The following is a 144,179-nucleotide window of genomic DNA, read 5'->3' as shown; positions in this document are numbered from 1 at the left end:
GGTCATGTGACTGAGACTAAACCTGACCATCAACCTAACCCTAACCACTAAAAATTGTTGCGATATTGGGGTATAATCTAACCCTATCCCTAAACCTAAACCAAATCCTAACCCTAACCCTAAGACGCTACATACTTGTACTTCAGTAACCATACCATTAGAACTGGGGGTTGTCCGTACGGCAACCGTACAAATAGACACTTTCTGTCTTTATCGCAGTTTTTGTCTAAATCAGACATTTTTTTAATTTTTTATCTCAGTTAAGGAAATAATATTTTCACTGGCGTTCATTTTTGTCTGTTAGCAGGTTTACGTCCAAAATACTTGATGGGATTTGACAACATTTAAACTAAAGATAGACCTTACAGTTATACCGTGGAAGATTAAATGACATTTTGCTGGCATTCGACAAATATATTGTTTCTGAAACAGTTTGAAAAGTCTTGGTTCATAATTGACTTATCTTTATGAAATTTTACTCAGTTATGTCGGGTTGGTTCATCAATCATCTCTTTGAGTTTTATCTGGATCAGATCCAGATTACGCAGGTCATCGTGATTTTTCAAAAGAAAATCAGAATGCCCATACATTTAGAACTACTGTATGGTTATTCATTTCTTCCAAGCCTTTAAAGTGTGAATGATCCTGGTACCATGAACAGGATCACTGACACAGATAACTGTGAATATCTGGCCAAGAGCAGATTTGGTGCTTGGTGGAGCTCTTGTTTTGTTTACCTGTGTTTGTACTGCTCGCCTATCTAATGGCCTAACAAACAAGACGTTTTTTTTTAACTTTTGTTGAGGATTTTCTAAGTCCAGTTCAAACATTCTTAGCAGTAGATATGTAAAATATTTACAAAGATTAGAAAATTGGCAACAGGATGTAGCCTCTTGAAACTCAAGCTGCATCAGCAAATAATATCAGCATTATGAAAACGCATTATGCCAAATGCTGCTGCTCTAAAGTCAAAAAGAAAGAATAGCGTTGCACCTGTAGGATATGGTTAGATATAAGGTGTTTATTCTTAATATGTAATTGTAGGGTGAAGGTATTTACGAAATAACTTGAAATGAAATATTGTGCACAGATTTTTTTTTTAATGCCTGCTTTTGGGTCTGCGATGCTATGCTTTTGGCACAATACTTGGGTGTTGATTTGACATATATTGCGATTCTACAAGTATTGCATATGATATTAATGATTAATTATTTTCCTTATCCAAAAATAAAAGTTTGACCCATACTCTTCTATAGAAACAATACATGAGTCATGTTATCTTAAGCCAGTCGATAACTCTGACATTTATTTACTGCACATGAATGTGCAGCATTACACGAAGTGTTAACCTATGACAACATATGTAGACATGGTTACAAAATTTAATTCAGATGAGAAATCTAGATTTTTAATATCGTCACAAAAAAACAATGATAAATTGTGAATCAGTATTTTTTCCCACGCTAAGTCTTTACCATGTTGGAAAAATGTAGATTATAGCACACCGATGGACCTAAACTTTGTCAGCGTGTATGTGCATCCACTAATTATATCCTGATACATACAGACTTAGTTTCTCAAGGGATTCAGCTTCACATTATTTCAGGGGCCCCGTTGACACATTTGCACATCTAACTGACATAGAAAACTTGGAGGTTTTCCATGGACCTATTCACAAATCCCTTACTGAGAGCCAGAAATCTGTGGCTTGATTGATGTTATGTGATGCAATGCCATAATCAAGGTGCTGAGGAATGCTTATGCTATCGCATAAGCGCTTTTTCAACTTTACTCCTGCATCCTCTGACAGACGTCACATTAGGGATCCTAATGCTGAATAGACAGGGATTCAACTGAAGATTGCATGTGTGCGACTCACACAATGCTGCTGCAAATCTTAGTGCAATGTGTGCTTTCAGTGCAATAAATAAATGCAAATTTGAAATGTTAAGGAAAATTATTTAATATTATTATTATTATTTTAATTGAAATAAATTCAATTATATGGCAAACCATTTATCATAATTTTAATGCTTTCACAAAATGAACCACAAAAGCGAACGTTCTGCTCCTTTCATTGTCTAAAACAAATCTCCATATAATATGTTATAATGTAATATCACAAGTTATCAGTTCATAAATCATGCACACACATTCCTCCACTTTATTAGGGACTTTATTAACCTTAAATATATATTTATGGACTGTGGCAGAGAATCACAGCAGCCAGAGTTCAATTACTCAAGTCTCTTCAGTAAAACCATGAGGGTTACAGTAAAATTAGCATCAGCCCAAAGCATTATACACAGTGCCTATCATAAATATTCACCCCCTTAGATGATTTACCCTTTCAATGCTTTAAGAAATAAATCAAGGTAAAATAAAATTTGCTTTTTTTACACAAAAATGTATTGGAAATAGCAGTTTCATGCTTATACATATATTGAAAAAATATTTAAATAAAAATATTTGTTTGCAGACTTTTTCACCCACTTTTAAATGTAATGGTCTAATTCAATGCAGGTCAATCTGTTGTTGCCAAGTCTCACAATTATTGAAATGAGGATCACCTGAGTGCTGAGGGTGTGTCTAAAGTGATTGAGGTATAAAACACCTGTCTTTATTTGATGTTACTTTTTCAGAAGCCTGTCTTTTCACAATACATTTTTGTGTTGAACGAAGCCAATTTTATTTTTAACTTTGATTATTCTGTTTCGCTGGAGATTTCTTCCTGTTAAAAGGGAGTTGTTTCTTCCAACTGTTGCAAAATGCTTGTTCATGTGGATCTTGTTGGGTTTTTTTCTTTCTTGTTCTGAATTTTATATGTTGATAAGCACATTGAGATGACTTTGTTGTAGCTTGCGCTATGCAAATAAAGTTGAATTGAATTAATCTATTAAAGCCATAAAAGGGTAAATCATCCACGGGGGTGAATATTTATGATAGGCACTGTATATAAATTATCCAAAAAAGGGACTTTTCTCAAGCAACATTACTGCAGCTATGTGTAAGCATATATATATATATTCATGACAGCATTTGTGCTTTAATTTGGTTAGTGAAAACATGCGCGTCACACACGGATTCTAACATTCTAATTTGCTTCTGGACATGCAAGCAGCCGAAGTTTTTCTGACAGTACCCACAAGACTGTTAATGATAAAATAAAGCTTGTCTAGACTTTTAACAAGCCAGACTGTACTCCATATATACAGCCAGCTTTATCATAATCTTTGGATATCATTAATGCCATTATTCAAGACTTTCTTTAGGAATAAATATCCAGTTTGAAAACTTTTGATCCCATTTTTAGGTACCTGTGGATTAAAATGTTATGCTGTGCATTTTAAAATAAAGACTGGGAACAATTCTATTTGTTGAAATTCACATAAATGTCTCAAATCTCCTTTGAATGCTTTCCAAGATATGTTTTAATGAGCACATTGGGATAAAGAAGTAGAAAACAAATGCATTTCCTAGCAGTGGTGTAATGGGAAAGTCCGTGATTAAAAGAGGTTAAAGGGAGGGAATAGCTGATATCTCCAAATGGCTCTGCATGCATAGTTTTATGTGTGGACGTTCCATTACAAAGGGACCCAACATGGCTGAAAAACCCATCAGAGATGTAAAAGGATATGGTGTGATGATCACTTGTTTCCACTGCTGAAGGGAGGGGACGATGTAGTATGATAGTTCCCTGCTCCCTGCATCTGCTTGAGCCAAAATATTAGTGCTACCCCTGGAACTCTGGCTCTATGTTGTTGACCAAAAGAGGTCAAACAAGTGTTTAACAGGGAGACTGTGTTTAAAGTATAGCAGCATTTTTCACAACCACCATTTTTATTCATTTGTTCAAGGTGCTAGCCTCAAGACCGTCAAAATGGGTCCAAATTTAGCCCAAATATAGTCATTGAAATTCAGTTATTATTGAACTGTCCTATGTAGTCCAATTTTAGCCCTTATTTAGTCATTGAAATTGGGGTTTTTGACTGTCAAAATTGGTCCAAATTTAGCCCCAATATAGTAATAGAAATTGAGTTGCTATTGGATCATCCATCTTGGTCCAGATTTAACACATTTGGTCCAAGTTTGGCCCAAAAACAGTAATTGGAAATATCATTTGAGGTAAGTAGCTTAAAAAATTATTGTAACAACTTCAAACATAACAGCCCACAAACATAAACCAAAAACACAAATCTGATCCTGGTACAAGTTAAGTACAAATGTTCCCACAATTAGGTATTACATTTTGGGAAGGTAAGATATAACACTTTTAACTGATTCATTATTGGCAAAAACATCTTTTCAATGTCTTTTCACCATATTTTGCTGGGTGGGTCATCTTTAGCTTGATACCCTAACCCCTAAATCTAACCACATTTTATGATCTTGGTCTTGTCTTGGATTCAACAGCATTTTAACTCAGTCTTGGACTGATGCCTGAACTCAAGATTTTCCGCCAAGACCAGTGCTGATCTGCTATTCATCACCTTCATTAATATGATAGCAAGGAGAAGCACTTGGAATTGTTCCCGATTAAATAATGCTGTAATTTGACTTGAAACCTTTACTATTAGCTCACTGATTGTTCTGCTTCCTTGTACATTTTTGCCTTACGTGTCAAACACCTGCAAAAACTCAGTCCATTCTTTCTGCTACTGTGATACCTACTGTGCTTGTATATACAGGTGTTATTCTATTTTATTCCTATACTTAAGAAAGGGCTTAACAGGGGACTTTGGTATGTATTTTCATTCTGTACATGTCCACATGAGCACGAATGACAATTAAAAATCCTTGAATGCTTGAATCTTATTTCTATAGAAATACCTCTACCATAACCCTTACTGAATAACTCTTAGAATAAATCTTTGTTTCAGATATTTCTAATAACTCTGGATTTAGCAGCGGCTTTTGGCAAGAACTTAATTGCACAAGATTTGTCAAGATTTGAGATTTTTGCATGTTGTGCTTTGAAAGACTTGCAGACACCTTGTTTTTGTCTGTTGAATTTATTTAAACTAAAATTCTGTTAATTCCTGTCATGGTTTTTAAAAATTGATTGACTATGGTCTTGGTCTGGGCTTGACTTGGTCCTGGTCTTGGCTCCCAAAAGTCTTGGTCTTTTCTCGGCTCTGAAAAGACTTGGTTTTGTCTTGGTCTCAGTGCATTCTGGTCTCAGACAAGTCTTGGTACCGGATAGTGAGTACGTCACTAGTCTGCTTGCATTCCAGCCGGAACTACTGAGTCATAGAAGCTCACATTTTAAATCTTACTTTACTGTTCAGCGGTGCATTTAGCAGACTCCATGTCATTTGTAACATACATGATGTCATATTTTCCCTTGCATCAGAGTGCTTTAGCATTTTACATCATGCTACTCTACAGGTTGATTTCATGTCTTAAATATAATCACTGTTTGAAGCAGTGATTCTTCAATGGTTTCGTCACTCTCCGTCTACACAGATGACATTTCCATGCTTAACTACTTTATTAACTCATTCACTGCCAGTCATTTTCAGAGCAGCCAACCCCATATTGCCAGGCGTTTTAGATGATTTTCACTGATTTTGAAAGACCCACAGAATATTTTGTACAATGACAATCTGAAATCGGAGACTAGATTATCTACTTTCATCAGAAAGAAAAAGTTTTGTTTCTAGCTTGTTTCGTTCTTCCGTAATCAGCAGTTGAATAGAGGCAAGTTTCACACAAATCGCCAGTTTGTGACAAAAAGCTGAGAAAAATGTCTTTTTCTGACTTAGTGACTTTAAAGCATTTTTTTTTTTTTTTGCTTTATGGACACCTCAGCATTTGTTTTCTACTATAAAACTAAAAAAACAACACTGAAACCGGGCTTTTGATGGCAAACTTATTATCATTTTGAATGTTGAATGAGTTGAATGGTTTTCCTACTGTATTTTGGCATTCCTCCAAGTCTCTCCCCAATCAGTTCCCACACACTCAACTTCCTCCTCCTCCCGGACATGCCGAGTCTCACCTCTTGCCCCGTTTTTTGATCGTTTTCCCTCACCATCAGGACACTCTCAACAGTCTTCTGAGTTCCGCACATGCTCTGGTCGAGTGTGAGCTGCTGGGAACTTCAGCATCAACTCTCGTAGCGCCATTTTCTGTTTCGTAAACTCCTTTCCTCTCCCTCTGAGCTCTGCCCATCACAGGCGATCTCTCATCCAAAGGTGCGCTGCTGCCACCTACATGGCACCAGGTGGTCACTGCACCTTGGTACAAGCTCAATATTCACAGGAGAGCTTCGTCACACTGTCTCGGAGCAACACCAGCCAAAAAACACAATTAACGTCTTTAGACAGCTTTGGCAGTCAACGTTACTAAACCAAAAAACGTCTTTAGACAATGAGAGAAAAGATAAATTACAAAAACAATGTTGAATCATAATTCTAAAAATCAATTTATAAAAAATAAATTAGACCCGTTTTGAACTAAGAGAAATCTGCCCAGACATACGTGTGTTTCTAAATAAAATGTGTATCTGGGTTTTAAAGACATGTCACCACACACATATATTCTTTTACATCTCCAAATGCTGCACCATTTCAGACACATTTTCTTTCCTGAATAAAATCAACCAGGCAAAAGAATCGTGGTGAACACCCAAGAGACAATGAAGACATATCCCCATTGTCTCTGTTCTCCATCAGTTAGAGCTGCGTTTGATTTGAGATTATTTTTGTAAAACAGATAAATCAGGTTTGATATAGTTGTCAGACATCTGCACCGTCTGTGTTTGCTTTGTGAAAGGTTACTGACAGGCCAATGCTTCATTTTATGGACTCAATCCCATCACAGCAGTGCCATCCGCGCAGGAGTGAAACAAAGACTCTACTAGTTAGAAATACAAATTCATGCAAGCTAAATGTGACTGACATGCCCTTTTTTTTATTTTTTATTTTTTATAAAAGGGAGTTTCTTTTCAACTTGGGCTCAGGAAAAACATTCAAAGTTATGATCACGAAGGCATGGGAAACCATTATCACTCACAAGTGCAACCTATAAAGGCATTGAGGAAGTAGAGCACGCCAAGAGCTATAACAAAAAATGATATCTCATAAAAAAATAAAGAGGTGAAAGCAGTAAAAAAAAAAAAATGCAGTCAAGGCTACTGTGTTCTTGACCTTAAATGGTCTGACATAGAATATATGAAAGAAAAGGAAAGGGAAAAGATTGTGGATGCTTTAGTAAATCCAAAACTAACCAGATTTTTTTTGAGAGAATTAGAGACATACTTTGACATGAATGCAGACTTTAAAAGGATTTAAGCCATGAAAGAAAATCAGGTCCTTTCAAGCTTTAAAATATTACAATATTTATTCAGCCACATAATGAAAAGCACATTCAAATCAACACTGAGCAGTTTGCACAAAAGGTGAGACTGTCAGCAGTAGAAGATGTAACTATACAGACAGAAGAGGCACTGTACCAGTCAGACTGGTATTTCTCACCACAGTGGTTGAAGATGAACATTGCATTTGGGGAATCACATTGAACAGGAATGTATGCGGGCCATTTTTGAATCTGTATAAATTGTTAAAACTGACAATATGGTGTTGCAGTTACAAATCATTACTTCTGATGTTAAACACATAGCATCAAACCCTCCAGCCAGTTTTGTGATTAATGACGTTGATCCAAAATGTGCACCTCGAGACTCCTTAATTTAAATCCTAAAGGAAAGATTGACATTCATTTTGAATTTGTAAGCTTGTGGTTATCATTCCTTTTTAAAGAATGCTGGTAGCTGAGTACTTTCCTCAGCAGAAAAAAGCAGGTTTACTGTGTCACACATTGACATCCTCTGGCCAAGCTTTGTGAACCGCTCTGGAACGTACTCTGGGCTTCAAACCAGCATTCATCTTGAGAGCCATAAACCAACTCTTGGTTTTTGCCACGTGGACCGTTCCAGGAATCTTAACCCAAATATCCCTGACACCACACTACAAAGGCAAGGATTCAACTCTCCATTTTCCCCCTCTAGTCCATTTTTCCTGGCATCATCATTGTTTACTTAACCCCTTCACTCCCAGGTTTCAGAACTTCATGGAAGTTTAATATTTTTCAAGCTTCTGATGGCTCAGTCTGAAATACAATGGTTACAGCCAAAAAAAAGTTGAGATTATAAGGAAGGGTATTTAAGGCAACATACTGTATGTATTGTATTGAGGCTAGAATTTTGTTGAAACGTCAGTTTTTGTTCATTTTGCACAATTTTGTGGATAAGGACAATTTTAACAAGAAACAACATTGGGGTTTTTTCATACTGCTACAGTTTGCATTAATGGTCAAACTATGGACACACAATATTACCATTTTGTCACAATAATAGGTTTAGGGTGACATTTCTCTTACTTTCTGTTTTCTATATATGAATTCTATAATTAAGTATAAAAAAGCTCTATGAAGGTTTATGAATATACGCCAAATATATGTAACATCTAACATACTGTACATGCACACAAGCTTTTGTTATTGTGGAGTTCATATAGCATGACCTGTTGTAGAACACATAGAAAAATAAAACACTTAAAAGCTTTCAGAGGGTTTCCATTTTGTTTAAAATATGAAAAAGCAGAGAAATTAGAGCGCACAAACCTCCAACAAACACCAAATATCCTCTTTGTGGTACCATCATCATTCACACTTTAATACTTTCACAGTAATGTATGGATTTTCAAAAAATCGCAATGAAATGCGCAATTGGGATTCGATCAAGATGAAACTCGATATTGAGGAGTTAAATGTCATTATGAACCGAGATTTTTCAAACTGATCCAGAATAAGTATATTGATTGAGTCCCTGCAAAATGTGATGTGAATTTTCCATTGAGTGAGGTCGTTCTTAGCTAAGTACATTGGACATAATTCTGCTAACAAACTAGAAAGCACTCAGAGAGCGCAAACCTCTGCCATGCCATAGCAGCTATAGTCCCCATATTACATTGTTGTCACCTAAATATTAGATTCTGGATATTGATCCGGATCATACCCAAATCAAATCACCATTTTGGATATTTCCTAAAGAATTTCATCAAAATCCATCCACTAGTGAAGTTCACAGACAAATAAAAAAAAACTCAGGCAAAAACCCCCTTTGGCTGAGATAACAACAAACCTGCAACTTGTGTGTGTGCAAGATTGTAGACACTGGTTGTCACTGTCTGGCTTGCGGAAATCTGTAATTATGATAATTTTATGGTATAGATACAAATAATAATACCAACTGGCATAATGATAACAATGCATCTCTTACACATATGCAACAACACGGTGTACAAGTGTTTTATTTATGAAACAACAATCTTAGGATGCTTTAAAATGTTTTTTTTTTAAACACAGAAATTTAACATTTACATTTGTGCATTGCAAAATATCAAATGAGAAAACTGAACATGGCAATATACTATAAAAAAAACAAAAAAAAAACATGTCCCAATCTACAATAATGAGTCCAGTTGGAACCAAATAATTCTACATTTGATATTGAAATGCAACACTTTGAAGCCCAATCTGAACTGCTGTGTGAGTATATTGAAAAAGCTCATTTATTTTACAATAATCCGTTTGTGTGACAACAACTTTGTTACTTTTAATACTGTAAAACGTAATTCTATGCTTTGTCAGTGTAAACAAATAAATAATTATTTACAAACTACAAAAAAGCCAACAAACACATCAAGCGTAGCAAAACAATAATTTACAAAAATGAATTATAGTACAAACTTAGTATAAACATCTTTGGCACTAATAAAAAGGGTTCACATGATTTTCTTTTTTTTAAAAAACACATTCAGTATGAGGATAGTGAGGCACATGACGACGCTAAATGAATGTGCGATGGTTACGTTTGTCGAGGATCAGATTTTTCTGCAAAACAGGAGATTAAAAACAAATAAACAGCTGTAGCAAGTAAGAAACTGAGAAAAATCACATACAGCATGTGAGAGGTTGCATATTGAATTCAAATCTAGAGAATAAGAACACAAGGTCTGTGGAGGGGTTTTGGAAACTTGCTCACGCTCGTCTCTTTCTCTTTCTCTTCCTCAGTTCTGGAAAAGCACTTGAGTCACCTGAAAAACTGGAATCTGCTGTGGTTTCTCCTCCAGTGGATGGATCAAGAATTGAGTCCCATTTATACTGAAATGGCTTTAACAATGACGAGGCGTTTGCTTGGAAAGCCTCTCATCCTTTGCCTCCAATGTATTGTCAATCCAAATTGATTCAGTTATCTGCAGAGAGATTCAAAGGTTAGTGTCCATCACTTTCTTTTTGTAATTCAAACTACGATGCGCCATTAGATGTTCCAAAATGCAGAAACAGCATGTGCATTGTGTGCAATAAAGAGTGTCTTCAGTGAGATGGATGCGATTGTGAAACAGGGTGCAAAGCTAATTCTTTTCATAGTTTAGCAGAAGAAGAAGCCCTTGAACCAACACACAAGGTCTTTCACAATGCATCTGAGGCATTGTAGGCAAAAGCATGCCGCGTGAGAACAAAAAGGTGCCCACGGCACCTTTAGCGACTTTCGGTCGACACACACAAAACAAAACTGCTGTCATGGTTACCTTGTGAAATCTGCTGGTATATCCATTTCATCTGAGGTTTGAAAGAGATGTTGATGTTTTAAAGACGAACAATCAATCATGAGCAAAGGGTTTCTGTTATTAATTTTTGTTCTAAATACATGGTACCACACACACATACACACACACGCGAGAAAATTATTTTTCAAGCTATAATGATAAGTGGATTAACATGTTCGATAGCAATCTCGTAATTTCTTTCCTATCATTTGTACAAATTAAATAAATAACTTCCATGGTAAAGTTTTTGGGATCTATGATAAAGTTCTAAAATCACAGCAAGAAACCAAAATTTCACCAAAAATATATGAGATTGTTGTTGTTTATCATATATTAGTATATATGCAAGAATCAAGTGAAAGTAACATCACCATAACCATTTTTATCCAACATTAATGTAAGTTTATGACCCAAATGTTATACAAATTATTTTGTTTTAACCTATTTTTGGTAATAAAATGAAATAAAATAAAAGTACAAAGGTTTGACCCAAACTTGCACAAGCAAGATGGCCTTCACGGATCAAAAAAGGGAGAAACTCCTAACACTGAAGAAGCCTTAGGTGAGGAATAAAATAAATGTTCATGAAAACATGGAGGGATCTGTGACAAAGAAGTTAAAACAATCATTTTAATGAGATTCATGTAGAGCTGCTCCCTTCGTGAGGCTCTGTGTTTTGTCTGTGGTAAGATGAATAAGAAATTCCTCAGCTGTAGCATGAAGGCAGCACATGGTAAATTCATTTATTTTTAAGACAAAACATGAATATCGGGCTGTTTAGCTGTTCCATTGCGTGTTTTCCCACCCTTTGGGCAAAACCTTTGTTTTGTTGGTAAAAAACAGTTAATAAGCCTATGTTATTTTTCAGACAAAACAGGCATTTTTCGGGATGATTTTTGTCAGCTTTTATTTAACATCTGCTGTATCTGTCAAAACAGTTGGTTAGTCAAAGCGTTTGAAACCTACTACATTCATGTAACGCAGAAAGCCTGATGTCTTTTTTTTTCATTATTGAATTAAAAATTATTTGTTCTGATTTTGTTAGTAGTTGGCTGGAAAAATACTTTAAAGTGAGTCAAACCCTTGTAAAAGTTGAAGAACCATTGGTTTAAAGCATATCAAAAACAGTAGAAACCTATTTGTATGCATAGATTAAACAAGTAGAGCTATAAATAGTGACTAAATAGTGATAAGTAAGCTATAGTATTACGTTTGCATGGATTATGCAAAAAATAAAGTGTTTGTACAAACCTCTGCACTCATATTTCAGATCGGAGAAGAAGACCAACTCTTGCGAGAAGACAAACAATCCCAACCTTCCTCCGGCAAATGTCTTGTCATAAACTGGTCCTGAGTCAGCCATGATCTGTTTGCCTTCATAAACGACAACCCTATAGAAAACAGGTATACATTTTTTTCATCACAATAATAATTGAAAAGTATCTACATTTAGAGTCATTAACTCTGATGATAGTTGGCATGTCTTCATTTAAAGGCACACTGTGTAACTTTTGGCCACTATTGGCGCGAGACCGGTAAAGCTCCCCAAGTGGCCACAAGCACCGCAGCACTGTCAGTCGGGCCAGCCTCCCTTGTCTTTTGATTGTGTATGCAGACAGTATTTGACCTGTAACTTCGGGATAAAGATTGGCTTTAAGGGCTGGGTCGGTCGTGCTGGGGTGCGAAGTGGGGCTGGGCTTACGCCGCAGCTACAGTCCTCCTCTCCCCGCCGCTGGAGGCCCAGCGCTTGGCCCTCCTCGCCTCGTTGGTGGCACTCCCCCCTACTTCCTGGCCTTGCCGCCGTTGTCAGCACCCTTCGCCAAGGGTCGGCGCGGCGGTCAGGGCGGACGGGGGACAGGCAACCCCGCGCATGCCGCTTCACACCGCAGCCCGACCGACCCAGGCCTTAGAGCCAGTCCTTATCCAGAAGTTACGGATCTGACTTGCTGACTTCCCTTACTAAAGAATCCACGTTTAACTGAACTATCGCGGCGATTAGTGCACCATTACCAAACATTAAACTACCATACTGTGCTCTTTTGGCTGTAAACAGAGGCTAAGCTGGTTTCAGCTGCCCACAACAATGGCGCCGGGTCGGGAAATGCCCATTTATTGTGACGTCACATGGGAACTATGTATATCCGAGCCTGTGGGGGCGTGACTACTGGAAAGTGAAACATTTTTCAGGCATTTTCTTGGTCACATGACCTGGCCAAAGACGGTCCGTCTCTTCAAACTTACATGGGCGGTATTTCAAGAGGGAAGCCCCGCTCGAAGCATTGATACTGTCAAGCGCTGTATATTGGCCTGAGGAATCATTTCAAATAACTCATATGGGTCAACTCTTTAGGTCAAAAAGTCTGCAGTGTGCCTTTAAAGAATGAATGTGTCTGAGACAGAATCTCTGTGCTGTTGTAGTTCATACCTGATAAAACCAGTTTTCGGTCTGTGGATGAGATGCCACCTGTAAGCCGTGTAATCTTTCCAGCCAATGTTTTTGGGGTCATGCCACAGAGTCCTCACCTGTTTCGGGTGGATAACAAAAGCACATCTAAACACTGCTCCAGCCTTTATGAGTTACCTGCCATAATTTAGACTTTGACCCACCTCTCCTGGAGTGTTGCCCGTGTGCCACAAAGCATTCCTGAGGTATTCACCAGCGCCCGAGGTTGAGTTGACGACTTTGAGAGAAACGCCAGAAATGCCAAAGGCCTTGGACGGCTTATCCTCCCAGTAAGTCTGTGTGATTTGTTTCCACATCACAACGTAGAAACGTCCACTCGACTGATAGCCGAACACAAACCCTGCATAGTCATCATCCCTGTCCGTGTTCACGTACATGGTACCACTGAAGTCCACTGCACTGAACTCATCAAAACCTGTAAAACAACATGTGACATCAAATTTAAAGGCTCCTAACATTTAACTCAGTGCAAAATGAATTGCCACTTGCTACTCAATTGCTACTCACCAACTGCAATGCCTGGATCAGAGTTGGCAGTCTGAACCAGCTCTTTACCCTGGTGTCTGACCACCCAGTTGGGATCGATTTGAGTAGTTCCCTTTGGATCCAAATGAACCATCTGAAACTTCCTGAAATCTGTCTCACTTATGGCACTGTTCTCTGGACACACATCATAAATATCAGGGATGCTGTCATTGTCAAAGTCATCTTTACAGGCATCCCCTCGTCCATCGCCTGGTAAAAACACAACAAAACATCACATTAACAGGACTGACCAAATTTAAATTTGAAAAACTTGGGGAAATATCGAAGAAAGTACATCATGAGATATTCCCAGGGTGGTAAAGAAGCTGTTCCAAATGTACATATAAATGATTTTGCTGAAGGATCGTCATTGCCAGTTCTCCTTGACCAAATCAACCATCATTTTATGATTTCACTCCACCTCTCATTTTTGATAGTCTTCAGAACCTTAATCTGTTATTATTGGTCTGCTAGAGCCAAAATGCAGGCCAGGAACTCAGAGATGAAGGAGCCAGTGGCTAATGAGAGCCACTGATTGGAAGAACATTGCTGCTTTCTGTCATTATCTCTGTTTTTAAAGGATCCTGTCAAATAAACCCTAGCTGACAAGCTGTGAGGGGTGTGAAAGCATCAACGCCTGGAGACTTCCTCCATCACAGTCTGTTTCCAGTTAGCAACAGCTGTACAAACTCCAGGTAACCCTGTGCAGATTGAGCACTAAGGATTAATCACGAGGAACAGCTTAAAAAGAAATAAAAGTCCACTGTCTGGCATGTGCGATTCAGCAGTCACTGCAGGGTGACATCACACGTGTCAACTCAATCCTTGACTTTTTCCACAACCGTCATACTTCACACCTGCTGCTGTAAAACTACTTGCTTACTTTGAGACGAAGCATACGGAGCATTATTGGATGAGTCCTGGGTCACATGGTCAAAGACTGGGTGCATAGAGTACATGGGCGACAAGCTAATTAGACAACTGGGCACACAACCTGGATCTTTACAGCAGCTATAAAATGATCTTTGGGTAACTAGCTAACAGACTGACCACTACAGCTGGGAACTCAATTAGTCTATTCAAATCCAGTTCCAAAATGTTCCACTAATAAACTGTTTTGTTACCAACTTGGAATCAGATACAGCAATATATTCCAAGCTTTGAGCTGTTACTACCAAACCATTAACTGCATTATTCCAATTAATTATGAATCCCACTGAAATCTCAAACAAATTGTATACACACTATGCAACTGCTTAAAATGATTTACATCCGCACCATCAGAGTCCAGTTGGTCTTCATTGGGTGTAAGCCTGCAGTTGTCCCTGTCGTCAGGTATGCCATCATTATCATCGTCGTGGTCGCAGGCATCTCCTTTGCCATCCTTGTCGTGGTCGACCTGGTTGGCATTGGTCACATACGGACAGTTGTCGAGATTATTCTGATGACCATCTTCGTCAATGTCCTGGTTATTGTCGCAGTGATCTCCAACAAGGTCGTTGTCAGTGTCAATCTGCAGGATAAGTGCAAATTTATGGTTTTAGATATTTATTATGTAATTCGTGCATCTTGGGAAGGTGTTCCTGTTTATAGGTTTAATGCACCACCTGGTCAGGATTATGCAGCATTGGACAGTTGTCGCACTGGTCACCAACTCCATCCATATCAGTGTCCTTCTGGTCAGTGTTGTACACATAGGGGCAGTTGTCACTTTCATTCAGGATTTCTAAAAAAAAAATAGGAGTTCAATCACATTATTCATTAAAAAAAAAAAATCTAATGTTGAGATTTAGAATATTGCATTTCATTTATGTATGATATAGTATTTTACCATCTCCATCAATGTCCACAGCACATTCATCTCCTTCTCCATTGTTGTCAGTGTCAATTTGTGTAGGGTTGTGCTCGTAGGGACAATTGTCACAGCGGTCACCAACGTCATCTTTGTCAAAATCAAACTGCCGTGGATTGTAAAGGAGTGGACAGTTGTCCTGAGGAGCAAAACATGTTCTGTTAGAAAGCTGCTTGATTGATGAATAGGGCATATAACCACAGCTTGACTACAATTTGCTTTCACAAAACACAATTTGGGAATAAACACTACTTCTGTCATCTAGTGCAACATTATTGTCAGTTAAAGAGCAGCACAACTATGGCTGCGTCCGAATAGTCCCTCTTATCTCCTTTCCTATCCACTTTTCCATAACCCCGTAGATGACGTCACAAGGTTAAGGAAAGGTGTTAAGAGAGGAGTAAAGGCGATCACGCTTGCTTTGACGCACTTCGACTAGGTGATGTAATAACCTGATGGCTGCGACTGTTAGTTACGTCTGCCGTGGAGAAAAAGCTACAAATTTCCAAAATTGGACTACTAAAAGCGCGTTTATAACACTTTCCGCTGATATAATATAAAAAATCACAACACAAATCAAAGGTAAAGAGGCCACCAGGCTACGAGGAACAAAATTGAAACTAAAGAAAGTAACAGTGAGAATGGTTGCTCACATAATGTGGCTAAAAATGTCTCTGATAATTTTTTTTTATGTCAGTTATAATCTGATCATATGGCTTACATATAATAAGATATGAGTTTTAGATTATCGGTCATCGTGAGTTTCCTTAAGCGCTCGGGTGTGCGTGTCCCTTTAAATGTTGTTGCTGCAAGGAATTGTGGGTCAGCATTATCTTGTCTCCTTTGGTAAAGGATGCATCAGTGTTTTGTAGGCAAAAGGAGGTTATAAAGGAAGCATTGAGCCTTCTTTCCTCAGCTTAAAAAAAATTTGAACGCTCTTCATCATGGCCACCACTTAAACACTTCAGGAACAGTGGATGGGAAAGGAGATAGGAGGGACTATTCAGACACAGCCAACGTATTTGTAATTCTGTTTGCAATCGTTTGTTGTTGTCAATTCAATTGGAACTAGAAATACTTTCATACCCTCTCGTCCAGGATTCCATCATTATCATCATCTTTGTCACAAGCATCTCCTTGTCCGTCTTTATCAAAATCTTCTTGTCCTGAGTTTGGAAGGCTTGGGCAGTTATCCTGAAATTGCAGCAGAATATGAATTGTTTCATTCAAGCCACAGAACAAATAATAAATATCCAACACTGAAGTGGCTCTTCATACTTTCTTGCAATGATGAGTGGAGTTGGCCCCACACACAAGGTTTTGATTGGGCCAGCCATCCAAATCTGAGTCTTCACCACAAATGAAACCATCCCCTGCGTATCCGGTCCTGCACTGGCACTTGTACATTGGGTCACTGAAATGGCTGATGTAAATGCATTCAGCATACTTGTGACACTTGTGGGTCTTGTCCTTGCAGGGGTTCTCTGGCTCGCAGACCTTTAGGTGAGAAGAGAAAAATATAATGACAAAACTGACCCATATTCCATCTATGCCCTAGCCCATTTCTGTCAACTACTAATACCTATCTGTGACAAACTGAGGACTTAAATTGACTGAAGGAAAACGAAGGATAATAAAGACAAAGTCAAAGTTTTGGCCGAGTTGATTATAGAAAATCCCACTTGACGCATTATGCATCCAAACTTGACCTACAGTTGCTCCTTCATCGCAGCTCATGATATTTGCAGCTGCCACTCATTACCAGAGGATGAACCAATCTTCAGTTTGAATGCCATGCAGTGAGCTCATAGGGCTGAAAAAGACTGAAGGAGGATGCCTTTGATCAAAACTCTGAACTGGAGCCTCCTGATGCCAGCGATGAGATCATTCCCTTTCCCCTAATCAGTTATAGAAATCAGGGTATCAAATCAAAGACAGGCAGCTACAGAAGAAGCAGGGACCCAAATCAGTCTACAGGAGATATTATACAAGAAATGATGAAAGAGTGTTTTCCAGAAACTCTGCACTTCTATTATGAAAAGAGAAGACTATTGTATTCCACTGAAGTAACCATGTGACATCCAACATGTCCCACAGGGCTCATACTTGGTAGTTATGATAGGGTATGACAGTATCAATGGGAACTTTTTTGGAACTAGCTAACAGTGGTTAAAAAAGAGGAAATAAAAGTTTCTTGTGGTTTTATGAAAATGCAAGCACTGGTCCTTTTAACATCTCCAGTAGAGATGTGCCACATGCGTGTTGTAGAGAACAATCTTTTCTTCTTCCTTCTTGTTCTCTCTTTCTTGCTGTGCAAACACCCTTATCGTGGGACTAGATCAACTGAACAATTGTTTCAATCACTTCATCATCCACGCTCCTGCTCCAAAAATGATAGCCACGAGCCAACCAAAGACTTTAAATGTAACCGAATGAGGGTAAATTCAGCTCACCTGTTTGTTTGTTTTGGTGGCATCTACACCCATACCAAAGGGCTGGTTGCCCGTGTAGCGCTTTGGACAGGGCAAGCAGTGGAAACCCGGGTCAGTGTTCACACATCGCTGCATTCCACCCACTTTGTAGCAAATATCAGAGACCATGTCACACTAGCAGGGAAAAACAGTTGTCATGGGAGATGTCATTAGATAAATATTATCTACACAGCCAACTCAAAATGAATAGTAATATTTACCTCATTAACGTCTTCACAGTTGGTACCGTTTCCACGGTATCCAACAGGGCAGGGACCGCATGCCCAGGAACCATCTGGAGAGCTGCTGCATTCCACTCCTCCAAAGCAAGGGTTAGACAGACAGCCATCTGTGAGGAATTCAGACAACAATGATTAAAACAAAATAGAGACCTGATGGACACACCAAACATGTCCACAAAATGTTCGCATTAATATTCTGAATGACGTATTCATCTTTGGGAAGAAATGTCATTCTAGATGATTAAAAAATGCTTTTTTTTATTATCTCTTTTTCCTTACATGTATATACAATAATTGGACATATCTCATACATTACATCATCCTGTTCCCTACAAATATACAGTATTGCAGTTTGAGGTCCTTTAGCAGACAAAACAGGAAAGGATAGTTTGGCGAACTTGTTAGTTGAATTAATGTAAAAGCTTAGCTAAAATATCTAAAGGTTATTTTTAGTGGCAAACCATCTTTCTTATGTGTGTTAATTCAACATGAGCTATAAATCTAGCAGTAATCTTAATAAAAAATATGTTAACCTATCTTTTTTTGTTGCTTTCAGATGTGTGATCCTACAACATTATCCATCTCTGAAATGCTCACCAATAGGACAATCTCTCCTGTTGCAGCTGTCACTGTCCTTGCCCTCCCCGATGCATTTCTTGCCACCAAACTGGGGTAAAGGACTGTTGCATTCACGTGAGCGAGTTTTAATTCCTCCTCCACATGTTGCCGAACAGATTGCCCATGGAGACCATGGCCCCCAACCACCATCAACTGAAAAATGCAGTAAAAAATAGTATTCATTGATATCAAACAAGCTTTTTTCCAAGCAAACAGTCTGACTTTTTTCCCCTCTTTTTCACAAAACAACAATATGTACACATTTGGTGAAACAATGCAGCTTGAACAAATATCACTACAAGGGAAAGCATACTGGGCTGATTTGTGTCAACATTTACTAAAACGACTGACAGGAGTCCAAGTCCAAAACACATGAGGAATGTTCCCTCAGGGGAGCAGTGAAGCAGGAGGAAATCTGGCCTTTGGGCTGAAACGCTGACTGTTGTGAGAAAGATGCTTCTCTGGAGTGTTCAACCTAGGAGGTTAAATACTCACTTGGACACGGGCTGGCAGTGCAGCTTTGCGTCTCTCTTCCAGTTCCTTCACAGTCTTTGCCACCTAGCTGAGGCACGGGTGCGTTGCAGTGTCGGATCCGGGTGATTTGCCCCTCTCCGCAGGTCACTGAGCAGGACGACCATGGGGACCACAAACTCCAGCCTCCATCTTGGCGAACTAGGAATAAATCAGCAGATGTGACAAACAGAAATCCCTTAAACATATGCAATGAATATTCCACGAAAATTGAGCTCAACAAGAGCACTGAGAGGGCGTAAACCTCTGCCAAGCACCAGTTATTGCAAGATATCTGCAGTTTTCTGGATCAGTGATCCTGATCATGGTACCATGACCATACACACTCCACAGGACTGTAAGAAATGTCTGTCCCTATTAATAATGATACAGTAGGTTGAAATGTGTGGGTGCGGATCCATATTACATTAAGACACAGTCAAAGTTCCTTAAGAGTGGTCAATTATGAACCAAGATTTGAATTTTTTTAATTTTGCCAATGATGAGAGATAGAGATTTTTTGATTTTTGAAACTGCTCCAGAGTCAGTATTTTAATTCGGATCCTCCAAAATGTAATGGAATCTTCCATGGCCTAAAGTCTATCTTTGGTTCCAAATTTGTCAAAACCCAAGAAGTACTTTTGACGTAATCCTGGTAAAATTCAAACAAATATATATATATATAGGTAAATGACTCACATTCAACAATGTTTGTATTTGACTTGTACGACATATGGTTCAATAAACCTTTATGGATCACTTTTTGCTTTGTAATAATAGCTGCAAGTAACTACATACAGTATATTATTATAATAGTAGCAATATCTAAGACTGATCTACTTAAAACAGTTCACACGCCTTATCAGTTCTATTTTAACGTAAGGCAGGAATGAGTCATAGCTCAGTGGACCACCCTTCCAGCCGGGGATTTATTTGGCGTTACTTTATGGCACACCCTCTGAAGTCAGACTGAGCGTTCCAGGTCTTCACTCTAACTGCACCACTCAGACACATCCAAATTTATAGAGGTGTAAAGTAAGTCTTTTGCACTTTGGAGAATCTCCTCTGACTCAGTGTTGAAATTTTCCATACTTCTATCATGTTCCACCCTCCCACATGTCATATGGCTGTTTGTTCTGGATTTTAGTCTGAGGAGACTGAATAACTTGGATGAAATCATATGATAGAAAGAAAAATGAGAAAAGACAGTATCTGAACTGTTTGTCCTCACCACGGCTGTCACATTTCCCCAGGCTGCACCTGCGGGTTTGGATAGAGGGTCCGGTGCAAGGGTTGCTGGTTGCGTCACATGAGCGACCCCTTTGTTGAGTGCCTATTCCACATGTGACAGTGCACTCTGTCCACTCGGACCACGGGGACCATCCATCCTCACTGTCTTTAGCTAAAAGAATGATGTAATATATTAAGATATGTCATGTTTGGCAGGATAAAGGTTTGTAATGTAATATATATCACTTATAATGTAATTTACAGCCTTTCTTTGCATTTTAAAAAGTCTTTCTATACTTACGCATACACACGGGACAACATTCACCATCAATAAACAATGGGTTGGCACAGGCCACAGGGGGGCAGGTTATTTGGTGGCACACAATCTTAGACTCCTGCCATCAACAAATGCAAGGTACAAGCTATATGTTATGGTCAATGGCATATGTAGTAATGGAGTACTTATTTACATGTCTCAGCACTACCTGGCAGGTACATTTGGTGCAGCTGTCCACTACCCAGTCTTCCTTATCGTCAAAGAGTCGGCCATCCTGCAAGCACCTGTATTTCTCTTTAGAGTCCTTTATCCTCCCAAGGGCCTCCTTCATGATTGTGTTCTCCTCTGTCTGAGCATACAACAAACACATATGGAGTGACTCAGACGTGCTTAAGCAAACCTGTTTAATAGTCATATAAATGTAAGACCTATAGGTGCATTTGGATGGAAAGAGAACCGATGAAAATCCAAAAAGAACCACTTCTTTTAATTATTTATCTTCTTTGCCCACTTTATCCAACAAAAATAAGCAGAACAAGTTGCCTTACGTAACACATACCTCTCCTAAAACTCTAGAATACCGCCGACCATTCTATATATAAAAGGAAAACAATCTTTGTCTTTGAAGTTCTTCCAAAGAGAGTTCAGTTCAGTGCACTATACTATATTTGCACAAACTTTCAACCTTATCAATCAGGGATCTGAGAATCTGTGGTTGGATTCCTCAGCACTTGGAAACTGTCAGCTGATTAACTACTGCCAAAAGATTTGTGCGTCTGTGTAGTTTGTAACTTGTGGATCTAAGACACCACTCGGTCTGGAAGAGCCTCGGGGACCCTTTCCATACCAATTGCTTTTTTCCCAAGCTTTATGCCCAGACTCTCTTATTGCTGGGAGGCTCCCAGAGGAAACACATGGGCTGTTCAAACAGAGCCAGACATTAGACGGGACCCCATCGCTGCCAGGGGAACACTTCCTATATATCCACATGTAACGTGATAAAATCTGTCTGACTTACGCTGCCACAGATAGCATAAGTCAAATGGGTTCAGGCATCACAGGCGACTCTATAAACAGTCCCACAGCTACTTGGTGTTTACTTTTAATCCATTGTAGGTAACCTAGTAACCTAATTTCAGCTCTTTGCCTTCTGGCTGCTGCGCTCTGGTTTGGATCATTTATTTTCCTAAAATGCCACACTTTGAAAAAAAGATCCTTAATGACTTTCCCCCACTCTTAGACAAACTCAGTTTTTATATTCATCACCCAAAGTGTTCCACAAAGAGAAGCAAAAAAAATATTTAAATAAAAGGAGCCGGCTTTGTGAATACAGACATACACCCACGCTGGAAACTTTGAAATCCCCATTTAGGGCACTTTGAATACTCACCACTTTTTGTAAGCCATCTATGAGGTTGCTGACAACAATACGGAGGCCGTTAAGCTCCTGAAACATTGTGCTGAGATCTTCGCAGGAGCGTTCACACATATCTGCCCCCAAGTCGTCTGTCCTTTGCCTGATTATGTTTGTCGTAATGGAAGGACTCACATCCACAATATCGCTGGTCTCAATGACTGCATTCACATCATCTGGAGAGGAAATAATTAGATATCAGAGCAAAAAAGTAAAGCAGGAAAAATTCACAAAATGTGGTTATAAAGGCTAAAACTGTAGAGATTATCATCGACGACTTCTAATGTGTTGCTCTTGGATTATGGGAGATCAGCATCAATCACGACCTTGGCCTCAGCCCACAGGCTGAAGTTTAGTTTATGGTTTTTCTTTTTCATTTTGAGAGTTATTGCTGCTTCACAGACCCTTACTGTGTGGAATTTGCATGTTCTCCCTGTGCTGGGTGTGGGTTCCAGTTTTAAGCACAAAACAATTCACTGTCACAGGACTGTGCCTTTTAATCTTTCCACAGAAAACATTTCAGAACTTCAGTATGTGTTTTTCTACGAGAACCAAGGTGCACCCAATGTGCCACCATGGGCATTGCAATGGGATCTTGGTGTCGTCTCCAGAGTCAACAAAGGTTCTGCCCTGCGGCTTACTGTGTTCCAATATCCAACCACCTCCCACCGGTATAAGATCACTGCTAAAAAGTTGTGTCCTACCAACACCAACAAACCAGTTACAACAACATAAACACAAGTGAGCAGTCACTTTTAATATGGCTCCTACAGTCCTGGCTCCTACAAATCTATCCATCCATTTTTCTTTTGGCGTCAGGCGGGGGTACACCCTGGACAGGGCACCAGTCCATCACAGGGCAACACACACAAAAACAGACTACCACAACCACCCCCATGGGCAATCTAAAGACTCCAACACAGTCAGTTTTTAGATTGAGGGAGCAGGACTATGCGGGGAAAACCCATACAAGCTTGGGGAGAACATGCATAAAGGACTCACGTGTCCACCCCAGTGGTTGAACCCAGGAACTTCTTGCTGTGAGGCAGACGTGCTAACCACTAAGCCACCGTGCGCCCCGAAATGTTCCTTTTTCTTGGACAAATTTACCACAAACTAACAGTACTATTGCTGAACAAAATACTTATCTTCCTCAAAAATTATTTTCCTTACTCAATAAATATGTTTTTTGTTTTGTTTTGTAATAATTTGTCATTTAGAATTTATAATGAATTTGTGCTGTAGAGGCCATTTAATCATAGGAGACAATTATTAGTTAGCTATGTCTTAGAAGGCATTTTTTTTTTTTTTTTCTTGTCAAATAAACTATTTTAAGTTTGTGGATAAAACCATGAAACAGCGTGTGGATTTGGCGAGGAGTTACTTATGATATGAAGAAGGAGTATACCTGAATTGACAAAGTGGGTACAAAGGACAAAAAGGGTTGGGAACCACTGATCTACACCTCGTTGTTGCCCCCAATTAGACCGCGACAGAAAAAAAAAGAATCAGTCTCTTCTGAATTTCTTTGCACGTTCAAGAATATCCGGGCTTAACAAGAACAAAGAGAAGACAAATTGAAGTATAGTTTGAGTTAGAGGATATTCTACGGTGACCTTGTGGTTCAAACTGCTGATCTTTTTCATTTTCTAATCCCCCAAACAAAAATACCAGACAGATTTGAAGTCCCCTGTGACACCAGTCATTCAGCTGGGGTGCAGCGCGTACCTGTGGCTCTTACTGTGTAAATTCGGGAAGATTAATAACAAACTGGGGACTTTAAATCAAAATGTCCTCCACTGCTGACAGCATCATATTTTCATCTCTGCAGTCTGTTTGAGTCATTTAAAACTCAAGAGAGCTGCACACTGTATGAATGCATGCTTGATGGTCTGTGAAAGCATTTATATTCTTCACTTCTTGACAGACATCTCCAAATTTAAAGATCGAGGAAGGAAACAACTTCGGAGTCAACTTGTAAAACAACAAAACTGAAGATCACTTTTATTTTCCAGCACCAAAAAGGAAAGTTTACTGATCAGCCATTATGTTGTCTGTAATGATTATGATCTGTAGATAATTGGGTGCATATTTGGTTTGATATCTGACTTTAGATGCTACTATTTAGTATGTGATTCTCAGTGGAAATCACCATGTCCCAGCTTTAGCTTCAGCTGAGAAAAAAAAACAAAAAACATCTTAATCAACAAATTCATGACCTCATTCTCTCTGTGTTTGTGTGTGTGCGCGCAGTAGGAAGTGGTAGCTCCCTGCTCTACAACAGACCACTCATTTTGGCCCTTTCTGTTTTTTTTCTCCCGTGTAATATTCCAAGTCTATTGCCAGAAGAAATAAATGCAAGCATCTGTATCTCCTTTTGTTCAGCGTGCACACACGGCTCGACCTCAAGCCACTGCATTCACATGCTTTATCTGCAAACATGAAGTAATGTTTGGATGGCTTACCACATACTGTATGCATCCTCACTGAGCTTTTGGACCCATAAAATGAATTGAATCCATAAAAAATAAGTACTCAAGACATTGTTGAACTATAAACTGAGTTCACAACCAAGTACGAGTTTCCAAATTCCATCTGAAATGTTTGGGACTTGTTTACCTTTATTTCAAAATTTTTTAGGGTTTTCAAATGTAATTAAAAAAGGGAATGGAGGCTGGTAAAATGGTCTTACCTTGTTTGACATCACAGTCCCTGCTCAGGAGGATGTCTTCCACTGAGGTGTCAAAGATGAAACGAACGTTCTGCAAAAGTCCCTGTTTATAAAAAAAAAAATATGATGTCTTAGTCATAATTAACATTATTTGTTACAACTTTGGTGTATTTCATAGACACCATGTCCTATTTTTTAAACTTCTTTAACAAGGTGGAAATATAACTCTCCATTATAGTGCTTTGGCAGCTTGATCTTCATTCGCACACATACAATCTCCTCTTGTATTTATTATTATTATTAAATAATAATAATAAATAATAAATAAACACAAGTAGTTTGTAGCCTAAATAAAGATCTTTAAGCCATTCAACAACTCTCACACATTTTCATGGGGGGATGCTGTATGTTGGGCTCTACTTTTGGAAACTGTTTTTTTTAAACAAAGCATGTCATTACAGGCTCAGTTAAAACCACACGGTTTGTACTTAAACTTGTGAAAGGTGAGAAAGGCTGGGCGAGTAGTGAATGACCAAAGCCTTACTCTGAAGTGGTTCTCCCGGATGGATCCCTTTGCAACGTACATGCGGCTCCCCTCAGACTGCAGGTGCTCGTAGAAAGGCTCGTCTAGGATGAAGCTATCGATGAGGTTGCAGCCCACAAACAGGTTTGCATTCTCTCCGTGGATTTGAAGTGTGATGTTCTTCCACTGTGAGTCAGACAAGTCCACATCCTCAAAGGAAACCACATTTTGAGTGCCATCGATCCAGTACACCAAGTCCAGAGTGTTGGCACGTCCATTGGAGACTATCTCAAACTGCCGCTGACCATTAGGACCCTCCAAACCAACCAATGTGCCTCGAGAAGCCCGGTCTTGCCTAATGCTGGCCACGAACACGAAGCCCTCATTGTTTTGGATCTGTCGAAGAATTTGCTTGAGGATTGGGGCTTTCACTGGGGGCAGGTGGTCAAAGCGGATGAAGCGATAAGTGGGGGCATCAGAGTTTTGGCCCCGAAACTGTTTGGCCCCAAGTGTCCTGCGTGTGATTTGGCTGGTTTCAAACAAGTCAAACGAGGTCTCATCTGTTTGCTCACCATCTATGACAAATAAATGTACATTCAGCTTTTGGGAAAAAGACGCATCAAATCTAAACAAAATGGGGATTACAACCCCCTATCAGCGTGTGATGAAAATACAGGGATCTTCACTTACCTTCAGGTATCGCCTGAAGGACATTTAGTGATAAGAGCAGCAAGAAGAGACTTCTCCTGAGTATCATATCTCCTTTAAAATGAAGAAGTGGTACTTAATTAGACATTGAATTAAATTACATTTAATTAAATTAAACTTTAGGCATGTTTCTCATTGCAAACGAACAGAAAAACTTTTTAAAAAATCACATGATTACATAAGTAAGTAAGTAATTTTTATTTATGAAGCGCTTTTCTCAGATTAAAAAAACACAAAGTGCTGTACAGAACATAGGAGAAATTAAAACAACAGGAGCAGCATCATAAAATGCTAATAAAAGTTAAAAATCCATTTAAAATCCATTTAACCAAAAGGCTTTTCTGAAGAGAATGCTATGAATCGGATGGTAGATTTCAAATAGTTTAATTGATTTAAGTCCCCTTTAATGATGAAATATAATAGCACTTTAAGATATTGTTTAGGTTTTTTTTTTTTTTTTTTTTTTTAAGATGGCACATTTTGCACACAAAATCATGAGGTTGAGCTGCTGCACACTTACCAACTTTGTAGATTTGTCTTTAGTTAAGTATCCAGAGACAAGATGAAAAAGGTTAAAAAAAAAAAAATGAAAAATAAAAAAAAAAAGTAAATAGTTTGAATACCTTAGTCGAGTATGAAAAAGAATGAACGGCGGTATCTCCTTTAAACACCGCGCGTAAAATGCGTAAAGTCCAGCTTGGAGAGCTTTTATCCACAGCGCGCACAGGACCGTAGGCACAATACTGAGTGCAGCACCTTCCTCCCTCCTTTTATACAGAGGCTCGCAGCAAAGCAGCTCAATCAAAACGCTGTCAGGGATGAGCAGGTTTAGGGGATGACTGTTACGTAATTGTCATCTAATGACGTCATTTACTCACTCGGTAAGGCTGGTATGAGATTGTGAGCCATTCTCTCACCGTGTCCATAAAACTCATCACGCACACGTACGTCCGTGCTGCGTGTGGAGTGGATTGATCTTCACATGGAAAAGTTTAGAAATGTACTGACAATAACACGATTACAATTAAAAATGATCACAAAACAGAGCTGATAGAACATATGAGGTGAATTTAAATGATTTATTCTGTAAAGTGTTTCTGATTAAAAAAAAAAGTGTCAAAATTTCACACATTCTAACACTGAAAAGGAAAATTCCAGGTATATATTTAATCAAAACAGTTACTTTAGATGCTTCATGTGGCATGCAGCAGACTTTCAGCTTCCCTCTGCGGTGTCAGGAGGAGGAAAAGAAAGGAATCCTACTCCATGTGCTCAGACTATTGTGCACCAATGGGATGCAACCTGCATGGGATAGTGTGAGTCAGTTGGAAACAGCCAGCTCTACACATTCCACCAAAGGAGGAAAATTAGAGGTAAAATGTTTGAAAGGAAATTTAGTGCATGGCACATTTGTGACTATAATCAGCACTAAAATTATAACACTGCTTATGCCAAGCAAATCACCTCTTGTTTATTGGATAGCTACATAAGCGGATTGGGGCCAACTTTGATGAAGAAAATAATTTTGGACGAATCAAGAATGAAGTCTAAATGTCAAGAATGAAGCCGAAATGCCGTGATTAAAGTTGAAATTTTGAGAATAATGTTGAGATATAATTTCAAGATTAAAGTCAAAAAACAAGAATAAAGTCAAAAAACAAGAATAAAGTCAAAAATACAAAATAAAGTCCAATTTTCCAAAATAAACTCAAAGTACAATATCGGAAGTCAAATCTACGGGAGCGGACGAGGGCATATTCACCATATAACCCAATAGCCTCCATCAAAACTGGCCCTCATCTGTTTCCGTACAGCACCTGAATAGCCACAGGAGGAAAAATATGGCCATCTCTTCCAAACTTGACTGTTTTTTTCCTTCTAAACAGATTACGTTTTTGGCAATATCTCTTCAAAGTCCATAAAGAGATTACAACATGTGTTTATGAGCTAAAAGAGAAAGAATCTCTTTGTTATTACAGCATTTTGTCGACAGCCACGGTATGCTGTTTGTTGTCATACGGTGAATTGGCCCTTGTCAGCTTCTGTAGAAGCAGACCATCAGCTTTTATCAAAATATCGGAATTTGACTTAATTTTTGACTTTAATTTTGACAATTCAATTTTACTCTTGATTTGCCCAAAAAACAATTTCTCCATCAAAATTGGCTCTAATCCGCTTCTGTATATATCTAACACAGCATGCTATGATTTATTTCTGAAGTTGAAAATGTTTTATAAGCACTAAAATTAGTCAGTTTTAAGGATTTCTTACTATTATGCACAATAACTACAGTGTAATGACAAGCGTTTAGGTATAGTTTAAAAGTGAGCCTTATAGCTGCTACTATGTGTTTGAATGTTGAGTATAAGCATCAGAGTCCATAGGCGTGCATGATAAAGTCAATCGAGGTGTGTGTTTGGCGACATGTTCAGATGAATCTTTGTATCCACTAGTTGTGTAATATTTGCAACTAGGGAGGGATAAAAAAAAAAAAAAAAAAATGAAAAAGTTGGTAATAAATCTAAATCAGATTTGTTTACAGAACCTGTACCAAGGTAGAAGATTGAAGAACAAGCTGCAGAAATAATAAACCCAAATACCTTATCATGCACATTGCTTGATTCACAAACCAAGGAATTGTTTACATTACTGTCTGGGTTATTCTGACCTTTGTGCACCCTACTGTTTTCTGGCAAGAAAAAAATAATTTCAGAAAGATGTGAAACTAATTTAGAAAACTCATAAATCCGGTTTAGTCATAAAGTGAATGTAATGGATCTCTGTTAGATTGATTAAAAGCTGAAGATTACATTTTTCCTCCAAGCTGTGAATTAAACGTGGCAGTTTTATGTCTATAAAAATGGACATCGCAATCGCGATCCAAAGAACTACAAGTTGCATACAAAGTTCAGTGGAGAAAAAGACACACCAAACACACTTTGAATCGTTTATTTTAAAATTAAATTCAAACTGACAGAAATAGCTCTGTATTTTTCATTTAAAAGATCATTTAATTTAAAACTCCCCTTTAATTGTCCACTATGCCAAAGGTTGAGTAATCTTAATAAAATTATTTTGGCCCAAGTTGCTTGCCTGTTAAAAAACGGCCTGCAACCATCCCCTAAAGTAAATGGACAGCTGAGTGTGTGACAACTGCAGTAAAACAACTCAATTAAAAAAAAATCCAAAATAAAACAGAACAGTTATCAATGTATTTATAATCATACAATAAATGTGGAACTCATCTACTACAGAATATGGCCCTAATTTGCTCCTGTGTGATGAAAGAAGCAGCAATTCATAAGCACTTACTGAAATTTGTTTACATGGGTTGATGCTTGTCTTAAAAAAAAAAAAAAAAAATAGCAAAATGATTGTCTATTGTTCTATAAATCTGTGATAACCTCATTTATTTATTTATCTAAAAAATATCCACTGTTATCCAGGAAGTTTATTCATATTTGCGCCACATTATATAGCCATCTTGAAGATGTAAATCCTTGTTTTAACCAGAAATAAAATGGGTTGAAAGTGACCAAAAATGGTGGAAAAGAAGGTGCAAAGAAGGCTGGGTTCGTGCCCTCCTCTCCCCGCCGCTGGAGATCCGGCGCTCGGCGATCCTCGCCGAGTCGGTGGCGCTCCCCACCTACTCCCTGGCCTCTCCACCGTCATCGGCCCCCTTTGCCAGGGGTCTTTTTAGCCTCCTCAGAAGTAGTTTGAACAGTTTTGCTTGCCTCGGCCATGACCAGTAGTGGAACAGGTGGAATAATACTAGCAAAAGCCTTAGCCCAATGAGTATTTCCGAACCTGTGGTCACGTGACTGCCGGCATTCTCCAGGTCACATGACCTGGCCAAAGACGGTCCATTTTTCTCGAAACGTACATGGGCGGTATTTCAAGAGGGAAGCCTCGCTCGGAGCATTGATACTGTCAAGCCCTGTATATCATTTACCATAAGAAAACCCATAAAAGCAAGTGAGCAACATTCAAACTCCACAAAGAATGACTTTAAACCAAACAGTGTAGCAACAACTGTTCCAAAAAACATTTAAAAAAACAAAACCTCACATAGTAGGAATGGCTCTGCCAAACAAAATGCCTGCTCTATGTCCTGGTCACTGAACCCAATCACTCTCCCTTTGTTTTTGTAATCCTTCCCCAGTTTTAAACACACGTCACGTACACTCTCGTTCTCATTTGTTTTAACAAAGCCCAAAATGAATCTTTCTGTTTAACGTGATGACAAAGTTTAGAATTTGTTGCTGGTTTATGGAGCCACATTTAAGAAACTACCAATCAAAACCACTGGGCTGTGGAAAACACCATTAAATGACTGAGACACGAGCAAATATAGGCTTTATTTTATGAAGAGAGCTTCGAACTAAGTAAAGTTCATTAGACAATGTGGGGGTAGAGAACACAAGCATGGTTTAGTGGCTTAGGTCAGAACATTATAACCAATGTATTTATCTCATCTTCATCCACTCAGAGTTTACAATGTGCTGAGACTCTCCCTTAAATGTTGGACTGGGTGAAGCAGGCAACACCCTGGTTGTGTAAAAACACAAAGAAGCTCATGTACAGACCATTAAGACACAAGGACAAAATCTTTTATAATTAAGTAGAAAATGGAGACTTGATTTATAAATATACCATATAATACTTTTAATTCCATTAAGATGCAGGGCACATATTAAATGTGTTTTGATTCAGCATAAATATTTGCAAGTATATATTCATGTTTTACTTAAAGCTGCTATCTGGAGTTTCAGAGAAACATCTCGATGTCCCGCCCTAAACAGCTCCACTTCCTCCCATTGCCCCTCCCAATCTATTAGAAGCCACGCCTCTACTTTACTGCATCGCGGAACATAACAAGGTCACATCGGGTCGCATTGATATAGGTCGATGGGTCAGGTAAGAGCCAAAATCATATTTACCTGTTTACTGTTGTGATGCGTGGCCTTGTTTCCGTACATAGTTCCGCATTCACTTTGATTGACAGTCTCAAAAACAGGAAGTCGAAGCCTATTGGCTGGGGGCAGTCAGCAATTGTTTCCATTTGTATAGGGGTCTATAGGACGAAGGAGGGACTTATATACATTAATGTTTATGAATGACCATCAGCAGTAGACCATAGTAAAAGACTAGCTAGGTATTTTTTATTTTTTTGCATTTCAAAAGAATCATACATATAAAAACCAAAACAGAAATAAGAGGATTTAAACAAGAAAAACATGTGCATGCAAAGCCTTACAATCTGTAAATACAGTAGCTAAGTTAATGTAATTACTCTTGCTCGATGTTTTGACCTCTAGAGGATTTCTGTGCAGAACGTGGCACAGCCAAGGGGCAGAAAGCGACACATTTCCCAATGTTTACGAGCAAAAGAAAATGACAAAGAGTTGTTTTGCTGTTAACGGCATCAACCAACCAAATAATGGATAGAGATTGTAAGATTCCTCGAGTTGAACTCATCCGTTTGGCAAAAGAAGAAGAAGATTATTGGGGGTCCCGAACAGTGTTCATTTTGTGAACCAATTTTTTTAGTCTAGTTTGCGTTGACTAAAATTTAGGAGACAATAACTAGACTATGACTAATTAAAAATAATACACGCGAATGAAAACTATCTCGAAATATATTGACATAAATAAAATTATAATTTCGTCTCATGGGACAAAATCCAGTCAGAACTCATGTGATCGTGTGGTCCTACGCTTGAAACAAATCTGTCTGTGTGCATTTACAAACATCTTCTACCATTATTACCATCACCATTTTCTCCTAATTATTAGCAAGCCGTAAAGTAGCTTCGTTGTAAGCATTTTCACTTTTACTTTGTTAGCGTTCACTAACGTTACCACCAAATTCCTGATATTGAAGACATTTACAACCCCCGTCACACTGATAAGTTGAGAGAAAATCATGAAAGTGTTTTTCTGATTTGTGACGCAATGAAAGACAAGGATATTTTTCTATTAAATCACATTGTATTGCCATTAGATCAGGGATAACTTACATACCATACTGCATCCACATTGATATCAGTTCACAGTCTTTATCGTTATCAGTCTGATGAATAAATACATACATTGTATACACAAGGTTTGTCCTGGGGATGCAACTCTTTTGTCAACTTTCAATTCTGGTTTTTAGGGAACCAAAAGTTTGCAAGTTTAGCTTGGAAATTTGAGTTTAATCTACAAGTATGTTGACTGTTTCATCTATTGTGGTGGTAAATCCACAAAACAGTGTCAAATTCCAAATACAAGTCTCTGGACCCATTCTGGGCCATTTTTCTCGCAGAGTGCGTAGATTATTTTCTCTCCTACTGAGAGAAACTGTTAAAGGTAGTAATCTGAGCTACCCGACATGGCTTCATTTCCACCAAGCAGAATTCTGTATATAGTTCTAAGAAGTTTTGTGAGCCCGTAGAGAAAACAACAGGCCAAAGTTGAATGACTTTTTTTTTCCAAAGGGTACAAAGAAATATTCTAAACAGCCCAATATCGTGAGACCCCAGCTTTGACTTTCTGGCTCTGATAGTTCTTTTAACTGTCCACTTGGCAGGCTAGCGCCTGGAGTCATCCTGCACTTTGCAGAAACTGGAACTGCTTTTATGAGAAAGTGACACAGACCTGCTGGAAGACCGTCATCAGAAAAGTATGCATTATAACAATGGAAGATGAACCCACAAGTGAACTTTTCAGGACACCATGTGTTTGCTTTCAGAGCATCTAATTCCACTTTTCACATTAAAATGTCTCCCATACCTTGGCATCAAAGTGCAGGTTTTTCTGCGTGGGTGGCATTTGTTAATACATGGTTTGCACATTAACGGAATACTTTCTTGGTGATTATGTGCTTGGAAGTCAGAATGGGAGTAAATTTTATTAGACGGAAAGACCAAATCCAACTGTTCCTCAACCATTTCAACAAAAATCTGCGTCAGACGTATGCTGATATCTTCAGTTGATGAGTGAGGGAGTGAATGGGGGTTCATATCATTTCAAATACACCAAGTATCCCATCAATTACCCTTTGGTTGGTCTGAACAGAAATGGGTAAAAACATAAACATAATTTAGAGGAGCATAGGGCAGGTTAGAAATCAGACTCCATAGTGACACCACGGTGGTTAGTGTAACTGCAGCCATCAGCCAAGCCACCGCGGGAGCGCGCATCAAATATTTGTTTATCACCGGAGCACAGCTGATACTGTAACTAGAAGATGGATAGTCACCCGAATGCTGACGGGACCTGACAGCACCGGATGGGTTGGGTTCGGACAGATATTCAGAACTGGTGATCGGGTTCAGTCACATAGTGTCGTTTGTATACTTTTACTGCACAATAACATGGATTATCCTTATCTTTGATGCATGGATTAAATAAATAGATCCGATGGATCTCTTGCGTGCACTGTGCCCCTGTTTGGTGTTGTGACTTTCGCTTTATAGCCGTGCGCTAATCTGATGTTGACATTAACAGTTGTTTGTTAATAAAATTGGTGCTTACCACTAAAGCAAACGTGAATATGTCAATTCTTTGAGAAAAAAATTAGGTTTTCACTGTTGGGTTGGGCGAGGACGAGGAAATGCGGCCCAATCCGCACTCCAACTGTGACACGGTTATTTATTTACTCGCCGTTCATGTGACTGTTTACTGCAAGACCTGTGCACATGCCTCTGCATGCATCTGTGAAATCAAACAGTAGTTTATTCCACTGTTCTTGTCTTCTTTCAGTCTTCAAGTCGTCTTCTTCTCATTCTTCTTCATTTCCAGGGTAATGGGACGTCTCTCCAAGCCATCAAGAACGCGCACCAGCATCATTTAACGTCACCATCAATGTCTGCAGAACTGCGTGGGAAATTCACGCCCAGAAAGCAGTACAAAATGTATCACACAATCTTTTCAAGGCAATAGGGAGAAATGTGTGTGGGCTCATTCTCTTTGGTTTAGAGCGTTTCATCACCCATTACCATTAAAAAAAAAATCCTGCCATATGTTCCTTTAATTTAGCTCTGAATTTTTGTTTGAGATCAAGAACGGACTTTTATAAAAGAGAGACTTTCGATCATTCTAAATGAAAAAGAAGCAGTGACAGCAGGATTTCCTAGATTATCCAACCCATGCTCTTAGTTTTATGCTCATGTGATTACATAAGAGTAGTCTCGAGTTATGGTTGCGCCTCCTTTTTCAAGATGCAATCACTTGTTAACGACTCCCAGATTTCCATTTCCCTCCCTGTGCTGATGATAAATGTAGAGTTATAGCAGGGCAGCGAGGTATCAGCTACTTATAGGACATTTATGGGAGCTTTTGAACGTTTACATTTCCAAGTCATACAGAAGATATGTGGTTGTGGAAAATGGTTTATGTAAATGTTGAATGAATGCATGGATCAGAATCAATGTTGTGTGAGAAAAACAGTCAAACTAAGAGATTCTCAGGAGAGGTAGAGGAGATGGAGGAGAGGACGAGGAGGAGGAGGAGGAGGAGGAGGAGGAGGAGCTCTGGCGTTGGGTCCCTGGGCACAGAAGGTGCTACAGCACAGAAAAAAGCTCCACTTCAAGCCATGGATGATGTGACTCTGTCTGCTCTTTGTGTATCTTTGCTCCTGGAACTGACCTGAACAGCTTTATTTATTTACAAGAGGACAATTTAATAAAAGTTATGATGGAAATTACTTGCACACATACTGAATTTGGTGAGGCATAATTTTGCTCCGTTATAAGGTCAGATAATAATGAAAATGAATAAATCTATGATGATAATTTTAATAACAATAATAATTAATCAAACATGAGGGGGGTAAAAGAAGATGGGAAAAAGTAAACCTTACCAAATTTTAACGCTGTTCGGCTTTGAAAAAACAAATTCCTTTATTGGTAAAATGTGGATCCTCACTAGCAATTGAGTCAGCATGAATTGCATCATTATGAGACAAAGTTTATTTCTGAGATTCTGTCATTACTCACAGCTGTAATCGACCTCCGGGGCTGCATGAACAGTAGATCTTAGAAATGAAAGCAAAAAGAAAGACAATGGAAAGACAAGGACAAAGTCACCACCTTGATTAGATCTCATTAACTTCTGCACATTAAATAAGTGATCTAGTCAAGCATCTTAAACTGTTAGGGCCTGTACTATGAAGCTGGATATAAGTATATTCAGGATATCTCTCCGTTAGCGGGCTTCAGCTAACTCAACAGATGCCGACACTGATAATGTCCCACATGTTTGTTAGCTTAGCACATAGCCACCAGTCCCGCATGATTGTTAGCTTTGCATGTAGCCACCAGTCCCACATGTTTGTTAGCTTAGCAGGTCGCAACCAGTCCCACATGTTTGATTATCTTAGCACATAGCGACCAGTTCAATATGTTTGTTAGCTTAGCAGGTAGCAACCAGTCCCACATGTTTGGTTTGCTTAGCACATAGCGACCAGTCCCATATGTTTGTTAGCTTAGCACTCTGATCAGTTTCACTTTATTACAGCACAAGTGTGTTTCTATTCATGCAGTCCTCCATAATTTATCACACACACACTGGGATGAGAGTGCATTGTTTCACTGAAGTATGTTCCTGCTGATGCTGCCTGCATCACTGTAGCTTATGTATGAGTGAAAGAAAGAATGAATGACTTGATCAGTCCATGATACACGGAGTGCCCGACGCAGGCTTCATCAGCTGACTGTAGATCAGTCCATCAGATGTAAATCTATACCTTTCCTAAAGGATGTCATCAGTGAATGAAATGATTGCATTCATTCATTAATAATCTTTCTTTCCTAAACGCAGCTGTCAGATCTGCACCAACCAGGATCTTCAAAACAATGGGCAGATCGTTTTCCAAGAGAACTATAGTTACCAAGGTGATTTAACCTGGTAAGAACTTTGCCAGCCTCGTAGTACAGCACACATCGAATAAATCCCGGAAGTCAGTGCGATAAGAGGAAATCCAGCTTTGTAGTACAGGGACTTAGAGCTCAACTTTACATATAGTGAAGTGCATTTAGTTTTGAGGCATCGTTTCATGGATGAACTTTTAATATACTGATCACTGAAAATCAGAAAATTTAACAACAAACTAGGTCTAGCAACGCAATTTCAACCAACAACCAAGCAACGTCGAATTACAATCTCATTCTAAAATATTTATAACTCATGTCTGGTTCTAAAATCGATACACAATCACATTGTAAATACCAACTTTATTTTTAACCCTTCTTTAAATAAATAAATAATATGTGGTAAGAAGGGGGTTCACTGACGACATTAATAGCTATAGTGTAACGCTACCCGAAAGAAATCTGCAGGATTCCAAGAAGGAACTTTGCTACTGTTTTAACATCGACGCAGGAGGATCACTCTTTGTTGGCACAGTCATAACGTGAACCACGTGTAGTCTGGTGAGAGAAAAATGTATGTGTTGAATGTTGATCTTCTCGTAACATCATTGACAACACATGCAGGATAGATGTATTTAGCAGGAATGCTATGCTCCAAGGGAGCATTTCCAGTTCATCATTGACTCCAGGTTCTGGAGCTGGCACTTTGCTTCTGTTTTTACGGCTCTGCAGCCCTGGTTTAACTCAGAATACAGGCAAACATTTCCAATAGAGTCCAATGAGTGTTTCGTGAAGCTTGTGGCAGCACACTGTTGTTCTTACGAGATGTTCTTACATTTGGGTAAAGCAGGTGATCGCCAAAATTATAGCACACAATAAAACCATAAGTTGAATCGAGGATGACACTTAATAAATTATTATTTTTCTTCTAGTTTTTTCAATAGGACATCCAAGAAATAATGGAAAATATCTATTATGACTCTTGCGTTAGGATGTTTTATACTAAACAGTCAGAAAATCGGAAAAAAGTACATTTGATGTTTATTTAAATTTTAAATAGGAATCTAGCGAAGGTGACTCTGCTTATGTGATTTTGATCTTGATTTTGCACTCCGTAAAACAGGCTCTCGCCCCCTCATTTTTCCTGTATCACCACAAGCATCTTTTGTTGATTTATTGCTGTGTGATGTGTTTGAATGTTTATGCCCTGTGTCTTGGATGACACCATCTGCTACTAATCTGTATTTCCATTGTCTAGAACGCAGCCGCTAGGAAGAGTTTAACACAGCTCAGTAAAAAAAAGACAGTGATTTCCCCGTCTGTCCTCCTGTGTGGCTCCATCTGGATATTTCAGCAGTATTTAACAGCAGCTTATCAGTCGCACTCAAGCCTTTCACTTGCCTTGCAGTCACAATACGTTTTTGAACACTATGACTTGTACGGCACAAAGATTCCATCTCCGTGCTTTTGTTAAACACATAAGGAGAAACACAGGTCAGCGAGCACCTGTGGCATCCAATCAGGGGCTGAAAATGATTTTTTTAAACCCTACTATTATCCTTGGGGTCAATTTGACCCCATTTAACCCTTTAAGGTCCGCACCAAGAAAAAAGCAATGGAAAAATTATTTTTTTGCATTTCTCTTGTAAGTAGGACAGCAATAACAAAAATCAATTGTATTTTCAAACTCAGACCCCACAGTTTTCTAGATATAGGCCTCTACCAAACGATTGAGATGTCTGTTCATAGTAAACGTCAGATATCTTTATGCATACAAAAAACATTAAGAACAACTCAAATAAAAAGGTTATTTCTTCCATGTCTTTTTTATTTATTCTTATGTCATTAACTACATGGGCATAGACAACACTACAACACTGTTTTTGAGGTCGTGCAACAGCACAAATGGCTCTTGATAAATGACTTTTGACCTTTTTTGCAACTGCAATGATTATGGTCAGGGGTGCAACAGCACTTCTCTTCTTTTACTGTGTGTGTGTGTGTGTGTGTGTGTGTGTGTGTGTGTGTGTGTGTGTGTGTGTGTGTGTGTGTGTGTGTGTGTGTGTGTGTGTGTGTGTGTGTGTGTGTGTGTGTGTGTGTGTGTGTGTGTGTGTGTGTGTGTGTGTGTGTGTGTGTGTGTGGGGTCTTCTTTTACGTTTTCTGATGGTATGTTGTGAAGCATCCCTGGTTCGCGTTCAAACACAGGAACACATTGCATTTTTGGCATTTCCATCTTGATACTCCCTTTGGACAGAGGTTGCACCTCCCCCGCTTGTCAGAGTGAAGTGGCAAATGTCCACAGTTGTCATATCGCACATCTGGTTGTGGCTGTGAGGGTCTTGGGGTGTTTGATTTTTTCTGAGATGGCATGTGTGGTGGAGAGGATGATGATGGTCGGCCAACTTTGGATGGTAGCTTGTCGACTTGTGCCAAAGTGTGGGCAACTGCCAGACGGAACCTTTTGAGAGGCTGCGGTTTTATGTTCAAGAGACTGCAGTCCCTCTTGTAGATAAGCCAGGCATTTGAGATGCACAGGTCAAGGATGTATCCAAAAAGGGGAAAGTACCATCGCCTCGATTTCACTGGGGTCTTGTACAAGTGCACCAGCATGTCAGAGAGATCAATGCCTCCCATATGCTGATTGTAGGCAGGAATGAGTGATGGGCACGGGACGGCAATTTTTGTGTTGGCCTCTTTGCTCCACCGTTTGACAGAGGAAACAGGTGCGATCCCACAGGCATTGCTAAGCAGGTTAACACATTTATTGTCAACCCATTTCACTGCTATCACCCCTTCAGTAGACCTGTAGTCAAAAGCTCCACGTCCTTCCTTCATCAGCTCTTTGTCCGTCTTCAAGGTTGCTCCACCCATGCGGTTTGCTCGGACAGTGCCAATGCATCTGAGGCCCAGGTTTCCATGCAGGTTCTGGATCAAGTCAAAACTGGTGAAGTAGTTGTCACAGAACACAACTGAAAGACGGGGCAGTGGTATAGTTTTGCATAGCGTTGTCACCAGTTTGGCCCCTAGACCCAGCGCCTCCTCCTGCTCAGTTAGAGTAATGTTGAAGAAAGTGGATGCACCCTGATACAGCAGCAGGTCATGGATGATGCCAGATGAACTGGCCCTGCAGAACAACTTAAAGCCCCACTTATCTGGCTTGTTGGCGATGTACTGGCGGAGAGAGCCAGCTCTTGTGCCTTTATATGCCACCATGACCTCATCCACACTGTGCTGGTAAGTTGATGGGATCAGAAGACACTGCTGGCGAAGCATGTCAAAAAGGGGGCGAATTTTGTAGAACCGGTCTGGACTGCCATCGCACTGCTGATTATCATTGAAGTGAATGAACCGGCGTAACAGCTTGAATCTTCTCCTTGGCATTGTATCAGCTATCACACTGAAACGTGACTCATGGTGCCAATAGTCATCTATGGCTGGGAAGTTGAAAACACCCATGAAAAGTAGCATAGACAGGAACCTTTCAATCTCTTGAGAGCTGGTCCTGATTGGATCCCCCAGTTCCTGGGCAGAGTAGAGATTGGTGTGCTGAGAGATATGTGCAATCATCTCATCAGTGAAGAGTGTTTTAAAATACTGAAAGGGTGTCTTTATTGCATCAGGGGGGTTAAAACTTGAGCCTGGAACCTGGAATGCCTCAATGTCTTCATACCGCCACGGTCTTCTTGCGCCTTTCTTTGTACCCATCTTTGTACCTGAGGTTGATTTAGGGCCAGGCTCATCCTCTAGCTCTGCCAAGGAAACTGTTTTGAGGGAGTTTTTTCCCTTTCTCCTCTTCTTGGATGGAGGTTCAGGGGATGAGCTCGTTGAGGCAATGGGCTCCTCATCCATAGAATCGAAAGAAGTGTCCCCACTATCATCTTCTGGTGTGGGCAGATAATCTGGATCATCTGTAGGGTCATCATCACTAAGATCTCCATCTGAATCCTGGGGATTTTCAGGCACAAGGGCCAGAAGAGTGCGTGGTCGTGCACCATAGAATGTTTTGGCGTCCATCTATCATGAGTAAAACAGAAAGAAAAATATTTTTATTCAAACCATGTGCCATTAGTCATATGTAATACACAAACATGTACAAAAGCATACTTACAGAATTATTCAAACATGTATATCATGAAATATCATTAAATATCATTAATCATCATTATTATCATAATGATGTAGGATCAGAAGATTTATATTATGTATATTATGTGTATATTTTGTTGTAAATAGCTAATCGTACCGACATGAACTAGCGTCTCTACCTTTAGCATAAAATGACATTTCAACCATTTGGTAGAGCACGTTTTTAAAAAATTATTTGACTGTTATAAGAGTTATTTTTTTTGCATTAAGTTGCATAATTCTGTTAAATAACACCTCTGAAATGATAATATGTTGAAAAAATAGTCTTACCTTGGAAAATTTCGCCAAAATCAGTCCTCATGTGATGATCACATTTTCTCTGTTTCACTTCTTGTTTGTTGGTGTACTGGCAAAGCATACAGCTCAAAGACACAGTGCCAACTAGTGGATTTTTTTGGGAAAGTGCAACTAAACCAAGTGGTAGAGAAGGCTCATTCAGGTTGAGTTAAGCTAAATGCATTATTCACTGAGATATTGTGACTTAAAGTGTGGTCGACCAAACGGTTGCGCAGAACCTTAAAGGGTTAATGTTTATCATTCAAAAAATAATAGTTGATTTTTTTTTTTTTTTGCTTCATATTTCATAAATTTTCCCAATTTGATAGGTGCAATTGATTAAGCATAAAGTTATAATGATATTTTTTCAATGTGCTGAACACATATGGCACACATTCGTGTACCTTTGGGGTCAATTTGACCCCCAGCTGTTTTAGTTGTGTAAAACTTGTCTGCCTGTGTGTGATTAATTTTGTCAGTAAATTTGACAAGATTTGGATAAAAAAAACTATTCAAGATAAATTAATTGTAATTTCAAAGTTTGGCCTGATAGTGGAGAATATAGGTCAACGTTTCACCATCAATGGGTTATTTATGTATTGAAAAAAAAAAACTTTTTAGGCTAAAATGTGTTATTAATATTTGTGGATAATAGGAGGGTTAACATTTTGACAAAGACTAAAATTTTACAGAGAAAAAATGTTGTAAATGATTTGTTCATGGAAGTTTTGGAGGTTTTAATTTACTCTATCGTGATAACAAACCTCACAGTAATTAAAATGTATTTTCTTAAGATACACATACTTCTGATTTGTTTTTTTTCTGGACAGAAATTGTAAAAAAAAAAAATAAATAAAAAAATGAGAGAGTAAAAAGTAACTTTAATATTACACACCCCTCAATTTTAACCTGCAGTGGAGAATTTTTTCATTTTAAAACATTAAAAGGAGCGAGAGTCTGGTTTTCTGACTTTTGTGAGGTGGCTCGCAACTTTTATCGTTCAGGTTTAAATGAAAAGTTTTTTAAAAGGTTTTTGAGATTTAACAAATGAAATCAAATTTGTAATTGTTGAAAATAAGTTTACAGGGAGAGCTGAGTGCTAAAAATATGCCTCATTTCTTGTAAAATGGCGCTGAAGACTTTTTTCTTTGTGACCCAATTTCTGACCAACTTGGCTGAAAAGTCAATCATTTTTGTTTGCAATAGTCATGTAAAAAAAAAAAAAAGGCCACAAGATACTGGAGTGACTGACAATTTACAACCACATACAAAACCAGCATTGGTTTGACTGGTATGTGTAAGAAAATCCAGGCTATCAATCACATAAGAGACTTGAATAGAGACGTAACGCGAAAAGGAATGAAGGAAAATGGACTTTACGTACACAGCCTGACACAATATTGAGAACCTTTTGTACTCACTGAATCACAATGTCTGCCTCTTTCTAATGAACTAAGTATTTGCTGCTACCTTTTCACCATTTCTGGACTGTCTCTCATGGGGATGTATTATATAGGAATGCCTTCTTCACTGTTTTGGAACAATATCTGCTTGTCATTCATCTACAAGGTTTATTACCAACTGTAAACAAAGCCATTCTTGAAATGTATTAGTGACGTAATCACACAGAGAAATGCTGCTCCCTGTTATTTTTGAAACATTGAGTGTTTTTTTGCTTTGCGTCCCATTTTTCCGCACTGAGCTGAGCAAAGGAGCTTTTGTTCAATCTGCGCCTTCCTCTTGGAATAAGTTGCAGAACGATGGGAAACTTACAGAACTTTTTTCAAACCTTGTCTGCACATGGTGTCGAAGGTCAACACTATATGTGTAGCTCAATCTTTTCGCAACAGCAATGCATGTTTTATTATTGCAATTAAATAAATGAATTTATTTTATTGCATAATTGTGACCATCACCAGCCCTCTCTAAGGAAGGGTAAGAAACACTTTATTAAATGGAGAATATACAAAGAGAGGGCAGTGTTACACCTAGGTAAGGGGGAAGGGAACAGGGAAGAGGGAGTCAGGGTAGGACAATGGAAGGGGTGGGGAAGAGTTTGCTATTTTAAAACCAAAATGAGATAATTTTGAGATAATTTAGCTTTTACGTTAGTTAAACAATGTTTAACTAAGTAATTTGATCTATCACATTTTGAATTGTAAGTTTGTTATATTGCAAATGTGTTTTGGGAAAACTGCTACTAGCTTGGCCTGAAGATCTCCATTGGAAAACAAGAGGTTTTTAATGGGATTTTCCCCAATAATATTACTCAATACTCATGGTAAAGCCCACTTACCGCTTATTTACAGTATATATGTTTTTCTGAACTGTTATCTTGACCAATATATATATATATACATATTTTTTATTTTTTTATTTTTTTTCCTTAATATTCTGTATTTGTATTTAACTTTCTTGTTTGCTTGCTTTTTGTGTTTTTGGCTGTTCTAACATATACATTTTCTCACTGCAGGATAAAATAAAGCAAGTGTCTATTTGTGCGGTTGCCGTACGGACAACCCCCGGTGCTATTGGCATGGTGACCGAAGTACAAGTACGTAGTGTCTTAGGTTTAGGGTTCGGTTATAACCCAATATTGCAACAATTTTTAGGGTTAGGGTAAGGTTTAGTCTTAGTCACGTGACCTAAACTGGCCAAATAGGGGCGCTGCGCACAGATAGAATGTCGGTATATTAATACAACAACCGTGCGGATAGCCGCTGCCTAAAATAAAGTATAATGTAATGTAATCTAAACCAACCAGAATTTGTTTTATGACATATAATACTGTTTGTAAGAACTTGTCATAATTTACTTGCTCAAATGACATGTAGGCGCAAAGGCTGGGCCAACATTATCCTCCCTTAATTTAATTAATAATAAAAATAGATTAAAAATGTTCAGAAATTGATAAAACAGTATTAGAGGAAGTATTAGTACTGTGTTTGTATTTATAATCAGAGGTTGAAGTTTAAACTAGACCAGACCTATGTCTATGGAACATAGAGTTAAACATCAAGAAGATCACTGATAAAGACGCCCACACTGCAGAATATATGAGCTTCTGTGACGTAAATAACAATCATAAACGTGTCTCTGAACAGTCGGTCCACTCAGCTCCTCACACACTGTTCAGAACTACCACTAATCCACTATTTCTGTGCTTTCTAAGTTGGACGCAGACTAAGTTCTTTGTCAAATCCATGACAAAGTATCACGAGAAGATTGTCTTTGGAGCGCAATACATACAGTACCTTCCGAGAGTTCGTTTAGTTTTTTTAAAAGCACAAACACATTATTTTTGAATCTCGAGATCAATGCTTGGAGTACATCCAAAATGACCTCACGCTGTTGAAGCATGTGATGGACACCAATATGTGGTGACAGTGTCGTATACACAGACTTCAATAATAATCAGGGCCAACAAGAACAGAGTAAATCAACTGGAGGACACTAATAGGAACACATGCAGAGATGATGACGAGTCCTCTGGAATTTCACTACTGTGTAAGGGAGTCAGGGCAGGCAGCCTATCAACAGATTTATAACGTTTGCGTCAGCGTCTCATAATGAGTCAAACTCGCTATTTTAAAAATCCACGTAGAGAGTGATGCTTGAAATATCACTTCTGGAATAGTTTAGAAAGTTATGCAGACTTCTTCAACAGGCCTCAGAGAGCTTAAATCTAAATCCCGGAACATTACTATAAAAGTATAATGTGTGTGACCTTTAGGCAATATTATGGTGCATGGGTGGAAATATAATCAAACTAAAACTGAAGGCTGCAGCAGAGGTGTGTATTGTTTCCACTCATCCGTCATACACTGGATTTACATGCAAATAAGAATTATGATGCTCAATCTGACTTTTATGTATAAGATCTGATTCTTACATATGTATGGAAAGTCTGAATTATTCAATTTAGAACAAAGTTACAGCACTGAGGCCTAGTTGGCTGGAATTACTGTAAATCTTGTGGTCAAAGAGATTTCTTGCGTCAAAGTGACTGGTTCTACGTGTGCTTTTCCTTCCTGGCGTTCCTCAGGGCTTCCCTCTCAGCACATTCCATTTTTTTAAAAAAAAACTATTCTAGACCAGACATCTTTATTAGTTGTGTCGTAAACCTGCAAGATGTTTAAACTCTGACAAGTTATTTCTAATTGTAAACAACCAATACAACTATATAAACACCCAAAATGAATGATTAAAAAACCAAATGGTTTCAAAAGCTAAGTCTCCTTTTAAAAATTGACCTATTAAATCCATGTTCAGAATGTTCCGTTCTTTAGTTATTCCGTTTCAAAACCAGATTGAAAAGACAAATACCAGAAACAATGTAATTATTTTGTTTTTCTGATTGAAAACAACGGAACTACAGACAAAAAGACAAAAACCAGATAAGTGGCAGTCTCAAATGAGAAAATGACAAAAAAAAAAAATGCTTTGTTTGTGTGACCTTTGGATATTTATTGGGAAATTCTAAGTTGCGACAAAATCTCTGTCGCACTCCAAATATTGTTCTGCCCCACATACAGGATTCAACGGTAAAGGCTTGTGAGGTGTGTTCAGGGACAACTCGCAAAACTGCCTAAACTACACTTAAATGTTGTAAATGGATGAACGTTACGGTTTTTTTTGTGTTTTGTTTCCTGTTTAACCTTTGCTCAAAATTCTAATATTTCATAATGATAGAAACACAGAATATTTTAATAGTTTGAAAGTTGTTTTTGATTTGTTTCTGTCTTAGATGCTCCTCTGTAGCATAACTATAAATACACATTGCACAACAACATATTGCACTACCTCTGGTTTCTCTCACTGGCTCCCCAAATGTTAAGGACTCCAATATTTTATTGTTTGGACAATAATCACCTACATATTTCATCTTTAAACTGTTTCAACCTCATGCAAGAACACATAAATTAATGTTTTAGTGAGTGAGACCCAATTCTTTGATTTCCAAAGTAAAACCCAAACCGCCTGGGGGAATGGGGGCCTAGCGATCAGTAAATACATTATTAATAAACAGGCTTTGGCAAGAGTAAATTATGCAACAAGCACCCACAATGTGTCAAATCTAATATAAAATTGCTCGTTTTTATGTGTGTTTGTCAGAAACATCAAACGTCATCTTCTAGTCTATGAAAAACAGGCAGCAAACACATTTTCATTTAGATTTAATAAAAAAGTTGTTCTCAAGCTGTTTTGTGCTGATGTCATTTGACAAATGAGATCCGGTGCTGGGTCGAAAAAGCTTCAGCTTCCCATCCAGAGTTCCCGTTAGCAGCTAGAAGAAACACAAAACAATGACAATACACTTTAACATTTAAGGACTTTCTCTCACCTTTTTTACAAGGAGCACATTGCATAACAGCATACCTGCTTTTTTTGTGGAGAGAAAACCACCACTTCAGTCCAAATCTATACTATTCTTCCTTTTTCACAAATGCCATTTATCACATAGATGTCCTAAAGTGTTACGTAACTTTGTTTGTGAAGTCAGTAGCAGTGAGGATCAAGTGTTCCTACCAGTACCAGGCTTTATGAGTAATCTGTTAAAAGCATACGCACATAAACTTTCACTGATCCACACCCTGCTACTCAAACGCTCCCACACACCTAACCAACACATGGACGCTAGAGAGACAAGCACACATGAAAATCATCAGTCTTTTTTTTTTTTTTAATCTTCATTTTTTACAATGGGTCTTAGTGAGAACTGTGCATTAGCTCATCTCCCAAAGCACAGGAAATGTGACAGCCAATGAGCAACAATTCCAATTCTCAGATTTGCAGATATTTCCTTTTTTTTTTAATCTCTAAAGCTTCTCAAAATCTGTAATAAGATGCAATTGCTTACTGATGGCTGATACATACAATATTAAAACGCTAGTAGAATGACAAGTGAATGAACACAAACTGATCATTTATTCAGAAATTATCATTAAGATTTCATGAAGATGCTTTTTTACAGCGACTTTGTCAGAAAAAAAGAAGTGTTTGCCAGGTGGTGATAAATGATGTTCCAACATGTTTTTCCATGGAATAAATGTTATCTCATGCAAACAAAGCTGTCTTTTACCAGTAAGCAGATGTGTGTGCTGCTAGGAAAAAAGGGAGACACCAACAGTGGTGGTCTCAGCGTGACTTAAACAAACCAAACTGGAGAGGATTGAATTCTTAACGGTGAAAGATTCAGCCCTTGTCATGTAGACGTGCAAAAAGGTTTTCCAAGACGAGATGCAGTCCAGTCAGCGTAAACACAATTCAGCTACATAATTAAGATCAAATGTTTTCTTGTATATAGGGAAGGTCTCGGCCCACGTCATTGTCTTGTTTCGCTCTTGCTCAATGACTTTGATCAACAATAACCAAGCTGTCTGGACCTTGCACTTTTTATCATTCAGATTCATTACACTCGAGTCATGACACTCATGTCAAACATAATGTCTATATTCAAACATACACCACGGTTTCCAAGAAGGAAATGATAGCGTTCATGTTTTTACACTCGCAGCAAACATCTGCAGTTTGACACATTCCTTCACTCAACCTTCGGCCCTTTGTTCATTATGATTGAAACAACCTCGCATGATGAGGGCCGAAGCTTCTGAGCAACCTGGGGGGGCAGAAGTCAAACCTAGTTGCAAACTGATTTACTAGCAACCGAGAATGGGTTCATGATGGGTCATTGCAATTGAGGTATATGGTTTCCACCACAGTCCACATAGGAGAAAGATAGTTTTACTCTTCTTCGCCACTAAAATATGCTTTTCCAAAGTGGTTTGTCCTTTGACAATAAAGCAGTCTCACCTTCTCACTATCACACTTTTTTATACTTCATCCTTCAAAATCTCAAACACATACTGTATGTCAGGGGTTCTCAACCTTGGGATTGCGAGACACTGAGAGGGGGTCGCCAGATGCCTTTAAGAAACTGGGAATATATATATTTTTTTACAATTTCAACACATTTTTGCTTGTTTTTACCCTTTTTCTGCATCTACACCAAACTCACTATATTTTAACCTATGTTCATCACAATTCCATGCTTATTTTTGCTCTTTTTAATGCATTTTTGCTGCATAACTCCCATTTCTGCCACTTTTCCATCAAATGTTGATACCTTTTCTGCACATTTTTTCCACTTTTAAGACATTTTCAGCACTTATAAACCATTTCCACCACTTTCCCCACCTAATGTCACATATGTTGACCCATTATTGTCACTTTTAACCTCTTTTCACCACATTTCATGTTTATTTTTGCCATTTTAACCACATTTACAATTTGTCATGCCTATTATTTGCCAGTTTAAAGTAATTGTTCCAATATTGACACTTTGAGATTTTAAAAACCACAGAAAAAGTGGTGACAAAAGGTTCATTTTCATTAAAACAAGGATTTACATCTTTAAGATGACTATATAATATAGCTCAAATAATAATAAACTTCTTGGCAAACAGTGAATATCATTCAGATAAATAAATAAATGTGGTTATCACAGATTCACAGAACAATGGACCATCATTTTTCTGACATTATGGATGGGCCCCAAAAAGCTCTCCCCTTTATTCCTCCTTATAGATGGCCCTGTCTCCACATGACTATTCTCTAATGTTCATGTCTGTGTTCAACCACCTTCAGCTACAGTTGGGGTCCCCAGTCTCTGGAACCTTTATTTTGGGGGTCGCAGGCTTAAAACGTTGAGAACCACTTCTGTTTGTCATGTGTAAGGAACAAAATCAATATGTGGATAGTGTCTAAATGTCACGTTCAAAACTTCTTTTGAATTCAGAGTCATTTTATGTCAAATGCGAAGGTGAAAGTTGATAAACTGGCAAGGAATCTTTTTTTACTTTATACCATGAATCTCTAGTGGAGCTTCACAAAAGCCAAAAGACCAAAATGTTGTGTGGTGGATGAGCTGAAAAGTGAAAGGAAGCTCCACAGGAGAGTAAAAAAGCAGACAGAGAGTTAAGAAGCAGACGTTGTAAAAGCAAATTATACACCATGATAAATGCTTGTGGGCTCCTAGAGCACCGGTTAGCATGGCTGCCCCTCAGCTGGGATTGGCTCCAGCAACCCCCGCAACCCCAAACAGGATAGACAGGTACAAAAGACTGTACTGTCATTACTTGTGCTGTGACTTTGAAGAGAAAAACTGACTTTGAGAACCACTTGACTACATTAATCACCTTTGTGTGGCTTGTAAGATTAAAGTAAAGCTTTCCTCAAGCCTATTTCAAGAAAATAAAGCCTTACTTTAAAAAGTAAGTAAGGAAAATTATTTTCAGATATAATGCTAATAAGACAATGCTTGGTACATTTAATGTAATACATATTTATTGTGTTCTACCTTTTTTTTTGTAAACTAAATTCTGCATACATGGGTTTCATCACAATAAATGATGCTGTATACTTGTAAATGTATTGGGGCAGTCAGACGTATTAATGCAAACTATATATATATTTATTTTATTTTTTTCAACACTTACTAAAATGCTGCATGTGTTTTGCTCATTGCATTTCCATCTATGCCAAACGCCGCTGAATGATTTCAGCTCAGCATTTAGTAGTTCAGAGTCTAAATCTCACTGTAGTGTGACATTCTGAAAAGGCAGTTTTGCACACCGCTGTATTTGCTGTCTGGACCTTTATGCAAGATGAGAGAGTTTCCCTCTATGGGATAGGAGAAGGAAAAAAAAAAAGAAAAAGGCTAAAACCCAGCGAAGTGATGGAGAAGCAGAGTAATGTAATGTAACCCAAGATCTGCTGACTCTGCAAAGTCAGTCAGGCAGTTAAGTCTGTTGAGCTGAGGTTGCAACTTGTGCAGGATCGGCCTTGAAATAGGAGATAATGAAGCTAATACATAAATGAATACATAAATAAATAATTAATGAATGAATAAATAAAGAAATAAATTTGTTTTGCACAGTTGATGTCTTAAGCATGTCATAATTTTTTTTCTTTTCCTGTCTAGTTTTCTTGCCTGATCCAAAACCATGTATGTTGGATTATCTCGAGTCACCAAATTGAGTGAAAAGAGTTATTTTGTGTGTGACTTTGACTGACAGGTGACCCTAAAAACGGTAATTCAATATTTATTAAGTATAACCTAACAATTATACTCCTGAACTAACACCGAGGGCCTTCTACATTATTTTTTAAAATGATTGAATTTATTATTTGATCATTTATTCATTTTTTACATTATTATTCTTTTCATTTTTTTTTTTTTTTTCAAGATGGTTCCTTTCTATAGCACACAAATAAAAGTTCTTGTAGGGATGATGTCCTTTTTCCATTTAAAGAAATTTAGAGTCTCCTAACCTAAAAAGGATAAATAAAAACATTTATCTGATTTGACTTGGTTCTTTATATGTTCTTCTTTTAAATATAAAATGAAAAAATGTCTTATATCTATGTGAATTTTAAGGAGTAATTGGTCACTCCTTTTCTAAAAAGTAAACTGCGCAAAGTCTTTCATACAATGATGTAGTTAAATTGTAAAGAGAATATTGATGTGTGCATTCATTGTGCCTATGTTTTTAAGAGGTCATTCATTTTGGCCTAAATATAAAGGTCTATAATAAAAACTCTAGAGATCAAAAAGCAACTCATTTATTAGGGCAATGAAAGTGAACAAAGGCAGACTTCTAACAGCTAAATAAAATACTTTAATTGCACAATCTTTCCAAACCGTCCACCAAAAGGCATGTGAACAATGCAAAAAACCCTTTTCCTACTCACAAGCCTCACGTATCTGTACACTTCTACTGTATATCTACTGTATATCTATATCCAAATCTTTTGTAAATCTCTCTATCCAGACCTCTATACATGTCTTTAAGCTGTTACAATAACTGATATAACTAAAGCTTTGTTCAGATTTGAAAAACCCAAACACAGTTTGTAAAGTCTTTGGATGTTTTTTTTGGTTTTGTTTTTTAAATCTCTGGTAAATAGCCTCTGGCAATTTCCTTAGCTTTTAATTTTCCTCCTATAAACTCTGATAATAAGGAATCTGTGGAGGAAGTATACCTGCATAGAAAATGTAGGCACTGGCTTGATATCCTTTAACTAACAACTCAAATCGACGAAATAAAAACAGCAGTCTGCATTGTTTTATAGTCACGAACACCGAAGATTAGCATATGTCTACAAATTTAAATACCTCTGCTTAAATTTTACAGCAGAATATTAGCCCCTTAATGGGGAATCCTGCCTTACGCATACACGCTATGTGAAATACAACAAGCTTTTACAACACAACAAGTGACAATAAAAGCTGGGACTCCTCATTAAAGTAAAGTACAGGAATAAACCTGAAGGAAATGAGTGTCAGAGGTTAAACTGCCTCCTTCACTGTCTTTAAGGGTGCCTTCACACTGGTGAATCCTGGAGGGTTTCAACCACTAAAGGATTTGTTTGCCTGAAAAGTCTGCTGAGTTTGGGCCAGGAGAAGATCAGGCAGGGAAAAATTCTAGAGCAATTATTTTGGTCGGTCTCGGAGCGTTTCCAATTGAATTCATACTTCTGATAGCGTTGACTGACAGGCTTCAGCTGTGCAGTGGAAGTACAGTAAGAAAAAACACCAAAAATCTGTAAAAATTACTTGTATGCAGACATGTGTGCGATGTTTGATGAAGCTCACTAAAAATAATCAGATTATAGCATGTTTATAGGGCAGACAGTGAAGTCAGGCACTTGTACTTTCTACTTTTTACTGCTGAACAACATATCTACAATGTACGATCTTCAAAATAAACAGCTGTGTAACTGTATTGTGAATGCAAACTGGGTCAAATCAAGGTGATAAAATATTCATCTGAAAGCAGCATTTGAAGGAATAACAAGTAAAAAAAAAAAAGTGGAAAGAATGAATTGCATTGTCTGTCTGTCTGTGTCTCACTTTAGAGAATACTCACAGCAGTAAACAGAGTCCATCTGGTCCTCTTATCTGACCCAGGGGTAGTAAAAATGGTGGAAAGATGTTCTTTAGTTTTAAGTTTAGTTTCAGTTTAAACAAGAAGACATTAGTCATCAACAACCCCCGCCAGATTGGTCCTCATTATAACTCACAACCTTTTCCTAAATGTTCTAACTCTAACTTAGATGTATACATAAGAACATATTATCAAATCAGAATATAAAATTACTAACTATCTTAAAAGTTTTCTAAGAAAAGCTGTCCCCTTTGAATATAACTCGAACAGAGTAAAAAAAAAAATCGGAACAAGGGCAATAACTCCGGAAGAAATAATTGCGCACTTCTCATTTTCAAACTCCATCAAGGCATTGATACCTTGAAGCCACACACCAAATTTGGTTATCCTATCTTAAACAGTTTCTAAGAAAAGCTGTCCCCTTTGAAGATACCTCGAACAGAGTAAAGAAAAATGGAACAAGGGCAATAACTCCAGGAAAAAGAATTGCGCGCCTTTCATTTTCAAACTCCATCAAGGTATTGAGATCCTAAAGCCACACACCAAATTTGATTATCCTATCTTAAACAGTTTCTGAGAAAAGCTGTCCTCTTTGAAGATACCTCGAACAGAGTTAAAAAAAAAAACCACACAAGGGCAATAACTCAGGAAAAAATAATTGCGCACTTCTCATTTTCGAACTTTATCAAGATATTGATACCCACAACAAATTTGGTTATCTTATCATAAACAGTTTATGAGAAAAGCAGTCCCATTTATCTCAGACTCCTCCTTCCACATTTGTGGCGGGGGATAATAAAGGCAGACCAATCATTTTCTAGCAACTCAAAAACAATATATAGCGCTATTTACAACAGAAGTCATTTAACATGCATATAGTACCGTCTTTTGCACTAAACTAGCTAAATGGTAATTTAATTGACTCATTTTAAAGAATAGAGAACATAATACACTTATAAGCTATTTAGCTGTGGAGGCAATGAAGAAAAGACAATCTGTGAGACTACTTGGAATATAATTTAAACAGCATTGCCAAAAAGGGAGTATACTGTACATGCATTTTCTACTAGATAGCTTATTCCGAGTTTGGAAATGTGCGCAACATGGCAACACAAGTCGCATTAAGGTTAAAAAAAGATAATTCAGGCAACATACAAACATATACACAAGAACCAATAGTTAGATACAGTAGGTTCTTCTTACCTCTGGTATAGCAGGGTTGAAGGCCACACTGAGAACTGTGTCAGAGTGTTTATGGAGTTTGTGGAGGAAGGAGCTGCTACGAATGTCATACACATAGGCCTGAAATAAACACAAATGCAAGCTGTTTATAAACCTAGATCACACCAGAAACAGAACAACTGAAGTAAAAGTAGATTTTATTTAGAAAGAAAAAAAACATTAGTTCAGGTTTAGTGCAGAATGGACAAACAGTGGATTCCCATTTCTCCTCAAGGATTGGTTCAATATAATAATTATATTTTGTTATGTATGTGTCAAAAAATAAATGAAGCTGAACCTAAATATGCAGTAATCATTTGAACACATCTGTTGCTGAGTCGTACATCCAAGTTAACTGTAAACATGCATCTAAACTTAAGAATAACCAAGGCCTTCCAAGAATTCCTTTGTACATCTGGAAACTCACTAGACAGACAGGCTTGGTTCCTGTTAATATCAGTGATCAGAAGCATTCCTGGCCCATGAAATCATGAAAGTTCTGGGTCAGAATCGCTTATCAAAAACACTTGATTTTATTTTTTCAATATTAAACTTGTATATTAAGCAACACTAACTCATTGATGATTTAATCTTTAATTGCATACATATCGTGAGAAAAATAGACCATGAGCTTCTCTGATGACAAAGTTAGAGTTTATGATCCTGTTGAGGAACAAATCTATACACCGTACTGTACTTTATGAGGGAAAAAAGAATCATCATGTATATGTATAGTATCAACAATGATTTATTACATGCATGCCTGTGTTTGAAAGTACATTTCCTTGGAAAAAATCTGATAAAGGGACCTGATAAATGTTCTTGACTGATTTCTGTTTGAGGCTAATAAAATGTGTGCTGCTGTTCAAGGAATCGAATACTTGGAAGACGTAAGTTGTTCTTACTCAAGCTTTAATATCCCATTGATCCACTGATGTACGAGTGGATGTTAGCAGTTACCGAAATGGAACGCGGACAAAGACTGTGTATGTGGAATAAAAACCAACCTAGCAATTATTCTTGATTCATTAATAAAATAAACAATAAGCACAGAATATGCTGTGTAAGTAAACAGTTTTTTTTTTTAAATTTTACACACTATTGGGAAATGTTGGACCACACAAATATCAAATTCCACTTACATTGCTTTTGGCTTCTGTTTTTTTGGCAAATATGTATATGACCTTAGAAGCCCTTTAAAACAACTCAGAGCTTCTTTTCCCCACCTATGATTGCTTTTTGATATATGAAGACAAGGACGAATGGGGCTGGCTTGTCAAAGTCTCAGGATAGCCACAAATAAATACTATGTAGCTCGCTACCGTACCAATTTCCAAGAAAGGCTGGAAATGTCCAAGCTTGATAGAGATGCTCTCAAGTGTTTGTGCGGTGCTAAATCCTCATAATTAATAATGAAAAGAAGCGTGCATATATTACTTCGCTGCTTTCAACATGGGCCACAAGAAAATAAAAATGGAGAAAGGAAAGGGAGGCAGTCTAATGAAAAGGTCTGGGAAGCAGGTAAAAGCCGAAGTCTGGAAAAACAATTAAGCAGCAATGCTTCAACATTAATGTTGGGTTTAATGTGTTGTCTTTTAAAGAAAAAAAATTGAAACTAAAATAGAATATCTGACTAACACTCTCCTTAAATGGAAATAGAATTTGAAAGGAATGCCCACTCTATGAGGTCAACAAGTGTTTTAACTTTTTTATCGAGTTCAGTTGTCTGATAGGAGAGTAGGGAGGCATCACTACACGACTAAAAGCGTGTAGCAGGAGGCTAAAACTACACGTTCCTAAAAGAGCAACCAGTGACAACAAGATCAGAGGTTCAGGTCATGAGGGGCAGTGGGTTAATCACCCTTTAAAAGTGTGACATGCCCTTGCTTGTCAGGGGGCCAGGGACCTATTGTTATCCTGCATGTTCTTTTTCTACTTCTAAGAAAATCATACGTCATGTACAAACAATTACCAAATTTTGCACAAAGATCCAGCCCAATGCCAGATTGCATCAGCAGCAAAAACAGGCCAATAGTCCTAATGGAGGCACTACAACAAGCCTCTAAAGTTCCACATTTTGGAAATTCACAGCAAATCAACCATATGTGCTAAAATGTAGAACCAATACTTTACAAACTTTAGTACATTTTAACTTTTTGCAAATTGTGAAGTCCATTTCTTTCAAAAACTGGAACAAATATTAAACCTATCTCCTCCCACAATCTTTACTCAGTTGACTGCAGTTGACTGTCCTACACAAACAGTCTACAGCATATAACACAGATATATTCACTATGATGGTCGCTAAAAAAACAAAATAACCGGCTGTTTTTGGAGTGAAAGGAATGAGACACATTTGAGAAAACGTTTTTGCATTCAGAATTTTTTCTTAATCACTGTCTATTTTGTATGGCTGTTAAAAATAGTTCAAGTGTTACAAGGCTAAGTTTTACAGGTGTTCCCTTACGAGAGCTTTTATGGAAGCAAATTAGGCACAATTTTGATGGAGAAAATAATTTTGGGCAAATCAAGAATAAAGTCAAAATCTCGAGAATAAAGTTGAAATTTCGAGAATTAAAGTGAAAAAGTCGAGATTAAAACTCAAAATACAATATCATAATAAAAGTCAAAGGTTTGCTATCTCTCTATAAAAGCAAGGAATCTCTATCTGTCTGTATATGTGTGTGTGTGTTTTCCTCAAATATCTCTGCGGATCAGGATCAGACTGACCTGAGAGTTTCAACATGGCTGCTGCTTGGTTCAAGGGTGTGCAACATCAAATTTTTTTGGAATGCAATGATACCGTTAATACATTATTTCATAAAAGATATACAAAATAATTTATTAACGGTATCATTCTCAACAGTGACGATGTCATCAGCCCTACCTCTACAGTGATGATGTCATCAGTCCTACCTCTACAGTGATGATGTCATCAGTCCTACCTCTACAGTGATGATGTCCTACCTTCAAACGCAATCTCATCTGGCCATCCATGAAAAAGCTATACTTACCCTCCCACTTTTCTACAGCGCTGGTTAAAGTCAAATCTACGGAAGCAGACTAGAGCCAATTCACCATGTACAACAACAGTCTCCATCAAAACTGGACCTAATCTGTTTCCGTAGCTCCTCAATAGACAGGACTGAATGCTCCACCTCTTCCAAACGTGACTGTTATTTTCTTATCAACAGGTTAAGTGTTTGGCAATATCTCTTCAAAGTCCTTTAAGAGATTACAACGCCGTGTTTATGAGCTAAAAAAGAATCTCTTTGTGATCAAACCCAACTTTGAAGTACAGTTTAACGCATTTTGTAGACGGCCACGATCTGCAGTTTGTTGTCATGTGGTGAATTGGCCCTTGTCAGCTCCTGTAGGTTTGACTTCATTAACAAATCTTTGACTTATATCGTGAAATTGTATTTTGAGTTCTTTTTCGAGATTTCGACTTCATTCTTGATTTGCTTAAAATTATTTTCTCCATCAAAACTGGCCATAATCCCCTTTCGTAGGTTTTAAGGCTTTCAAAGCCTAAATAAAATGTATTATTAGTGCAAAGTTAGTCCATTCCTTTTTGTTTGACTTAGTTTTATTGAGATTTCTGAAATTTTATTCAAAAACCAACTTTTACGTTCATTTTTTCCTAAAGTGCAGTTTCCCATTTGTTGTTAGTGTTTGTATGGCAGCCACATTTTAAGTGTCGGTTGCAGTGTTTATGTGGTCTGTGAAATCAGGGGTAATCCTGCTGAAGCTTTCACATCGTGACTTTTGGATACTGAGTGCAATGCCAGCGAGCGGCACAAAAACATATTTAACGTGCACATTTCTCAGCCACAATGACTCAGTGATATTCCACTGTGCAGCTGATGAATGCTTTTGAATCTTTGTGTGGCTTTGAAACATACACATTTGGCATTTCATGTGATCCAACAACTACAATCTAGATCCCGTACATATCATATAGCCTATATATATTGTGTGATTGATGTTTACTCAAAACGTAACAACATATTTAGCATCGGAAACATAAACATATAGAGGCTTTGTAGTTTGGCTCTGCTTGATTGAGACCAAACTTTTTGACCACGTTATTATCGTCATCACTATATTACAATAAACAATTTAAACTTACACAGTTATCCTCAGAGCCTGTGGCTATCAGTCGGCCACATGGTGAGATAGCTGACGAGCATGGATGGGAGCGGATCAGATGGTTTTCATAGCGTCGCACACATCTGAGGAGGATAGACACACATAAAAAAATTAAAATAAAAAAAAGACTTTAGAGAGTGGAACAGCACTGCTAAAAGAAGTTTTCAATGTGCCTGAAAGTGCCACTCGATAGCATTTCATTCAAACCAGTCATGTTAGAAAAAAAAGTGATGAAAATCAACCAGAAATCATTATTAGCCCAATCATTTTAAAGACCCTGCAAGATGTAAAGCATTCCTACTGGGACTCATCACACTCATTCTAAAACAAGCTGAAGGCAGCGAGTCCAGAACAGGTTGAGCAAAATGGAAAAAGGGGATATTAAATGACAAACGGTCCCCTATATAACGTCTGTGGTTTTACTGGCTTTGCAACAGCATGTAATGTCTTTACAATGCCAGGCACAGGTATAGTTTAGCCGGAAACTCTGCTCTGAGATGAAGGCAGATGCATAATAGTTATTGACATTCACATGTTAAAGGCATCAGGCTAAAAGTAGGTCATATATCATTAGGGATTAAATGGCGTTCGGAACCAGAATACTACAGGCACTACTTACATGTGGGGGAAGCTGGAGTACATTAACAAATAAACAGATGCTAAACACATGTGCTCTGTGGACGTATTTCACGCGAGTTCTACAAATGAAGGTCAACATAAACATTTTTAATTATACTTCAACTGTTAGAAAGCTTTAACAACTGTTTTGTGCAATGAGGTTGCAAATACTGTCTGCTAAAAATAAATATGCTTACCGCTGAGATGATAAAACTGAAAAATGTGAGCGATAGAACCTGTTTCTAAACCAAATGATAAATCAAATAGCTATGATAGCAAACTGTAGAGTACAAAGGCGAAAAAACCAAGTATTTCAAACTAAAACAGGCAAACTTTGCTTGTGTCAGCATGGTGGATTATGATGTTTGATTTATAAAAGGTCATAAAAACCTGCGCACCAGAAATCAAAATTTCAATTTACGACAGAATGATGAGTCAGCAGATCTGATCTTCTCAGGCCTGCAGATCAACTTATGTCTATTTTGCATGCTATAAACAACAAAGTTAGAGGGAAAAAAAGACGCTCATCTGGTTTCTGGGTCAGAATGCTGAACTAATGTTTTGACTGAAAGAGAAAGGAAGATGCTGACATGACATCCATACATATGCAGTCTTCATGTTGCGTGAGTGATGAGGGTTCTATAATTTCCTAATGACTTATACAGACGGCCTGGGTTTTTTTGTGTGTGTGTTTTTTTTTAGAGGAAGCCTGTATGGTTACTGAGCCCACCTGGCTATTGTGTGTCAGTCATCAATTTAAACAGCAGCTAATCAGTGCTTTCTATTGGCTGCCAGCTCAAATAACTGTGTCATGTTAAGTAAAAGCTCGCCATTTATTGTTGCACTTAGTAATGTTTACCATACCTAAATCCGTTATCCACAGAATGTAAAAAAACAACAAGCGTTTATAAATCGGATGAAAAAATCTGGCCCATTAACGGGAACAACTTAGCAAGTTAAAGAGAAGCAGACCATCTGGTTTTTATTCAAGAATTAAGATTTTGGTTCTAAACTATGCTAAATAAATGGTGTGTGGGCACCGAAGCTGGGACGCCACACAGTTACATGTATTCACCACCAATAACAAAAGTGGTTAGTGAATAATAGGCGCCTAAATAAATAAACAAGAACCAATAGAATTAAAAAGGAAATATCTTGACTTAATGTCTCAGATTAGCAAGGTCGGTCTGATTGAAAACTAGTTTTCTCACTGTCATTCGCACACATTTGTGCAATAATCTTGCCTGAATTAAAAAATAAAATAAAACCATGTTTTTTGTGATAATAAAGAACTACATCTTGACATACAAAGCCTGGTTTTGATCCTAAAATTACTTACATTGTTATCATTTGTAGCTCACAAAGACAAAAAAGTGTGACCTACATTTTTCTTTCACTAATTCACGTGCTTCACCTCCGACGAACTGCCTGTTTGAATGCAGCTATGAGCACCACGGGTTGACTTGGAAACGAGGGCCAAATATTTATCAGATAAGCAATAATTGAGGCTGAGACCTGAAAGAATTATATACTCTGTACTTCTTGGACATAAAGAACATTCTGAATGCCAAAGCAGCCTCGTATTATCGGGATGTCGACAACATCAGGCCAAAATAAAGGGTGCATCGCTCTGGAATGTAAATAAATAGCAAATCACTAATCAACAGAGAAATGCCTGAGCTAAAATGTTCACCACATGCTAAAGAACAACAGAGCAATATGCAACACTGTGAAAATAATCCTAGTTTTATAGGACAAATGCTCTTAAGCCCAAACTGTTATTTGTTAAAAAATAAATAAAAGGTCACGATCTAAGTACATAAAGAGAGAGAGAGAACCTGCAAACTCCACACAGTAAGGTCACATCTTGGGGTTTTGTTTTTTTTCAGGAAATTTTATCTCCTGACATGTTTCGACTGTCAAATGCCAATCTTCTTTATAGGTGATTGCTTTGATGTATAGTTCTTTCATGAGGAAAGCATCAAAGCATCTTCTGATGACTTTCATCTGTCTTTATGAGTTCTTTCATACGTTTCCAGATCAGGAAGCAAAGCTTTAACATCAACAGGGATGAGGGAACACTCTTACTTTCCCACATCTTGGAATCTCTTCTCCAGAGAACATCGAGCGATGGGGGTGTGTCCAGCCTGAGAGAACTCTCGGGTTAGCTACGCCAAGAAAGAGCTCATAAGGGCACATCAAAGCCATCACCTCTGAGGAAGACTGGCAGTTGACAGTCAAAACATGTGAGGAGATAACATTTCCTGAAAAAAGGTTGTCTGGATGAACAAAACTTTGACATATATATTTTTAAAAAGAAGACAAAATGAACTTGCTGGAATTCCTTCTGACTGTGAGTTTAAAAGTCTCACCACAAAACCATTGTGTTTTTTTATGATTATATGTACATATATACGCATACTTAATGTATGTAATGTTGATCTAAATAGAGCACACTTAATAGATCACAGTGTTTTAGTTTTACAAAGTTTAAAAAAGTATTAAAAAAAAGTCCTGTGAGTTAAAAAAAGATTCAAAACAAAGGGAAACTAGGCTTTTAACATTGGGTCTTTCTCACCTTAGAATTTTTTTTTTTTTTTTTACTACACACCTCAGAGTACGTAGGTCCCAGATCTTCACACCATCTGTGACAGCACTGGTGAGGAAGATGTTACTTGAATCTGGAGCCTGATGACTGAATGCTGATCCCTTTAAGATACACACAAACACAAAGCCTGAGTTAGAATATCAGGTTTTTTTCATCTCCAGTGCAGAGAAGTTCTGCGGTTGTGATTTGGAAATATCATTTTAAGAAGCATTTATTCTTCCATGGTACTGCCACATTGACACACACACACACAAAAAACCCTCCAATATTAGCACTGGAAGGTAAACTGATAATACCATGTATGTGGTTTTCCATCCACTCGAGACCAATGTTCAAATTTCCTTTGTACATCTGTACAAAAACCTAAATATGGTTTTCAAACCACCTTATCAGATGACATAGTGAAATGCGTGAGCGAGACTGAGGCAGCAAGAGGGGGTTTGGATTGGGGGTGGCGGGGTGGGTGCAGTATAGGGGTGTTTTTTGTTTAGATTTCCATTAAGAGTGTGAGAACTGCAGTCTGAGTGGGCATTTCCATTTCCATTTTCCAAGAATTCTTCCACTCTGATGAGTTCCAGGTGTATCTTTTTTTTGGGTGGAAAAGGGAGATGGAAATATGAAGTCAGTAGAAGCAGCTTCTCATGCTGCCTTTCCAAATGTTTGGTCAGCCTTGTGATGAGACAGCAATAAGGCAAGGGAGAGACGTTGCATGTGCTGTGTCCAAACAGGGGCAATCCCTCTGATCCAAAGGTACTGACCACATTTCTGCCAAAAAACCCTCAGGCTCCCGGGGCAGAGAGCGACGCATTGACGCAACAGCCAAGCTGAAACAACACACCACAGACTCTCCACTATGTGCAGCGCACAATAGCTGGCATGACAAAGAATGTGCACGGCTGGCCTAAAGAAACCCAATCAGCTGTGCTCCTGAATAGGTTGCAGTTGAGTGCGTTAATGCATTTAAACCTGCAGTTATTCGTCTCACCCAGACTGGTCAAAGTGTCATGTATGTGAAGGTCAATGAAGTTTGTTACACCCCATAATGCACATCTGTCAAACTCAACACCGGCCCTTTGTTGCATCAAATTTGACACAACAAAGACAGAAAAAATGAGAAAACAGGCTATCTCTGTGAAAATTAGCAACTAACTCAGTTGTAGATATCTCAGCCACTCCGAATACACAATAAATAAATGTAACTCCATATTATTTGCAGGGGCTCAACGTTTCTCCATGCTTATCTCACATGATTTCAGTCATTTTAATCACAAATTATTGAAAGAACTCTACATTTTTCCAAACTCCTGCAGTTCTTCTCAAACTATCCCACAGATTGTATCCAAATTAAATAAAAAATGGTCACATAGTCAAGGAAATTAAAGTGAAGATCTGGCATTTATTGCTTGGATATTGTCGGTGCCTTACATACTTTACATATCATTTACATGTAAAAGTGCAAACTTGGGTACAATAATGTAGACTAGGCCAAATTCTCAAAAAGATTCCTGGAACTAGTGGTTAGCCGCAATTTTGATGTGCTGGTTCTGAATTTCCATGTTTCCAAGCTGAATTTCAAATCCTTCATGCTCAAATTCACCATTTTAAACTGCTTATGGACATGGTAACAGAACCTCACGATGCAAATGTCGGAAAACTCAGCTACGATGTAGCACTGTGCAGGTGTAAAAAATGCAGTGATACCGGTGAACAACTTGTCTGCATAAATTGAAAACAAATGAATGATTTCATTCACAAAGACATCAAAGATTATCTTTGCACAAAATGTTGTAATGTGGGGGTATGTGCTCCGCAGAGTTTTTTCTGTAATGTAATGTAAATTTAAAGACATCCCAAACTGATTTGACTAAAATTTGACCAAATAAACCGACATCATCAAACTCGGAATATCACCTGTTTCTTTGTAAAATGCTAAAGATTGGCCAAAATCTGCCATTTTGGCAGCAATTTTGATTTTCAATTTAAGAGGTAAAGGGCTCAAGTTACAGCTTGGGAACATTGATATTCTGAATGGGCATACCCAAATTGACCAAATAAGCTTGGTTCCCCACTTAACCCCCAAAAGCTCCTAATATTCACCTTTTTGAGAATCGGGTTCAGTCTAATGTTGAAATTTCTGGTTTTCCTGCCTTAAATCTGTAGGCTAGTAAAATAAAATAAAATAAAATAAAAAGGTGCCATTACCATTTAAAAGCTTGTGGCTTCTTTTTGTTATGGTTGTAATTTCGAACTGAAAAAGTGTTTTTGGTTGGGTTGTGCAAAAATCTTCCTAATACTGTGATGGATGTGGATAAAAGCCCAAGTTGTAAGATTATTGGCCCACTGTAAATGAGGTTCACATTGATTGAAGACAGTGATGTGCAAGGAAGGCCACAGAAACCCACATTTCTCACGGAACACTTCAAGGCCATCACCCAGCACGGATTTTCCTCCTGCAGCCGTAATCCTAATGCACTGGAGGTTTACATTCAAAAATGAATGATATAGAAGTTTTTTGGACCACCTTGACTTTCTTTTCACCATGACCTTTCCATCACAACCTAACACTTATTTCCTCAAAAGAAAATCTGTGTATTATATAACTTGCATAATACTTGAGAAGTCTTATGCAACGCGGTAATCTTTGCCAAATAGTAGACTCCTTAAGAGTGTATGGGAGATGGGGTTCATACTAGCAATTCACGATAAGCCAAGCAAATGCTTTACAGTGTGGCTTAGGTCTAAATATCCTTCAATTCATGGAATGATGAGGTGTTTCTGCTCCTCGCGCTTCCAAAGGTTAGCAGCTCCCGTAGATTTTTTTTACCACAAATTGGAAGCAAACATTGAGAGAAACCTTTCCAAATTTTAGTTTTTGTATAAACAACCTGAACAAATAATTAGGCATCAAATAAAATGGTCACCGTGGAAAGATTTGTTTCCTTTGCGAGTTACTATTGTTGCATAAGCAGTAAAAACGTGCTCACCTTATTTTGAGCGATGCAGTGGACGGCTCTAGTGTGGGCATCAGGAATCTCACAGGCAACCTTGCCTCTATTAATGTCAAACACTTGAACAGACCTATTAGCGCCGCACACCAGGACAATGTCTGAAACAGCTGTCAGGAGAAATCACTTTCCCTTTTTGGGACTTTTACATTTTTTTACAGCCAGCAATATAATACAAAATAACATGTTCAATCAGGGCTTATATAAGGGTAATTCCATGTCATTTCAACAAATAGCCCACGCACTTCGGTTTGATCGGATTAATACATTTTAAGATATAACCAATTTAGTGATCGGGGGGGTATGTGTTGATTTCCACGCGCCCTTATTTTTCTTCCATCTTTAGCTTCTAATATCTCAGGAATTATACCACATAGGAAACTAACATTTGCTGTAGTAATACAACTCTACCTACTCTCTCAAAATATACAAAAAAAGATCTGCTATACACCATTCGGTGGACATGCCAGCTCCTCAAAATTGGAAAAAAGTTGGTCGGGGTTTCGGGCTCGAATATGTTTGGGCCTTCAGTAAACAATTTTGCCAATGCCTCATCTCCCATTGATTTCATCAGCTTTGAGCGATGTATATAGACTGTTTAAATCACCAATGATTCGTTAGATATGTTGTTTGGTTCTTGGGTGATAGTCTCTTGAAATCTTGTGGATGTGGGAATGTAAGAAAAAAAATCTGATCTGTTTTCATTTATAGTATAAAGGTTACTATTTCTTGGGATATAAAACATTTTTTTCTTTATACAACTTCTTCATTTTCATTTTGGAGTCAAACTTTGGGTTATTCCACCACTCCCAAATATTGAAAATCCTTTACACAAGGCCATTGTAGCTGACACATATCCGCCTCGCTTAATTTCAGAATTCTTTGAGTCCAAAATGCATGGGATGTCCTAAAAATGTGTAACACTTTTACCGTTGTTCTTCCAATGCTGATGTAATAACGTTTGCATAAGCTAACGTAATATGTTGCTAATGTTTGCAAACTCGGGAGGTATCGTTTGCTGACATTTTTAGGTTGTTTAAAAAATAAATAAATCAGGTCGTATATACTGTAACTAGGACACAGTGAGGCCATCATATTCCAACTTGTTTTCATTACAAAAGAGTATTTCAACTAATGCTGTAAAGTGCATAGACTCGATTGTCTCTCCTGTTTCTATGATAAATTAATTGATAACCCTTTAAAAAAACATCAAAATTGTATATACATTGTGCATTTTCACTGCATGTGTATATTTGTATAATTGGCTGTACGCAAATAAAAAAAACAGGACTAAATTCACCATAAACACTAATGCCGATAAGCCTCCGAAATTAAAAGACACTAAAACAACCATAGTAACATCAACAGTGGAAGCCCCATGACTACATATGGATAATTTATGAAGCCCATACTGTCTGCTGCGTTGAACATGGAAGTTGTAAAAGTATATTCTTGTAAAAGCAATATTCCCGTCATCACCACGAGCACAGCTTGACCCACATAAATCTATGTTTGTAATAATAACAAATAAAGAAAGGATACAGGAGAAGAAATCATTAATTGCAGAGAAGGTGGTGATTTCTGTTGCTGATGTCGTTTGGAAGCAGCGTCCCTGTTTGATGACACTTCTTTGTTGGTATCTAAAAAGAGAAATATCATTTAATAAGCTGCTGACATTCAGGACTTCTCAAAATCACTGCTTATGACTCTCATCTGTAACAAATCTGTCATACAAGCCTTAAACAAAAAAAAAAAAAAAAAAACGACTAATGAATACAGTGTTCTACTAATAGACTCTCCTTGTAATATTTATTACCTCATGTACAAACCCTGAAAATTAGCAGAAGAAAATCAAGCAGCTTGGGATGAATGAGTCACAGAAAAGTGTCTGTTACAGCTACTGAACAAAGACAGGCTCCCACAAAATAAGCAATACCTCTTCTTAACATATTATTAACTGAAAACGTCTGCTTTGCAAAACCTAATATATGATTTGCAATGACTCATTCAACGATTCAGTAATTATTTGTGTTTTTGTCTCCTACAATTTCTATCATTTTTTTTAGTATAGAGAAATAGCATCCAAAAGGTTTTGATATCAAAAACTCACTTTTTAATTATTTTTTTTTTTTGAACAATACAGAGATTTTGATGTAGATTAATTTTATTTTACTGAACTCGATGTCACTGGCTCGACTCATATTGTCCATTATTCAGTGTTTCTTTGAAGTCCATCACCTTACTTGTAGCATCATGTCATGGGTTTACAGAACAGACAAGTGCACAATACTTGTTCAAAGCAATCGGATGTGCTGTATATGTAGACTATAAAGATAATCAAATCTTAATTTAGCTGGGGATGGCTCCATTTATTCAGATAAATGTGGTTATTTTCCGATATTTTAACTGGGACCGGGTTTGTATTTTATCTGATTACTTATCATCCATGTGACTCCAGCTAGTGATAGCTATATATAATAGAGCTTTTAACAAAATAATACTAATAATAAAGTAATAATAACAAATAATTCCTTTAACGTCACCATCTTTTTTTGCTTTGTGTCAATGTCAGTCATGAGTCAGTGGCCATGTTGGCCATGGTTGGTTATCTAATCTTAAATCTTAAAAACAAATATACTGTAATAATAAGATTAGATGTGGCTGCAGTAAAGACACATTTAAATACCTTTTAATGTCATCGTGTGTGTCATCCACATGATAGAGGTACAACTGAAGTGAAGGTCCAGATGAAAGAAGAATGAATTTGTCAAGATAATAAAACTGGGCTCCTCTAATGGGCTTGGAAAAGGCATTGTTGCCCTAATAAAGGGAAACAAAAATAAATAAAAACACAAATTAGAATATCACAAACATCAAAATATCAAGTCATGGAGGTGCAAATGGGACATTCACCATCACAATGGCAGGCTCTGAGCTGCAGTGAGTCCAGACTCGCAGTGACAGATCATCTGATGCACTCAACCACCACTGCCTGCTCAGACTCCAGTTCACACTGCTTACTGGTTTGTCATGTCCTGCACACAAAGGCAAAGGAAGGAACATGAAGACTGTGGCTGCTTCATTTACTTTTATGGGAATGGAGACCTCTGGTGATTTACAGAGCCCACTCCTGTCTTTTTTCCTCCGTCTGCTGCCTCCTTGCGGCGACTACAAATAAAGGAAAAAGAAGGCTACATAGTTCCACAAAGTTTTTTTTTCATTTTTTTTCCTTCTTTTTAATACAGACAGCAGTGTAAAAATCACATAAAATTCCCGACGTAGGAGTTATACTGACTCTGAGGGGTTTAGCTTATGCAGCCTCATTATGAACTGCATTTTCTTTGGAAAATTAGTTTGTCTAGTTATTATTGTTTTTCCTTTATTTTACTTTTTGAGCAAAATCACCTCACAGGTCAAAGCAGAGCATCTATTAGCTAAATTGAGGCTTCCATATCAAGAAAAAGACAACTCTACAATTCTACACAATAATGCCTAAAGTTGGTTTATAAATATAGATATATATATACAGTAGTTGTAAATAAAGAGCCCCCCAGGAAACCAGAGAATAAACAGGAGCATAAAAGGCTGTGAAGTGATTGTCATCTTTCCACAGTTGAGCTCAACTAACACTCAGTTCACTTTTAAACGTTATATCATTTTCAACACAGACGTTCCAGAACACTCTGATTCCTTGATCCGTTTATGACAAATCTTCATCCAACCAAAATGAAACGCAATCTTTTAACACGTTCTTATGTTGGAAGGAACTAAAAGAAAAGTTTATTGAGAAAAGACAGTCCCTTATCTGTATTTTCGACGGTAGCGGTTGAGTCATTTATTACTGTTTTTTTTTATTACTTTCTTAATCTGAAGCCAAGCATTTATTTCAAGATAAATCAAAGATCACCAGATTAGCGCAAATAGGTTAAAGCATTGTTTTTCAACCTTGGGGTTGTGACCCCATGAGCAGTTACTTGAAATTTAAATGGGGTCACCTGGATGAGAAAAAGGAAGAAAAAAGACAAAAAAACTGTATAAAAATATGTGAGCTGGTGCATCTTGTAACTTTGTGCACTAATTCTGGTCTATTTGTTACACAATTACAAAGATGATCAAAAAATAATTATATAAACTATTATTTGGGGTCGCCATAAATTTGTGATATAAAATGGGGTGACGATCCCAAAAAGGTTGGGGTTAAAGCTACAGCCTGAGCATGAAGCTATTTCTAATACTAATCTTTCTGAATTGTTGAAAAGGTGCAAAGTATTCATCATTAAGGTAAATAACATGTTTGCATAATGTTTACATGGTGATTCTAATACATATTCAAATAGAATTAAGTCTAATATAATCAAGTTAGAGAAAGCAAACATAAGGGTGTAGTGTACTGTAGAATGAAGCTGCAGATGTGGGTTTTACACACCTAGGTAGACAAAGGGCTTGCCAGCAAGGCAGGACTTGTACAATGAAACAGAAGAGTCACCAAGACCACACAGGATGTGTTTTCCATCTCCTGAGAAACACATGGAAATACAGGATTCTCCTGTTGTTAGTTTCCAAGGAACAGATAAAGCACATTTAAATACATTTAAATCATTCCAATGCATTTGAAAGGAGAATAAAGACTGATATATTCACAATGGGATTTTTTTTTATTTTACTTTAATATTGCATCAAACTGTTAGAAATTTGAATAGACTAGTGGTCGACCGATTTAAAAAAAAAATGTAAAAAAATCAGCCGATGGTTGATATCTAAAGCCGATTTTGGAAGCCGATATTTGAGGCCGATATAGTTTTTTTTTAAAGCACATTGATTATGAAAGACAATTGAAACACTCATATGCTATAAATGCGGGGTCCTTCCGTCAGTCAAGCGGTGGCTGCAGCTGCCCACACGAGTGCCTGATCAAATATCCTTATATTTGATCAGGCACTATTATATTATATCCTTATCCTATTATATCGGCTTTTTATTTGGAAGCCTATTGGTTTCTACCTCTCCCATGCACATGCTATTATTATTATTACTTTTTTTGTTGTATATTCAAACTTCCAAATTGATGTTTTTTATGTTCTTTTTTTTCTTTAATGGCTATTCTTAAGTGCTAAATAAAAAAAATTAAAAAAAATTAATAAATAAAAAAATGGCCGATGGCTGATCTTGAAATAAGTCCATATATCGGTCGACCTCTAGAATAGCCATATGGTAAATATTGAAATCCAACAACCCACTGCAAAACGTCTGTGACCCACTTGTGGGACACGAACCAGGAGCTGAGAACACACCAAGAAAATAATACTTCTTTCCTCACCTGAATACTGAAGGCACGATACTTTCTTGTCAGTAATATGTCGGTCGACACATAAAACAGTTGGTGCTGCAGAGTCTGCAGGGTAATCTTTGTGGATCAAATCACTGAAAGACAAAAGCATGTCAGCGTTTATGTAAGAGGCATAAATTCTCCAACTTTCATTTCAATAAAACTGTGACACTTACAATTTTTTGGGGGACTTCTTGGTTGGGGGATTCTTTTGAACATTTGTTTTCGGTGAAAACAGGACTTTTCTGTGAAAATGGGATAAAAAACAAGTATAATATGACACATTATTTCTTGTGAACAGTAAAACTAAAACACAGGCAAATAACTGACTTTCTTAAGGTTTTTAGAGGCTATTTGTTCCATAACACTGGCACTGTAAGTTGAATTTGAATGTGGTAAAAAGACAATGTCATTGTTTACCTTGGGGCACTGGAGTATCCAGATGATTTCACTTTTGAGTTGAAAACCAGAGGCTGTTCCTTTATACCTCCTTTGGTAAAATGGTTTATAAAACACAAAGCAACAAACACATTAGTAGTGCAAAAGGAATGCATGCTTTTTAAACAGGTACTGCTACAAAAATTATACAAAAAAAGTTTTAATGTTTTTGGAAAGTAAACGAGAACACTTGGGAAACACAAAATCTCTTTTACGCATTATCTGCTCAATCATATAAGATACAACAAGACCTTATAAGTCAAACCATGAGGAAATTACAATGGGGAGTTAGTATTGAAGGTTTTTGAAGAAAAGAAAAAAAAAACAACTATCCAGGACACTGGGAGTGCACTTCGTGTCGTAAGAATGAAATACATCAGCCACAAACTGTCTGATGCTTCATTCTGCTCTCCTTTTGCTGACAGGGTCTCTACAATATTATAACAAGCTCACTTTTTCCACTGCCATCAAAACGGGAGCGCCATTCCAAAAACGACTCTGCCGTCAAATACAAGAAAAAGACACATCCTCTCTATGAGGTGACGAAAGACAGAAAAAAAAACAAGATTAATGTGAAATACAGCCTCCACTGCAGTTCAACACTGAATCACCGCAACAAATCTACCAAACAATACACAGTTTGGTCTAGGAGGATTTTTTATATATACATATATAGATATATATTTTGAAAGAAAATCAAAGCTCGGGAAAAAAACTGGCATCCTACCCAGGGGGTTTACACTGCCTTACGCCCTATGTCTGAGGAATTTGCTCAAGCATTCTCCGCGACTCTGTACAGAAAAAGCAGGTACTGAAAACGAGACAAGACGAGACTGACAAAAAACAAATCCAAGGACCACAAATTAATGGCTAATTTAGTCCCACTGATCATTAAACGGGTTACCAAATTCTAATCACCTCATGCTGGAATGAAAAGCTGAGCAATCAGTAGATAAAGGGAGTTGTCTTCCAACCAGGTCAATTGTTCTTGTCCAAACTTCCTCACTCTCAGCTTATGTGTCCTTGGCCAAAGCGCTGAACCAAAGTTGACTCCAGTATCAATAAATCAATAGATAAAGTCAATTCTTAAATCGTTTCCTGTAAACTGGGCCTTCTAAATTGTTGTGTTGAACTTCTCAACCCGTACATTTTGTTCAGGGTTGCAGCTTACAGTACACAGAGCAGAAGCCAGGTTAAGCAAAAGTCCATTGCAGGGAGCAAAGAAATATAATGTCTTTTAACCTTATATACCCTTTTTTTGTTTTTAGGATGTAAGAGGGAAAGCTCACACATACTCAGATATGAAAGACCTTGTCTGAATAAACGAAACCTCAATTTTACAATTCAAAAAGAAGACAAAACGAATCTCGCTGGAAGTGAAACTTCAAAGGAACATCAAAGGCAATCAGCAGAACTCCTCTGACGAAGACTGGCAGTTGACAGTCGAAACATGTCAGGAGATAAAAAATGTCCTGAAAAATCTTGTCTGAATAAACAAAATCTCAATTTTACTATTCAAAAAGAAGACAAAATGAACCTAGCTGGAACTTATGGAAGTCATGTGAAACTTCAAAGGAACCATCAAAGGTGATCAGCAGAATTTCTCCGACAAAGACTGGCAGTTGACAGTCGAAACATGTCAGGAGATAAAAAATGTCCTGAAAAATCTTGTCTGAAAAAACAAAACCTCAACTTTACTATTCAAAAAGAAGACAAAATTAATCTCGCTGGAACTATATACTCAGATAGAACTAGCAAACTCAGCCCAGAGACACTCAGGGCCCTATTTTGTCTATCTAAACAAAAGTGTGTATGTGTGCTTGGATTTGTTGCCTGCAACGTGAAAATTGAAAATTAGCCTATTAAAACTGGAAAAAGTGTTACTGTAAGTCTTAAACACACCAAACCATTTTAAAAATATTATTTTTAAACTGTAAACATTAGTTAAAAGGTTAGAGGTCAGAGAGATCTTTGCTTTTGAACTGCAGGCCGACACCTGTAGCGCACCATGGGTGAAATCACTGCGCAACGTGCTGCCACCAGCACTCTGTGTGGTAAAATTGCAGATTCTTAAAACCTGCTTATGCAGATGAAAACTAGCGCTTTGTCTGTGAGCTGAGCTGTATTCTGGCTCTAATTTCTAATCACTTACCTGAAGCGAAGCCTGTTTTCTAATCACTTACCTGAGTAAGGTGTGCTGTACAATCTTCACACTATAGCTGTGTTATGCATGGCCAAAATAGCACAGTCAGTCTAGGTTAGTGCTCCGTTATACCCTTCTAGCTATAGATGGCAGTGCTATCGACTCCTATTCCTAAATCAAGTGAACAGGTGCAAAGCCACAAAAAAGATAAACACATTGATTTACTTGCATTTTATCCCTAAGTGATAACTTAAAACCCTCTGATCTGTTTGAATACTGTGTTTATACTGTGTTTTAGATTTTTAGTATTTCTTAATAGCTTCTAGTTCTGCTCAAATCAGAGAAAGAAAGGGAAAACAAATGCCCCGTGTTGCTTCTATTAGCAGTAATTCTAAATTTATTGGGTTATTTGCACACATTTCGACTCTAACCTATAAAAGCAGGAATCTTAATTCATACAAACTGCATGGGTAGCTGACTTTATAATGCCCAGAGTTGATGAGATACAGGTCATAAAGCCCAATTCGAAGAACTTGAAACAGTTTCTGACCTAAAATCAACCATATGTCGAAAACACACTTTAGTCCAGAGTAGCCAATTACTTGCTATTACTCACAAACTCCATCGCCCCTTGCTGCCATACAACTTTCATTCATTTTAATGGCCCAGTAAGATTGCATAATTTAAAATTACTTGACAGCAGACTTGATTTCAGTGATTTGACGGTTCAGGTAAAATTGAGCAAAATCCCAGCAATTTGTCCTGCTTTCGCTTTTTTATTTCCACTCATTAGTTACAATATAGCATTATGACAACAATTCAAAATGACATTTTATGTTAAGACGTCCCAGTAGTTGAGCTCACTTCAGGAGGTTCAATCATGGCATTTTCAATTCAGAGTACTTATAATACAAACTCACACAGTTTAGGATGTAGGTTTGTGGTTCGTGTCTGGATTTGACTAATGATGATACGTAATATATTATATTAAAAATCGTTGGGTTGCTTCTGATCGGTATGAGATTATATCATCATTATCGTCATTTAAGTCTCTGTTTGATGCATATTATTTTTTAAGTCCTGCACAATATTTGAAAAGAAAAATCAGTATTATAACTCTTGAAAAGACAGTTTAAGTTACATCCAGTTATGTTCATGCAGATACTTAAGGTTTTTAATAATGGCTGTAAACAGGTTTTACACGACAGATGCTTTGGAGTTGGGTATGTGTTATTGTACCTTTTTTTAAATCAATCTTCCCTAAAATTAGAAGAATATAGACAACATTTTATTGAGGTAAAAGTTTGACATATATACAGTTTTCGCTAATCGATAACCTATTTTTACCTTTAAATGTGAACTGAAAACTCACTTGAGAGATTTCTAAAAAACCCAACCCGACTCCATTCATGCAACATGATTCCTCACTTACAGTGTAGTTTGGAGAGAAAGCTATGGCAGCTGATGCTTCTCATCTCAGACAGCCAACAGTCCTGCTTCCCTTCACGATTATGTTACATGGCAATGTCACATGACTACAGATACTTAATATTCCCTCACAACGCTCCTACAGAAACTCTATAACAGACTTGTGCCAGACTTACGTTAGAGGATTAGTGTCTAGAGTCTAAAAGGTATGTGTTGTAATTCATGAATGGGGTGGATATTATTGAGAATACAGATTTGAATTTGTCCTTAAATGCTTGTGGATACAGTAGCATAGTCTAGAATAGTGGTTCTCAACCTTTTCAGCCTGCAACCCCCAAAATAAAGGTTCCACTGTTATCCAGGTGGTTTGATATTATTTGGGCCATAGTATATAGTCATCTTAAAGATGTAAATCCTTGTTTTAGTGATAAACAAAAGGGGTAAAAGTGACCAAAAATTATGGAAAAGGGGGTGAAATTAGATTTTAAAAACTACAAAAAAGTGGTAAAAAAAGGATTCAAAGTGTCAATATTGGAACAATTAGTAGGAACAATTCATTTAAACTGGCAAATATTGGGCATGACAAATTATGAATGTGGCAAAATAATAAGCATGAAATATAATGAAAAGAGGTTAAAAGGGACAATAATGGGTCAACGTATGCGGCATTAGGTGGGAAAAGTCATAGAAAGGGTTTATAAGTGCCGAAAATGTCTTGAAAGTGAAAAAATGTGCAGAAAAGGCATTGAAATTTGATGGAGAAGTGGCAGAAATGGGAGTAATGTAGCAAATGTGAATTAAAAAAAGTAAAAGTATGGCAAAAAAAAGTGATAGAAATAGATTAAAATATGGCAAGTTTGGTGTAGTTGCAGAAAAAGGGTAAAAATATGCACAAATGGGCTCAAATTGTTCAAGAAATATTATTAGTTTACTGGTGTACCGACCCCAAGGTTGAGAACCACTGGTCTAGAAGAGGCTAAATCTTAAACTGAAAGGATCTATTCAAACACCAGTAAATACTAGGAAATCTAAAGGAAAATGTAACATTAGTCTTTCATGGTTTAATAGAATATTATTGTTAGATTAACAAAGACATTTCTAAACTAACTAAAGCACAAAACAAAAAAACCATCTGGCCAAGTAATACAGGCCATGAACCAGTTCGTTACATAAAAAAAAAATAGGTCACACATTAAAACTTGGATTCATCCAACAGCTGTAGTTCCTTAATATTTTATGTGGGTGATGTTGAGTGAGTGGTGAGGCTTCTGACAAAACTTTGATCCTGACCTTTCTTTTTAGGGAGGTTGGATTCCTTCTTCTTTAACTCGGCATTCAGAGGAGACTGGAGCAGTGGTGGGGAGCTGAAAACAAGGAAAGGGTAATATGAGGTGAAAGGAGTTACTGGAAATGAAGAAGCACAATTTCTTTTTCCACCGCTATGAATTATAAGGCTGTCTAATTCCCTGCACCACAATGTTGGTGATTCGCGAAAAAGACACATGGCGTGTATAATTATAATAGAGTAATTAATTATGGAAATGTCAATGTCTTACTGGATGCCAAATAAAAAATACACTTCACTTGCAGCTTTAAAAGCTGGTGAGGTCAGATGTCTCCTGTCCAAAAGTAAGTAGCAGAGATCTATGAGTCCATTGTTGTTACAGGCTGCAACAAGGTAACAATATGACTCCAATTTAGGTCATTTGTGTAAATTAAAATGAAAACATTTGATAAATTATATGAATAGATTATCCCCCAAAAGAACATCAAACAGCTACAACTGGTTCGCAACACCGCAACAAAGAGGTCAGAGCACATCACTCCAGTTTTAAAGTCTTTACACTGGCTCCCAGTCAGCCTCAGAATAGACTTTAAAGTTCTGCTGCTGGTGTATAAATCTGTGAATGGGTTTGGTCCAGAATACATCAGTGAGATGTTCGTCAGGTATGAACCCAGAAGGTCTTACAGATCTATGGACACAGGTCAGATAGTGGAGCCCAGAGTTCACAGCAAATATAATGACACTGATTTTAGTTGTTATTCTGCAAAGAAGTGGAACAAACTCCCAGCAGAGCTGAAGTCAGCATCCAATATGAACATTTTAAAATTTTAATTAAAGACACTTGTTTTTTCTACTGCATATGACTGAGAGGGAGATTATTTTTTTATCACATTATTGTTGATTTAATATTTTGACTGCTGATTTTAAATGTTCTTATTGATTTTTAGACTGTTAAATGTTTTCTGTTGCACTTTTTAAGTTAATTGAATTGCCTTGTATATGAAATGCGCTATACAAATGTATTTATTTATTTTTTTACCTTGCCTTATTCTTTAATCATTTGCACAGTGCAGTTAAAACATTTATTAATGACATAGTTGAATTAATTAGTATTAGTTAATTACATTTATCAAACTCCAACTAAGTACAATGTGTTAAACATTTCCCTCAAACAAATAAGTGGGCCTGCATTGGAAAATTGTCACGTCCTTTGCTTTAACTTTCATTTAGTTGTAAAGACTAATGGAATTTCTCTCCTTTTTACATCAAAGGGCTTCCATTGGTCAGAAAGTTTAAGTGTATACTTCCTCCTACTCCTTTTCAAACATGTAATGGTATTCACTTAGATAATTCGTTTATTTTCCTTGTGTTTTTGATTATATATCGACTAGTACAGTGCCCGTCGGAAGTATGTATTCATATAGTGGGGGCTTAAGTATAGTTGTCAATCAATTATGGCCAAATGAGTATGTGTTTGAAGGTTGGATGTACAAAGAGGTGTACAGACTCTGTACTCTCTGTAGTGTTATAAAGGGGCATATTTGCGGGTGCAAAGTAAAATAGCGTGTGCAGTACAAAAACGTTTTTAATATTGACCTTTAAACCAAAACAAACTGCGACGTCATGAACCGGTGACCTGGCCCACAATCGGAAGTACCACGCGGAATACAGAGACGGAGTCGTAATCTTAAAATTAAAATGAACGTTTTGAACGTTATGCAACACCAAATTACTCCAAAATGACGCGTACGCACACTCTGGGTATTTGCAAGCCATTGACAAAGTTTCAGGTCGAACAGACACAGCGTCGAGGAAATATTCGCTCCGCAAACACACACGCACACACACAGACCTTTCTTGCTTTTATAGGTAGATGTTGTTTTTCATTATGGAATACAATGTACATTGTGTTTGTGTTCAAAATAAAACTAAATCAAATCTCAAAGTGACTTTTGATAAATCTACCGGTAGTATGATAATATCCTCTTTCATTTAGGAGATATTAAGTTGACGTTTACCTTGGGAACACCGAAAGTCCTTCGGCACTTGTCCACATCCTACCGAGGTCATCACAGACACGCAACTCCAATAAAGCCACGATTGGAGAAAACAAAGAACTTACCAGAAAGAACATCTGTGTGAAAAGAAGGTTTGGTCAGATCTCAACGATTATAATTGACTCTGTTGGAACACCAAAAATGTCTTTCTTTCTCTTCAGGAAAAAGACAAATTACAAAATAAAATGGTTGCTGAAAAGAAAAGGAAGACGTTAACATCAGAGTATGTTTTGCACAATGCTAATACTGATACTAAGGACATCTTTAACATGCTAACAAGTATGACAACGGTGATTTAGTGACTGCTAAGCACCATATTTAGCCAAAAATACAGCTATAAATTCAAAAGGGGATTTGCTTTGAATACACAACCTGAAAAAAGGCAATCTGCAACCAAACCCAGGGATCCTGAGGGAAATGAGAATCTTGGAATAACGATGGTTAACAGTCTCTATTTGACATTTGCCACATATGGAGAATTTTCAATGTCAATAAAAATACCTTATCGTGCCTTAAAGAGATGACCCATGAACCAGCTCTGGAGACACTCAGGTCAGGGTGGTCTACAACAAGAAGATAGCATACTATGAGTTCACAAAGGTACATCACTGGGCAAAAGGGCTGCTTTGACATACAGTACAACAGAAGAAGCCATTCTACACAATTTAACAGTTTGATGTTTTACTCAAAGTGACAGAAAATAATTATTTTCGAGTTTAATATGGCTTTTTATGTTTCTTAAGGAAAACATTGGTTAGACAACAAACCAGCAGCCTACCTTTGAAATATAGCACTGTTTGGAGTTCTGAAGTGGCCACATCCACCACATATAGGCCATCAGAGCTTCCAATACAAAACCAGCTGTTGTTCCCAGAGGCGCACACACACAGAAGCACATGGAAAAACCGTGTTAAAGGATTTGCCCTAAAAGCATTTTTTAGGATCATTTGTGGAAAGACAACGAAAAACCACAAACTGAAGAAAAACGTTCTTATGGAATGGAGCGGTAAGGAGTGTACACCATAAGAAAGTTTTAATTCAAGTTTCCTTTGACTTCATCTAGTCTAAACTAGCATATACTGTATACACTCAGCAAAATGGAAAGTGCTGAGTGTATATATGTGTGTGTGTGTGTGTACAGTATATACATGTACCTTCTTTTATATACAACATTTAACAAATTACTCTGATTAAAACTGCAAACAAATGCTTTCTTTACATATGTAAAATACACAAAACCTGTTGAATTTTAGAAGATATTTCAAGGGATATTTGTTCAGGTTGATATCAATCTATAGATGTTCATATATTGTAATAACCTTGAACAAGACATTGGTGAAAAAATGTAGTAGGATGATAAAATCTAACTGATCATGTAAAACTCTTTAAGATCACAAAAGTGTTTAGAGTTTAAGTGGGCATTATAAAGATAAAACAAAACATTGAAGCTTTATTTAATAAAATATGACAGACTATACATTGTTGCATAGAATGTATATCACTTGTGTGCTGTAACACTGGATCTTGCTAAAGTGGACAGGTGCAGCTGTTAGTCACCAAAGACGTCGCTTTAAATCATTTCATTTTCATTTCTGGAATTTTGTCAGATCAGAGGGAAAATATGCCATTTTATTTCCAAATCTATGTTTGGATTTCTTTGGTAATATTTTGGCTTTGAGAAAAAATCCCTGAGTCCTGGCAAAGATTATGAGTTCTAACGGTATCATGTCTTTATTCAACAACAAGGTTCTCCATCAAAATGAAGAGGAACAGTTTGCTGTTGGAAAGAAGTAAAAAAAAAAAAAAAATGAAGGTATGTTAATTCATTTGGACTGTTTTTAGGGTTGGAGAGTCATGCCAGTTACAATCCTGACAACTGGACTTAACATTCAGCTTTGGTTTTTTAGAAACTAATGACTGACCCAAATCAAGGCTCTTAAGCCTATTATTGTCGTCCATTAAATGAACAGTTTGACCATCTGTGTAGAAGATGTAGGCTTACAAATGAATAACAAGATTTCCTTAAAGTCGGATAAGGTTGAAAACACATGGACGTTAAAAAAAATAAAAAATAAAATCTGCTTACCTCTTTTTATCCGCACTCAGATCTGGAATCTGGCTCCATGAGGCCATCCTGAGGACAGGTTTGGAAACCACTTCATCTGATTCTGTCTGATTGACTCCTGGAGAGCATACAGTATAAATATATAATATTAATTAATGTTATTATTTTTGTTTGTTCATTTCATCACCTTGGTATTACTATCTATGCTGACTTCATTTTAATTTTAATATTTAATTTGTATATCACTTATACTAAATTACCATTGTGTCATTTAATATATTGCATATACCTGTAATATTTACCCTATACATTATTCTAACATCATTCCGATCACTTCTCACATCATGTACATAATATTTAAATAAGTTTTTTGTTTTTTTTAACATGATATGATCCTCCATGTGGTCTCGTTTCATCACCTCCTTGCTGGTTTACAGTTCTCTGATGTCTCTTTTCCATCATCTGGAGGTCCATTGTCATCACCAAATGACACTGGTAGCAATCATTAAGAGAAAAGCACCACATCTGAAACAAGCAGGTAAAGTCTGAGGTGTTCTGCCCTTGAAAAGAACTTTGATCTTTTAAAAGTTGATCATTTTATAGTTACAGACCTGTCCATCAACAGAGCCAGTAATAAGGTGTCTGTCCTCTAAGAATAATGCAGTGCTTAGAGGAAACGCTGAAATGATGAAGAATTAAACAAGTTTCAGTCCCCTAGTCACATACAAAGCCAACAGGTAAAATTATGCATTTATATCATGCTAAAGCCTAAGTTGTTACAAACATGTTTTAGAATTTAAAAACAATTTTTAACTCAATTTTTAAGTATTTGAAAATTACACTTTTAGTCTAGAGCCTAGCTTCCCAAAGTGTGGTACGGGCACCCCCAGGGGAACGCAAATTGTCAAAGGGGGTACGTGAATGAAAATTAAAAACACTGACAACATTGGAAACTAGTATATAAATAGAGCAGTTAATGTTTATGCTAGGTTAATGCCATAATGCTAGGCTAATGCTATTGCTCGGTAAATGCTAATGCTAGGTTAAAGCCAATGCTCGGTGAATATTAATGTTAGGCTAATGCTAAGTTAGTGCTATTGTTAGGTTAATGTTAAGTTAATGCTAATGCTAGGTTAATACTAATGCTAGGTTAATGCTATTGCTGTTATACTAGGTTCATGCTAATGTTATTGCCAGGCTAATGCTAAGTTAAAGCTAATGCTAGGTCAATGTCAATGCAAGGCTAATGCTATTACTATGTTAACGTTAATGCTAGGTTAATGCTTGGTTAATGCTAATGCTAAGTTAATACTATTGCTAAGCTAATGATAATGCTAGGTTAAAGCTAATACTTGGTCAATATTAATGTTGGGCTAATGCTAATATTAAGCTAATGCTATTGCTAGGTTGATGCTAATGCTAGGTTAAAGCTAATGCTAGGTGAATATTAAGGTTAGGCTAATGCTAAGTTAAGGTTAGGGTTGACCAGGATCGTTATCAGGCTTCTGCAGAGCTTGATGATGAGTTAATCATTTGAATCAGGTGTGTTGGAAGAGGGAAACATCTAAAAGATGCTGGATAGGGGCCCTTGAGGACCAGGATTGGGCACCCCTGGTCTAGAGCAGTGTTTCTCAAAGTGTGTGGCGCGCCCCCTGGTGGGGAATGGATGTATGACAGGTGGGGCGCGACAAACAGGACATTTTCAATTTCATGCCTGGTTTTTTTCATTGACATTAAAGATCATGAACACTAAACAAAACGCCTATACACAAAGAAAGTAATAAAGTGAAGCCTAAATATGTAGCATAAATTAAAAGAGCATTAAGTTATTCGACTGCATATGGACCAGGAACAAAATGTAATGTAACACTAAAAAAATAATTGAGGATGGTGTGTGAAGTGGAGCGCGACAACAAACAATCTTTCAATAGCTGACTTAAACACTGCTAAATTTTAAAATTTAGCATCAAACCTGAAAGCACGAATGACTGGTAGAGAACATCTTCATTTTGTAAATCCCAAACCTAAAATAAAAGAATAGTTGGAAGAAAAAAAATCACATGTAAATGAGTATTGCACCAAATTAAATATAATGTTAATATTAAAAATAAATAAAAAAAAATTTAAAAATTAAAAGAAAAACCCTACCCTAAACATGCGGTCTTCTGATGTAGAGACAAGAATATCTGGATCCCAGGGACAAAACTCTGCTGATGTTAATGCTCCCAGGTAGCCAGTCAATGTCAAAATGACCTGTTGTTGCTGAAGTTGTCACAGAAAAAAAGAAACTGTAATATTGTACTTCTCCTGTTTGAATTTAAAAAGCGATTGGAGAAACCAAGGCCACTCACATAAAAAACCAAAGAGCATAATATCAATATTAATATAATACAGTATATGAAATGGTTTGTGATAATAATAAACAATACCTTTGAACTGAGAATATATATTGTTGCTCCTGAGCACACAGCCACTCTTTCATCAGCGTAGCAGAATGAAAGGTGAACAACTTCACCAAGTAACTTCCCGATAATAATCCCATCTGCGACCTTGCCTGCAAAACAAATCCTAAAATTAAAATTCAAACCAAAAAGGATGTCCACAAAGCATGCACCGAAGCAATCTGCTGTGGTTACACTAGATGGCAGGCTTGTATTTCACAAAGATGAACACAGTCTGGACCACTCAACATCACATTAGTCCAACATTGTTTTTCTTACCCTGCTGTACTTTTTGTTTGCACAATTCAATGTCCCACACGACAATATAGTCTGCCGAGGCCGAGCACAGTAAAAGAATGTTTCCGTGTCCAAAAGTCATAGCACTGACGTCCCTATGATGACCTGTAAGCAGCAGTGGCTGTGAAAAGAAACACATGCAAGTCATTTATTACCACAAAGCAAATAGATACTATATACAAACAAATATCACAGATAAATTCATATCAACAAGAGCCCGACCAGCTGATTATCTGTGCCGATTTCAGCTATTACTGATTAATCGACATCAGTCACCGGCTCAGGCTGATTAATCGTTTGGGTCTACAATACGTAAATGATGTATTCACTTTTTTCTGTGTGGAATTTTGTTTGCTCTGTGATTTCCGAATTATAACTTTTCACTTTTGAATCAGCAGTAATGATTACAAAATGACACACTGGGAGAAGTGCACTAGTTTATTTTAACAGTAACGGTATTGGTCAAGCTCTAAAATGAACTTTGGATAAGACTTTACTTGAAGTTTTATACATAAGGCTGACATTACGCTGTCTAAAGTTTGTATGTTACCTAACCCTAACCCTACCAAACCCACTAGATCGCTCCACCTAAACCAGAAAATGCCAACATAGCTCCAAAGGTGTCATTATTTAGACACTTAATGACAGCCTTCATGACACCTTATTCATGCTAATGAGAGATAATGACAGTGTAATGTCAGCCTTATAAAACTTCAAATAAAGTGTGACCGAACTTTGTACAAGTATTTAGTTTCTTAAGGACAAAATACAAAGTTGTCAGCCTAGCCCTATATTCACATTACATTGTGGGGAAATATTTGTCCAGATTTGCGTGGCTAAAGTTTAAAAAATGTGTTTTATTTACAGTATTGCAACATGAAATGAGTGGAATGGCACCAACATTTTACTAACATTAAATGATGAACTGACCTCTTTTTGTCTGTCCAAATGATCATAGACCATTAGGTCCTTTCCGTGCACCGGCATGCAGCAGTGAGAGCCACAACAGGCGAGCTGCTGTAGGGACAGCGCACGGTCACTTTTCAGCCTCATCTTCTCAATCATCATCTCTGCTGTCACTTCATTCACCACAGACGTCCAGCTGCTAAGAGAAAATAATGTAAAATTGTAATGGCCAAACTACTTTGTATATCAAGAGTAGTGGCGCCCCCTCCCCCCCAACACGCAGAACACGTGGTGTTTGTAGGGCCTCATTTCGCACGAGGGGACACATTTGAGTATGCTACGCGCATATGCACTTCCGTGAGGCGCAGAAGAAGAGCAACAGAGGGGTACCATAGAGTAAGGGAAAATAAGCACTAATTAAAGCTGCAATATGTAATTAGGGGCCAAGTCCATGGATCTGGGAGCCGCGCATGGGAGGGTTATACAGTTTTGAGGGTTGGTCCGGACCCCACCATTTACCTCGAATGCAAAAAATGACATATGTCCGCTAGTTTTGTTTTGGTTTTATGTGGTCAAAAATCATCTTATTATACTGTATTGTATAATGTAATCCGTGTTCTGAGTGAACATTGAATCTTTTCTCCTTCTCCTGGCTCTGTAAATGAGCTTTAGAAATACAGAAATACAGGAGTATGATGCTGGACTTCAGCCAATCAGAGATCTTTCTGCAAACAGGGCGATCCCATGAGCTGTTTTAAGCATTACTATTGGCCGCTCGAGCTGCCCATCAAAAGTCTATGCTCGTTCCCGATTTGGGAGTATAGGACAGTCCCATGGCTTTATATTCCAGTTGAAGTCTCTAACGCAGCTTTTAACACAGCGGTTACATGGCAAATCAAGAGGAAAAAAGAACACCAAGGGGGAGAAGCAAAAGAATAAAGGCACAAATGTGTTCAGGAGGAACGGCGGACTCTGCGGAGGTTCCTCTGACGGAATGCCCGCAATCCGCTTTCAGTCAGTGCGCAGTCTGCCCTGAGTCAGAGAGAGAGAGAGCGATAACAAACAAAATAAATAGCTTATTAAGAATTATCTAAGGTGGAAGGGACAGATCCTGTCGAAAACTCTCCAATAACACAAGATAAAGTCCCTACATTTGTTTACTCGTCTTTATGGAGAAAACAGTCGCAAAGAGTTCCACAGTTGTGCGCGTGCACGCAAGCATTCCCAAGAAGACCGGTGAATTTTTCAGGAGGTGGGGGTGGAGTGTGAAGCGCCTCACAATTCTACATATTGCAGCTTTAACTAGATATGATAGGTGGGAGGAGCATGCACAGACATGGTGTTAGTTTTTACTTTCACAAACAGGTTATGAAAATGTGCACTTTTGCCACACAGAGGGCTGGTGGCAGCACGTAGCTGCCCAGTCTAAAACCCACCTGCTTCATTTGCACTATAGTTCACTAGTGAACATGTTACCTCAGGAAATGCAGTATGTTAAAGGTATCTTAAAGGTCTATGTACATGTTAACAAGTAACAAGAACATTCCTTGCTAGTTAGTTATGTTGGGTCTATTGTGAGTTTACAAGTAAACAAGTATGCTTCAAAATTGTACAACATTGTATCAGATGCTGAACGAGCTGAAAAATTAGCCGATTCTGACAAAATACTAGTAAATAATGAAATGGACTAGATTTAAATAGCGCTTTCATGACAAAGTAGTTCCAAAGCGCTTTACAATATCAGCTCATTCACACAGGATCATCACTGAATATAATTAAATGTACAATATTATAAAACAAGCAGCATTTTTTACTTGATTCGGAAATTTAGCTGAATAAGTAACTAAATGTACAATATCATAAAACAAGCATGCAGCTTCATTCAGGAATAACACTGAATTAGTCATTACATTTTACAACATTACAATATAGATCACTTTGATCACAAACATATGCACACTGAGAACATCTGCTAGTTAATCTTTACTGGGTGTTTTAAGGATATTAGACCTACTTTAGTCGTTTTTGAATGTCCTACGATCAGCCTCCCCTGTGAAGTGTAGCTTCTGCGCTTAGCCTGAGTTACCATGACGACGCTCAACGTTAGGCTGTTCTGCAAAGCTGCTTTTAATGACTAAATGTGTATCATAACGCACACTTAAACACATAGTTATTAGATATGAAGGTCTTAAAAAAATTAGTAATGGCTTATTGTTGTGTTTGATTCTATATAAATAAAGTTGAATTGAATTTCAAAAATACAAAAATACATACAAAAGTATCAGGAAAAGATCAATAAAATAATTTTGTGCGTATTTATATTGTTAGATAAGTGCAATGGTATTCTGATTTGGCAGCTTCATTGATATATTTCACTACAAAACTGCTATGTTATTTCGTCTTCTTTGTGTATATTGTCTCTGCAATTCTCTTTGTAACCGCAGCGTGGCGATAGAGTACAATCATGATGACCAAGTATTATCTATTTTTGTAACTGACGACAATATAACCTCTTTTGATAAACTATTTATTTATTTGTTATCATATCTGTTTATTCAAGATGGCAAAAAATATACTGCTTTCTGTTGTAGGCTACATTCATTTCGTAATCTAGTAATGAAAAAAAAAACAAGTTAAAATGTTATTATTTACGAGTCAATGGTGTAAGGTCAGAGATCATCCTGTTTGTGTGGATAAACGGATGTAAAAATGGTTATAAAAGTCACGAGGCAGCAGCGGAGGATTCTGGGATGTGTAGTTTGCTTTGCAGTGGCAGCGGATATGACGACAGTGATATGTGGCTGATAGCTGGGGCCGTCCGCAGTCTCTTTTGCCGTAGTTGGATGAATCAGCCGACGTTGACAGTCATTGGGTTATGACAGTGCTTTTCTTGTAGTGCTAACCGGCTAGCCTTTTAGCAGGTTTTCAGATTTCCGTCAGGTGGGAGGAAATATTGGTAGAGTTTTTGGTTTTTTAAGCTAACCCATATTTGTGTTTTTACCCTTTACATCTTTTTTTTGTATTTTACTAAACATGACTCCGTTAGGTTTACAGCTTTCTAGTAACGGAAGCTAGTTTAACTTAGACTGAATGGCTAGCTAGCGTTCTATCCAACTTGTGAATCATCAAACTTAGTGTCTTGGTATTTGTGAGCCATATCGTCTGAGTTACCATCGGTGTCGGCGGCAGCTAGCCGTCACATTAGCAGGGTAGCATCGCAGCGTGTCTGTAAGTAAAGTCCCTCACAGAAGCTAGCACAGTGTAGCGAGCCGGCTGGAGGCTGTAACATGAAAAGGGCGCAGTCTACCACACTAGGTTTTGTTCCTCAGAAAGACATTGTATACAACAAACTTCTGCCTTACGCAGAAAGGCTAGACGACGAGTCGAATGACATTTTAAGTAGAATTAAAGGGAACTTAGGCCGAGCTGTGCAGCTCCGAGAACTATGGCCCGGTGTGCTGTTTTGGACAAGGAAACTTTCCACGTAAGTAGCCTCATTTTCCTCATACCCTAGTGTCCTTATTTCTAAATACACCCACATGTTTGTTGGTGTTAAACACACGAGAACACGTTCATCATGATTACATTAATATAATAATTATTGGTTTCCAGTAAGTTGCAAAAATAATTAGTTAATGTGTACTGATTTCGTTTGATAACATGTTTTTGTGTGTGGTAACAGACCCCATAGTCTGCTGTGTGTGTGTGTTTGATTAGAGACTGTTTTGCTTTCATAACTGGGAGCTGTGGTGTCACTGTCAAACACATAACCTGACCCAGCCACAGTAACATGTTATCACATCGGCCTCGCTTGTGTTCAGCGTGTGACATATTTTTGGGATCCTTGGTCAGATGACAAGCCATATGATTTCGTTACATAGAAATGACACAGTACTTTGTTATGAAATGTTTCTTGTGTTAGTGATGCGGCTAAAGATATCACAGCAGGGCCCACAGAAACTTCATGTCTGATCTGAGGGCCACTTTATCAATATGCATGTCAGCATTTAGAATAATGACGAGTCTGAGCATGAACACAGACAAAAATAAACTAAACTGTTTGTTTTTTATTACTTTCTTTTTGTGTTTTTAGAGTCAGTTTATAAATTTGTCTCATTTTATGTTCTTGTAAATGTTTCTATTATTTTTGTGTTGGTAGTAGTCTTGTTTTTTTTTGTAATTTTGCAGGTTTTTTGTCATCATTATGTATATCTTTGTTGTTGTTCCATATTTTTTTTCTCATATTTTTGTTTTGTGTGTTTCTGTTACAATTTTGTGTGTATCCTGGTGTATTCTGACTAGGGATGCCCCGATACAACTTTATTTTTTTCCACTACCGATATTGCAGCCTTGAATATTGGCCAATACCGATATCAATCCGATACAATATCACCACAAAAAATACATGCTTTTATCACTTATTCTGTAGTGTGGAATGTTAGAAAAGGCTTGATCAAGTGATGTTACTCAAACAGAGCAATAGCCAGCAACAGTAGGTATGAGAAAAATTGACCCATTTTTTATTAACCAATTGGTTACATAAATTTAACTAAAACATTATATCTACAGTATTCTACAATTGATTAAATATGATATATATATATATATATATATATATATCTGATATTTGTTTTCTGGCTGATATCGGACCGATATCCCATACCAGTGTCGGATCGGGACACCTCTAATTCTGACCAATCTGAGCATTAACACAGGAAAGAACAAAAGGTTTGATCTGTTTTGTGTATTTTTAGTCATTTTCTACATTTGTCTCATTTTGTTATTTTTGTGTGTTTTTGTAGTCATTTTGAGTGTGTTTTTTATTTTTTATTTTTTGTAGTCGTGTATTTTCTTTGTTGTTGTTTCATATATTTTTTTTTTTAATTTTGTTGTTTTAACTTTTGTGTATTTCTTTTACCCTTTTGTGGGAATTTTGTTGTATTCTGCACATGTTTGCCGTAGCCTTTTGTCTAAAAGTATAAACGACCACAGTAATGCTACAGACTTAAAAAAAAAAAAAAAACATAATTTACTTAATGAAATTATGTGTAATATTGTAATGACTTGCACAGTACATTAGATACATAATGACAGTGGATTACCATCCAGGGGCTATCTGACGGTGCACGATGGGAATAGGAACAGTCCTTAATCCAGGACTGTTCCCAGTTTAGATTTACTACATTGTTCGAGTGACCCACGCAAAGGTTCACAAATCATTTGACCTACATTGTGTTTACCGGTATTTTAATTTATAAACATTAATATCTATTAAAACATTTTTAAATGTCATGTTTAACAAGCTTTGGGTAATATTTTTTGCTTTTGAGTGAGCTCACTCAAAAAATGTATATTTTTCAAAATGCTCAAGAAACATGCTGTTGGTGATATTTGTCCTTCCCATTGAATAATAAATCACATGTGCTTGACAATGCCTGAATAATTACCCTCTGCTTCTGTTTTATTCAGGTACATGAGACTTTATGGACGGAAATTCAGCAAAGAAGACCATGTACTTTTTATCAAGTTGCTCTACGAGCTAATAACTATCCCCAAATTGGAGATCAGCATGATGCAGGGTCTTGCTCGTCTTCTCATCAACCTCCTCAAGTAAGAAATATTCAACTCTGTTTTACTCAACAAAACCTCTGGTTGTGAAGTGTGCTAATGTTGTCCATTTATTGTTATTTTAAGAGTTGTCTCAGTAAATGTCAAGTGTAATATATAAAAAAAAAGTATTGATTGATTGAACTCTAATTTTTTCAGCAAATTGTCTGGTTATGAAGTGTGATAATATATTTGTTTTATTGTTGTTGTAACAATTTTGTCTTGGTAAAGCCTTTGAAAATCAATTCATATCAGGTTATACACTTTTCAACATTGGGAATTTCTATGATGAACAGTATGTGCTCATATGTTCTGATTGGTCAATGGTTTGGTGAATGTGGTGGGTGTATAGGTGCATTTTCCCACTCCTTTTTGGTCATGTATTTACAATCAGTACCAGTTTGTTCAGCTTGTGTTGTATGTGGGTTTTCTTTTTTTTCTATACTCTTTCAACTGTATATTTATTTGTTGTCTTTACATGTACAACATACAACGATTACTGATATCATTAATAATAGTAACTTCTTGTTTTTTCCCCCTCTTTTTTTTAAATTAGAAAACGAGAACTACTTTCAAGAGAGGACCTTGAACTTCAGTGGAGGCCACTATATGAGCTATATGACAGGATTCTTTTCTCCAAGACTGAACATTTGGGCCTTAACTGGTTTCCCAAGTATGCCTCTGTTTTTACTAAAACTGCTTTTTTTAAAAAAAAAAAAAATGCACAGTCTTAGAAGTCAGGCCACATCTAAATTTTATCTTCTAAAATTAACATTTTACTTCAGCCCTATGGCTGATTTAGTTGTTTGGTTTGTTTGTGTGTTTTTCTGAATAGCACAGTTATTCAGTGGTTTCCAAAAATTGTCCTCTTTGGTCTGAAACTTTAATTGGTTGTAGCTGGCTGTGTGACAGCTAATCTGTTGACAAACAGTGTGTGGGCGCATGCTGAATAAATGGCCTAAATCACCATTTAATGTCATCAACATTAAAGGAATATTTGTCTCATCATTAACAAAAAATAAGTGTATTACCTAATTAATACCTCCCACAGATATTAAATAGATGAATATGTATGCTCTGTCCACTTCCAGAATTCATTAATTAATTCAACTAAAATGCAAGATTTCAAGCTGGAAAATTTGACCACAGAATCTTAGTTGCTAATGAGGATTATACTTTGAAAGCGGACATTGTTCATAGGCCTATATTAGCTGTGATGGTATGCATTGTGAGTGGAGTCTTTTATGAACTACAGACTTTCCAGTTTCTCATGAAACAATGTCTTGCACATCAGTTTTGTAAGAGTTTGTAGAAACCACAACATTCATCTTGATGTTTACAGATTGAGATTGTATTTAAAAAACAAACCAAAGACAAAATGAACATTTTTGCAAGCAGTGCGAGGGGCTCTTTTATGGTGCTATGGGAACATGTTGATGTTTATTACAGAATGCCTTGCCATCAATGTTTAAACACTGCTTAAAGCAAGCTGCCTTAGTTACTGACAGCCAGGCCACCTCTTTCAAAGTTTTAAACCCGCTCTAACAAATACAAATCAAACTGAATATGTTTTTTTTTATGCCTTTTGTCTCTTTTTACATTCAGTTCTCCACGGCCTCGTTCATCCTCTAAACTCAAAATCATAAAATTGGTTCAGAGGTGGTAAGGACAATACTTCTTTTTGTGCTTTATTCATTCTTTGAGGCACTTTTTTTTTCCAAAAACTGTACATTGCATGTGAGATAAAACAGGGCACCCTACTAGATGCTCAGGAGAAAAAAGAAGTCAAGACTTCATCATTGTTAACATTTCACTCATATCGGAGACTGTCGCACTGCAGCTACTGATTTTATTGTATTTTCAAACTTTGTCAAACTTTCTTATTCTCATCATCAGAATTTCTTATTCAGGCAGAAGATGAAACTTTTTGCAATTTGTCTTTAGCGAGTTTCCTGTTTATTAAAAAAACAATACAGGTGTAGACTTGTGGATACATATTTTAATTTTAATATCTTTTAATTGCCAGATGTTAGATGTGTTTTTGGTTTGTCAGTTATGCCACATTATGTTGAGTCATTATGTTGGAACAAAACTGTTGATGATTATATTCAGAGATGTTAGATGTTGAAATCTTTTGGATTCCTATTGGAATCAGGTTATTTACAGGATTTATCTTTAACCAGTTATGTAGTTTCTTGCAACCTCATCTTCATATTTTATCTGAACCTGGCCTTACCTACATTTCTAAATTATATTTTCAGGACTCATGTGAATGCCTTGGATCTTATCACAGTCCCTTCATTTCTAGAATATATCTGTGACATGTGGATTCACTTAAATAGAAAGGACAAACAGAGTAGCTTTGAAAGGTATCAGAACAGACTTTTAATTAGGTAAATTCATCTTATTGTGAGTTCTGCATGTTTTTTGACTATTCGCTCATATCTACGAACTGTTAGCTACCGTACATAAGGACTTGAGTTGGCGTAGAGATACAGAACCAGTATTTGACTGGCAGGGCAATTCCAACCAGGCATGGCTTGAGCTCGCATGTTAGCAGCCCTTGGGGGGGGGGGCGGGGGGGGTGATTGTGGACAGGAGGTCCAAAGCTGTGGTTATATTGGTCGCAAGCTTTCAGCACTGTTAAGTGACCAAAATCCTGCATTTGTAATCTATATCTGAAGGTAAGCACGTCAGGTGCTGTAATGCTAAAGATTACTAGTAGTTGCACAACAAAGTCACTTCCAAATGACTTTGACGTTGGAAGATTTAATTTTACTGTTATAATAATAAACAATAATACATTTTATTTGAAAATCAGCGCCTTTCAGGTCACCCAAGGTCACTTTACAGTGTATAATAAAACCACAACAGTGCATAGTATGAAAACCGCAATAAAAGTTAATTTAAAACAGTATAAAAACTACTGTAAACGTGAAGCTAAAACACAGCGACAGGGCAGTAGTGGTCAGGTGGGAAATGCTGTTTTGAATAAAAGCCAAATTTGATATAAATCTGACAGTTTGTGTTGGACGTAATATTAGGGTCTGTGTTACTTCAATGTTTGTCTGCTCATAACAGTCTCTCCATTTGTTGTCACTGTGTGAAATAGTTTTAGTGGGCACAAAAATGAACTTACAAGCAATTAGTGTGAAGACTCTAACTAACATCAATGTTCCTAATGACAGATCACGCTCACAATTAGTTTTTTCTTTTCTTCTAGCTCTGTGGAAAATGTGTTAAAGACGCTGGTGAAAAGCTGCAGACCGTAAGTACATTTTGATGCACTTGTGTTTGAATGTTAAAAATAAAATAAAAAATAACATTTATTATTCTTAGTTTATCTCTTTGAATAAAAAATTCCACAATATTAGTAATTTACAAGAAATTAATTCTGTACATATGTCTTACCGTAATTTAATTCAGCAGATTTAGGCATGATTTGATGGATAATGTAAATGTTGTTTTAGGTAAAGGTTTGTTACGCCTCTAGTAAAATTGAGAGAAGTGAAGTGAGACCCTACATGAGGCGTTATGTATTTAATATCAGGCATCGTGGAGTCAGACTAAAATGATCTCACATCACAAAGCTCTATTCTTACTCTCACTATAGTCATCTGCCTGCAAATATCTTGGGTGAGCACACAAACTAGTCCTTCAGTTTGCACTTACCTGGGTAATCCTATTATCTCATCTAATTCTGTTGTGGAAGAGCGTTTCCTGTTGCTGTGAGAAGCGGGAATGGTTTGTGGTCAACTGCTGAGACCCTCTGGATCATAAGCAGCAGCAACAGCAGCTTTTGCCCCTCAATTCCCTTCAGATGACGCTAATCCCTGAGATGGGGAGGCCCTGAAATAACCTGCAAGGTTTACACAAGCAAATCATTGACTGTGAAAATCCCCTTTTAGGTCCATGAGCTCAGCAGCAACATGCAATACAACTTACCAGTTACATAGATTTTATTCACCATTTACATATTACGTATAACATGGGGTTTTAAACAGTTTTAACTAAAAAATCATGCAGCAAAACAAATGCTTTACTGCAGTAGTTCTCAAACATTTTTGGCTCAAGTTAAGAACCCCTTTCTCTTATTTCTGAATCCAAGTACCCCCTTTTGTACTACAACATCAAAATACTATAAAAACAACTTGAGCATAATGATGGAATTAATGAGTTTTAACACATTAAAGATTCTAACTTTGTAAATAAATGTAATGAAAAGTATTTAGTGCCTCCTGAATAGATTTATTTATTTATTTTATCTTGATTACCATTTCCGGTCATCTCATGCTTAGTGCGGGACCAAGACTGACCTTGTACTTTCAGTTTATGTTCTAATCAAGATCATTATCCATCATCATTATTAGAATAATCATTTTTAACTAAAAAAATAAACATTATAAACCCCCTTTTCCTCTGTCTCTCTCTCAGGTACCTCCTGCAGTGCCATCACGTACCCCCGTTTGAGAAACACTGCTCATTACATTTAGTTTACAGCCCTAGAAAAAAAATAGATAGAATTGTAAGGGCTTAAAAAAATTCTTGTAATGCGTGACAGAAAACAAAAAAATGTTTGTTTTAAACTAAAGTAACTTACATTTTTTGTGTTTTTTTTCCTTCTGTTTTTTGTTTGTGCCTCTATTGTCAATAAAATTGACTCTTGTTAATAATCTTATTTGGGTCAGTAGATAATAACTGCCTACAACAAACCTGCCAAAAATTGCCAAAAACAATTCAACATGTCACGTCTTTATTTTAATTAATTTATTTTTTTTTTATCCCTAAGTTACTTTTCAGAGTCTGCTACTCAGGAGATGTTGGATGAGTGGAGACCACTGCTCTGTCCCTTTGATGTCACAATGCAGAGAGCCATCAGCTATTTTGAGCTCTTTCTCCCCACAACTTTGCCTCCAGAACTGCATCACCAAGGATTTAAGTAAGTACCTTCGCATGTACATCCTGCTCGGTTCTTGTCCATATTCCTACGATTTTGTAAATATTAGCTTTCCTTTTGGGAGGAAAGTGTAATAAATGCCATGTGACCTTGTTTCAGTCATACACAAGCATAGAGGACACAGATGTCATGACTGCCAGTTAGCGTTGGCATCCATAATGGAAAAGGTGCTTGTGTGATAAAGCTAGTGGGTGTATCTTATTCTGAGACTCTGACAGTTGAAACAAGAGAACCACTGGCTGGTTACACTTTGCTCTTGACTGAGTAAAGGTGAAGTGCTTTTAAATGTTTACTGTTTTATTTTGCATTTTGTTGAAAGGGAATGTCATTTTTCAAATTTTTTTAATTATGTTTCTCTGTTATTGCACTATATCTAACAGAACAGGCTGATGGGTTACATATACACTTGTCAAGGGAAAAAGAAGTAGCTTTAGCATTCAATTTTTTGTAGGTAATTCCCCTTTAGTTGTATTGCTTTGGCTGCTTCTTTTCAGATTAAACATCTTAAAAGTTTAAAGGATAAGAAGTAAATCATAATTTTAGACAATGAATTTAGCCTCTTTTCAAAATGGAAGTTTTTGCAAAATACACAGAAAATGTTTTAAAGGTTTTTTTTTTCCCCAATAATTTATGGATTCATACAGTTGTGTAAAGCATTGCAGAAGTGTTTTTTTGTTTAGAAGACCAAATATTAGATTTTGTTGGTTTTGATTTGTTTATTTTTTCAAGGAGCAATGCATATTAAAAACAAGGAAATGTTAAGAAAGCATGTACCTGTGAATATGCAGGATTGTAGCCAAAGCTAATTTCCATCCTCAGTCTCCTGCTGGACCAAAAGCCAATATATGTTAATTAGACGGTTATAGTATTGGTCATAGTCGCAAGAAAACTAAAACTGCATGCGATACCTACTCATAGGTAAGCAAAAGCAGTTTGAGGGGAAAAATGTCTTCTTGTCAACTTGATGTATAGTTTCTAGTATAGAGATTATTGATACAACATAAAGAAACATTTTTGCATTCTATAATCCAATTTATATGGCAAATGTTACCAAAATACAAACTAGTCAACAAAATGTGTTGTATTAAAACTAAAGGGTTTTCTGGTTCTAATCCTCATTTACTACCCATTAGTTTACTCTACCTGCTGGTTTTGCTCAGTCTAAGCTCTATCTCAGCTTGTGTACAGCATAAAGCCTGTCCTTTTATTATTTTTATTTATTCTGGTTGCGGCCCACTGTGTTCTGTGTATTTGTAAATGTTTGTTGTTGCCAGGTCTTTTCTTGTTAAAATAGATATTGATCGCAATGAGACTAAAAAAAGATAAAATAAATAAAGTAAGGAATATTGTGTTTTATGCACAGGACAAGTTATTCTCAGCACTAGCAGAGATGATGCCCAACCTACTAACATTAACACACAAAAAAGCAATAGACCAGGATTTCAACGCACAATATCTTTCTTTCAAATGCAGTAAAAAAAAAAAAAAAAAAAAAAATCCCCTTTCCGGAAAGCAGCTTTTTATTCTATCTTTACAAAAAATGTTTGTTTCCTGCTTGTTTAATTACACACATGTATATCTAATAGAGTTTTCTTCTATTATCAGGCTATGGTTTGATGAGTTCACCAGTTTGTGGATGTCTGTACAAAACCTTCCAAGCTGGGAAGTGGTGAGTAAATTTGTTTTAAAATAGTTTGAAGCGTTAATTAGTGAATATGTCTGTCATCTTCAATGTGTTTTCTCATATTTGTGCAGCATCTCGTCAACCTTTTTGCTCGCCTGGCCAATGACAACATTGGCTACATCGATTGGGACCCTTATATTCCCAAGGTTTGTTGTCAGTAGTTTAAGCATTCTGTTTGTATCCATTGAAGTACTTGTTTGTTCTGCAAGTTGGGAAACATGCTCGCACGTGTTTTAATGGTTTGAATGTCATTGCCATGGATTCATGTTGCCAACAAGTTATCAAGTTTCTTTTGATATGTTGGCTTGCACACATGCTTACAGAGTTTCCATTTGTGCAATACAAGAAAATAACAAACTTTTCTCATTTTTTTTTTTTTTCTCATTTAAGATATTTACAAGAATTTTAAGGAGTTTTAATCTCCCAGTGGGGACCAGTCAGATGATAGTAGCAAGATACATCACCAATGCCTACGACATCGGTCATGTGGTGCTCTGGGTGTCCTCTCTTCTGGTAAGTTCATGTTCTTTAGTTGTGTTTGTCATCTCTTTCTATACATATATGTATAAAGCAGCACACAAACAGCCCTGTGGGAGTGCTTTGTAAATAAAAACCACTCAGTGTTTTTTCCTTGATTTGTTCTTTTTAGGGAGGACCCAGTAAACAAGCTCAAGCTCAACTCAGTGGCCTTTTCAACAGTATAACATCCTTTTTTCACCCATCCAACCATGGTCGCTGGCTGGTGAGATACTTCTGCTTGTGTACACTTTAAAATATCAAGATAACCATTAACTACATAGATATAATAGGGTATTTGTAGTATTATTTTATATTTACGGTGTTTGACAATATGTACAGTTGCTACATCTTATCACTCTTTTAAATGGAATTGTTTCTTAATATCAACAGCATCTGAATAAAATGTAAAAAGTAAAAATATATCTTTTTATACAGAGATGGATAAATCTCCCTAAAATCAAAACCATGCAAATAGTGTATTTTGTGTCACTCATTACTTGACAATAATCGTAGTTAAACTTTGTCACCGATGTTTTGAAATCAATATGTTTTTCCAGGTGTCAGCTCCCTTCGTAAATTACTCAAATATATATATAAAATATGCAATCAGATTAAAGTGATCGGAGAAATTATAAACAAGCTTTTAAACTAAGGTCTCCAAACACAGAGAGAACTGGTCTGTGACATAATTTTGCAAAATAAATTAAGTGTAATAAATGCACAACAACAAAATAAATAAAGTGCACAAAAAATATAATTTGAATTATCTCTCACTCTCACTTCAGTTACTGTTAAGCTTTTGACACTCCTGTTGCGCTGTTCCTGCTGATGATTCACAAGGAAGGAACACATTGGTATATCTACTCACTTCACTCGCATATATATATGTAATTTGAAATCTGAACGTTCACTGCCATTGACGGATATGTACATCAATTGTGTTTTTTCACGGGTGTTCCTAGGTAACACTGTGGCGGAGGTCTCCCATTATGTAGCAGACATCTACTGTGGTGTAGTGACCAGCTCCTGCCCTGTAGATGGCAGCACTGCACTTTTGGTTGAGAGATTAGCGGTGGTTATAAACAGCACAGAAGGAGGTGAAGAGCTTATGAAGGAGAAAATGGAAAAACGAGTCTAAGACGGTGGATTTAAAGCAGCGCACACTCGGAGTAGACCATGTGTGGATCTAGGTAGACTATTAGGAGTGTGTCGATTGTGTTAGAAGGCGATCAACAAGCGGTGAGACTCAGAGCGTTTCATGACAATGCATTTCATTGTGCAACTAAACATGTTATTTTACTGTGCAAATGACGACAAACACTGAATCTTTGAGCCCGGTCTCAGTGTTTATTTGTTGTTTGAGAAAAGGAAACCAATGTTCAGATGTTTGAGGTGTCACTAAAGTAAAAACATTAGCCTGAGTCAATGTTTTGCTTGACAGTTTTTTTTTTTTTTTTTCCAAAAAGCCTGATTTCTCAGCTTTTTGGTCCAAATTTCAGAATTTTTCATAATCAAATTGAGATCAATAAATTCCTAAAGTATTCTGATAATTTTTTTCACAAAACTTTTAAATTCTGTTGCTTATTGTTTCAACAGTCTTTATTTAAAATATTAACATGTTTACACTTCCCTGGAGTTGCTAATTAGGTCATAAATTGTGTAATTAACTTGTTAGTACTACATGTTTTTAAATAAAGTAGCCACAAATATTTTGTATTCAGAGTTTTATTTATATATACTTATTTTCTTACCTCTAAGGAATGCTTGCCCCAAAAAAGTTTTGGCTGGTAAAAATAGTTTGATCATTGTTTGTCAATGGTGCTATGACTGAAATCATTGAATCACATAGAATTAATCATTTTTAAAACTTTTATTCTAGCTTCTTTTTGCCTCCACATCACATGACACGGTCTAGTCTACTTGTGCTATTCAGTGTTTTCTATGAAACGTCCTCTACTTTCACTGTTTTTAAGTTCTACGTCACTATGAAGTTTGAAAATAGCACCCGGGCAATGTGAGCGAGATGCCTGCAAGGCTATCAAATGTCACTGGCACGAGAGCCACATAACATTCTGTTTTGAGGATCTCACACAGCGATATTCGAAGCGTCCTTGTGAGAGACATGATGGTCTGTTGCTTAATTTCTGACGTAGCTGTTATTCTTTTTCATGGAAATAGTGTTTCACAATTATGGAGAGGTGATGCACTGAAAACAGAATTAACAAAGTAAACAAGGTCAAGAATTCGCCCAGTTATTCAGAAAAGAAAAGTGACAGTTCATGCTTATTTTGTCCCCGAGGAATCCTAAATATTCAGAATTTCTAATGTTTTCATTTGTTTTTATGTTCATTTATTTGTTTTTTAAGCTCTTGCTGCCAGCTGCTCTCCTATTTTCTCACACTGAATAAATACAGAAAGTACATAAGCAACTTTATTTTTCATGGTTTTTTTCTGTTTTCTTCTCATGTTCATCCCAGATGAAGCTAATGAAGTTGCTTCAACGTCTTCCAGCTAGTGTGGTTCGACGTCTGCACCGAGAGCGTTACCGGAAACCCACATGGCTGACTCCAATACCAGAAAGCCACAAGCTCACAGAGGAAGACATAACCTCCTTTGTGGAAAGCATGATGCAGCCTGTTCTGCTGGCCATGTTTAGCAAGACGGGCAGCCTGGATGCTGCCCAGGCACTGCAGAACCTTGCTCTGATGAGGCCCGAGTTGGTAATTCCCCCTGTGCTGGAGAGGTAAGGTGGCACTGAATGGGAACATGTAGAGTGCTGACATTGTTTTATTCTACTTCAGATTAGTCACAAAGGTCTTGTTTTGAAGCAAGGACTGAGGGCTAATTGTTCTCTCTGTGCACCACAGAACATACCCTGCCATGGAGACTCTAACTGAGCCCCACCAGCTGACAGCCACTCTGAGCTGCATGATTGGTGTGGCACGGAGCCTGGTGTCAGGAGGGCAGCGCTTTCCTGAGGGCCCGACTCACATGCTGCCCTTGCTCATGAGAGCTCTGCCTGGTGTTGACCCAAATGACTTTAGCAAGTGCATGGTTAGTTGCCCAGTTTCTCTTTCTACTTATTTCATGCTTAAATTATTCTTTTTTTTTTTTTTTTTTTTCAAATTCTAGTTTTCTAAATCACTTATAATCCTTGTGCATTTTCCTACAGATTACATTCCAGTTTATTGCTACATTTGTCACTCTTGTGCCTTTGGTGGACTGTTCATCTGCCCTACATGATAGCAACGACTTGACAGAGGTGAATCACTGTTAGTTGTTGTAATTCATTTGATAATGGAATTTTAGCTACAAGTATGCAATGTTTTTACATGTATTTTGTGACTTTTAGGTGGAAAGAGAAATGTGCTCAGCTTCAGCGGAGTTTGAAGATTTTGTGCTTCAGTTTATGGACAGGTATTTAAAATTGAATACACTATCAGTAACAAAAAACAGGCATTTATTATAAGCAGCTTATATTTACCTATAATTAAAAATTAGATGCTTTTGGCAAAAAAAAAATTAAATAAATCTGGTCACAAAAATACCTGGGTGATTTTTTTTTTATTTATTTTTTTTTTTTTTTTTTTTTTTCCCCAAAATGTTGTGATACTATTTAACAAGTAAAAAAGAGTAAAAGGGTCAATGTAATAAAATTCAATAATGTGTGATATTGTGAATAGTTTGGTCATTGCAAATATATTACTGTTTATTTCAACTATACTATTGCATATAATTATATTATTATTAGTATTATTATTCCAATATTATACAAGCATCCTTATTTTTTATTTATTTTTCCTTCTATTTTCAATCATTTTCCCTTTTTTTTTTTTTTTTGTCCAGATGTTTTGCCCTGATAGACAGCAGCACCCTTGAACAAACTCGAGAAGAAACGGAAACGGAGAAAATGACCCACCTGGAAAGCCTTGTGGAACTTGGACTTTCGTCCACTTTCAGCACCATTCTCACACAGTGCTCCCTTGACATTTTTAAGGTTATTAGTCTTTTCACAGCACTAATACTTGCCAAATAGATTCTTGCGTGGGATTTGTTTTTTCACCCCCCAAGAATGAAAAAGCTAATATCATTATCTGAACAACTATCCAAGTTGTAGAATAAACTAAGTTTTAAGATGATGATCTTTTTGTAGGTGGCATTGGAAAAGGTTTTTAACTTTGCTACAACCAACATCTTTGAGACACGCGTCTCTGGGCGAATGGTGGCTGACATGTGCAGAGCTACAGCCAAGGTAAGTGTAAACCAGCTGCACTGTTTTAATTTGTTGTTTACCAACTATTTCTGACACGTTTCAGTGCACTAAATGTATCTGTGTCCTTCTGGTTCCAGTGTCATCCAGCTGAGTCTCTAAAGATGTTTGTGCCTCACTGCTGTAATGCCATAAACCAAATTGCTGTCAGTAAGTAATCATTAATGGAATTGAAATGATGAGTTGTGAAAGCAGGACTATTCAATAGCCTCCTTCATTTCATCATATGTGCTTTGTTTTTAAACAGACGAAGAAGTGTTAAACGAAGAGGAACTTGACAAAGAGTTTTTGTGGAATCTTCAACTTCTTTCAGAGGTGAACAAGTGAACAGATCACCGTTTACTGACCATTCTCATATTTTATTAATATTTTTAGCCTGATTAAACGATTTTCTTCTTTCATTTGTTTACCTCAGGTGACTCGAGTGGACGGTGACAAGATCTTGCCCTATCGTTCTGACCTGGTCCAGATTTTGCAGCTGACACTTCACCTGAAGTGTAAGCAGGGCTACATGCTAGCTTGCAACCTGCTGCACCACATCCTCCGCTCCATGGCCCTCATCTACCCAACTGAGTACTGCAGTGTGCCTGGAGGTTTCCACCAACCAGTTAGTGACTACTTACCCATCAAGGTACCAATGCTTATTTGTTTTAAATGTCAGACTTGAACATGAATAATTTTGTATCTTGTTCTCATTACTCAGGCGTAATTAACATGGTAATAAAATTAAAAAAAAACCTTTCATGCAGAAGAAAGTCTTTTTGTTAATTTTTCACTGGAAATTGCTATATATTAACAGAGCTTGCAGCCCCTGAAAAAATTCCAGGTATTCCAGTTTCATCCCAGTTTAATGATTTTTACCGGTAGATGTAAAGTGCTAATATTCTTTATTCACCTCTAAAAGCTTTATTTATTTTTTTAAAAAAGAAGAATCTGGTCCATATTCTACATATTCTGGTTCATTCACTTTTCTCATATAAATAATTTTCCCTCTTTCTAAAAAAAAAGCTCATACGTCTTTTGATCCCATTTAGACTCTTTATTAAAGGGATGATCAGGATGTCACTCAGCAAATTAAATATGTCCAGTGTCCTTAAATACAGCATATATGGTGGTACAGTTGTGTCATATACTTAATATATTAATATAAATATTTATGTTCAATTATATATGCTAGATCTCATTAAAGTAATGGCATTTGATGCCTATATTTGATCTATGAATACTATAAAAAAAAAAATGTTTTTTGTGGTTTAATTAAGTCGCGATTCATACATTCCTCAAACAACTGAAATTTTCAGATTTTTTTTCATTTACAATTAAATGGAACTGAACATTATTCCAGTAATCTGTACATTTCTTTACATTGCCAATGTTTAGATTAATACAAAGTGCACATTTCAATAAGTTGGTGCCATGTTTTGTTGTTTGCAGGACTGGGGTCGTCCGGGTGACTTGTGGAACTTGGAAATTTGTTGGCATGTTCCCAGTGTGGAGGAGATCTCATTTGCTTTTTATTTACTTGACCTGATCCTTCAGCCTGAACTCCAACGCCTTCAGAGATTTGCACAAGGACATCAGGACATGAGCAGGTAATAAACGGATCCCATCCCTGTTTGCACCGCTGAAATTTCACTGATTGCTGCTGAAGTTTTCATCTAATTTCTGAATAATTTTCATGGGTTTTAACTCCTGCATGCACACAGTTGATTTTATGTTGATCTTGTGTGTTACAGAGACGATGTTCTGCAGAGCCTCACTATTGTTCAACACTGCCTTCTTGGCGCTGGAAGTCTCATGCCTCCGTTGAGAGGAGAACCTGTTGCTGAACTGTGAGCAGTTGCGATAACACTTTCTCTTGTTAAAATATATAAAAAAAAATAAGAATCATTAAGGCACAGCTACTGTTCATTTGATAAACACAGCCTAAAGTTTAAAGATGGCTTCATTTTTTATTTTCAAAACTTTCAGACTTTACCCACAACACAATTTTCAAACTTTCTCCCAGGGTACATAGTATGGTGAACCTAGATGAGACCACTCTCTACACAGGAGTGAACTATGGTATGTTTTTAATTCAAAGGATTTGTGACAATTTTTTTCCGAAGGTTTAATATTTAGAAACTTTCTTGACACTGCACCCATTTATTGTCTGCAGATAAATCCAGAGAGAACTACAGAGATGCCGTCTGCTGTGTCATGAGAAAGTTGCTGCGTATGTGTTAATCCCGCAGCCAATAAATACACAAATATGTGTATGATATGATCTATTTTTATGTGATTGTTTCACTTTTTTCTTTCCTTTACAGATTATATCCTGGAAAACTCTGAAGATGACACCAAATCCCTTTTTTCTATCATCAAGGTCATTAAGCTGAGCAGCATTTTTATTTTGGATCATTGTCCTCTATCGGAGTTGTTATCAAATAGTGACTCATTCCCTCAACAATCCATTTTCCTCTTTTCAGATAATCAGCGACCTTTTGCACTTCAAAGGTTCTCACAAACACGAGTTTGATTCCCGCTGGAAGAGCTTCAACCTTGTGAAAAAATCAATGGAAAACAGAGTAGGATATTCTTTTGTCCTTTAGTGTTATTTATTTATGAAAACAATACTGAAATTATTACACTGTCATTAATAGGCCCCACAGGAACTTCTGGTTAACAACTTAAAACCGTGCTTTTCTTTTTGCAGCTCTACGGCAGAAAGCAGCACATCAGAGCTTTGCTAATAGACAGAGTTATGCTGCAACATGAGGTAAGTACCTTATAAAAATAATTGGCTCATTGGAATATGTCTTTCATACCTTTGTTTTTCTCCTATGTCAGTTGCGGAAACTGACAGTAGAAGGATGTCAGTACAGGAGCATTCACCAGGAACTCATGAAAGATCTGCTGAGGCTGTCCACGAGCACCTACAGTCAGGTGAGTTCTAGAGGAAAATTGTCAATCATTGTTTTTTGCTTAATTCTTTTATGTTTTGTGTTTTTATTTTCTAAATATAACCTTAAGTTTCATTACTTTTTGTACTATCTTCTAGGTGCGCAGCAGAGCTCAAAGTGTCTTGTTCACTGCATTGGGAACTTACAATTTCTGCTGCAGAGATGTCATTCCCCACGTCCTTGAGTTTCTGAACCCAGACAACAGCAGTGTCACGCAGCAGCAGTTCAAAGTATGATCAGCATCTCAATAACGCAGCAGATAGCAAGATACATTTAAATATACAAACATTTTTAGTCCCTCATTTTCTGTATCCATAAATCTACAGGGTGCCTTGTACTGTCTTCTGGGAAACCACAATGGAGTGTGCCTGGCTAATCTTCATGACTGGGACTGCATTGCCCTCACATGGCCCGCCATCGTGCGCTCTGGCCTCAGCTCTGCCATGTCTTTGGAGAAACCCTCCATTGTGCGGCTCTTTGATGACCTGGCAGACAAAATCCATCGCCAGTATGAAACCATTGGCATCGACTTCTCTGTGAGTTTACGTTAAAATAATTAATCTTTTGTATAAGAAATCTAAAGTATGTTCTTATAGAGGTTTACTTTTGTGTATTTGTATGTTCCTGAAGATCCCTAAGGACTGCTGCAATGTGGCCAAAGCCCTTATGACTTCTGGAGAGCCTTTTCCTGTAGAGTCTGTTCCTTCTAATGATGAAGCCGAGAATGGTCTGACAAAGAAGGAGCTCAAAAACACAGAGTCCATTGAGTACGTTTAAAATCTTGAGCAAAGATTCCTCTTTGAATTCCACAGCCTCTCATCCTTTGAGCTGCATTACACAAACACAAAGATCCTTTGTTCGATGCTAAATCACTTTGGTTTTACATATTAACTATTTTCATCACTTTGTCAGGAAATACAAACAGCTCATCTGTAATCTCCTCGATTTCCTTGGCAACAGGAACTTGTAAGTTAATTAATCTTTCTTGATTAAAGAATCCTACCGACATCTCAATAAATGTTCTGCAACTCATTCTTTTTTTTCTTTTTAATTTATTTTAGACCTTGGAAGTTTGAACAAATTGCTATTGGTTTCCTGTCTTTGCTTCTGAGAGATGATCAACAGCTGCCACCTGCTGCTGTCACATTTTTTGTAAAAAGCCTCAATCATGACTCCCTCTATGTCCGGAAGGTAAGCTTTTGAATTCCAACATGGTGTCAGATGTAAAGGAACACTGCTTTATCATTTTAACATGCTATTCTTTTTTTAAAATTGATGTTCTTTTTGTGTCCACTAGGTGGCAATATCAGCTGTGGCAGGAATCATGAAGCAAATTAAACGACCACATAAGAAAGTTCCAGTCAGCCCATCGGAGCTTTGTAAGCATTACAAAATGTTGTCCATCAAGTAGAGATCAGCCAAGACTCTACAGGTGCTGTCCTATCATCAAAAGTGATTCATAAACTGCTCTCATGTTTTTAGGTGAAGTGAAAGAACCAAATGCTATTGTAGCAGGAGATCGCCCAGATAACCATTGGCTCCAGTACAGTAGCAGCAAATTGCCACGCACACAGCAGGACTGGGACCAATGTGTGTTTGTAGAAAAAACTCACTGGGGTTACTACTGCTGGCCAAGGTTGTCATTCTCCTTCCAACTTATTCCAGTAGTTTTAGTTCTCAATTATTTATTCTTTCAAATATCAAGCTCTCAACTGATTTATAACCTAATGTGAATGTTCTCCAGAAAACTCTTGATGTACGCACCCTTTGAAGAGCAGCCCAGGCAAAACCTTGCAAGAGAAGAGATGACTGAGGTTTGTCCATAATGTATCAAACGAGAAGTGCCATACATTTATTATTTATTAATACAACCTCAACTGAACTTTCTATCTCTGCTCCTCCTGACAGCGAGAGCAGATCATCTTTGACCATTTCTCTGACCCAGTATTCATCAACCAGTTCATTGAGTTTCTCTCCTTGGAGGATCGTAAAGGCAAAGACAAGTTCAGCCCTCGCAGATTCTGTTTGTTCAAGGTAACTATTGTGCACTTGGGATTCAAACAATACTTATGTAAATTCAAAGATGAAGACTAATAGCCTTCTTCTTTTACCTCCGTCTGTTGTAGGGATTGTTCCGTAACTTCAGCGATGCCTTTCTTCCTCAAATTCGTCCACACATGGAACGCTTGGTGTCTGACACCCATGAGAGTAAACAGCGCTGTGTGGCAGAGATCATCTCAGGCCTGATCAGAGGCTGCAAGCACTGGAGTTATCTAAAGGTACTGAGGGTACCCCAAAGTCTTTCTCAATTCATTCAACTAGTCCCTTGATTCAACTTTACCCTACCCACATTGTCCTTGCATTATCACCAGGGCTGCTAGATAAGTTGATTTCATGGTTCAAAAAGTAACAATCCTTGAAACCAAAGAAAAAAGTATTTCCTTAGTCTTGCATCACTCCCTGAAAAAAAATTACTGCAAGCTAAACTAAAAGGCTGAATTAGTAATCCCCAGCAGTATGTCGATGAATCATAGTAATGATGAACTCGCTCATCCCTCTATAACAAGGGTGCTCAAGTCTGGTCCTTGTGAGCACCTAACCCACATGTAATAGCTGTCTCCCTGCTCTAACACTTCCAAATCTAATAACTGAAACATTGCAGCTACAGAAAGCCTAATAACAAGCTGCTTTTTACAATCAGGTGTGATGGACAAGCATATTTGTTTTTATTGATTTGTTTTATATTTTTAGTTTGTGTTTTAGAAACCCAAGCATCATCAGTGTTGTCTTAAGAACATAGAAATAGCAGCTTATTCTGTGTGTATGTTTTAAAACCTTTGCAGGTGGAAAGCCTTTGGGAACTGTTGTGTCCTCTGCTCCGCACTGCCCTGTCAAACATTACAATCGAAACATACGCAGATTGGGGCACTTGCATCGCTACAGCCTGTGTAAGTTTTTTTTTTTTTTTTTAAACTCTCTAAAACCAGCCAAAACATTTTAGTTCTACTCTTAAAACTTAATGTTGCACTCCTGGCTTTTACAGGAGAGTAGAGACCCACGAAAGCTTCACTGGCTGTTCGAGATGCTAATGGAGTCTCCAATAAACGGAGAGGGCGGCTCTTTTGTGGATGCTTGGTGAGTGTTAAGGTTCACCTTAGGTAGAGTTGGTTATTGGTTGTAAACTATCATTAATCGTCTTTTTCCTTTGGCAGTCGACTGTACGTGCTGCAGGGAGGTCTGGCTCAGCAGGAGTGGAGGGTACCAGAGCTCCTCCATAGGTTGCTACAATACCTGGAACCCAAACTCACACAGGTTTATAAGAATGTGCGGGAACGAATCGGCAGGTGAGAGAGCAATGACTCCCTTCTGAATGTGTGTGTGTCTTTAATCAGCTCTGAATTGTAGTTGACCATCATTGTTCTCACCCTTTCCCGTGTTGGAGTAGTGTCCTAACGTACATCTTCATGATCGACGTCAGCCTGCCGTACACCCAGCCAACCACCTCCCCACGCATCTCAGAGTTCATTGAGCGAGTTATTTTACAACTGAAGCCCCTGACTGAGGGCGATGAGGAGATTCAGAACCATGTCGTTGAGGAGAACGAGGTGGGAGAGCAGGATGAGAGGACACAAGCTATCAAATTACTCAAAACAGGTTGGTTCAAGTTCCATTTTTCTTTTCTGAATAAAATTTAGAAATTAAAGGAAACATTTTGTGTTTTTTAATGTATTTAAAGCAGTAATAATGTCGATCTTTTTTATTCTTCTAAATAAGCTGCTTTATTTTCAAATGCCTGCAGTGCTAAAGTGGCTGATTGCAAGTGCTGGACGCTCCTTCTCTACTGCTGTCCCAGAACAACTACGATTGCTTCCTCTTCTCTTCAAGGTCTTTAACTCCTTTATTCATAATCTGAATTATCTAGAGCAGTGGTTCTCACCTGGTCTCACCCTGGGACCCACATTTTGTCACTGTCATTAAGTTGTGACCCACTTTCTTTTTAGAATTTAACCAACCAAATTTAGCTTTTCAAAAATAGCTGTTGAAAGCACACGTAATTTAAAAAAAAAAACCCATAAATCTATATATTTTCCTGTGCAACATGCATTTCACAACATGCCTGTCAAAAGAAAACTTTCTTTCAAAATAAAACAAGTCCAACATGAGACATTAAGTATTTTTTTTATTTTTTTGACCAGCTGTCCGCGACCCACCCAGTAAAAAATAATAATAATCTGTATGCACACAATTGAACGTCTTATTCAGAATTAGCGCTGGGCGATATATCGAGATTCAAGGTATATCGAGTTTTCTATTTAGGGGATATAAGAATTTACAATATTGCCTATATCGATTATTTTGTTTTAAAATACTTGTTTTAGGAGTCCCTGCTTTTGCTACTTCTCAGAACAGCATGAGTTTGATGGATTTCCGAGTGCGTCCTTTACCTAAAAAGCGACACTACAGAACTCGCTCACACAGGCTGTCACTTAGAGGAGAAAATGGTAAAGTAGGACACAGGCACATTTACTAACACACAGCTGTGCAATGTGTGGCATTTTTTATTCATTTAACCCAGAATTTTTTTTCTGGTCAGACTTCATTTAAAATAAAATTATCAAGATTTATATTGTATATCGCTATTTTGAGAAAAATATTGATATGAATTTTGGTCCATATCGCCCAGCCCTATTCAGAATTATCACTTGATTTATTTATTAGCTTTTAGTATTTCTGTCACCACTAAAGGGTAGTCTTACATTGTCCAATGTGTAATTTGTGGGCAATACATGGAGGCTCCTGACAACTAGTCTATTTACTGTATATTCTAGTTTCCAATGTTGCTACGCCTGGGGGTACCCGCACCACACTTTTGGAACCTAAGATGTAGAGTTGGTCACTTCTCAATGAAATGACCTGCCCACTATTTTCCTCTCCTCTTCCCTGCATCGTAGATCGCCCCGGTGGAGAACGACGACAGCTACGATGAACTGAAGAGGGACGCAAAGACGTGCCTGTCTCTGATGTCCCAGGAGTTGCTCTACTCTGAACAGATTCCCATGGTCCTCAGTGTCCTGCAGGAGGTGAGTTATACGGGGTCTGCAGCAGGTTTACTTATCTGCTCACGTGCTCGTGTGTTACTATTAAACTGTGGACTTGTTTATTACAGATCGCTGGCAGCAGCTCCTGGCACGCTCGCTACACGGTGCTAACGTATCTCCAGATTATGGTTTTTTACAACTTGTTCACATTCATGAGTGGCCTGAAATTAGTTACTAACGTCCGCTCACTGGTGATCAAACTGCTGGAGGATGAGCAACTTGAGGTAAAAAGAAAATCTTGCATTACAGCTGTTTGACGATACAGTAAAAAAAGAATGTACTTTATTAAAAGCTGTCGTGTGTAGTTGGTCACAATATGTGGTTATATAATACAGACCTGGACACTGCAGGCCACCAGGCACACGCTCTTTACCTCAGCTTCACTGTAGTGAATCAGCACTATCTAGTCTCTCTCTCTCCTCTCTACTCCATGAGCTGTTGCTATGGGAACCTCAGGCTGCAGTCATCTGTTGCTATGGCAATAATTCTCAGACTGAAGGAAGACAAAAGGAATTGAAGAGAGACAAAGTGTTAGGGGGTGGAAATAGTCTCTTTACCTAATAAAGTGAAAATTAAAGGTCCTGCATTTGGTAAATATATAATAATGTGTATGGAATCAGGAACAATTCTGATTTTTTAACTTCAAAAATATTTCTCGATAGGTGGAACGCATCCAAATTATTTTGCCTAAATCATTTAGATGATATTGATGAGCATGTTTATGGCTTTAGAGTTGAACGAGCTTTTGGTTATATTATAACCCAGACTCCATCATGCCACAACTGTACTTTCAAAACAAAATGCTGCTGCTTTTTACACCAGTTTTTCCCAACTCTTTTTGGATCGTGATCCCATTTCGATTTCACAAACTCCTGGTGTGCCCCCAAAGGTTGTTTTTTTTTTTTTTTTTTTTTTTTAAAAGAATCTTTTTTTTTTTTTTACTTTGACTGTTGTATTTGATCTAGATTTATACTTCAGAAAGTGAAAGTATATAATAGAGTTGTTTAGATTGTGTCATGTCAAACAATTTAATGAAATGTAATTAAAAAAATCAATATATACTGTATATATATATACAGTATAAAAAATCAGTCATTAATTTGGTGTGTTTCTTTGTGGCATTTTGTGCATTTTTGTTGTCAATTCATACATTACTGTTATTTATTTGCTATATTTTTCTGTTATTTTTGTTTTTTTTCCTTAATTTTGTATGTTTCTTCAAATCATTTTGTGTATTTTTGTTAATTCATACATTGCTCTAGTTATTTTTGTGTATTTTTTGTCTTGTGCAACGCTTGGATTTAGATTTCTTTTGTGTTAACTTATTTTTATCTATGTTGGTTGTCCTTTTGTGTATTGCTCTGTATTGTTATTTAGTGTATTTTTGTTCTCATTTTGTAAATTTTCTTGTTTTATTTTTTGTGCGTTTTTTTTTTTTTTTTAAATCATTTTGTTTGTTTACTTTGGGGGCCACACAAAATTAGACAGCAGACCGCATATGGCCCTCGAGCCTCCTGTTGCCCATGTCTGAGCTAGACGTGATAAAATGAGCAATCTATATATTTTTAATTAGTAATTATGAGACATTTCAGGTGACCCTACAAGGGGTCACGACCCCAAGGTTGAAAAACCACTGTCGTCCATTTTATTTTGATGACTAGTGCAGTGCCAGTAGGAAGTATGTGTTGCTATAGAAAATGGGAGGTTAAGTAACTTTTTCATGGATGGTTTATATGGGAGCTTTATTTCAGAATGAAAGTTAAATCCTCTTTAAACTAATCTTGTAAACACTTAATTCCTAATGCACTTTCAATTCTGAATTAAACATGCGCGCTCGGACAGCGCCCCAGCACTGGGCCGCCGCAGCACCTCCACCCGGGACAGGCAACCCCCAGCCGCACACCGTCCTCCCTCTGCCCCGCTGCAAAACAAAGTGATTGGCTCTGGTGCGCCCACAGGCTGTCTCTAACCTAGCCAACTGGTCCGTTTGATCAAAGCCAGCAGCAAAGACTCAATCCACAGTGATAATGTCATCAGTTCTAAGATTTCATTAAAATTGTCAGCTCCCAGTGGACAATTTTATTAAATTCATGAACGTTATCTTTGCAGTCCAAACAAATCTGATATTGCACACCTTTGAACCAATCAGTAGCCATGTTGAAAGTCTCAGCTCTGTCTGTCCCTGAAACCGCAGAGATATTTGAGCCACAGACACACAGACAGAGATTTCTTGCATTATAGATGGAGAGATTTCACTTTTTTTTTTTTTTTTGGAGGTCACACAGGGAAGTTACACTTGTTAAAGTGCTACTAAGGTTTTTGGTTTTTATTGAGCCAGTGATGTTGCTAAGTTACAAACAAAACAAATACTTTTGTTTTGTTTGCAGGTTCGAGAAATGGCCGCCACCACACTCAGTGGTTTCCTCCAGTGCAATTTCCTGTCCATGGATGCCCCCATGCAGGCCCACTTTGAGGCTCTCTGCAAGACTCGCCTCCCCAAGAAGAGAAAACGGGAGCTGGGCTCCACAGTGGACACCATCCCATCAGCTGGTACCAGCATCTCACTAATAAGCTGCATCATTATATGCATCAATAAACTCACTGTGCATTTATTTTCTTTACGCAATCGTAGACCTGGTGCGCCGCCATGCTGGCGTTCTGGGTTTGAGTGCATGCATCTTGTCCAGCCCGTATGATGTGCCCACCTGGATGCCCCAGCTCCTGATGGACCTGAGTGCTCATCTCAATGACACGCAGCCCATAGAGGTATGTGTTAATCAGAGGATCAGAGCATACCACACGCTTTTTGCATTCAGAAATTAAATGAAACTGTTAATGTTCCACTCAGATGACTGTGAAGAAAACACTATCAAACTTCCGCCGCACTCACCATGACAACTGGCAGCAGCATAAGCAGCAGTTCACAGATGATCAGCTGCTGGTCCTCACTGACCTGCTAGTCTCCCCCTGCTATTACGCCTAAAAGCCGGTACGGTATTCTGATGATATTCTTCAGGGTTGGGGTTAAGGCTACACGATTAATCGTTATAAAATTGGTATCAGATTATTTATTGAGGGGGTTTTAAAAAAAAAAGTCAAAATCGATTTCCCTTTAATCATGTGTAATTACGGGAAGAGTCTCTCTCCCTTTACAAACTGTTGAAAAACAAGTTTCAAACACATGTTTAACGTGATGGACCCCCACTACTACCTCTTCTTTCTTAAATGTGAAGTTTGTGAGGTTTTTCTTTTTAATGCAAGGTTCTTTTTTTAAAAATGCCAAGGGATTCATTTTTGTTTGGCCAAGTTGTTAATTTAGCAAACCCATAGGGGATTTAACATTCTTTGTTAAAACTTTGCAGTTGCACTTTGTTCCCAATACAGAAATTTGTTTTCACTTTTTCAAATAAAAGAAAAAACTTGCAATAATTAAATCCAGTGTCTTTTTTTGTTATGGAGGAAAAAATAAAAATCAAAAATTGAGTTTTAATAGTAAAAAATTGGGATTTTGTTTTGAGCTAAAATTGTGCAGCCGTAGTTAAGGTCAATTATAATTGTAGTCATGCAATTGATGATTTATTACAAGTGTGATGTAATTGGAAATATATGTTGCTGTTGTTACTGTAATTGAGTTTAGATAATTGACTTTGTAATTGGCATGGAAATTCTATATAAACTGTCATTTACATTGAATGAAATGCAAACCTGGGGAACCATGTTGCAGTTCTATAGCTTACACATATGTAGTTAACATTTATTAATATATATTACATATCAAGTTTACCTGACAGTGCTCTTAAAGATCATTTTTACCATTTTTTAAAAATATTAAAACCTATATTTTTCTGGGTAACGAAGCCTAATGCTGCGTTCACACCAAACGCGTTTCAGGCATCAAAATCGCGCCTCACGCTCGTAGTTGGACGCTTGTGCTCATTGAATCAGACGCTTGTCACCAGTGTCAAAGATGCTCGGGACGTGCGTCGAGGGGAGGGGCTTCTCTGTTGCTGGTGGTGTTCATACAATGGATGATATTGTGGCGGTCAGTTAAGTTCATAATTCACCCAGTGACTGTGAAGTAGTGGGGGACATTATTGTATTGAGAAGGCTGTGTTGCTGGTCGGATGTATTTTGGTGTGTGCACTGTGACGTTAAAGGGAAGTGTAGTTGAATGGAGAATAAAGTTTGGAGTTCCTTGCTGAACACGCCCCCTCCGACTCCCGTTCATCGGCTCTACATTATTGAGAGAGTGGCTTGGCGTTATTTGCGCCTCGGCGCCGTTTCTAGATTCACCAGAGCTGCGCTAGGACGAGAGTCGCTTTCAGAGCTACTTCCGTCTCTCCCGTGCCCAGTTTGACGACATGCTGACCAGCATTGGCGCTCGCATCTCCTACCAGGACACCAACTACAGGTGCTCTATTCTAGCAGAAGAGTGCCTGTCCATCTGTCTCCGCCTCCGGTTAGTTTTTGTATTCCTTCATTATTGTGAATACGTCACGGTTGGGGAACACTCCTGATTGGTCGACGTGCCGTGATATGCCCCAAAATTTCAACAATCCCAACTGCAGCGTCAGCCACATTGGAGGCACCGGACGCACGTCAAAAGCTTGAAATCTAAAAACCACAGCGCGAAAAGCTTCAAAATGCGTTTCACAGGAGGCGTGCGACTCGCAGCGGGACCTCTGACGCTCCCAAAATATATTGTCGATGTAAACCTGATGCTGTTGATGCTTTGGACGCGTTTGGTGTGAACGTTCCATAACAAGGAAATAAGTTGTGAAACAAATCAGATGATGGATAATATTTTATAGTGTATTTTACAGCTGACTTAAGACATGGGTCAAACTGACCCATGTCTTAAGGGATGCTAACAGAAAGCTAACACAAGAAGGTGGTTAAGTTTTTTGGGCCTATTTATTAAAGGCTCAGTAATTGTGATTAAAAACTTTGGTCCTCATAATTGAGTTGTAATTGAACATGTATAATTGTAGATGTAATTGAACCCAACCCTGATATTATTTGTGATCAGCATGTTGATGGTATGTTTTCATTTAGAGTCTCATGTTGTCATGTGTGCTTACAGACACCAGCCTGCGACCTGTGACTGAATAAGGACACAGCACAGCGGCAGACCGATGGAATGAAATGTTTGTTTTTGTATCTACTATACTTAATATTTAAGGATCAACCATAGCAGGAATGAGCGACCTGCAGTTTGTAACATAACTGTACAGATTTCTTTTCCTTGCGACAAGGAGGCTTGGAGACGTCTGCCTGTGTCCCACACATTTCTCAGGAATGTACCCCAAGTCTCAGCTCTGAGCCAACATGATGTCCAGTGTCCGACCCGTTCTTTGTTCCTTACCATCTTCCAGTAGTGAATTATTACAAGGCAGAGACTTGATATTGGATTCGTGGTCTTTTTTTGAAATGACTTCAACACACGTTGCGTGGCCGTTTGATCTCTCGGAGTATGCATCTTGTCTTTTTAATCTCATAAGATCAAATGTATGCATATTTATTTATTAACTTTTTTTTTTGAAGTGTAATGTTTGAATTTTTTCATTGGCCCTTCATTTGCAGTGTAAGTACATGACTGAGCCTATTCTCACCTCCTCATGCTAAAACAGGAAGTGTTGAAGCACCCCACCTGCTGTCCTGTGCAGTGCCATTTGTGAAGACGGCGATTGGATGAAGATGTTTTTTTGTGTCAGTTGCAAGAAAAACAACAACAACGAGCTGCCTGTTTGTAAATCTCTGTCCTCAAGTTCTTAAAGAAAAAAAAAAAAACAATAAGGAAATAAAACGTTTAGGTTTGAGAAAGAGTTCATCCCAGAACTTGAAACCAGTCCAAGCTTCTAAGCATATAGTACCTCACATATAGTGTAGTGCCAAAAATGCAGTGTTGTTTTTTTTTTTTTTTTTAGATATACAGTTTGCTTAATAAAAGAAGTTCAAATAAATTGTTTAAAAAAAAAACACAGCTTTTGGAGTCTTTAATTTCAAAGTAAAAAGGAAAAAACTTAATTAAATTTACTGCGTTAAATGTTATTATTTAAACTTCCAAAGTTCTGAGCTGAAATGTGAACATTCAAATGTGCGTTTTGTTCTTTTTTTTTAATATATAAAGCGTGAGAACAGTGCTTTGTTATTAAACAGGACATTTGGTTCAGTGATCGCTCTGCTTAATGCACACACATGGTCACCATATTAAATATTAACATATTCACTACAAGCGTCACCACTCCTTGTGTCGCCTACCAGGATTTGAGACCCCACTTTCAAAAGGTGGTGCAAAAGACCTGGAACATTTCTTTACACTTTGTCAAGCTGCTTAATGCAGATGAGTTTTAAATAAATGCTGACACAACAAATGTAACTGCATGATTATATGAAAACAACTAAGCATGCAAGTTTTGTTTTAGCAGTGTTTTTTTTTAAGATGGCTTGATATAAATTGTGAAAACAAAAAAAAAAAGTATTTAAAAACGTCCTAGATCTCATTTAACAAAATATTCCAGTAGAAACTCTTTATTCGTGTATGTTGAATGCGTTGAGTACAAAATAACAATGATCAATAATAATCCAACATGATCCTCATAAGTTGCTTCCTCGTTAATTGAATCGATTTTTTTTTTCTATTTTATTTTTTCTAAGCAGTTTAATGTGGATTTTCACTGCTTATTCTGATTTAATTTGTCAAAATGTAGTCATCAGGACTTTTTTCAGTTATAGCTTTAATTAGTTCTAGTCAAATAAATAACAGTAAGATTTTAGTCGACTACATTTGTTACAGATATGGTCAACTAAAATATAAAGCACAACAGTTTATGCCTTTGAAAAAATAAATAAAAAATTACCATTTATTGAACTGATATGACAAAATTCTAGTTTGTTTTTTATCTGTTAATTATAAATATATTTTTGATGCAGTTTTCATTGCATATTGTCATGGTAGTTATCACCTAAAAAATTGGTTGACGAAAACTATACGACTAAAAATCTTTAGTCAACAAAATTAACACTGAATTAACATACAATATTTTATATATATATATATATATTGGAAATATGTTCAACGCGTTTCACATATTATGCACAATGTATTTTCATTTATTTATCTATTTTCTATTAATGACTCGTTTTATTCTACTTGAATCCATCGGTCCATCCATTAGACGTTACCATGGTGACGGGGGAACGGCACCTCTGCAGCAGCCTAATGGCTGATGTTTTACATTTGTGCTGCAGTCTGACACGATAACCTTTGTTTTACGATCAGAGCTGAAAGCCTTAGTGAAACGGATGTTTATACAGATGAGCTGCTGATTGCGGCGCTAATGCTCGGACGCGTCGACGGTGACTCCACGCTCATCTTTCAGCGCACGTTCCGCCGCCTTCGCACCGATGTCGGAATGAACCGTCACATCTTCACACATCGCCTGGAAAACCAACGATAAGATGTTCCGCTTTAGCGCCCGATGGATGTCAGAGATGAGCCACAGCGTGTTTGGTGTCAGGGCTCAGAAGTGGATGAGGGTGTTACGGCTGAGCTGCTGCTGAAAGAAAGACGGTGCGTTTGGGAACCACCATCACTGGAGGATGGGCTGCATGAACGAATGGAGATGATGGAACCGTGCTGGGTAATGTTTTATTAACGGAATACTCACCGTTTGAAATGTTCAGAACACAGGAAAACAGTGGGAGGCCAACAGTGCAGTAGATATAACTCTGTGTGTGTGTGTGTGTGTGTGCAGGTGTGTTGTAAATGCTTTGATGCATATATTTATGTCTGAAATCATTCTTCATGCAGTTATAAGTGAAATCTCACTTGGTTCTTCTCACTGACATCACATCTAACTGCTGACTTTGTGTGTTCCAAGGTAGCAGCAATGGCGGATGCAGCAGATCCTGTGAGAATCGTCATCGTGCTCCTTCCACTCAGAGGGATGAGGCTGTGTTTCATCACCAAAGGATCTCTTTGAATTACCAAGAACACAATGAACGCCACGGTAACGCCGTCAGACCTGTTCGCCACACCAAGGCAGCAGATCATCAACGGCTCCCTCATGGGTACTCACCCCCCGTCCGGCTGGGCAGTGATCCACACCGCCACAGTGACCTTTTGCTCTTTCCTCCTCGTCTTCATTTTCTTCCTCGGTTCCTATGGTAACCTGGTTGTGTTCCTGTCCTTTTTCAACCCTGCGTTTCGTAAGTTCCGCACCAACTTTGACTTCATGATCCTCAACCTGTCGTTTTGCGACTTGTTCATCTGCTGCGTGACCGCCCCGATGTTCGCCCTGGTGCTCTTCCTGGATGCAGGAGGTGGAGATGGCGTGTCCAAGAGTTTTTGCTTTGCCTTTCACCTAACCAGCTCGGGCTTCATCATTATGTCCCTGGAGACGGTTGCCGTGATCGCTTTGCACAGACTGCGTATGGTGTTGGGTCAACAGGCCAACCGCACAGCCTCCTTTCCTTGTACCTTGGCTCTCACTGCCCTGCTGTGGACGTCTAGCTTCACCATGGCGGCGCTCCTTACCATGCACGCCTACCCTCGCAGAGACGGACCCTGTTTGCCCCACTTCGGCCTGGGAGGTGGACAGGCCAGGGTGGTGCTGTACGTCTACCTAGCAGACTTTGCCTTTTGCATAGCGGTGGTGTCTGTGTCTTACCTGATGATTGCACAGACTCTGAGGAAGAATGCACAGGTGAGGAAATGTCCCATCATCTCTGTGGACGCAACATGCCCTCCGCCTCCAGTTCCTCCTATTGTAGCAGGCTTTGAAAACATGCAGTGTGGTGTTCAAGGACCCTCTCTGTACCGCAACCAGACTTATAACAAACTGCAGAATGTTCAGACACACTCTTACACCAACAGGACCAACCAGGCTTTGGTTCCAGGGGCTGCACAGGGAGCTACTTGCTGCCAACTGGTCTCCTCAGTGAACCTGGCCACAGCCAAAGACTCCAAGGCCGTGGTCACGTGCATTGTCATAGTGTTCTCTGTGCTGCTCTGCTGCTTACCAATGGGAGTGTCGCTGGCACAGGATGTCCTTTCTCCAGAAAGTAACTTTGCACATTACCAGTTTGAACTTTGCGGCTTCGTGCTCATCTTTCTCAAGTCAGGCATCAATCCTTTCGTCTATTCTCGCAACAGCGCAGGCCTTCGCCGCCGCGTGCTGTGCTGCTTTCAATGGGCTGCTCTGGGATTTCTCTGCTGCAAGCAAAAGACTCGCCTGCACGCCATGGGAAAGGGTAGCCTGGAAGTCAACCGCAATAAATCTTCCCATCACGAGACAAACTCGGCGTATGTTCTGTCCCCCAAGCCACACAGGAGACTGGTGGACCAGGCCTGTGGGCCCAGTCACTCCAGGGACTGCGTGGGTAGTCCCAGAGCCACGTGTGTACGCAAAGCCCGCCTCCCAAGTACTTCTACACCAATCAACACCCGCATTGAGCCCTACTACAGTATATACAACAGCAGCCCTTCTGCAGGACCAAGTTCCCCCACCAGTTTGCAGCCCGTCAGCTCTCAGACGTTTGCGTTTGCTAAATCCTACGTAGCCATGCACTACCACACGCACCAGGACACACTGCAAGACTTTGAAAGCACCTCCGTGCATCAGATTCCAGTTCCTTCAGTCTAGTCTGATTCAAGTCAGAAACAAGGGCTTGAAAATCTAAAGTACATTTGAGCCAAACTCTATTGTATGTTCTTTGAGTTGGTACAGTTTTTGTTTCCTTTCAATGCAGAAATGTTATGTTTTCTAATGAGTGTCATATACGGAACATAAAGGACTGATGGAATGTTTCTTTAAAAATGAAAAGAATCACCATGTTTGATTCTTCTTTTTTTCTCACTTACACACATTCATTTGCCCTGTTCTGTGAATGCACAAATCATTTGACCCCACAACTATATGTAAAGTTTGAATCAAGGCTGAAGAATGCCGTTGCAGGCGCCTCTACCTTCTCCTCTATGCTAGATGTGACCAGGCCTGACTGCTGCTTCAGTGCTAACACACCGATGATGGCATGTGGCTGCACTTGGACTGACTTTTGCTTCTTGAGCAATGTGTTCATCTACTTTTTAAACACAATAAATGTTTGGCAAGTGTGGCAGGTTTGGTGCATTTGCTTAAAGTGAATCAGCCATTTTACCTTATTGACAGTAGTGATGGAACCTAACCCAGTCTACTGTGGATACAAAGGGGACCAAATACAATACAGTGCCATTTTTTTAGATACAATCACAGACCCAAATACAATTACCTCAACAGGGCAATACATTATACTAATCACTTAATGAATGCTATAATCTAGTCTCCTAAAACATTTAATGGTTAAAGGTTGTGGTTTAGGTGAAATACAGGCTTTACACAGCAGGTTTGGAACAGATGATAATAGGAAAGTCACTCAAGCTACCAATACTTTTTTAAATTCAAAAGATTACAGACCATGTTGAGAAACAGCACCCTCTGGTGGGCATTCATTCACTGGACAAAAAAAAGAGTGCACATTAAATATTATTTCAAGTTGAAAAACAAGTAGAGATGTTAGATATTAGCTAATATTTAATACGGTTCAACACTTTCTTTTCTAATTCCGATATTCCACATAAAACATCATCCGCGCAAAATGTTTGAACTAATTCAACTTAGGTTATGGAGAAAATGGCATATTTATTTACATCACTTCTTACACCAGTTGTTCAATATCGGTGGGGAAAAAAAGCCACTTTTTCGTTTTAAGTATTGACCCCTAATAAAGTTTTTCATACCCTTCCTTATAGTCGGCTGATGTTGGTTTGGTTTTGTGGTTTTTGCAGGAAAAAAACCCTGTATATTTGTCAAAAAACTATTGCAATACTATGTAATGTTGTGTCGACCTAAGACAATAACGTTAGACATGAGAAAGGTTGTAAAAAATATATATATTTATATATATATACATTGGTGAAAAACCATACCGAAGTCAACAAATTTTATTTTTTATGGTACATTTTGGCTCATAATATTGCCCATCTCTATTATCAAGTGATCGTAACTTAATAAATTTGAGATAAATCCGAAATTATGTAAAAAAAAAAGAACCAAACAACTAATCTGGTTAACGCAGGGCACCCATCTTACATTTTTAAAGTATTTAGACCAGTTTCATTAGAAATGTTTACTCATGTAAAAATATTAATATATTTGTGACTTTCATAACTAGGACTGTGTTCGAGTGATAAAATGCCTGACAGTTTGTTGTTGAGGCTACTTTTTATGTTAAATAAATTACAATGCAACAAGACTGATCCAAATGTTTGTAACAATAGCAGACGAGGATTAATTATTCATATTCATAGCTTTAAATCCTAGTAACAACAGTGCCCTAAATCCCTGTGTATTCCTATGAATGCTTAAAAAAGCTGTCCAATAAACAAACCCTTTTAAATCAAATCACTTTTTATTGCAAGTCCACAAAACCCTCTAACATATGAATTACACTCAGTTCTTCCCAAAATGAAAACAGCATTCTCTCTGCTCCACATCATGTTTGCCCAAAGTGCCACAATCAAGCAGCAATAGTGTTTTATATTAATTCAATTCTATTTTATTTGTATAGCGCAAATTACAACAGTCATCTCAATGCGCTTATCACACTTACAAAAATTTTAAAAACAACAAACCAACATAATTTAGATTCCTTCCAACAACTACAAATCTTTAAACCGACCTCACTTTTGCTTGAAATCATTCAACAGGCAGAGAGAGAGGCATAGAGATTTAGTCCGTATATGAGATCTTTAACCTCCTGCAGCGAGGCTCCGACCCTGTCACATGTGATGATGCCCGTTTCCCATGTACAGGTGTGAGTTGGTGCTGCACACCTGGATTCAGCCTCAGGAGCGAGGGCAACCTCAGTTCTTGGCTCTTAGTGCAGCTTTTGGGCATGTTTTTGTTTGCTTCTCCTTCAGGACCGTCCTCTTATTGTCCTTTATGTGCTGCTGCTGTCATCCGCTCTCTGTCTGAGAGAGACAGAAAGCCATATTCGTCCGCTGTATCAAGAATCTTGCATATAACAGGTGATTCAACCTGTGGGAAAGAGGAAACATCTGGGTCACCCTAGCATTGACTACACCAGGGGTCAGCAACCTTTACTCTCAAAGGAGCCATTTTGCCCAATCTCACCAGGATTAAAGTCCTTCTGGAGCCAAAAAAAAAAAAAACCTCAATGCAAACAATACAGTGTATAAAATTCTATAAAGTTGAAATAATATCAAATAATTCTATGAGTTAATGAATTTAATTTCTTGCAACATATCAAGCAATCTATTTTCTTCCAGAATAGTCTTTTTGTTAGTTTTGTTATCTTACCAGGGATTTCATTACAACTTAAGGTTAGCCACAGGTGCAAGTTATTGCACAATGTGATTTATTTTTAGGTTAACAAATTGTTTTTATCCTAATTTTATTTGAAGTTAATGTCATTATTCATCAATACCCTCTGTAATAAATAATAATTAATTATTTTATTAAGTTTTTGAAAGCTATCTAGAGCCATTGCAAAAGAGTCAAAGAGCCACATGTGGCTCCAGAGCCACAGGTTGCAGACCCCTGGACTACACAGTCAAACTTCCACATTTGCTTTCTTGACTTATTTTCTCAGCACTCACGATTAAAGTATGACAAACTAAACGCTGATCAGAAAACAGATCGGACATGTTTGTGTCCTCTCCTCAGAAATAATTAACGTCACTAAATCCTACTTTTCCTTTCTTCTTCAAAGCAACAACAGTCATTTAATTAGGGTGACCATATTTTGACTTCCAAAAAAGAGGACACTTGGGCCGACCTCGGCATACTCAAAGTACTCAACGTTTTCTTGAATCTATCTTGTAACTGAAAAATATATGGTAGATTGTAAAAAAGTAGTTGTTGTCCATAAGGTCTGAAAATTCATTTCTCTCTTTATAACAAAGACTTGGAAAAAAAAAAAATGACTCAAATCGATCATAAAATCCTTCTTAAAATCTCAATCATTGAAACAAGTCGAAACGTCTCCTAGAAATAATAGGTCTAAGATGAGGTCTTTAAAGATTAAAGATCACATTTGAGTAAAATTACCGTAATGACTGTAAAGAGCAATTCATTAGCTTTCAGAAATTGCTGGAATTTATCTGAAAGAGCAAATATTAGCGGAGTTTCGGTAATTTTGATGAGTTTGTAAAATACGGTACGACGGTCCAGACCAGACGTGAAAAGAGGGTAAATCGGGACGTATGGTCACCCTAATTCAAAGCTTCAGAGTGACTAATTTCAGTGATTTTAAGTAACTCACCACAAGGACGTACTGACACGTCTGTGGCTCCAGCATGTAGATGGTAACAGCGTGAGGAGACTCCGACTCTTTACATCTGACACACATTAGAAGACTCATGAATGAAACAGAAGAAGAAGCAATGCTTTAATAATGTGTATATTACGTACTTCAACTTGACCACAACCTGCCTGGGCTTTCCTGTCAGGTCACACAAATCCCCGTGACCATAAAAGTGGGACACCAGCCTAACGTAGAATAAAGATAAAGTAAATCATGAGAGGAGGAGGAGGGGGGAATATTTATATTTAATATTTTTTCAGGACTTACTTGACTTTCTCCACTCCATCATCTTTAAGCTGGTAGGAACGGGCAATGTTCTTCTTGGCCCAGTCAATGTGCTCATTTCCATCCCAGTTTCCAACCACCACAATGTTTTTTCCCTGCTCTTTATCCTGGAAACGACAGAGTAGAAAAAACAACAAAAAATTGCATAAAACCACATGAGAGAGAGTCTGCACTTAGAAGGTTCAGTATTACGGGATGGAGAGAGCATTCATCAGTTACTGAAGGTAAACTGAGCTTCTTAGACTTAATGTGCTGTTTCTTCTACATATAGACTCGTAGTACATTATAGGCCTTGTTCGTTATGGTTGGTTTGACTTTCGTGTAACGTTATAAAACTAGCAGCAGCAGAGGTTTTGAGTAAATTTTTGATATATAAAACACACAGCAGTATTTATAAATCATCAATGTTCCTGAAATGCTAACTAAGGTTTCATTTATTCAGGCAACTTTTTTCCAGGAAATTGACTTTGATCTCCTGACATGTTTGGACTGTCAACTGCCAGTCTTCTTTAAAGGCGTCCGTTGATCCCTTTGATGCGTCCTTGACTTCCACGTAGTAATTCCAGCAAGTTCATTTTGAATAATATGTTCAGGTTTCATTTATTCAAACATCTTTCTTTCAGGACATTTACTTTGATCTCTAGACAGTGACAGTCAAAACATGTCAGGAGATCAAAGTAAATTTATGAAAAAAGGTTGTCTGAATAAATAAAGCCTTAACATATTATTCAAAAAGAAGACAAAATGAACTTGCTGGAAGTAATTGAATAAATATGCAAGACTTTTGATTTGAAAACTATCCTTTATGAGGCACTTTATTAAGTAGTTGAATTAATTTTAGCCCCACTTTGCTATTGTTAGATGTGTAATTTACAGACACACCTGACGATCTATTAATACAACACTTTCAGCAGCAGCCAACTGCAAAATTGCATTGAAATGTTTGCATTTTCTTTATTGACAGTATAAAACGTTCTTACCTCGTGGAATTGATGAACATGCTTTCCATAACAGAATTCATACTTCCACCAGCCGACCCCCTGAAAAACACAAGATGTGATTCCATGTGATGATGACTGGTTAAACACTGGTGCCTCAGGCTGGTCTTACCCCATGCAGACAGTAGGAGCCACTGAGGAACTCTCTGATCAGCTGCTCATCAGTGAGGCGTGAGATGTGAGTGGTGCCCACAGTGACCTGTGACTGTCCTGATACCGTTATGGGTTTGTGAGTGGAGCTCAACACTTCTTCTCTGGGAGGTGGGGCCTCTCCCTGTGATGAGACAAAATGATCAGGATTAGAAAAGCCTTGCTGACGTACTTCTGTTCCAGTCTTCCTGCTATGCCACACGCGTCAAACTCATGGCCCGGGGGACCAAATCTGGCCCTTTAGAGCATCCAAAAAATGACAGAGTAAATGAAACTCAACAATCTTTGCAGGCTTCTCAGTTTCCCCCAAACTTTATATCGCACGATTAGTCATTTTAAAGGTTAAACAGTTAAAAAAACTCAAAATCATGACAAAATCTTCAATTTTCCTTAAGTAATTACATAATATTTCCCTTAATTAAATAGAAAATGGTCACAAAATCTAAAAAAATAATCTGTAACTTATTGCTTGGATATTGTGGATTTCTTACATATTTAGTATTTTATGTATATGTAGAAGTGCAAAGTAGGGCACAATAATGTTCAAATTACTTGTTTCCCACATAAAATCTGTGGCCATCAAACTGCTCCGTAGTCCGAACCTGAACTAAAATGAGTTTGACACTAGGGCTGGGCAATATATCGTGATTCAAGATATATCTATATCGGTGATATAGAAAATGACAATATCGTCTATGTCCAGATATATATATTTTTTGTTTTGATTTTTACAATCACATCATACACAAGAGTGATATTATTTATAGAGTACAGTCAAAGAGTGCCAATATTTCCATATTTCTGAGATAGATATTTTATATCTTGTTTTTTTTATAAAAAAACTGGTTTTAAGAGAGTTTATTTCTCTACTTCTCAGAACATGAAAAGCAGATTACTGAATGCGTCCAAACCCAGACCTTCCCCTAAACAAGCCACACTACAGAACTCACTCACACGTGCTGTCCCATAGAGGAGAAAAAGCCAAGAGTGATACATATTGTTAATAAACACTTGTTAATAAATATCTGTGTGGCATTTTTCATCAGCAAATGTAACCCAGAATTGTCTTTCTGCTAAGACTTTATTGAGTTGAAAAATACTGAGATTTATATCGTATATCGCAATTTTGAGAAAAAATATCACCCAGCCCTATTTGACACCCCTATGCTCTGCTCATCTCACCTCCCGGGTCTCTGGGGTGGAGAGGAAAATAGGCTTCTGCTGCTGCTCCTTCTCCAGCTGGATGAGCTGCAGGGGCCTCAGAGGAGAGCCTGCTAGGGCCTGGCAGAATATGGCGTTCACCGGAGAAGACTTAAACCTGGAAGCAGGAATCTGCCATAAATATGATCCAAAAATAGTTTAACAATTGTGCTCTCACACCAATGAAAAGGCTCTACCTGTATTTAGGGTGTGCACACAGCAGAGGGGTCAACACCACCACCTCATATTCACAGGTAGTAACTTCAGCAACAGATAAGATCTCATGCTTGGCCTCTGGGTGGCAGACATAGAGAACAGACGTGGAGCGAGGCTCGTTCTGCTTTAGGACACATGGAGTCCCGTTTCCCATCTCCAGTGAGTAATAAGGAGTGAGCTGTCCTTCGATGTTCTTAGTTGGAATCTGAAGACGTGTGGAAGCCACAAAGAGTCATATGTTTGTACAGATGTGGTTGGATTGTAAAGCTGCACTGTTTGCTTACTTCTGTCTCAGCTGTTGGATCAGCATCTGCTTTTTCTTGATCCGTCTCACCTTGATGTAAAAAAAAAAAAAAAAGTTATTTCTTTACGCAAAACAAAGTAAATACTCCCATTATATTGGCCTCACCTGTTTCTGTTGAATGACTCTTTGTTGCAAGATTTCCCAGGAAGTATTCCTGAATGCTAATTTTCTATTAACAGACACAAATAACAGACTATTTTACCCAAATGTTGCATCACACTGACCTGCTATATCATTTAATTCATTAGTACTCAACTGGTTTGGATCCAGTAACCCCCCCCATCACTTTTGAATAACAAGTCATGACACACACATAAAAAAAGAAAAAAAAATCTAATTCTCAAAGTAATTTAATCAAATAATGTCATTTGAATCCGATAAACTAAAGTATCTTGCAGGTAATGATGAGCGTGGAGCAGTCTGATGAAAAGCTGTCATTTTTAAGGTGACGATACAAACTACTTTAAATTAATTGTGGTCAAAGACAAGAACGTACATGTGAAGTGTTCATTATATCCAGGAGTGAAGACTTTGTCGACATCTGTTGTAAGCAACTCAAATTTAATGACGCACCTCACGACGACACACGCATCTAAAAAATGTGAATTCTTTTACATTTAGCAACTTCTTTTTTAACAGTAACGCAAATATTTACTTTCCTTGGTAATAAGTTACTTTTATTAGAGATTAATTCAAATTACTAACTCAGTTACTTTTTGGAACAAGTAGTGAGTAACTATAACTAATTACTTTTTTAAAGTAACGTTCCCAACACTGACGATGACGTGGTTTTATGAGAGTGCGTTTGCAGCTTAAGACAAGCCTGCTGCTTAAACGTGGTCACGAGCAGGTTTGACCCACGGACTGTGTTACTATGGTAACCAAGTTGTTTTCTCGATGATGAAACCGCTGTTCCAGTTAGAACCCGGCTTAACGAAGCCGGACTCCCAGGTTAAACCTGGACTTAACCCTGAGCTGGGTTTGAACTGTTCTTAATGAATAATGAATACTAACCTGACCGGTCTCCTTTTCCTCATGGTACTGTCTGATGTGTTTTCCATGACACACTTCATACGTCCAGTACGACTCAATCTGCAATATTGATCAACAGAAGCTTTCTGTTAACGAGTTATTAATAATTAATACTTTTTCTAGACATTTAATGTCTACTCAGAGTCATACACTTTTCTTTTAATAATTTTACGTGATGTTCTTTTATTAGAAAAGCAGTTTAGAGTATGTTGTTTAGCATTTTGCTGTCACCATGGTGGCTATAGCTATTATTTTTGTTATTAAAAATATAAAGTTCACCTGAGCAACATTGTAGTCTCACTATTTAGATGAATTAGGATGAAAACAGACTTAATTATTATGTCTCACCCTGTAGGAACAGCTGCTTCTTTTGAATAGAGGCTCCAGCAGCTCACCTGGACTAGGTCCACCGTACACCTTCTCATTACCCTTAAAAAACACACACACACACACACACACACACGAGGGAAGCAAAGAAACCAAGCTGGTGAGTTAGCTTAGCCCTGGTTTATTTAGTGAATTATGTCAGGCAGATCTACGGTGGCTGTGAAGTGCAAAACACATTTATAAATTACTGCAATACTTTTACACTTACTATGTGCCATTGTAATTCTGTGTTGCTCAAAAACGTACATTTGTTGTGGTATTTCTAATTGTGTTTTACAATAAAGGGTACATTACAAAGTATTGAGATGAACTTTTGTTATTGGCCAAATACGTATTTTCCCCCATAATTTACAAATAAATTCATTAAAAATCCTACAATGTGATTTTCTGGATTTTTTTCTTCTCATTTTGTCTCTCATAGTTGAGGTATACCTATCAGCTTTTTAAGTGGAAGAACTTACACAATTGGTGGCTGACTAAATACTTTTTTTTGCCCCACTGTGTGAGTATATATATATTAGGGGTGCATATTGCAGTTTTTTTAATATATATATATATATATATATATATATATATATATATATATATATATATATATATATATATATATATATGACTTAAGAAACAACTAATCTGTAAATGTGTACATCTTTATGAGAACATTATGTATGAAATACATTTTATTGGCAATAATTTACACTCAAAACATGCGCCAACAACTTAAAAAAAAAACAAAAAAAATAAAATAACATACAATCTGCCTGTGGCTTCTAAACCAACTTTGACTTTAGTGCAACTTAACTGAGGTATATGCCTAGAACAACAAATACTTTATTTTTAGATTTTATATATATATATATATATATGTGCAATATTAATATTTTCTACATTGCCAAAATATAAAACTCAATATATCTTGAATCTCGATGTATTGCCCAGCCCTAATGATAATGTAAAGTGTAGTATATAGACCCAGCAGTCCTCACCTTATCTCCTGCAGTCAGTGATGGAAGGAGACATTTATACTTCTCTTTCTCAGCAGTTGTCATGATGACAAAGTCATCTTCACTGTACAGCACACCAGCAGAAGGCTGTAAATCAAACACAACACAGGTTCTTTCTGTTAGTGTACAGTGTGTTCACACCAAAATGAACACACAAATGTCCCTATTTAGTTCAAATTAAAAGTTTAAAATAAAAAACGTATTATTGAAGTGAGAGTAGTGGTATACCAGCGTGAACTCAGAGCCCGGCCACGAGATTTTGAAGGGAATTTCGTCCGTAAATAAGGGGTTTCCTCCCCTGTTGGAAGACACACCGCTGCAGACCTCCAGCAGCGCCCCGACTAACAGCAGCAGAAGGCCGGCCGCCATCGCTCCTACAGCCCGCTGCTCATGGAAGGACCGAGCCCCCCGCCCACCTCTCACTGTCACCTGCGGTACGGAAGCACCAAGCTGCCGGAGGTCCGGGTAAACACACCTAAACACGAACAACAACACGACTCAGCTCAGGAAGTGAAGTGTTTACGTGCCACGTCAAGTTCCGCCTGCGTTAGCTTCGCTACAATAACTACAGCGCCTCCTACTGGTGACTTTATGTACTGAAAACACACACTCATAACAACTGACGGCAACCTAACTAAATAATCCTAAACACCTTATTCTGGTGGCTACCAATTACCAATTATATGTACTATTTCATGTATATTAAGTGAATATAATACAAACAAAATGGTTTATCCTCTGGCATTGCCAAGGCAGGATGTAGATTAATGAAATGCCACCATCTTGTGGGCACTGGTGTAAATTGCAACACTGTTTTTTTTAATTTCAGTTCATATTTAAAAAAAACATCAACATAAAGGTGCAGGGAGGGAACGAAGCCCAAAGAGCTCATATTAGAGCTCCACCCCTTTCAATAAACACAAACAATTTAGAAATAAGGGAAAACAAACACTTGTAAAATCACGAGACAAACTGCACAATTAAACTTTGATATATGAGGAAAATAATATATAAACAAAGTACACAAAAAGATCAATATCTAAAGACAAATTAAAATATTCAACAAAATATTAATTGGAAAATCAAAAAAGAAACACAAACATAAAACACACGTGGTGGAAAGGGATAGAGTAAAGTGAGAGAGGACATGAAGTAACTAGTTGTAATGTAGTAGGACGTATAAATGGATAAGATGTTTTTTTTTTTTTTTTTTTTTTTTAACTGCCTTTTATAGAGTAAGTAGGAGGATATGGATCTTATTTGGTAAGTAAACTATTCCAAAGCAGATGGGCCTCTATATGATATGTTAAATTGATGATGTGATCTCAGGGCAAAGGGTAGTTATACAGAATAATTATTGTCATTACTGTACCATTCTGCTTATAGAACAGTGTTTTTTAACCTTGGAGTCGTGACCCCATGTGGGGTCGCCTGAAATGTCTTGTAATAGATCCAAAAAAAAAAAAAAAAAAAAAAACTGAATAAAAATATTAAATTCAAATATATTAATGTATAAAGATTAAAACACAACATACAATTTTAAAGAACCACATTCTATACTTTCACTTTCTCAAATAAAAATGTAGTTTGAACAAATTGGAGTAAAAAAAAAAAAAAAAGCTTGTCACTAATCCTTGCTACTCAGTGTTTGTTACACAGTATAACAAACATGATCAAAAAAGTCTCTTTGGGCTTGCAAGAAATTTGTGATATCAAATTGGGGTCACGATCCAAAAATGGTTGTGAACCACTGGTCTAGAATCCCATTTTTCTTCACTGTTAAGAGCTACTTTTACACAGATAGATTTTTGTGTTTAGCACTCAGCTATTAATGCTAGTTTTGTTAATTGTGTATTAAAACAAATTTACCAGTAGCATATCTATATGCATATTGTTGATTTCATGAGGTAGTAACAAAAATAGTGTAGTTTTGATTAGCAAAAGAGGGTGTAACAATAGGTACGTTCATGTCAAACCTGGTGAAGAACTTTCCAGCCTCTGGGGTTTTAGCAAAAGGAACTGAATGATCAGTACAAAAGTGTACCTGGACCTTACTGGAGAAAACCTGCTCTGATGGAGAGAGATGGCATCAATCCCACTTTGGTAAAAGCTCTTATCTAGAATAGTGGTCATTTTATGAAACAATCCAGAGTCCAGACCAGAATGCATAGATGTAGTGATTATTATTCTGCCTCTTGACATAGAGGGTGATACCACAGGCTTGGAGAAGTTGGGATAAACATTATAGAACAGAGTAGAGGATGATGCTGTCTGTGCACACAGCTGGAAACGGAGCTGATCTTTGACAGCTTTGTGGAATCGACTCGTCTGGACACGCTGGGAAGGAATGAAGTAGAAGTGAAGCTGCTTCGAATCAAGATGGAGGAGACATGTGACCTGAAAGATGTTCTGACCAGCATGTTGGCTGCTTTGATATCGCTCAGAGTGATTTCTCTAGTAGGAAGTATAAAAAGAGTAACCTGCAGTATCCTTAGTTTTACACACAGATAAGCCAATGGAGAAACACCATCATTAGTGCATTCTGATGAACTAGAACGTCTCCTGTAAATGACGTGGTGCTGTCCAAGGCGCTGCACTAGGCTTTTGTTGGAGGTGAATAAGGAGGAAACTGAGGCTACTGCTGCCACTGCTGCTGTGATAAATGAGCGTGCTGTGATTATTCACACCATGTTTTTCACAGACCACCCATTCCTCTTCTTTATTCAACACAAACCGACCAAGATGCTTCTCTTAGCTGGTGGCTGCTGCTCTCCACAGTCAACGTTGAACAATTGTGAGACGGCATAAGAAAATGTCAAAATATAAATATTCCTGACATCTAAATATTACAATTGTTGTGATGAAATTCAGCTTTATTTGTTACCAATGTATTATTTGTTCAGTTCTCTTTATTTAAAGGCGCACTGTGTAACTTTTGGCCACTAGGGGCGCTAGACTTGTAATTTTCACGTAAAGCGCCCCTAGTGGTCACAAGTGCCGCAGTACTATCACAAAAATCAATAAACAGTCACTCGGGCCAGCTTCCCTTGTCTTTTGACAGTAGTTGACCTGTAACTTCGGGATAAGGATTGGCTTTAAGGGCTGGGTCGGTCGGGCTGGGGTGCAAAGCAGGACTGGGCCACCAACACGGCAAGGAGGGCGGTCGGCCCACCTTGCCGTGTCGGTGGTGCACCCCCCCACTCCCTGGCCTCGCCGCCATCGTCGCGACAGAGGGGCGACCCGGTGGGTCAGCGGAGGGGGCCGGGTCTCTGCGGCGTCTTTTTAGCCTCCTCAGAAGCAGTTTTAAAATTTTTGCTTAACTCGGCCATGACCAGGAGTCGAACAGGCGGCAAAATACTAGCAAAAGCCTTAGCCCAATGAGTATATCCAAAACTGTGGGCATGTGACCGCCGTAAAGTGATACGTTCTCCAGGCATTCTCCAGGTCACATGACCCGGCCAAAGACGGTTCGTCTCTCCAAACTTACATAGTCAGTATTTCAAGAGGGAAGCCCTGCTCGGAGCATTGATAATGTCAAGTGCTGTATACTGGCCTGAGGAATCATTTAAAATAACTCATATGGGTCAACTCTTTAGGTCAACGGTGTGCCTTTAAAGATCCCATATAACACAAATTTACTTTTTAATGCATTTCCAACAGTAAAATGTATCTCCATAGCCTCATTATAAGGCCCTTAAAGTGAAAAGGTATGATCCATCCATCTCTTGTGCTCAAACTTTGCTCCGTTTATGATGTTGTAAGAAAAATAACTTCTCCTATGCCCCTCCCACAGGGACGTGAGCTCCACCCTCACTCTTTAGTTAATGGTTAATCACATGATGAAGGTGGGATGAGCCCCTCCCCTCAGGACCCAGTGGATGGATTTGATCTTTTCTGGTTGTGTACCAACACTTTGTGACTCAAGCACAAACGTGGAAGATGTAAGTTCATATTAATTTGTGTTTTGTTTACTGCATATAAGCCTAACTAGCATGGCTGCTGGCTGGTGAAATGTCAGTAGCGTTAGCACAGACACCAGGCCAAATTTCAAACCAAATGAAATGTAACTACTCAAAGAAAAGGCAATTTCACAATTGGCACGAACCAGAAACACAAATGACATTTTATAGGTAATTGGGTCCTTCTTTGTTACTTACTTATGTGCTATCTTACGTGCCGTACTGTCTGCTTCTGACAGGCAGGTGTTCCTGTTTAAAATTAAGGTTGATTAATCATACAGCTCACCTGCCATCTTCTGTGTACACAGAGAAAAATGCAGTCTTCAGCAACTTTCTCTATATATGCTACACTCGTGATTATGAATTGAATCCTGTTTACTGATATTACTTGAATCTAATATCAATCCAAAAATGTTCCAAGATTTAGAATTTAATTGTTCTTTCTTAAAAATAATAATTAGAGAGTTAAAATCTTCAAAGCTGGGAATAATAATCATATCTGAAGTAGAAAAGATGTTTTTTTTTTTGTGTGTGTGTGCTGAGCACAAGGGGAACGTTGCATTGTCAAAGGCAACTCTTAATACATATTAAAATTAATGACATATTAAAATATGAAAACAAACAAATATGACAATAAAAGGTAAGATTTTGTGTTTTTGTTGATACTACTTTAGGGGCATTATGTGATCACAACAGTGGTAACTCATCTGCCTGCACTTGTGAGTAAATAACAGTTCAAATAATATTAAGAAAATAATGCATTATATTATGACATAAATTTAAAATAATTCTTTATATATTGGGTTAAACTGACATATACATTACAATGAGATGGAATTGCAGCTATTCATTCCTTTGGCTTGTTGTGCATGCGTATTTGAAATAGTAGTGCAATAGTTGAAAATGATTAATGGAGCTCAAAGGCACATTATGGTCGCAGACTCTCTCTATGGATTGATTTACAAATGTTAGTCTACATGTGTGCAGACTACTGTACACTGTGTTGAAATTATGTCTCACCACTGGCTTGTATCGGTACTACTGAGGAACAAACTCATAAATCACACAAACATTAGGAAACAGATTTATTGAGTTTATCTCTGATTTTTGTGTGTGTGTGTGTTAGAGTAACTGCTGTGTGTCCTTCCACCCGATGACTCAGGCAGTGCAGTGTGTGGAAAGACGATAAATAATATTCCTTCACTTGGATGAAACAACTCGTGGTTTGCAGGGAATTTAAAACATAGACCCTGTCAATGCTGTTGCATGTCAGGGACAGAGAAGGAAATCCAGAGAACACCTTGAACCAGTGACAGGTTCACAGAGTGGCTTTATTTCTACCTGTTGGTGGAGCTGTTGGTGTGGGAATCACAGTGAAGAGGAATGAGGTTTAAACAGATCTTGAAACAAAGAAGAAATGGAAAAATATTTTATTTTGTACACATAGGAAAGGATTCAAACCAGTGAAGGCACCAATGGCTCAATAGCACTATGGAAATCTTCATCCTGTTTACCTACAAGCAAAATATACTATTTCTAATGGGTGCATTATATGCTATATAGGTATGTATAGATAGTAGAGGTGGGCAATATGGAATGAAGGAGACATAGTCAATGGCCAAAGGTCTCAATTGCTGCCAGACAATGTAGACATTTAATCTTGTTGAAAAATAACATGTCCATATCTTAAAGGTTCCACATGTCATGCTATTTTTCACCCATTTCAATTTGTTCTAAGAACCCCAAAAACATAGTATTTCAGGTTTTAATTTCCTAAACTCGCCTGTTTTCCAGAGTTTTAGCCTCTGAAAAGTCACTTTCTGAGCAACTCTACACAAACAGGCTGATTTGCGGCCTACTCATGCACATTCACGAGTGGGTGTGTCTATAGACGGGACACTGACTTCCTCCTCCCCGCACGGTGACGTAGGGCCAGAGGACGGCCCGCCCTCCTCCCACCCACTCCATAGTCGAGCTCATGCTGCTTTATAAACACGAGACAGAGCGTGGGGGTGGGGCGTTCACCGGTACATACAGAGACTGTAGAAAATACATACATAGCACTGCGCGAAGGACGCTGAAATGCCCACCTTTGTGGGTGTGTCTGTTTACATGTCAATCACGGCAGAGAGCTTCCTGGAGGCACGTCAAATTTGTCATCAAATGGGAGCGAGGTGTTTGGGCTCGCCCTGCAGTAAGAAAGGAGCAAATCACCCTGTAACTAACAACTGAATCAATGAAAAAAATCACTTTGGGCATGTGTATGAAGCCCTAATAGCACTTTATGATGTTTAAAGCACAGAAAAGTTGATTTAGCGTAACATGGACCCTTTAATTCTGGGCCGTGTAGACTGTTTGAGTTTGACGTTTTAGAAAATTTGTTAAGCGAAGTTCATGCACAGATAGGAATATTCTATTGAAGAATGTCGTGATGACTCGATTTGGTTATAATTTCAGACTGGCATGAATTGGCAATTTCTGTTTTTGTGTTCTCTTTGAAGAGATGCACTTTCTGTACTTTACAGTTTTTCTCCATTGTTTGGCTCATTTCTTGAAAGCAAAATTACATTCTCTATATAAGACGGATGAACCTCCAACCTCTAAGCATTTGTTCACCACATACTTGAAGTTCTCCTTCATTTTATGAAATTGCAAATGTCTTGGTAAATAATGTCTCAGTACAGCTTTTCAGTGACTAAGTACAGAAAGCCTGCATTTGGCTCAGTTTCCAAGTGAATAGATCTTGTTGATCTAAACTGATTGTTGACTTCTCATTCTAATGGTTGTTCTCTCCAAAACAAGTCAGCATCATTTCATTGTATAGTTCATCACATAGACACATACATAGTCTGATCAAATGTCTAATTAGTCAAGAACATACTGTAAAACCATGAATCAAAAAGTGTGTTTACAATAGTTACCTGACATATGCTGTCCATGATTGTGAATGCTACCAAATATGCATATGTAAAACATGACCAGGACCAGTATAATTTCTGAACTTGGAAGCACCTTGCCAAGCAAATGAACAACGGCAACTGCTCAAGGAAGAGGAAGCCAGCCAGGAGAGGGAGAGGGAGGGTGAGGACAGCGACCAGTGGATAAAGTATTGGTTGTAAAACTCCAGCTTTAGTCATTTGTTTTTTGTTTATGTGTTTATATTACAGAAGTTATGCTGTACATATATTCCCTCAGTTTTAAACACAATGGTATTTTGTTAGTGAGAAAATAAAGCTATCACAGTATTATCCATTGACAATGAAGGACTGGGCTGAGACTGAGAGGTGGAAATGAAGGATATTTCAATGGTCATCGTGGCCATAGTGACAAAACTTTTTGACATGCAGTGCTGCTTACACAATGCCAAAGTATGGAGCCCCTAAAGGGACAGGGGTGACAAAAAAACTTTTGCGAGATCTCACAATACTTTGCGAGATCTCGCGATATTTCGTAGCGTTATTTCCTTCGCCTGAGAACCGGAAGTAAAACAGACACAGGACAATGGAGGACCATATTCATCTGTGGGGGAAGTTTATTGATTTCTATTTTGCTATAGGCCTAAAGTGTAAAGATATTAAAGCCGTTCTCGGCCACAAACATGGCTTTGACATAAGTGAGAGACATCTGAAAAGAATATCCAAGGCGAGGGGACTTTCTCGTCGTAATGGATACTGTGATCTTGCGGTCCTGGTTGAATTCATCAGCAACAAACTACAGTACTCTGGCCAGCTTCACGGATACAGGTGGATGTACGCAAAGTGTAGAGAACATGGACTAGAAGTTAAGAAGGAGGATGGGCGTTTGGTGTTAAAGGAGCTGCATCCGAGAGGAGTGTCACGAAGGCAAGCAAGACGCCTAAGACGATGGAACTACTTTTCGAAAGGTCCCAACTTCATTTGGCACATGGACAGCTATGACAAACTGAAGCCATATGGCTTTTGTATCAACGGAAGCATCGACGGTTTTTCGCGAAAAATAATCTGGCTTAATGCCTATACCACGAGTAGTGATCCAAAGTTGATCGGGGGTTATTACAATGATGCAGTCCAACATTTAGGGGGCTGCCCTAGGATTGTGAGAGCTGATCTCGGGACCGAAAATGGCTATGTCAGAGGCTTTCAGCGGTTCCCGATTCATCCAGACGGGACTGTTGACAGCTACCTGGACGGCGCAAGCACTGCCAATCAACGGATCGAGTATTGGTGGTGCTTTCTGCGCAACCAGTGTGTGGAGTTCTGGATGTCCTTGTTTTCAGATATCAGAGACAATGGATTCTTTGACGGCGGTTTTCTGGACAAGGCTATCCTTCAGTTTTGTTGCATGGGACTCATCCAGGTGAGCGTGTGTGTGTGTGTGTGTGTGTGTGTGTGTGTGTGTGTGTGAGAGAGAGAGAGAGAGAGACAGACAGAAAGAAAGAAAGAAAGAAAATGGAGGAAGCAGGAGGGAGGAGAAGATGGAGGAAGCAGGAGGGGGAGACAGACAGGGAGAATTGTGTGTGTGTGTGTATATATATATAATAAATAAATAAATATATATAATAAATAAATGCACTATTAAGGTTTATATGTATATACAGTTCTTCCTAATTGTATTTTGTACATTGTCTTTAACAGGATGAGTTGGATGACACTGTCCAGGTTTGGAATGCACACACCATCAGACCATCAAAAAACATCAGTGTGCCCAGTGGTCGGCCAAATGTGATGTATGCATTGCCTCAACTCTATGGGACCAGAGACTTCCTTTCCCCTGTTGAAGATGAACATCTTCAGCTGTGCAAAGATGAATGTGTCTTTCGCCGGCCGATACCATGCGATTCAGATGTGTATGAACTATGCAACATATTAATGGCAGAGTCCCATCTGACTCCACCAAGAGATCCCTATCAGGCTGTGAACTTGTATAGGCACCTAAGAGAGGCCATCACTACATCTCTGTAAATCAGGGATATTTCATTATGCACTTAATTGCCAACTATTTTCATAATGGATTAATCGTTTAAGTGAAATTTGCTTGTAAAAATGTCACAAAATGTTTTCTATTTCACAGATGGGAATAGTTAGTTGCAGCTCATATGAAATGATGTGTAATTGATAGTGAAGATACAGTATCTGCAGATGAACAAACTTTGTAGCCCAGAACTGTAATGTCAGAGTTTAGCAGGAAATGTATTTATTATTCTGTATGAATTTTGAAAAACATGTGAAATCTGCACCCTGAATAAATGTAAATTTTGCCTAATTGGACTGGTCTGTCAGTAAAAAACAGTTGATGCAGATATTTACATTACAGTACTTCAAGATCACTTCATGGCAAAATGCACTCACACTCAATAAAAATACATGTGATGGCATTAAGTTTCAGCAGTAAATTAAAGTAATATAATGGAAATATTAAAATCATTCTGAAGGCCATCTCACACAGACAAAATCATCTCATACATTTTGTAAACAGGAACACTCATTGGTATCTCAACATTGAATTGCAAACGGTTTCTGAGTAAGTAACCAACTGGCATGACATCAACAATCAACAATTCTCCAAGTGATGGACAACTCATTAAGTATAGAATAAGACACTAATATGGTTTTTAGGAACAAGTTCAGCATTGACGCTGGGTTAGACTCAATCTAATGGAAATTTATGCTGCAGTCATTTTCAAATTATAATTCAAAATATAAAATCAATCTACAAATTATGGAGGTGTACTATTGCACCAATAAAAAAACAGAATAGCAGGCTGATATAAAATTAAATGAAAGACTGCTTACCACAATGTTCAGTGCATAATGTTTAAATAACAAAAAGAGACAAACTAAAATAAATGAAAAAATAAATAAAATAGAATCAACCATATAATGAGGTCTGCTACTATTTGGCCTGATCCAGATTGCTCTTAAGTTCAAATGATGTCCATTTCTAGGTAGTTGCTGGACAGAATGTTGTCAAACTCTGCACGGAATTCTGGGTAAGAACTGTATGTACATGGAACATCGAGTGTAGCTCCACAGTTATGAGCAACAGGCCTCCTGTTGAGCCCAGTTTCAGCATTAAAGCTAACCATAATTATATCAACGAATATAACTGATGAACCTATGCAGAAGCGTAGGATTTTCTCAGCTTTGGCTTGATCAGCATTTTTCACATAACGTTGGAGATGGTTTAAGGTTGCTTGTTCTCTTTGAGACAGCACCACCTTTGTTGTTTAAAGCAGTTGCATCACTCTTTTGCCTGTGGGCTTTTTTAACTCATACAGACTCAATCAACTATATACTTTGGCTCTTGGAGAATGGCTTTGTGAGCCATTGTTTCTATGGCAGACTTCATGCTGTTCTCTGGAGGTAAGAAATGGGAACCCATTCGTGTGAAAAGGTCGAGCAAGTCTTCTTGATCACTTTCCTCCATTGTGCCCTGGAGAGCCTTCTCAACAGCTGATCTCTCGACCGGAGGTAGGTAGTTAAGAAACGATGACATCAAGATGTCTGTATCAACATGGTCGATTCCATTGATGCATGCTAAAATGAAAGCCATCGATAGCTTCACTGGCATGACACCATGGTCTACAAATCCTTTCACCCAAATGCGTCCCACCGCTTGCCATTCAGCCTCAGAAAAATCTGGCCTAAGCCTTGGAACTCGCTCTGTTTCCCCTTCACACTGTTCAAGAAATTGCTCCCAGAAGGCTGTATACACGTCCCTTGACACTCCGGCATCATCAACAGCTTTTTCATTTACAAAGTCCATCTTTAAAGTCATATTCATGATGCTGCTGTCGGTAAATACAGCTAAAAAATCATCAACAACCTTTATCCTGCAAATTGAAGCACGTCGTGTTTTCTGTGGATTTCCTGGGTTGCTGGCTGATGTTGGTGATGAAATCCGGTTGCTTGAATCTGAGGCCAAATTGAAATACAGCCCGCTGTCCAACTAGAAGAACAAAACAAACACAAAAAAAACAGAGTGGTCAATGAATAAAGCAGAGGCCAAAGTATCATAGCTTTTAGCATGTTTGTGCCAAGGTTAAAATAGTTTTGGGTCCAATGTATCTCATAAAAAAACTCAACCAACGCATGTTTTATGAGACCCTGTTACAAACTGCTTTCTATTCCAAATTAGTGATCTCATACCCCAATACAAGTTACCCCCCAGAATATCAGAAATGATTGAAGTGATGTGTCATACCTGGGCTGTTTGCACTGCGTCCTCATGTATGGACTGCTCCTCATCCAGTGTAGGTAGGCCATCAGCTGAAGGCAATAGAAGCTGTATAACCTGCGTAGGTGTTTCACTCACCTCAGCGCCCTGAAGAATACAATAAATGACAGCAGACACATTAACCCTAAAATATATGATGTCATTGCTGACTATTTTTTTTATAGAAGTCTTTATAAATTATTCTTCTAGATCAGTGTAACTTTGAGTCAAATTCAGGAACACTCCAAAAAACATGTAAAAAGTCCACTAAGGTTTTGAGAAATAAAAAAAAAGGAAACATGTCCCTATTTTAGCTTTTAATCTCTGTAAAAGAGTATCTTTATTGGTGCTATGGCACTGTGTTTGTTCACAGAAAGATAGGACAGCTACTCGGTCACCATATGACGTTATGTATTTTGTCATTTGCTCATCAGTCTTGATGCGCAGCACTGCCTTGTCAACCTGCAAACACGAGAGAGAGAGAACAGTGTCAATGCAGTGTTTCAGTGGTAACCCGCAATTTGACATAGCTGGTCTTAGAGTAAGTACAGTAAAAGTTTGTACATAGAGATGTCAGATAGAAAGCTGTCCAACTTCACACATATCACATTATGTCTATTTCTATTAATCAAAAATCTAGTTAATCCATGCAAGTGAAATGCTATTTATTTATTATTTATCTCCTCATCTGAGAAAAATGAGCTGCTGGAAGATGGATCTCACTTAGATGATTCCATCACATATCTGCAGGATCTTTCACATTCATCTGACAGTGACGGAAGCACCCAGGTTTATGGAAATTTCTATTTCTGTATTTATTCATTCAAATGTATTAACTTATTGACTGTAGTGCAGATTCCTCTTTAACAGTTTTAAAAGCACCCTGAATGATATGTCCACTTTCATTCATTAAATAATTCCATTATTTAAAGTTAATGTACCACTTATTTTGGCAGATGAGGATTCCATGATTCAGCATCAAAAGAAAGAAGAAAAACAACTCCACCCATAACCCAGCTTCTTATGGGCAGGTATAGAATATAACATACACAACCCACTTACTTTTATTGAAATTAATATATCATTTAAATGACATAGATCCTTATATTTATTGATTTAAAATTAAGGTTTAATTTGCCAACTTAAATATGAATTCTTCCAATTAGTTTCAAATGGCTTCTACTTTAAATCATGTATGTTTCAGAAAGGTATTTATGCTAATAAAGTAAAAGACAGTGCTCTGTCAGAGATCTTATCAACGTGTAATTTTATTGAGTAGTTTTAATCTGATTAATAAAATAATCTGAGAATGATCTTTGACCACTGGCAAAGGTTGCTTTGCTAAATTACACTTTATGCAAAGCTCACAAGGTCAAGCTCAGCTCTTTAAGCCACCTTTACCGCAAAAGGTGTTGGCTATATTCATTTCTCTACCTTTATACTATGATAAATAACTGGCAAGGAGCGTTAACCAGCTGGTCACGATGATACACTTTCCTGATTGACCCGAATTTACCAGACCGGACCGGCCTTAATAGTCTACAGTCGCTAAGCACAACCAGCCATGGCGTCCAAAGTTACCATGGCAACAAGTTTTTGTTCTTTGTTCAAGTTTAATCATATCCCTATATTAAAACGAAACAATGATGCATTTCTACAAACGTTACTTATATTAGCTTACGATAGCATAGCATTAACGCTAACTTTGTCAGCCACGAATGCGAGTGTGTTAAGTTATAGAATGAATTGTATGCTCACCTTGTCTCTCTTCATTCGTGTTATGTCCTCTCTTGGAACCTCTCTACAAACTAAGAACCGCTCCAAATCGTCTTCCATGATCAGTCCCACATTCGTATTATGCTCCCATATGCTCCTCCATTGTCGTGTGTCTGTTTTACTTCCGGTTCACTGGCTCACTATATAACAGATCTCGCAAAAAATATTGCGAGATCTTGCGAAAGTATTGCGAGATCTCGCAAAAGTATCGCGAGATCTCGCAAAAGTATTGCGAGATCTCGCAAAAGGTATCGCAAGATCTCGCAAAGTTTTTTTGTCACCCCTGTCCCTTAAGGGGCTCCGTACCAAAGGGACAATGCATTTTGGGGGTACTGATTCTTTATTTGAGCGAACTGTGTTTGGAGAGATAAGAGCTTTAGCAGGTGAACCATGGTGTTGTTCATTTTCGGTTTTTGGCCAAAACACTTTTCTCACCGGAACAATCCGACTGACACAGGATGCGATGACGTGAGCAAACACCGCTGGTCAGCACTCGCTTGCGTTTGTCTGGAAATGGACCAACTTGTCCGCAGACTCACGAAGTGGCTGTATTTCAATACATCTGAGCACTAAAGAGTCTTATGAGCAGAGTTGACGGGGCACGTGTTCCTGTGTCACATCGACACAGCAGTTACGTGTTGCCCCCGGTCAACACAGACCAAACGGCAGCCTGACACGTGGCTGCGCATCAGCAGCAGAATCTGGTTTCAGTTTGTCAGCGTACGTCTCACAGAGATCCTCTGATCATCATCATCGAGAACGATGGTACTTGGTGCACGTTATAAAGATTATTACTTGGATGGGATTAAACCAACGCACACAAGAAATTATGCCAATAATTTTAATTTCAGTGTATCCCTAGTGCTGAACCATCCAGGTTATTTTGGCAAAAGCACCAAGAGTATTGAGAATGTTCGATTTGTTTATGGAAATGAGGCCGATTGTATTTTTGTTGGCCTTGATTATTTATATGGGAAGGAATTTTGTTTTGAGTGAATAGCTGTGGGACAGATATTGGAATGAGCCAAAAACTGTAAATAGAAAAAATTGTCTGTTTTGTTAATTTTGTATTTTTTTTTTAATCACTTGAGTTGAAAAGGTTATATCCAGAGTATATGTAAGTATGTCCAGAGTTTGTAAAATGAACGCATCATTATTGTAAGCTAAACCTTTTGTATCATTTGTATATACTGTAGATAGTATAGCTTGGCATAGATAGTTAGTGGACATCTTACCTGAGGTCATCCCTTTGAAATGAGCATTTGCATTTATTTCACTGTCATTCTTGAGGTGAAGCTGATTTGCATAGAGGCCTCCCATACACCCTCACCTTATGCATAATTGATACAACTGTCATCTCCCTAGCCGTAATAACATAACTCCAAAGGGACAGAAAGAAATGAGGCTCAGCATTTGAAGGTCTCGAAAGATACAGACATCTCCCAAGCCATCAGTTAAAAATATAGGTAGAATATGTCTGATGTCATATCAATATCCATTTCATTAGCTTTTTGAAACCGTTGTCAGTTATTTGAGGTAAAACTTTATGGCTTTATTACAGCGTTACTGAATGCAATAGAGAGCAAATAACAAGCATGGCGAAGCTTGTATTTTTGTGATCATATTTGCATGGCAAGAGTGTAGACCTGACAAAAAAAGTCTAGATAGGTGAATTCACTGGTGCAGCTCCAGTTTGATTTTTGGCGCAGGTAGGCAAAAAAAATCAGATAAAAATAGCAAACAAATAACTGCGATAGTGCAAAGCTATCCTGAGGATAGTGAGCGTGATGTTTTCTTGCGTATTTCAAGAAAACAACAAGATCTTAATACACTATAGATAAATCTGTCTAAGCCAGTCAACAAGTCCAAATAAAACCCATTTTGTTTTGGCTTTTGACTAAAGATTCATTCTTTCTTATATTTTCCCAACAAATTAGGACAATGGGGGTCAGTTTGTTTTTCATAATTAAGTTGTTTACACTTGATGTTTCTTCTTCATCTTCTTTTTCTTTTTCTCCTAATCCAAAAACATGCTTTATAAAATCCCCTAAACCAATTATTTGAAGAATTTTTAGCATACTTCTGGATATGTTTACTCACTTAAGCAAAGACAAGTAATGCCTCAGAACATGCACTTCAAAGCTGCTGAGAACTCTGTGTATTCTGTCTCTGTTGACATTGCTTTCCTCATGCACCTGTTATCATCTGTCAGACTAAAAGACCTTTGGGGGGCTTCCTCTGCCATAGATGCTGCAAAGACTAAAAACAACAAAGTGGTGAAGCCTAAAATATATAAATTTCAGTCCTGCTGTTGAATCAATGATAGTCTTGGTCTGTGAGGGGGATTTTAAGGATTTTAAACTGCTGTGTCAGGGTTTGTTCTCTGGGTAGGTGTCCCAGACAGCATCTACATGGATCAGCATCTGGTTGATCAATTAAGGATACCTTGATCTGGGATGTCAGGCTAGATGACTTACCCACGCTGTTAGACAATGGGGAGCGGCGTAGCAACGTGGCGGCCATCTTACCTCAGACAGCTGGCCACGCTCATTACATCGATGTCAATGGTGCATGTACTATTTATATCACCCTAACTTGCTCAATTTTCAACCAATTTTCAAACAGCAAACATGTACAAGCATCCTATGTCATACCTATGTATAATAAAGTTTGTAAATCCGTCAATATTTCATCGAGTTAAGGATATTTTTGTTTAAGCTGATCACTCACCTTCCAACACCTACCGTAGAGCGCGCCAGAACTTCAGTTGTTTGAGGTAAGATGGCCGCCGTTGAGCTACGCTGGTGAATCCCTCTTGTGTCATTTAGTGTTTATATATATGTCTATGCTTTAGCCTGCGGCATTTCCTGTTTTTGCCTTCACTCGTAAGGTGGGCCATTAAGGGGTCTATTGGATTTGCCAGTCAAGGTTAAGTCAAATAGAATCCCTGTTAGAATCCCCAAAACCTTAGAAAAGTGTTTTTTATTTTTAATTATGTGACTTTTGGTTAGCTCATTAGAGAAAAGCCTGTTTTTGGGTGGCCACAATTTTGAATTGTCCAATATAGCGACCCCATTGAGAATTGGTTCCGGCTCCTGGCAGATTTGAATTCAGCTTCAGTGTACCAAATTTCATGCTTGTAAACACATTTGCACAATTCTTTCCCTAATAGACCAGACTATGAGCAGCTTTGCATGTCATAACAGAAAAGATAATGAGTGAATACTTTGGATGTAGATATATTGATGTAGGCTCCAGATGTGTGAGTTTGAAGAGTTCTTGCAAACTGCAGATAAAAAAGGGTGTTTTTATGGTATGAGGGAATGGAACAAATATTATGAGGTGAGGAACAATGCTCCTGAACAACTTAATCATGAAAATAAACAGAGTGATCTTCGTCTAATACCAGCAGTGCAGGAAAAATATTATTAACTGAGACGACCAAGGTTCTTTGCTGCTTTAGCCTTAACTTAAAAAAAAAAAAAAAAAAACTTAAGCTACTTTTAACTTTTTTATTAGTTTGCATCCAACTGCTTTGCAATCAAATATCATGTGTAGAATACAGCTAAGAAAGCAGGGTATCTTACTATCTTTCATTAATTCATTTCAGAAACAGTGCAACTTTCCTTTACTCTCCTCAGATGCTATTTAAAGGATAAAGCCATTTATATTCGACTCTGTTCTTGTGAGACTTATTCAAAGGAATGCTTCACCATCCATCATCATTAGAACACAGTTGCAGTATTTTATTGCCACCAATTTAGTCCATAGATGGATTTAATTGGCTGAGATATGTGAGAGATGAGAGGTGATGGCTTCTTCCAGTCTGCGTCCACCATCTACGGCTTAGCTGATGCGTAAAGCCCCTCGCTTCAATTGACAACTGAGCGAAAACAAGCGAGGGTGACAGTTTAATGCATTGGATGTACTTTCAAGCTTACGATGTTTATAAAAATACAGATGCTAAAAAGCAAATCAATTGTGCGTGTACATCGTTTTCCTATAAGTCCTGCAAAAATTGCACAGATCAGAAGTCCCACTTCACAGCACATTTATTTAGAACTGAGTTCATTAGGCTAGTGTGGGTGCTACCACTATGATAGTGCCTCCTAATTACTCTTCAGCTGAGGGAGAATTAGGAGCACCTGATGTAGCCTCTGCAGCACATTTTCTTTGATTGCAGTGGATTTAATGAACCACACAGATTTGTATGCGTTTCACAAACAGCAAAAGCAGAAAGTGATAACTGCACCTTGTGCAAAGTGCATTCTGCTCTATTACACTGTGTGCTAATGGTATTTCTACTTCAGCAAATTAGAAAAGTGACTACTGAGACTGGCGCTTATACTCTTCCAACAAATACAAATACGTCCACAGCGACTATTGTTTCTGTCATTCAGCAGGTTTTCCCGTTTGTTGATCAGAGACATTAACTTTAGTACAGAAAGGATTTAAGATACTCAAATCTCTTCAGATCTACATTTAGCTTTTCTTTTCTTTTTTTTTTCTTTTTTTTTTTTTACTATGGATCATATTGAAAACACTATATTTGCGGAATGTAGGGTCTCTGATTTTCTGTTTCAAAATTTCACAAAATCTGTTTCAGGTTATTCCCATTTCTGCAACACTTTTCCCATTTCCTTTCCGTTTCATCATCTTTCCCTATTCAAATGACTTTAGTGGCTAATAAACTTAAATGCATGCAAACCCCCTACAGTCATGTGATACTTCTGCTGTGACATGTCGCCAGGTAAAATGACCACCAGTTCAACTAATACACCAACAGCTAAGCCTGTCTTTGTACCAGTGCCTTTTTTTAGATTGAAATGCAGTCATAATAATCTGAACCGTTTGTTCATAACAACACATTAAAAACACACTTCAGATGAAGCTCTGCATTAATTTTCAAATGCAGAATAACACGATCACCACTAGATCCATTACACATTGCGAGAGATTTTGAACAGGATTATCGGAGGCACTGGACATATTCTGTCATCTGTTTTTTTCCAATGACAAATAGCGCGTTAATGGATGATATTGTCCCGAAACATGCATGATGAGGCCCAATTTTAGATATTGAGATAGTGGAAAAAAAAGAAATGGATCTCAGATTGTGAATTCTGTTTTTTTCCACCTTTTTCCTCACATCATTTTCAGTTAGTCTTTGGTTGCCCTTTTCCAAATAGAAAGTTTCTTGCACCGTGATAGCGGCTGATGACAGCTGGGATAGACACCAGCAGACCCTCGTGACCCTGAAATTGAACAAGCTGTTTGGAAAATGGCTAGATGGAAGTTTCTTGCATTCACTTCAGTAAAACACTTCAGTTATGAATTTTAATGGGACCATTCTAGTAAAAAGCACAGGTTGGTATCCACTGTTTACCAGTGTTCCTCATGTTGAATTGTGTCTAGTTTTTTTTGTACCGATCTTTCCTTAACTGGGCGTTCATCTGGGGGTGCTATAGTTCAAGGCAAGGGCTAATGTTCTAAGCTTTAAGGATTTTGGCCTCACTGGGAATATCAACCTTCTTGGGATATTATTTATTTGACCTTAATCAATATTTTGACTGTGATCCAAAATATTCCCAGGAGAGGTCTGGGCAGTGTTTCAGGTTTGTTCCAGCTTCATCAAAGTTTGAAGTGATGAGTGGATTTCACAGGCACATGGTGCCACCTGAACTCTATCTGCCAGGATCTGTTGTTTTGCGGAGTATGCACAAATGTCACACACCGACAATTCTTCTTTCCGCCTCTGTTTTCATTCAATAATGCAGCTCAGCCTTTGAGTTGCTAAAGTTATTCCCTGACTAACTTTATAACTGTCAGCACTTCAGCTGTTGTGGTAAACTGTTCAGTAAACATTGTGTGGTGTTGACACTGCATTGGAAAAGA

At 37.8% G+C, this 144,179-nt stretch overlaps 6 protein-coding genes across 9 annotated transcripts; 2 read left to right on the top strand and 4 right to left on the bottom strand.

Annotated features, from left to right (window-relative positions):
• Nucleotides 1-7,818: 7,818 nt before the first annotated feature.
• Nucleotides 7,819-26,842, bottom strand: thbs2a (thrombospondin 2a). 3 transcript variants are annotated; one of them, XM_028468350.1, is made up of 23 exons: nucleotides 26,742-26,842; nucleotides 26,101-26,172; nucleotides 25,432-25,985; nucleotides 24,909-24,990; nucleotides 22,193-22,392; nucleotides 21,011-21,151; nucleotides 20,827-20,920; nucleotides 20,527-20,697; nucleotides 19,281-19,457; nucleotides 18,765-18,938; nucleotides 18,147-18,274; nucleotides 17,908-18,060; nucleotides 16,733-16,951; nucleotides 16,541-16,648; nucleotides 15,434-15,593; nucleotides 15,210-15,328; nucleotides 14,881-15,115; nucleotides 13,585-13,812; nucleotides 13,221-13,492; nucleotides 13,039-13,136; nucleotides 11,865-12,004; nucleotides 10,596-10,626; nucleotides 7,819-10,259 (listed from the first exon to the last, which is right to left on the bottom strand). In XM_028468350.1, exons 2-23 carry the CDS (start codon nucleotides 26,165-26,167, stop codon nucleotides 10,256-10,258), a joined length of 3,555 nt encoding a protein of 1,184 aa, XP_028324151.1. In that variant the 5' UTR covers nucleotides 26,168-26,172; nucleotides 26,742-26,842; the 3' UTR covers nucleotides 7,819-10,255. The 3 variants fall into 3 exon arrangements, with proteins under 3 accessions (XP_028324151.1, XP_028324149.1, XP_028324152.1); XM_028468348.1 differs by lacking the exon at nucleotides 26,742-26,842 and adding an exon at nucleotides 26,639-26,724; XM_028468351.1 differs by lacking the exons at nucleotides 10,596-10,626; nucleotides 26,742-26,842 and adding an exon at nucleotides 26,639-26,724.
• A 7,725-nt stretch (nucleotides 26,843-34,567) lies between these two features.
• Nucleotides 34,568-39,986, bottom strand: LOC114476945 (piggyBac transposable element-derived protein 3-like). The gene is made up of 2 exons (XM_028468965.1): nucleotides 38,236-39,986; nucleotides 34,568-34,664 (listed from the first exon to the last, which is right to left on the bottom strand). Exons 1-2 carry the CDS (start codon nucleotides 39,984-39,986, stop codon nucleotides 34,568-34,570), a joined length of 1,848 nt encoding a protein of 615 aa, XP_028324766.1.
• A 5,575-nt stretch (nucleotides 39,987-45,561) lies between these two features.
• wdr27 (WD repeat domain 27) lies at nucleotides 45,562-84,015 on the bottom strand. Its single transcript, XM_028469589.1, has 26 exons — nucleotides 83,986-84,015; nucleotides 81,358-81,532; nucleotides 80,410-80,548; nucleotides 80,119-80,243; nucleotides 79,838-79,951; nucleotides 79,662-79,713; nucleotides 78,301-78,368; nucleotides 78,109-78,214; nucleotides 77,711-77,807; nucleotides 76,403-76,485; nucleotides 76,126-76,187; nucleotides 75,997-76,032; nucleotides 75,586-75,701; nucleotides 73,573-73,646; nucleotides 68,694-68,763; nucleotides 68,450-68,518; nucleotides 68,265-68,368; nucleotides 67,374-67,463; nucleotides 65,861-65,982; nucleotides 65,634-65,767; nucleotides 64,490-64,587; nucleotides 62,927-63,048; nucleotides 59,946-60,043; nucleotides 56,697-56,799; nucleotides 52,547-52,645; nucleotides 45,562-45,681 (listed from the first exon to the last, which is right to left on the bottom strand). Exons 2-26 carry the CDS (start codon nucleotides 81,493-81,495, stop codon nucleotides 45,562-45,564), a joined length of 2,439 nt encoding a protein of 812 aa, XP_028325390.1. The 5' UTR covers nucleotides 81,496-81,532; nucleotides 83,986-84,015.
• A 134-nt stretch (nucleotides 84,016-84,149) lies between these two features.
• On the top strand, nucleotides 84,150-112,200 carry psme4a (proteasome activator subunit 4a). 2 transcript variants are annotated; one of them, XM_028469587.1, is made up of 48 exons: nucleotides 84,150-84,817; nucleotides 86,803-86,943; nucleotides 87,497-87,613; nucleotides 88,546-88,602; nucleotides 90,164-90,208; nucleotides 91,730-91,879; nucleotides 93,503-93,566; nucleotides 93,653-93,727; nucleotides 93,972-94,094; nucleotides 94,231-94,323; nucleotides 96,578-96,843; nucleotides 96,968-97,154; nucleotides 97,273-97,362; nucleotides 97,453-97,517; nucleotides 97,947-98,097; nucleotides 98,254-98,352; nucleotides 98,451-98,520; nucleotides 98,618-98,685; nucleotides 98,786-99,001; nucleotides 99,805-99,962; nucleotides 100,107-100,202; nucleotides 100,379-100,434; nucleotides 100,529-100,585; nucleotides 100,680-100,735; nucleotides 100,839-100,937; nucleotides 101,066-101,128; nucleotides 101,200-101,295; nucleotides 101,411-101,542; nucleotides 101,639-101,848; nucleotides 101,943-102,079; nucleotides 102,225-102,278; nucleotides 102,374-102,503; nucleotides 102,610-102,691; nucleotides 102,795-102,948; nucleotides 103,057-103,126; nucleotides 103,221-103,346; nucleotides 103,439-103,591; nucleotides 104,156-104,260; nucleotides 104,356-104,447; nucleotides 104,525-104,656; nucleotides 104,758-104,966; nucleotides 105,112-105,197; nucleotides 106,265-106,393; nucleotides 106,480-106,635; nucleotides 108,799-108,961; nucleotides 109,044-109,177; nucleotides 109,260-109,400; nucleotides 111,495-112,200. In XM_028469587.1, the coding sequence occupies exons 1-47, from the start codon at nucleotides 84,621-84,623 to the stop codon at nucleotides 109,392-109,394; spliced, it is 5,544 nt and encodes a 1,847-aa protein (XP_028325388.1). In that variant the 5' UTR covers nucleotides 84,150-84,620; the 3' UTR covers nucleotides 109,395-109,400; nucleotides 111,495-112,200. The 2 variants fall into 2 exon arrangements, with proteins under 2 accessions (XP_028325388.1, XP_028325389.1); XM_028469588.1 differs by lacking the exon at nucleotides 88,546-88,602.
• A 129-nt stretch (nucleotides 112,201-112,329) lies between these two features.
• On the top strand, nucleotides 112,330-117,036 carry gpr75 (G protein-coupled receptor 75). Its single transcript, XM_028469590.1, has one exon. The coding sequence runs from the start codon at nucleotides 114,412-114,414 to the stop codon at nucleotides 116,056-116,058; it is 1,647 nt and encodes a 548-aa protein (XP_028325391.1). The 5' UTR covers nucleotides 112,330-114,411; the 3' UTR covers nucleotides 116,059-117,036.
• An 806-nt stretch (nucleotides 117,037-117,842) lies between these two features.
• erlec1 (endoplasmic reticulum lectin 1) lies at nucleotides 117,843-125,892 on the bottom strand. Its single transcript, XM_028468594.1, has 14 exons — nucleotides 125,584-125,892; nucleotides 125,338-125,442; nucleotides 124,313-124,393; nucleotides 123,947-124,024; nucleotides 123,038-123,101; nucleotides 122,913-122,962; nucleotides 122,610-122,833; nucleotides 122,395-122,530; nucleotides 121,175-121,336; nucleotides 121,045-121,104; nucleotides 120,047-120,171; nucleotides 119,887-119,964; nucleotides 119,738-119,813; nucleotides 117,843-118,491 (listed from the first exon to the last, which is right to left on the bottom strand). The coding sequence occupies exons 1-14, from the start codon at nucleotides 125,722-125,724 to the stop codon at nucleotides 118,384-118,386; spliced, it is 1,488 nt and encodes a 495-aa protein (XP_028324395.1). The 5' UTR covers nucleotides 125,725-125,892; the 3' UTR covers nucleotides 117,843-118,383.
• Nucleotides 125,893-144,179: the final 18,287 nt, after the last annotated feature.

This window comes from Gouania willdenowi, chromosome 15 (assembly GCF_900634775.1).
Source record: "Gouania willdenowi chromosome 15, fGouWil2.1, whole genome shotgun sequence".
Lineage (NCBI taxonomy): Eukaryota > Metazoa > Chordata > Actinopteri > Blenniiformes > Gobiesocidae > Gouania > Gouania willdenowi.
This window is presented reverse-complemented; position numbering and strand designations above follow the sequence as displayed.

Bases quoted from the DNA above. Each gene is read 5' to 3' on its own strand.
- thbs2a (XM_028468350.1), bottom strand. From the start codon at position 26,167: ATGATACTCAGGAGAAGTCTCTTCTTGCTGCTCTTATCACTAAATGTC. The intron at 18,275-18,764 runs GTGAGCATTTCA...AATTCCTCACAG, and splicing joins CAGGAGAGATTGTCCTATTG to ATGGCTGTCTGTCTAACCCT. The intron at 15,594-16,540 runs GTATGAAAGTAT...TTTGCTCCTCAG, and splicing joins ATGGAATCCTGGACGAGAGG to GACAACTGTCCACTCCTTTA.
- LOC114476945 (XM_028468965.1), bottom strand. From the start codon at position 39,986: ATGGACGCCAAAACATTCTATGGTGCACGACCACGCACTCTTCTGGCC. The intron at 34,665-38,235 runs GTGCAACCTCTG...TCTGTGCTGTAG, and splicing joins CACTCTGACAAGCGGGGGAG to CACCTTCTGTGCCCAGGGAC.
- erlec1 (XM_028468594.1), bottom strand. From the start codon at position 125,724: ATGGCGGCCGGCCTTCTGCTGCTGTTAGTCGGGGCGCTGCTGGAGGTC. The intron at 121,105-121,174 runs GTAAGACCAGCC...TGTGTTTTTCAG, and splicing joins GCTCCTACTGTCTGCATGGG to GGGGTCGGCTGGTGGAAGTA. The intron at 118,492-119,737 runs GTGAGTTACTTA...TCTTTCCCACAG, and splicing joins CGTGTCAGTACGTCCTTGTG to GTTGAATCACCTGTTATATG.
- psme4a (XM_028469587.1), top strand. From the start codon at position 84,621: ATGAAAAGGGCGCAGTCTACCACACTAGGTTTTGTTCCTCAGAAAGAC. The intron at 100,938-101,065 runs GTAGGATATTCT...TTCTTTTTGCAG, and splicing joins AAAAATCAATGGAAAACAGA to CTCTACGGCAGAAAGCAGCA. The intron at 101,296-101,410 runs GTGAGTTCTAGA...ACTATCTTCTAG, and splicing joins CCACGAGCACCTACAGTCAG to GTGCGCAGCAGAGCTCAAAG.
- wdr27 (XM_028469589.1), bottom strand. From the start codon at position 81,495: ATGATGATTGAGAAGATGAGGCTGAAAAGTGACCGTGCGCTGTCCCTA. The intron at 79,714-79,837 runs GTAGGGTTTTTC...CTTTTATTTTAG, and splicing joins CAGAAGACCGCATGTTTAGG to GTTTGGGATTTACAAAATGA. The intron at 78,369-79,661 runs GTTTGATGCTAA...TCATCATTTCAG, and splicing joins CCAGTCATTCGTGCTTTCAG to CGTTTCCTCTAAGCACTGCA.
- gpr75 (XM_028469590.1), top strand. From the start codon at position 114,412: ATGAACGCCACGGTAACGCCGTCAGACCTGTTCGCCACACCAAGGCAG.